This window comes from Globicephala melas, chromosome 16 (assembly GCF_963455315.2).
Source record: "Globicephala melas chromosome 16, mGloMel1.2, whole genome shotgun sequence".
Classification (NCBI taxonomy): Eukaryota; Metazoa; Chordata; class Mammalia; order Artiodactyla; family Delphinidae; genus Globicephala; species Globicephala melas.
The window spans coordinates 57,534,208-57,678,386 of NC_083329.1; the positions used below are offsets into that span (position 1 = coordinate 57,534,208).

The following is a 144,179-nucleotide window of genomic DNA, read 5'->3' on the forward strand; positions in this document are numbered from 1 at the left end:
CCGTGTAATCGCCATGCAGGGCGGGACTCGACCTGAGAGTCTCTCTTGGGTTGCCGCTCCCTAAACAGACGAGCACGTCTCAGGGTGCCCCGCCTTGCCCCCACGCCCCCCTTCCCCGGCTCACGCCCTAGGGTTCCTTTTCTGACGCCTCCGTCTCGCTTAGAGGTGGGACTGCTTTACACACTCAGGGAACTGGAGCTGTCTTAGTGAGTCAAGCCTGCTAGAAAATTTAGGAATCATGCTGACCAAGCATTAGAATGCTGCACTCAAGTTCCCTGGGTATGCAGGAAGAGTGAGGGAGCCAAGGGAATAAGAAAAAGTGAGGCGTCTACTGAGATGGAAATAGAGTCAATTTAGGCTCCGGAATCGATCGCCAATTATCAGCGATTTATCCCCTTTGTACCCCAGTTTATTTATAGGTTTAAATGGGATGAAGTGGTCTTTAATAACCATTTGGCCATAGACTATGCGCAAAGCCTTTTGACCCCTGACTCTGGCTCTGAAAGCCACCTCAGCTCAAATGCTGACAAGGTTCCATCTCCTCCTAAACCAGGAAAAAAGGATAGCTAGACAGGCTTCCACAATGCAAAGCCGGATTAAAGCTGCAGCCTGGTGGATTTCCCTCCCACGAGCAAACCCCGCCAGCAATCTTGCCTAGTCATGGTTGGGATTAGTCATTGCAAAGGGTTAGAAGAAGGGAAGAGCCTTTGCTCTTAAAAGTTCAAGCACCAGAAGCACTGATAAATTCCTTCATTCAAGCTCAGACAGATTGGTCTGAAATCAGTCTGGTTCCACAGGGGACTGGTCTGCTCTGGCCATGTTTGATGCTACTGTGAGGCTAATGGCAGAGAATGCCATCCCATCACAACTGCAGCATAATATACCACCTCCCAGAAAAACCTAGACTCTGCTCAGCCACCTTCATTACCTGCAGTAGGGCTTAACACCCTGTGAACTATCTAGCATTTTTAACCCCCAGAGAATTTCACTGTGCCACAGAACACAGATCTGAGCCTTCACCCTCTACAACTCCAAGGAATGTACACAATATCTAATAACCAGCAGCAGAATCATGGCAATTTATTTCAAAGTTGGATTCAGTAAATATATCTGAGTGCTTACCTCCAAAGCCATTTAGACCGAAACATCATTAGTAGCAGCCACCGCTTATAAAGCAACTACCTTGTGTCACCCACAAGGGAAGCAAAGTCCATTCAGACACAGCTCTTGCTCTCAAGGCACTTACAGTCAAGCATGTGGAGAGGTGTCAAGAATTGGGAAGAGTCCAAGATTTTCCCTATGTGCAAGCTAGCAAGTTAGCCTGCCACAGTTTCATAGGTTCATAGATGCTGGCAGAAGACATGAAACTTGAAGGTCAGACAAAGGACTTTATTATGTATGGCTCAGCAGGCAGCATAAGCTTCATGTTCACATCAGTTCCCCTTGCCCTCTGTGTTCCACAGGGGTAATGCAGAGCACCCTAGGTAGAAACTGCACACCATGCATTTGTGTCACAGCTGAGGAATCCTAAGCTCAGAAAACCTCCTGCCTTATCAGGAGCTGCTAACCTGCCCAGTCTTTGCCCCAGAGACATACATTATTATACTTCTCTGGAAATAAAATCTGCCCTCTGCCTCCTGTCCCAGAGGGAGTTACTACCCCTGTCTCCCAAGGCTGTTTGCTATGCGAACATTCTTAAGAAGATAGTTTGAGATAAAAGCTGTCACAAGACATGTAGAAATACCATGGAGAATTGCCCTACAAAGTAGGATGGAGAATTCAGGAGTTGCAAGGACGATGCTAAACATAAGCACAGAGTACTGTGGGCACAGTTAGACTGAGGAGACGCTTGCACTAAAGTTTGAAAGTAGGACTTATCAAAATTGGAAAGCCAACAGATCAAGGATGGAAAAGCAAAATTCTAGAAAGAGACATATGCAAAGCCATACAGGGGCTTGAAGTGGCAAGAATCGCTTGGAAACCACAAGTAATTAAGTAAAGCTGGAAAAACCTGTAGAAAAATTTGCAAGATGGGGCTTCCCTGGTGGTGCAGTGGTTGAGAGTCCGCCTGCCGATGCAGGGGACACGGGTTCGTGACCTGGTCCGGGAAGATCCCACATGCCGCGGAGCAGCTAGGCCCGTGAGTCATAGCCGCTGAGCCTGTGCGTCCGGAGCCTGTGCTCCGCAACGGGAGAGGCCACAGCAGTGAGAGGCCTGCATACCGAAAAAAAAAAAATTGCAATATGAGTCTAAAGATATTTGCTGGAGTCGAATGACTAAGGTCCTGAAAGCAGCAAGTAAGGAGGAGTCTAGGGTGGCTGGGAGCAACATTTTTGGCTTGAGCAGCTGGGAGGACAATGGTCTCCCTCATTGTTGGAAGGGCTATGGGAAGAGGGACAAGTGTGAAGATAAAGAGGATGATTCAATTTCAAATAAGTATGAGGAGCCAGGGACCACCAACTCTAAATAGAGTTGTCCTATAAGCAGAAGTCTAGGAGACAGGTCTGGAGAGGAGACATTGACATGAAAATTTTAGTTTTAATTATGACTAATCATGGGTGTGATTAAAGTCAATAAGCAATGTGATAGGAATAAAGATAGAAGTCTTAGGAGAATTGGTTGTTTCAGGGGCAAGTAGCAGAGGAGCTAATGAAGAAAACTGACAAGACTGGCTAGGAGGCTAAAAGAAAACTCAAGTGGAAGTACTTTCCTGGAAGCCAATGTGGGAAAGCAGTGGGTGGAAGAGGGAGTGCTGAACAGTGTCACATCCTGAGGAGTGGTCAAGTGAGGTCAAGACCGAATAAGTATAATATTAGTTGCCATTACTGTGTCACCAATCACCCCAAAACTTAATAGCTTAAAACAACAAGCATTTTATTATCCGAAACTTCCCGTGGGTCAAAAATTAAGCTTAGCTGGGTAGTTCTCACTTAGGGCCTCCCATGAGACTGTAGTCAATATATTAGTTGGGCTACAGTCATCTGAAGGGTTGACTGTGCTAAAGGATCTGCTTCCAAGGTGGCTCCCTCACGTGGCTCTCAGCAAGAGGCCTCCGTTCCTCACCATGTGGCTTTTTCCATAGGGCAGCTGCTTGAGCGTCCTCATGACATGGCCCCTGGCTTCTCCCACAGCAGGTGATCTGAGAGAGAGATGGAAGCCACAATGTCTTATATGATCCAGCCTCAGAAATCACACTGTCATTCCTGCCTTAGTCTATTTGTTAGAAGCGAATTACTAAGACCAGTCCACCCTCAAGGGAAGAGAAATTAGGCTCCTCCTTTTGAAAGGAGTATCAAAGAATTGTGGATATATTTTAAACTACCATAGTCAACACTCTGGTCACATTATTTACATTTCTTCTACACGGAAAATACACTAACTCCCTCCTAAAGCCTCCCCCAAACCTTCACATTTATAGCATCATCAAGAGGCTTGTCAGGTGTAGTTCCTTTAAGTACGGCAGCTCCAGTACAGTTCCTCTTAACCTGAAGATCTATGAACTAAAGAGAATCTGCCTACCCCTACACATACACATATCCAACACACACGGAGAAGGTTAGGCACAAGATAACTGCTGAAGACACCCCTGGTCAAAAAGGGGAAACAGGACGTACGTGGAGTCCACAGCAGTTCTGAAATCCAGCCAGGTCAGTTTTCAAGATTCCTTTATTAGGACTCAGTCCTAATCCTGACTGTGCCAGATGAGGTCACATGGGAAGAGCCAGCCCTAGATACACACTCCTTCTCTTCCTGCCCCAGGCTCCGCCCCACAGTGTGAAGGGTACACCGTAGCCTGCACAGGCAAGGTCCATCCTCCCTCACATAGCTCACTCCTTGACCACCCCATGGGCTTAGCGGTGTGTCACTGGCAGTTCAATCCATGCTCCAGAGAAAGGACTCTGAGGACAAAGTCCATGCAGGCCCCAGAAGCAGGCTCAGGACTCTTTCAACAGGGAAAACTAAGATCTTCTGTATCCAGAGCTTGGTCCAGGTATGGAGAGGGTGAGCGTGGGCTTTGGTGGGCATGTTCCCTTGGCCCTGCAGACTCCTTACCCTAGAGGAATAGGCACCATCTGAGAAGGGTTAGACTGGGGCCCTCTAAAGTATGAGACTTGGAGTGGGGGCTCCTCTTGCCCGGGTCTTTGGGGCTTGGCACTGGGAATCTTTATACAATTGGAACAAACATTTATTGAGGTGAGACAAGAGAAAGAGAGAACCCTAAGCTGTCGTTACAGTTAGAATGTGGGATGTTGGGGTGTAAGGTTTAGCAGTGGAGCATTCTGGGTGGGGAGTGGCCATGGAAGGGTGGAAGTGAAGTTCACTGGAGTTGAAGGTAGTCCAGGACAAGAGGTGAGGCTTGGTTGTTACAGCTACCTGCCCCCCACACATCCAATACACAATGGTGGAATAGGCACAGTTTGTTGGCAGGGATACTGAAGTTACCAGAATGTTGCTAGGATAAGAGGTAGGAAAACTGAGTCAGGTGCCAAAGTCCTCAGGGAACACAGGAAGTTGGCCATAAAGGATGACCTCAGTAGAGGATGGTAGAACTGATGGCATGAACCTCAAAGGAGGTGATTTTATAGCAGGGTGGAGGAATTAAGAAAGTGGCCATCCTTCCTGTCCCCAGGTCCAGCCCTAGGATGTGGGAGGGTGTGGGAGAATGAGCAGTCTTCCCTGGGATCCAATATATCAATGGAAAAAGGTAGTTTTTTGCCAAGGTGAGCAGAGTGAAAGAGCACCAAGTGGTGAAACTAAGGACTTAGGGTAGTTTGTTTACAATGGAACGAGGTTCTAGAGGGCTCCATGGGATAGGGTGGCAGGAAGAGCAGCAGTGGGAGGACAAACCAGGAAGAAGGAAGCACAGACAGGATTGACATGAAAACTAAGGAGAGCACAGATAAATAGAGGGACTTAAAATATTTGGGGGAGTTAAGACCCACAGTTGGGGGTGAGGGCCATTTTAGGATTAACTGGGCTCAAAACTCAAGCCCTTAGCTGTGAAAGGAATCCCTGAAATTGCACATAAGGGACAGTGTGCCTGGTTTTGTGCATACAACATTGGGCTGTCATTCTTAGGCACACTGAAGCATAAAAACCACTGATCTAGGCTGTCTATCAAGTCCCTGCAGTCCCTAGGGGAAAAGAGGAGCATTCTAAAGCTCTCCAGACACATGCAGTGTAGACTCCGTTTCTGATTTAGTATTTAATGTAAGATGTGACTATTAAAGCAGATACTGGAGTTACAGCTTAACAGTCAGGACACAAATTAAGTGCAAGTTTCATGCAGTTCCTCTCAATTGATATACCAGTGGTTCTGGGTTTGTATAGAGACTGATATGTAATAAAAGGACTTTGCTATTTATCATCCAGTCCAATCCAGTTGGAAGAATTGTAAAGTGAACCCCCATATATCCATTATCTAGAGTCTACATTTACCATTTTGCTATATTTGCTTTATCCCATATCTTTCCATCTATCCATTCATCAGTCCATTTCAAAGTCAATTGCAGATATCAGTATACTTCACTCCTAAATACTTCAGCATACATATAATTAACTAGAATTCAATATTTATGGGTTTTTAATTAAAATTTACCTACATGTTTTTAAAAAACACTCTGCCTTCCCTATCAAACTCTTTAATGGTGGGAACCATTTCTTACTTAACTTTATCCCACTCACCTCCCCACCCACCCATCCAGTAACTAATAATGATGACACTAGTAAGGATAAACACAATCAAAATAATCACAGCTAACACAATATCAAGCACTTCCTTTGTGCCGGTACTATTCTCAACACTTCATATGCTTTATTGAATTATTATAACAACCCTATGAACACAGGTACTATAAGCCTGTTACACGTGTTATAGATTAGAAACACAGAGGTCAGGTAACTAGCCCAGTATGCATAGATAGCTTTAAGTGGTGGAGACAAAATTTAAACCCAACTGTGAGTTAGGGCACATGCTCTTAACCATTCACATTGCCTCCCCATCGTCAAAGCCTTACCCCATGCAGGTAACTAATCATATTTATCGAATGTTCAGAGTCCACTGCTTTGTACCAGCCTTGTCATGGCCCATTAAGAGAGACAGTTGGCTTGAAAAATTTTCCCTGGTAGGTTTGTGATGAGGGCATGAGCTTCCACAATGAAGGTAAATGGGGGAGAGGGAAGCTAGCTTGTCCATAGACTTGTCACTGGGTCACCTATGAGAATGTCTCATGACTCACATCCCACGGCTGCCTGCATCTACTGTGTGGCTTCCCTGTGTCTGTAGGGCTGGTGCAGGAGGCAGTGGAAGGAGTGTGAGGGAGAGTTCTGAGGCCTGGGCAAGTCACAAGTGCAGTTTGACTGGCAGCTGCCTAGACACTCAGTACAGAGGGAAACTGATGAGGAAGCCAGCAGGACAATGGGCCATTATTTCTGGCTGTAGGAGGTTGGTCAGTTTGATACTGGGTGACCCACCCCTCCCAACAATTTGAGTTCTCCTAGTCCTTTGATTGGAAGTAAAGCAATTGGATTTCAAATGACTCACATGCTATTTCTGGAAACTGGGGGCAATCCCAGGACTGGTTCCGGCTGTTAAGTAATCAGGGATTAACTTTAAGGGTCACCCTCTTGCTCCAATCACCACTACACACCGCTGCCAGATAATACAACTCTGATTGTATGAATCCCCTCTTCAGAACCCCTCTATAAAGCAACCCAGGTTAAATACAGGTTAAAACCCTTCACCATATGGCTGATACCTAACTTTCTAAGCAAGCACAGAGTTTTGCTGAACAATAATCACACAGGGCATTAACAGAATTTACATACATAGAAAGAGCTCTGTAATCAAACAGGTGTGGGAACTGTTATATTAAACCAAGGTTAACCCATTTCTTTAAGTGGAACTTCACAGAGCCTTGAATTATTGTGCATGATGAGTCTCTGAAAGGAGAATGCAACAAATTTCCAGTTTTTTCAACAAGGATCTTGAGAGCCTAGTGTTCCATAGAACGTGTGCTATCTCAAATGTCACTCTCAACATAGCTACCCCTGAAATTTAACCAGTTTTTCTAAGGCTATCATGGCAGCCATGAAAAGGCACTCTTCACATCTGCTGCTATGAGGAGCATGGCAGATTCACTGCTCTGGCTGCTGCCCCTCTGGATCCAGTGAAGCCACACAAGCTGCTGCTGATGACCAAGCATGATGGGGGTATTCATGCAGGTCCATCCCTGCAAAACATGGGACTCGTTTAACAGGATGCCCCTTTGACCTGGCTGAAACTTTCTTAGAGCTACACTGCCATTTGAAACTCTTCTACCCAATCTTCTTCCTGTATCCAAATCTGAAGCTGCTACTGCTTTTTCTTCTTTATCTGTCTCCGGCATATCCCTCAGTAAATCTCTTGCACATTTAATTCCATCTTGGCATCTGCTGCTGAGAGGATGTAAACTAGCATACCTGTCTCAAATGTGCTTCTAAAGCCCTTCCAGATTCAGTTCCTCCTTGGAACTTCACATCACTTTTATGGAATCTGTTTCTATGGTCTGCATTGAGAGGCCTCCTGATACAGTAGGGAAGCTCATGGACTCTGGAAGACAGTATACCAGGTTCAAATCCCAACTCTGTCTGTCACTTGCTAGCAGTACAACCTTTAGGAATTTCCTCAGCAAGCTGTAAAATGGGGGATTACACCACTATCTTGCAAGGCTTACAAGGATTAAATGAAAAATTACACTTAAAGCACTGCGCATATAGCAGGTACTCAACAGACAGAATGACACTTACGGTTTATAGTCATTTGCGTTTTTTTCTACTTTCCTTATCAGATTTATAAAGTCTTGAGGATAGACAGTGTAATCTTCATCTTTAACTCCCCTTAAGGGCCTTAATCATTGTGGCCCAACAAATGGCTGTTAAACTGAGTGGAAGAAAATGGTTCCTTGCAGAAGGAAATGGGCATCTCAGAGAAAAGGGGCAGAAGAGCCAATTAGGAGAGTCAACCAATGGTACAGGAAATGTAAATATTCAAAATACATGTATAAAATAGGAAATGTTTATATAATATATATAAAATATATTTATTATATATAATATTGAAATATACAAAAGAACCATGATTTCAGAAATAACTGCCAAGAAAAGGGCCAGGAATTCCAAAGGTGTGCTCCTAGGCCCCTTTGCAGAGGTTGGCACTCTAAGTCTTGTAAACACAACCAGGAAGAGCTATTTTAGCAGTAAAAGCCTCATACCCAAGCTTAGTGTAACTAGGAAAAAATGGAAGAAAAATGAAGGAAGGAAATTGCAAAGATTGATAATGAACAATGGGTCAATGTAGGGACACAATTAGAACATACAGAGCCAGGGCTTTCCTGCCTAGTTCAGAGTATAGCCTTCTCCTTCAGTACATGGTGTCAGGCCATGTTCTTTTGAGGTTTTTTTCTGTTTTTTGTTTGTTTTCATCTTTATTGGAGTATAATTGCTTTACAATGCTGTGTTAGTTTCCACTGTACAACAAAGTGAATCAGCTATATATATACATATATCCCCATATCCCCTCCCTCTTGAGCCTCTCTCCCACCCTCCCTATTCCATCCCTCTAGGTCATCACAAAGCATCAAGCTGATCTCCCTGTGCTAAATAACAAGATTTATTTGTTTGTTTTGTTTGGCCACACTGCGTGGCATGTGGGACTTTAGTCCCCCAACCAGGGATCGAACCTGTGCCCCCTGCTGTGGAAGCTCGGAGTCTTAACCACTGGATCATCAGGGAATTCCCCAGGCCATGTTGGTTTTAGGATTTTCCCATGAACTCTGACTTGGTGGGGGAAACCACAGCACATCAGGGGTGGCCTCCAAAGTAACCTGTCATTGGTCTGTGCAGGAGGAAGCTACTAGAATCCCTAGATCTTCTGCCTGTATGCCCAGCTGTGGCTCTGGATCTGGGGAGGCTCAGGAAAGGGTGTAACCTGTCCCACGAGCCCAATGTTGCTCTCTGATGGGAGGGGAAGCCTTCACACTCACCTCAGCTCTTCTGAAAACCTCATTAGTCCCTTGGTACCCCAGCTCTAGGATATTTGAGCCAAGAGTAGAAAAGTTGTAGGTAGAAGAAATGCCTAAGGCCCTGCTGGGGGTACAGCCCAGCACTAGTGATCTCTTTGTTCCCCCAGTAGGCAAGTGTGTTTGTGCGTAGCAAGGTTTCTTCCCTTGTCTTCTAACAGGATGACCCTCCATGACGAGTCTGTGTTTTTCTTCATTTAAGGCCCTGATGCCCCATGAAAGTTCTATGGATATGATATGTATATAGAAGTGGGCATTTTGGGGGTTGGAGGTAGGAAGTCACTGGGATGGGTGCCTTTTAAGAGTCAGGGCTGCTGCTACAGCTCCCATTTAGTAGAAAGCTACCAAGATCATGAGGTTCAAATCTAGAAGCCAAAGTGTACCAGGGACAACTCCTTCACTGCCCTCAAAACAGCATCCATTTTCTCTGAGCTTCTAGCAATTTTATGAGACAAGCTACAAGGACACACCATTTGAATGAATCACTCGGCTCTCTGCAGTGCCAAGGACTTCATGTATAGTTAATTCAGATTAACTAGGTCCAGCTGACAAGAGTTGGTTTGAATCATAAAGCATATTAAAAGAAATTCAGTTTTATACCTTCAGGAATCCAGTGGAACTATGCTAATAAATTGCTTCTCAGTATAGGTCTTAAGGGAAATCTGTTTTAATGAACAGATGAGAATATTTTCTAATTCAGTCCATCAATTGTGTATACGGAAAGGATTACTTGTCAGGTGTTTAAGGCTACTTGAAATGCTTGCTCTTGTTTATATGGCAGGATTTCAGTTGAACAAACTCTGTGTTTATAAATGGTATAAAATAAACTATCCAACTTGTTATTCCTTCAAAATTAGTGAAGTCCCAATTAACAGAGCAATGAAATCAAGTTACTGTATTCAGGGACTTCCCTGGTGGCGCAGTGGTTAAGAATCCACCTGCCAATGCAGGGGACACGGGTTCGAGCCCTGGTCCGGGAAGATCCCACATGCCGTGGAGCAACTAAGCCCGTGCGCCACAACTACTGAAGCCCACGTGCCACAACTACTGAAGCCCACACACCTAGAGCCCATGCTCCACAACAAGAGAAGCCACCGCAATGAGAAGCCACAGCGAAGAGTAGCCCCCGCTCACCCCAACTAGAGAAAGCCCCGCGCAGCAACGAAGACCCAACGCAGCCATAAATAAATTAAATAAATAACAAAAATTAAAGTTACTGTATTCATCACTCAGAAGGAACCACTCAGCTTTTGCATGGGCTATTCTTCCAGCTGGGGCAGGTGGCAGGGGGAATCCCTATTCTTTCAGATTTTGTAACACACATTTCTTCTTCTCTCCTTTTCTTCTACAAACATTTATTAAGCAACTAGTGTGTGTGAGACACTGTGCCGGAGGCTAATTAAAAATCAACAATTTCAGGCTTCCCTGGTGGCACAGTGGTTAAGAATCCGCCTGCCAATGCAGGGGACACTGGTTCGATCCCTGGTCCAGGAAGATCTCACATGCCGTGGAGCAACTAAGTCTGTTCACCACAACTACTGAGCCTGCGCTCTAGAGCCCGTCCTCCGCAACGAGAAGCCACCGCAATGAGAAGCCCGCGCACCGCAATGAACAGTAGCCCCCACTCGCCACAACTAGAGAAAGCCTGCATGTAGCAACAAAGACCCAACACAGCCAAAAATAAATAAATTAATTTAAAAAACCCAATCTCACAGTATAGAAAGGGAGACAAACATGAACAAGTATTGTAAAGTGCTGTCTGCGCAAGAATTGCTATATGAACAGAGGACAGTGGGGTTATGAAGGGATCAGATCACCCTGAGAGCATCAGGAAGGCCTCAGAGTTCAATGGATTCTTAAAAGTGGAGGATGTGTTTGTGTGGCAGACAAGGAGGGGAAGGGCAGCACATAAGGAAAGAATGCTCAGGCACGATGCAGCATGGCACGTTCAGCAAACTGCAAATAATATGACAAGAATGGGAATTACAACAGATGGGATATTAGGGGAGGAGGTAGCAGGAAGAGGGGTTTTCTAGCAAGGCCAGTCTGGAGAGGTCAGCTGAGGCCAGGTCACAAGCTACCAGACAGTGCCTGCTCAGGTTCTACCTCCTTCATCAAATTACAAATGTGAAATGATAGACATATAGAGTCCAGATCAAGGGAAGCATGTGCTGGCCGCCCTCAGTATTAGGCCCATGTCGCAACTGGAATACCATATTTAGGATAATGATGGTGACAAACTAGAGGGCATCAATGAAGTGGAAGGGTAAATCTGGACCCTACTGCTTCACCTTGGCCACGGGCAGAAATCTTTCTCTAGTTGCGGCAAGCAGGGGCTACTCTTCATTGCAGTGCGTGGGCTTCTCATTGTCGTGGCTTCTCTTGTTGCAGAGCACGGGCTCTAGGCATGTGAGCTTTAGTAGCTGTGGCACGGGGGCTCAGTAGTTGTGGCTCATGGGCTCTAGAGCACAGGCTCAGCAGTTGTGGCGCATGGGCTTAGTTGCTCCGCAGCATGTGGGATCTTCCTGGACCAGGGCTCGAACCCGTGTCCCCTGCATTGGCAGGTGGATTCTTAACCACTGCACCACCAGGGAAGTCCTAAATTTGTGATTTCTTAATTGAAAAAATTTGAAAGCATATTTGTTGGTGCTTTTAATTCCAGGCAAAGCCAAGCGACAATGCACCAGTGGCTCACCAGTAAGACTGCATTTAAAATACAACTGCCTCAGAGCCAAGACCAGCCTTGTGAAAACACACTTCAGGATGGCATGGAACTGGGTATTGACCAAGTCTGGACAAACACACTCTGCACTCTTGAAGACGTAGAGCCAGGTCTTTCAAGACAGAAGACCAGTGTGAAGGGGCTTTAGAGATAAAATGTTAGGTATGTGGGTTATCTATTGCCACAGAACAAACCAAACCACACCAAAACTTAGTGGCTTAAAACAGTTTATGTCTATGACTCTGTGCATTGACTGGACAGTGCTCCTGGTCTCCCTCGGGCTTACTCATGCAGCTGCATCAGCTGGTGGGTGAGCTGGGGACTGGGCTCAGCTGGGATAGCTTGGTCAGCTGAGCCTCTCTCTCCTTTCAAGATCTTTCATCCCAGTCTCCTTCACGGCACAGCAGCTTCAGCCAGCATCCCAAGAGGTGAAAGTGGTAGTCTCCTCAGTCACATAACAGCAATTCCACCACATTTTATTAATTAAAGCAAGCCACAAAGACAGCACCTACGAGGGCTGGGGAAATAGACTTTGTGTCTTGATGGATGGAACAGTGAAGTCACAGTGCAAAAGAGTATAGCGTCTACCGCAGAGGATGTGGTGCCACGGCAAAAACACCTGTATGATGTGGTGTGAGTGCAAAAGGGCTGAAAAACAAAGCAAGCCTTCCCCAGGCTCCTGACCATGCAGAGACAGAACACTGGAAAAACTGAGTGGCAGAGTGGCCAAACTTTTGCAGGTTCAACCAAAGCCTTCACAGAGTGCAATTTAGAGTAAAATCTAGCAAAAAGCCTTGACAGAGGCCAGCAAGAGAGCAGGGCTTACTGCTCACCCACACACCCTAACTCTCCAACAGAACTCACTTTTAGGGAGGTTTGGTTCAGGAATGGTAATTTGCCAAGTAATAGTACAACCTTTTACTCCAATAATACCTTTTTTTTTTTTTTTTTTTAATATCTGGGACTTATTAACTCACTGCCTCCTTTCCAGTGCCTTGTGAAGTGAGAACAGGGCCTCTTGTTCCTCTTTTAGAGATAAGGAAACTAAGGCCTGGAGGGACTACCCTCCAGTCCTCCAGATGTTTGGCACAAGAGCCAGGAATCTCACAACTCCCTGTCAGGTCTCTGTCCCATGCCAGGGCATTATCCTTGTCCCTGCCACCTACTGAGACCTCCCTCTTCAACTCCCTTCTACAGAGGTGGTTCAGTCACTCCCTGGGGGTGTGATAGCATCAGCACCTAAGGCTCTGTGTAAATAAAGGGGACCTAGGTCCTCCATGCCATTCTGTGGGCAGAGGAACTGTCAGGCAAGAGCAGCTTTTCAGGGTTTTGGGAAGGTGACGTTCAAAACAGCCCTCCTCAACCTGCAGACTAAGCATAACTAAGGAAAGAGTCAAAGGTGGGTATCATTTTTCAGTTTCAAAGTACTTTTACAATATTAACTCACTGGATCCTTATAATCATGATGATGATGATGATGATGATATCTTACACTTAGGATGTTCCAGGTACCATTTTACATCCTTTGCATGTATTAACTCATAAATCCTCATAATAACCCTATGAGGGTAAGTACTATCACCAACTCAAAACTGAGAGACACTAAAAATAGAACTACCATACGACCCAGCAATCCCACTACTGGGCATATACCCTGAGAAAACCATAATTCAAAAAGAGTCATGTACCACAATGTTCATCGCAGCACTATTTACAATAGCCAGGACATGGAAGTAACCTAAGTGTCCAGCAACAGATGAATGGATAAAGATGTGGCACATATAGACAATGGAATATTACTCAGCCATAAAAAGAAACAAAATTGGGTTACTTGTAGTGAGGTGGATGGACCTGGAGTCTGTCACACAGAGTGAAGTAAGAAAGACAAAAAGAGAAAAACAAATACCGTATGCTATATTCCATATATATGGAATCTAAAAATATATATATATATGGTTCTGAAGAACCTAGGGGCAGGACAGGAATAAAGATGCAGATGTAGAGAATGGACTTGAGGACACGGGGAGGGGGAAAGGTAAGCTGGGACAAAGTGAGAGAGTGGCATGGACATATATACACTACCAAATGTAAAATAGCTAGTGGGAAGCAGCCACATAGCACAGGAAGATCAGCTTGGTGCTTTGTGACCACCTAGAGGGGTGGGATAGGGAGGGTGGGAGGGAGATGCAAGAGGGAGGAGATATAGGGATATATGTATATGTATAGCTGATTCACTTTGATATAAAGCAGAAACTAACACACCATTGTAAAGCAATTATACTCCAATAAAGATGTTAAAAAAAACAACAACTGAGAGACAAAGAGGCTTAGTAACTTCCCAAGGTTTAACATGACTAGTAAGTAGAGGAGCTAAGATTTGACTCCAGGCGCTTGGCTTCAGAGCCCATGTCCTTAAACCACTATACTATTCTACCTTCCAAATACTGTATATTATCATCCCATTACATCAAATGAGGAAACTGAGTCAGAGTGGTTTGATGACCTGCCTAAACTCACCCACAGTCCCACTACATCAAAACTAGGAGACAAAAAACAAAAAACAAAAAAAACCCTAGGAGACAAAACCAATGTCTTTCCTCTGTAAGCCAAGACCTATTACAGTGTGACAGCTGAGGTTATCAGCCATTTCTATTTTAAGTAATTTTCCTAACAGGAAGAATTATAAAGGGTGAGAGGTGGAACCCAGAGTGGGAGGCCAAAGGCAGTACCAATTTTGAATCTATTCCAAAACATGCTACCCTACAGCTAGGGAAATGAAAATGTAATGCATTTTATACATGATGATATTTTCCTTGAGAAGACAATGGCCACCTTTAAGAATAGAAGCAGAGGAAGGATGAAGCTGTGAAAATGGGAACTCTCAGTAAACTGACCCCAGGAAAAGTGGTTTGGCAAAGGGAGGGCCCAGGGAGGTTATGCTCCTAGTGCCAATGTATGAAGGCACCAGGTAGCGTGCAGGGAGAAAGGACACAAACACATTACTTTGCCCCCAGATGCCACTCATCCCCATTCAACTACTGCCCAGGAAAAGGCAAACTTCCTCTTCCCTGCTTCCTAGAAGCCCAATCTGTTGCTTTCCATTTGGAGCCCTCCATGAGAATGCAGCTACCAATTCCCAGGACCTATCAAGTGGGATACCTTCTCCTCTGCCAAGCCCTGGTCCGCCCCAAGGTTTAACCCGAGTCCCCTGGGATGCTGCAACTCAGGAACTCCTGGCTTAGAGTAGCAGGGCTGTGCTAAAGGCTAGACTCTCTAGCTCTGGCCAATGAGAACAAACTATTTCATCAAGGCTAGGTCTCTCTTATTTCCAAGCCAATGCCCTTATCATCATTTCAGATATTTTCCCCGTAAGTGTCCTCAGTGGTCACTTAGGATTCAGAATACTGTCAATTGCTTTGTGAACTGGTAAGTTATCTGCTCTTGAATATCATGACAGAATGGGGTCAGCAGATCTATTTCTGGCCACCAGAGAAACAAGAGTTCAAGATGGAAAGGGGGAAGGATAAAACTGTCCCTGTTCACAGACAACAAGATTGACTATGACTATGCAAAAAATCCTAACGAATCTACAAAAGAACTTCTAGAACTAATACATGAGTTTGGCAATGTCACAAAAGATCAATATTCCCAAATCAAATGTATTTATATACACTAGTAACATACAATTGGAAAGCAAAATTAAAAGAAGAAATGGGGGGAAAAAAAGCTAAGCATGATGCTTACAAGCTTCAGTGAACTTTCACATCCACTTAAGAGGAGGAAACGAGGGAGCTTTGTGAAGACCTACATTCTCACTACACCTGATTGTGAAATGCCCTTAGGGAAGGGCGCCCAGCCTTGTAGAAAGGGTCTTCAGGTGATTCTGATTGCCTCCAGATAGAGAACCAATTTGGAAGAATTTGCATTGCCTGGAAACCTGTTAGAAATGAAAATTCCTCCCATCAATGGAATCAAACTCAGGAGGTAGGATCTAATGAATTTTAACAAGCCAGGTGATTCTGATACCCACACTATATTTTGTTCAAAACAGCAACTTCCGCAGTTCATTCTGTGCCTAAGTGACAAAGGCACACAGGCTGCTGGAAGTTTGTAGCACCCTCTGCTGGTGCCCATCTGCAAAGGCCGACCTCTAAACTAAAAACAAGACACTCATAACTCTAGTTTGACAGCCTGTGAATTTTTTACTCAAGTGAAGAGAAGAAAACTCCAGTTTCCTATTACAGCCACTGCTGCTTCAATCCACTGTAGCTCATGGTGCATTCTCCTATGGCTCTGCTGCAGCTTTCATTTCCTTGTGCAACCTTCATTCATCTGGGCTCCTAATAAAGGACTCAAAAGAGCTTGTTGAAACTGTCTCCAAGGCCAGGCAAGTCGCCCCACACAGTAAGACGTGGGTGAATGAGGCCTTCTCTGCCTTAGCCCAAGGGCAGTGTCATTTTGGCTACAACGGTGATGTGGTACGTGAGTCACTCCCCTACACAAAACCAAAATTTCTTACTGGCTTCCTATAACACTAGAAGCAAAATCTAGTCTTTACCAGGACCTTTGAAGCCTGCAGGATTAGAGCCCTGGCTACTTCTCTAAATTCATTTCCAATTACCCTTTCCCTTCTCACTCTTAAGCCAAGTTGGCCTCATAATTGTTTGGAGAACATGCCAAGCCTGCTCCAGAGGCCAGCGCAGTTGCTATTCCTTCCACCCCTAGATATCCACATGGGTCTTTCCTCATTTTATTCAGGCCTCTGCACAAAAGTCACCTCTGCAGGCCTTCTAGCGCTGTCAGGCAGCAAATGCTCCTCTCTCTTTCATCCTGTTTTCTAGAGAGAGAGAGAGAGAGAGAGAGAGAGAGTGTGTGTGTGTGTGTGTGTGTGTGTTATAAAGACAGCACTTTTGCTACCTAAAGGGTCAATTCCCACCAGCCAAAGATCACCAGGAACACACATTAGTCAAAGTTAGTTTTTAAAATTAAACTCCCTGTAGCAAGAGAGACTGAACACCATGGAGAAGAGTGGGGAATCTCAGAGGGTTTTAGGAGGGACCTGTACAGGATTTGGGCTTGTGTCAGGTGATGTTACAGAGTGTTCAAGAAAACAAGTGGGGTGCTATTCCGGATTGAGTGTTTTCAGAAAGCCTGGGCAATTCAGTATCTTAGTTACTAGTATTTTTTTTCTGGCTGCGCCACGCAGCATGCAAAATCTTAGTTCCCCCCACCAGGGATTGAACCCATGCCCCCTACAGTGGGAGTGCGGACTCTTAACCAATGGACCACCAGGGAAGTCCCTCTTAGTTACCAGTATTAATCGGGGGGGGGAGGGGGTGTATTGTTATTTTTGTGTTGCATGGTGTTCATTCAGGCTTAATTATGACTGAAGATGGCCTTTCACAATCATGCAGAGTCCTCATCTGCTGTTGATATTCGGTAACATTAGGTTCAGTAGGGGAACACCACTGTAACTACGCTAGTTGACAGCTATCAGGGATGCTTTTTTTCTTTCTCATATATTTGTTTATTGTTTAGAAAGTAAGCTTTCTAAACAAAGTCCCTGAGGGCAGGGACTTTGTCACCAGTGCTTGGCATATAGTAGGTGTTCAATAAATGTTTGATAATTATTTTTTCAAAACATCTTTCATACCTCAGGTCCTACACATCTACAATACAGCCCTATATCTGGGACAGGTAAATTCGAGTCCTTGGAATGTCTCATAAGCGATGTCAGAGCCAATAGTAGCTGCTGGTAGGCAGACAGGTATTAACAGTTACATTTTATAGAACTTTAAAACAAGGAGAGCAACTAGGTCCTCTGGACTCTCCCTTAGACTAGATGGCACTTAGCTTTCATCAGGCTTCAGGGAAGATAATTATCATGAAAAAACACTACTCTCCAATGACAAAAGATGGCCAAGTTGAAAGACTATGCTACAAATAAAATAGGAGAAACACTCCTCAATCTAATAATCATCTTCCTTTTCCCATTCAACATCTTATAGCCATATGGGTTTTTAACAAAATATACGACATAGTCTGTGATTCAGTTAGTCTTCCAGAAAGATTCACATGCTAATAAAGTTGTCACCATTCCACCATTCCCTTACCGCAATTTAAAAATAATTCTGCAGCTTACTTATGCAGAAAGGGAATTAAGATACCATCTTTAAACCTATCAAGTTGGCAAAAATACAAAAGTTCAGTAATACCTTATTTTGGCAATGATGTGGATCAACAGGCAAACTCATACATTGCTAGTGGAAAAATAAATTGGTACAACTTCTATTGAAGTCAATCTGACAATATCTAACGAAATTTAAAATGCACAAAGCCTCTGACAACAACTTTCCTTTTAGAAATTTATTCTACAGATAAACTTGCACACAGGCAAAGTAACATATGTTATTTATTGCAATACTGTTTGAATAGTAAACAATCTAAATGTCCATCTCTCTGGGAATGCGTAATAAATTAGGACCTCTGTGCAGTGGAGACAACATTAAGAGAAAAGCTCCCCTTGACACTGGGGAGATGGCCTGGTACCATCATCGAGAACTTGATGTTGCTAGAAGCTGGCCTGGCACTCACAGCTAGGCCTTATTGTTTTCCTGTTGAACATAAAAAATTTCCCAGAACACCCCAACATCAGACAAGGAGATCTGTGACCATGACGGATCAGGACAAAAACAAGAATATTTAGTAATGATGTCTGAACACAGATAAAAACACGAACATTACTGTAACTACAAACATGACCAAACATCCCTCTATCCTGGCTGATATGAGTGACTGCTGTAACAGCAGCACTTATGAATTGTAACATTAGCCTCAATTCATTCCTCCTGCCTTATTAAGATTTATTAAAATATGCAATCATAGAATTGCTCCAGCAACCTGAAAGTATCCAATCCACAGCAAATATGAGCTGCTTCCTTAAAACTTTCCCCCAAAACCAACTAATCCAAACCCCAATCTGGTAAGTCCTTTCCAACACACTGCAACTGAGATGCCCTATAATTCCCCATGGTGTGTGTTCTCCCTCACTGCAATGAGCAATAAACTCAACTCATTCAACTAAGGTGTGTCCCTAGAGGGGAAGGGATTGGCACATGTTAAGCAAAATAATCAAGGTGTAAAACCATGTTTATATGTGCACATACGTGTATACGCTACAACTTGTGTAAAATAATGTAAAAATAATCTTTAAAAAAATATATTTGTATATGCATAGAATAGCTCTGGAAAAACACACTCGTTAAAAATGGTTGTCTCGGGCTTCCCTGGTGGCGCACTGGTTGAGAGTCCACCTGCCGATGCAGGGAACATGGGTTCGTACCCGGGTCCGGGAAGATCCCACATGCCGTGGAGCGGCTAGACCCGTGAGCCATGGCCACTGAGCCTGCGCGTCTGGAGCCTGTGCTCTGCAATGGGAGAGGCCACAACAGTGAGAGGCCCGCGTACCGCAAAAAAAAAATGATTGTCTCTTGGAAGGAGAGCTAAAGGCTGGGGCACAGGGGTGGGAGAAGACTCTTCAGTATGTACAGTTTGTTACCATGTTCATGATTCATTTACTTGAAATTAGTAACTTTTAAAAAAGAGAGTAAGAATCACAGGCACCACTGTGGAATCAATAGTGAAGAAAGTTCAGAATCTTGCCTAGATATTTAGGCTTATCACATTTCTACATGTCTGCATGTGAGATTTCAACCATGTTGAAGTCCTCAAATTGCATCCTTACTGCCAAAATGCTCTCCAGCTAAGCCTCCAAAATCAGTCTTTGTGGAAAAATAGGATCAAATTTCATGTACTCTGACGTCTTATTAAAGGCAGCTGATTAGTCTGTATCAAAAAACCATTAGGTAGGCTCCCTGACCTCAGACCATACTACAAAGCTACAGTAATCAAAACAGTATGGCACTGGTGCAAAAAACAGAAATATAGATCAATGGAACAGGACAGAAAGCCCAGAAATAAACTCATGCACTTATGGTCAGTTAATCTATGACAAAAGAGGCAAGACTATACAATGGAGAAAAGACAGTCTCTTCAATAAGTGGTGCTGGGAAAACTGGACAGCTACACATAAAAGAATGAAATTAGAACATTCTCTAACAACATACACAAAAATAAACTCAAAATGGATCAAAGAAATAAATGCAAGGCCAGACACCATAAAACTCTCTTAGACGAAAACATAAGCAGAACACTCTTTGACATAAATGAGAGCATATCTTTTTGGATCCATCTTCTAGAGTAATGAAAATAAAAACAAAAATAAACAAATGGGACCTAATAAAATGTAAAAGCTTTTGCACAGCAAAGGAAACCATAAACAAAACGAAAAGACAACCCACAGAATGGGAGAAAATATTTGCAAATGACGTGACCAACAAGGGTTTAATCTCCAAAATATATATACAAACAGCTCAAGCAGCTCTATGTCACAATAACAAACAACCCAATCAAAAAATGGGCAGAAGATCTAAATAGACATTTCTCTAAAGAAAACATACCGCGTGGCCAAAAAACACATGAAAAGATGCTCAACGTCACTAATTATTAGAGAAATGCAAATGAAAACTACAATGAGGTACCACCTCACTCCAGTCAGAATGGCCATCATCAAAAAGTCTACAAACAATAAATACTGGAGAGGGTGTGGAGAAAAGGGAACCCTCTTGCACTGTTGGTGGGAATGTAAATTGATACAGCCACTATGGAGAACAGTATAGAGGTTCCTTAAAAAACTACAAATAGAACTACCATACGACCCAGCAATCCCACTCCTGGGAATATACCCAGAGAAAACCATACTTAGAAAAGATACATGCACCCCAATGTTCACTGCAGCACTATTTACAGTAGCCAAGACATCGACAACCTAAATGTCCATTGATGGAGGAATGGATAAAGAAGATGTGGTACATATATACAGTGGAATATTAGCCATAAAAAAGAATGAAATAATGCCATTTGCAGCAACATGGATGGACCTACAGATTGTCATACTAAGTAAGTCAGACAGAGAATGATAAATACCATATGATATCACTCATATGTGGAATCCAATTTAAAAAATGATACAAATTAACTTATTTAGAAAAGAGAAACAGACTCACAGATTTCGAAAACAAACTTATGGTTACCAAAGGGGAAACATCAAGGGGAGGGATGAACTGGGAGCTTGCGATTAACATACACACACTACTATATGTGGAACAGATAACCAACCAATATTCTGTAAAAACCTATATGGGTAAAGAATCTGAAAAAGAATGAATATATGTATATGTATAACTGAGTCACTTTGCTGTACACCTGAAACTAACACAATAGTATAAATCAACTATACTCTAATTTTTTAAAAAAAAAACAAACATTACGTACAGGTATTTTCTTCAGAGTGTGATCCAGGGCTCTTAAGGCTGGAATATGAACAGGTAGGTCATGGTGGTTTTGTATTTCTGGCTCTCATGGGGAGCTCTGTGAGGTGAGAACATACAGCATTTAAATATCATGCTACTCCAGCAGAGGTCTTATAGCTGTCATCTGTCCTTTTTCTAAGTTACAGCTGAGGGTGATCACTGAGCTCCTCTGAGGCATTCTCTTACCACTGCATCTCCTCACGTCTTCACCAGAGTCAGCTTCCACTCCACTTAATGCCTGGCAGGTCAGCATTTCAACAGGTTAGGTGCACGAGCATAACAGAGACAATTTTGGGGCTTCCCTGGTGGCGCAGTGGTTGAGAGTCCGCCTGCCGATGCAGGGGACACGGGTTCATGCCCCGGTCTGGGAAGATCCCACATGCCGCGGAGCGGCTAGGCCCGTGAGCCATGGCCGCTGAGCCTGCGCGTCCGGAGCCTGTGCTCCGCAACAGGAGAGGCCACAACAGTGAGAGGCCCACGTATCGCCAAAAAAAAAAAAAAAACACAGACAATTTTGGATACAAGGTATATCATATCCTAGATTCATATGGCACCAGCCAGTAGCAGTTGGCAGCTCATTTGTTTGGTGTCTTGATCTTCCTCGGCTGGGGACAAAGGCCTCCTACAAACTGTGCCCAGTCCTGGTGCCCTGATCTACTATTTTGGGGTCGCTAGCCTTCCTTTCATCTCCAGTGATCTTCTGTGTACTTTCCATCATCTTTCCTCTCTCTTTTAGACTTAAACTTCTGCCCTTTACCAATTTCTGTTTTACAGAATTACTTATCCTGTCCCCACAATTTAGACCCTGGCAATAGGCATTCCCAATGCTTCCATTTAAAATAAAATCAAATACATATTCTGTCAACAGTTCCCTAACACATACACAAATAAATCCAATTTTTTCACATCACAGAGCCCTCTAAGCCTTTCATCACAGCCTAGTGAATTTATCCATCAGGGAGGGCTAGGTTCAAGTTTCACATGCTTAGTGAATTCTTCTTGCATCCTCAGTCCCCAGTGAGCCCTTCCTCTCCCAAGCTACTATTAAATGAAGAGAGTGAATTTGTCTATTGCCTCAGTGGTTTCCAAACATTTACCTCCCCTAACCTCAACCCTGTTTTCAAAGGGAAAGCCTACTAGGAAAGCCAAACATGTAAAACACCAACTCTGGATGAAAATGGTACAAGCTCCAACTCTCTTCCCCAACCCCACAAGATGTTCACCCAGACGGCTTTAAAACTACTGCTCTATTCTGCCAATGAATGTTGCCAGTTCCATTTTTTAGGTCATCTTCCCTGCTAGATTATTAACTCCCTGGGAGTGCAGGCCCTGTGTTTCTGACCTAAATTCAACTAATATTTCAGCATTATAAACCAGGTACTGAGCCATTAAGGCCACAGTACTTTCATAATCTGGCCCTTAACACAGCTTATGAGGTAGGCATTTCCCCCTACATTTTACACATAAGGTTAAGTGGAGCTGTAAGAAAAGACCCAATTTAATCAGCAGCAGAGCTGCAACCCATACCTAGGTCCTCAGAGTCTAAATCCACCACATTTTCTATTCCACCAAGCAGCCTCTCAGTCTGTTTTGGACTATTCTTTTCCGGAGCTCCCGAGAGAGACCAGCTGGTGCCAGCACCAGAGAGGCTACAATTAGTAGTGATCACGAAGACAAATTCAGTTATGAATTAATAAACTCATAGGGCCCTGTGACAATACTTAGTGTTCTCACTATTCCATGGCTCTGGGCTGCTGGGCTACCCCTAACAACTGTTTTCTTTTCCTGTTCATCATTATCTCCAAAGCTAACCTGACAGGATGATGGCATCTTTCTACAAAATTTACAATTAAAATAAACCCAAAACCAATAAACAAAAACTTTAATGTGCCCAGGAATAAGCAGCTATTTGCTTTGCTTCCCTTTCCTCCTTCTCGACTTCATCTATAATTATTCTTATACCATCATGAAGATTACCTTTCTCTCCTAGTTTACAGAAGAGAAAGGAGAAAAGGCAAATGGCTTATCAATAGACAACCAAGAATTAGTAAATGCCAGGGACCAGGTATACATTAGGATTTAAAGTTGCAGGGCCCAATCATTTGCAAATGATAAAAATTCACTGCATAAAAAATAAACCAGCTGTATTAATAATGGAAAGGCATTTAAATAAGAGACTACAATCCAACTTTCAAATGTTTTATTTTTAGTGTTTTTAAACATTTTAATACAACAAAGATATAAAATAATATATATTAGTGAAATCTGGATTTAATTTAGAATCAAGATATTTACTTATATACAACACTGTGCTTCAAGGTATGGCTACCACAGGAACTTTCACATCTTCAAGTAATACTAGTATCTCTGCAGATTGGGTGACATTTAGGTAGCATTCTTAAAACAAAACATGCCCACTTTAGCCCAAGCTAATTTTGCTTCCCCCATTAAGTACCAGTTTCCACTCCCTTTGTTTCATATCAGAAATACTTCAACTGTCTTAACAATCCATAGATTCTTTGAATAAAAAATTATTAAAATTAAGCATTTTAAAGATGATATTACTAACTGGTAACATTGCTTGGCTAGTTCAGACAACCCAGTAGTTCAGATTGAAACAGACCTGAAATAACAACAAAATTAACATAGTATTCCTTCTCCTTCCATATTAGGCACAAAGTTCCCTTATGCTTAAACATGGAGTACACTGAATAAAATCCTTTGGTCAATTTAGGGTAGAACATATTCTAAAAAACCAACTTTTTGGGGAGCTGGATTATAGATTTCACAGATGTTTTCATTGAACTTGATGCAAAATAACTCGCCATATTTTAGGTACTTGAAATTGGTGGCATTTGCTGGGGGTGAGGGATAGGTGAGAGGGGAAACAAAACCTACTTCCATAGTAATTTCAGCCATTCAAAGCTACTCAAAGACAGAGAAAGAAAATACCCTCAACCTCTTTCCTTTCTCATTGCTCACCTGTAGCAGTCTGACTTCTGGTGTTATTAAGAATTTTCCTCTACAGCAGTGTGGGGTAATTCAGATTAAAACATTTTACAAATGCAAACTGTCTTAACTGCCAAAGTAAAGATGGCATTAAAGCTGACATGCTTTGTTGGCTCTGAAACTATCTGAATGAAACCAATACTGTTTAAGAAAGCCATGGGACTATCGTAAAAAAAGAGTTTTCCTGTCTCAAATGCCTAAATACCGTAAAGAACTCACAAATGTCTATTACCATAATTACTTTTAGTAAGGGGTAACTTAAGTCTACAAGAAGACTATCAAAGAATTAAACTTATTAGATTAGAGAGTTTAAAAAAGAATATGGTTAATGTTCTCAAACATTATGGAACAAGAATCCTTAAAAAAAAGTTTACTATGAAACTGATGATGAAATTGCTTTTTACTAATATCATCAAAGCAGGTTAGTGTTATGATTATGACTTTGAATATATAAATAACACATTCCAAACAGGTTTCCTTAGAACACATGGTTTCATATCAGCTATAAAAGGATGTGATGCCTCTGTCCTTATGATTTACAAAATTATAAGATTTTTAGAATTCTAAGTAACAACACTCAGGCAGGTACAGGGTAGGGAAGAATGCCATGTGCAGTGTCAGAGTTACACTATCAGCAGGTCTCTAGCATGGGGTTCTTCCTGTGAACAGTCCACACTTATTTAACTGACTGGTTCCATGGCTAAGCTCATTGCTTTCTGATTTAAAGGGATACTAATAAATAGATCTAGCATATGGAAGTTGTATTTTTATTCTAGCAATTCTGGCCACAGAGAACTATGGAGAAAATAGGCATGTTGAGAATTCTGCAGCCAAAAAAGGTTTCTCCCAAATTATCTGGTGATAATAGCAAACTTGCCTTCTTCTAAACCTGATTAGAAACTTCAATTACCCTTCAGTAATGCTGCTCTTCATGGGATTAAAAAAAAAAGAAGAAAGGAAAAAAAGAAAAAAACAGGTAACGCTGCCCCTAGGAAGACAGAAATTGCATGGAGGACTTTCAGTATAACCCCCAGTTTGCATCCCCAAACAAAAAACCTTGGTTCCTTCTATACTGAAATCTCAGTGTTTAATGATGTAAGCCTCTCACACGTTTCCAACTGTAGACAAGGTAAAAAATATGTAGATCTAAGGCATGTAGCTTCTCTACCTAGCCATATTCACACCCAAAATGTATATCCTACCTTCAATATGGTTTTAACAAGAAAAAAATACAAAGACAAAATCTGGAAATTTCTGGACAAAACAAAAAGCAACAAAACTATAGGTTTTGTATTAAAAAAAGAAATGGAAAAGAATTTTGTCTCAAAGTTTTCCAAGGAAGAGACCTGGAGATGATTAATATATGTAAACAATGCCCTGTAATAGTTATAACAATAAATTATAAATCTAGCTTACCTTTTCCTCAAAACAGATATGATAAATGTAAGTGTGGGAAGTTATTTTACAATCCTCATTGCAGTCTGCTATTAGGCACTCTCAGTATCAATAAGTCTGCAAAGTTAGTTGCAATTTTTTTTTCTATTTTGTTCTAGAATAAAATCCACACGAAGGAAAGAAGATTGATGTTAGGAAATTTACCATTAAGTAGCTATTCAACATTCTTGACTTAATGTTGCCATGGATTTTTTTTCAAACATTTTCCCAAAAGCCAACGCCAGTCCCTCCCTAGCTAAATTCAGTCCTCTTCTGTCATCTGGAAAAAAATGGGAGTTACATATCTTTTGACCTCAAGGGTCAAAGACTCTAACTGCATAGGAAACATCCTTCACCCTTCATGATTATGCAATTTCCTTAGATGAAATGTTGGCATTTTCATCCCCAGCATGTAAAAGAATCAACAATTATTGAAGATGTTACCAGATTCTAAAGTATGAGATTTAAAAGCATAATAAAACTTAAATTGCCTTGTGCCATTTTCTCAAGTGAAAAATAAAAAATAATGTTCAGAGTACACCCAAATTGGGATCACTCAGCACTAGCTGCAACTTGTTTGCATTATATTTGTTCCCTGCCCAATCCATTCAGGCTCCTCTGTAGCTTATATGGGGTAGGAATATGACTCAAAGTGCAAAAATAAAATATTTCACCATTTAAGGAGCAGGTTTCTGCTAAGTGGCCTAATTTTAGACCTCAATATGCCAGCATCTTTTTAACTCCTTGTTTTAAAACAGAATGTAAAAGCTACACAGTTAATATTCCAAGTGGCTAACCTCATCAGCTGGGGTTCAAAGTCTAATTCTAGAACCAACCTACTCTCAAAACTACTGTACAAAATCATTAAAAGTAAAGTGACAAATGTAATCACAGAGGTCAAATTACTTAAGGTACTAAATTTCTAGTGTTGTAAACAGCAACTAAGTTATATCACTCCTGACTGCCAAATTAAAACTAAATAGAAAGAATGTATGTACACAATTGTTTTAAAAATAAAAAACAACAAAACCTTTTCATATCCAAATATGTCTGAGATGGCTTAGTTCTGATGGCCAAGAATGAGAAATTTCAAAAACCAAAAAGTTACACAATGCCTGCAACCTGTTATAAACTTCAGAAAGAGAAAAATTTGCATGCATACCTCCCTACTTAAGGACACAGAACTTTAACATCTGATAAAACACTCCATTATTTTGCTCATTAAATAACACCATTAAAAAGCATAAAATTGGGCTGTCATCTGTCTAGCTAATAGTCATAGCACAAAGTTATTCCAGGTACTTTCATCACTAAAATTAAGCCAATTTTATTTTTATGGATGCAGCCATTTTCCCCTCATGCATACTTACTGATGATCATACTGAACCCTCAGAACAAAATAGGAACTGCACCTTTTGTTGATTTTGGTGAAAAATACCAGCACTATATTTGTACTCTGTCACCTTATGTATGGCCCCTTTCATTCTCTTCTTGTTTCAGGGATCCTGGTATATTCAGTATACTTTTCTTAAGGATGGTTCAGAAGGCAAAAATTAATTTGTTAGTAAAAAGGATCACTTTCCAGAGTTGCGTTTTTTAGAAAGACACAGAGATTAATTCAAAGAACAAGTACTGCTCACTTGGTAGGGGTTTTTCGTTTGAAGAAAATAAGGAGCTTAAAAAATTATTATTATTATTTCTTGACTAGAGTCCTACTGGAAATTTTAAAAAAAATCTTTCAACCAGCAAATTGCTTAAGTTGATTTGCTTAAGCTCAATAGGTAAAGGTAAGAGACTGACTTCAATCATAACATTAAGTCTGCCTAAAGAGAAGGGGCAGAAGACATCTACTTAAGCTTTCTGTTCAAACAGATACCTAAGGACTCTTAATTATTCTTTCTTGCTTGCTATAATCACAGCCTTGCTCAAGACAGGGAACTTTACTTTGTCAACATACAGGCCAAAAAGCAAGACATCCAGGAACAACCTAGGGGGAGAAAGCAAAGTTACTCACTTTCAACAACGACTGTATATTTAATCATGAACACATTACAAAGACAGTCTTCATCCAATTAGTCTTTTCATTATTGCTGGTTTTGAAAATGGCCAACAATATTCATTTGGGACTGTACCATTAACATTGCATTCAAAAAAAGAAAACATGGGAAACCAAATTCTTGCTCTCCTACTCTGCTGATATGCTCTGGTATTGGCTAGAGTATGGTAGTACAAAAAGAGTCTCGTTGTGATATAAAAGGCAATAAACACATCAATGGAATAATGTTCATGGGCAGCCAAAATGAAGAAGATTCCAAAGAGGTTGAGAACCCAGGATAAAGTGTGCAAGAAATTCCAGCTTCTTGGTGTATCTGGGAAAAGGACAGAAAGATCATTTTAAAACCACACTTCTTCCAGTGTTTCTCAGTCATATGTTTCTTCCATCAGCCTGTTTCTCCCATTCTTCACAGAATTTGATGCCCTTCCCACAGCCTCCTCTGCAGCTAGTCAGTTGATATGCATAGAAGCACTAAAGATACTTACATTCAGTGACAAAGAAATTCAGCATAGTTAGGACGACTGTGTGGCCACTGAACATGTAATCTCCACAAGTGTGAACGCCAGTTAGGGTCATACCAAAGCCACTCCAAATGGCAAAGGCCCGGTGTAATTTCTCCCATACACTGCCATATACCTATAAAGAAAGCTAAGAATTAGTGCTTCACATGCTTAGGGCAGCAGAGGCTCCTACCACTCCCATTGAAATTCAAAGGCTGAATGACTTAGAAATAAGATCTAAGCAAAAGCAACCAGACTCCCAGTCTAATTAATTCCAGACACCAAGAATGGGTGGTCAAAGCTTGGCTGTACTCAGAACCATTTTGGTAATTTAATGAAATCAATGCAATTCAAACTTCTCTACTTGGAGTTCCTTTATAATGAAAAGGTTACTACAACACAAAACTATTTCCAAGTTTTATACCCTATAATACAGTAGTATTTGCTTGGCTGTTCTTGTCAATAAGAAACAAGCTATGACAGCGACAATGGCTACCATTCAATATCCACTCTCCCTTCTTCACTGGTAATAGAATCTAAAATTTATTTGAAGAGGCAATGAACTCAACTAAAACATTGCATTTCCCACCCTCCCTTGCAGCTAGGTGTCGCTACGTGACTAAGTTCTGTACAATAAGATGTAAGTGGAAGTGTAAAAGATTTCTGGGAATGCTACTTATAAACGAAAGAGACAACAGCTTGGAGGAAGTCTTTTCTACCTTTCCTTCTTCTAGCCTACAACTCAGACATGATAGCTAAAGCTCTAGCAGTCATCTTGGACCACAAAGTGGCTTTGAGGATGCAAGCCAAGTGTTAGGACAGGAGAGCAGAAAGACAGAAGAATCATGGATTTTTGATGACTCCATAAATTTATCACACTTGACCTTGATGGAGTACCTACTTTCAGACTTATGGGAGAGAATAAATCATTGCTTGTTTATTAAACTATAGCCACCGCGAAGTTCCTGTTATTAGTAGCCAAACCTAATCCAACTCCCACGCATAAACTTAAAAAAGCAATCCATTTTGAGCAAGAGTTTGAGTAATGGTCACTTTTTTTAAAAAGGCATTTAACACATAATAATATAAAAAACTGCTGCAATTTTATGTGCATTTACTATGTGCAGCATGCTGCTATATGCTTTTATGTCATTGCATTTAATTTCCACAAAAATCCTATGAACTGATTCAACTGTGCAGATGAGGAAACTGGCTTTAGAGAAATCACACAGCTAGTAAGTAACGTAATAATAAGAGGTCACACAGCTAGTAAGTAACGTAATAAGGATGTGAACACAGGGCATCCAATTCCAAAGCCCTATGTCTTAAAGAACAAAAGAAACAATCTTATTAGAATCACTATTTCATTAGAAATCTCACCTGATTATACACTACCCAGGCTTTCCCTTTCTGCCTCAGTTGATGGTAGGGAGAGAAATTCATTATTAGAGAAAAGGAAAGGGAAGGTACTAAAATATACATGGTTTGGTTCTTTCCATGACCTCTAATGAGAATAGGGTTAGAGATATTACACTTGTGAAAGTAAAAAATCAGGCAGAGAAGAACATAGATTGCTAGGAAAATGTCTCAGCCAAGGACAGGAAACAAGTGATGTCACGCAAAAGAAAGCAATAATTACACAACACTGTAAATCAACTATACTCCAGTAAAAATTAAAAAAAAAATACTGTATCACAAAAAAAAGGAAAGCAATTATTGCCCAATTACTCAAGTCTCCCCATCCTTTCCAAGCTTAAAATGTCCCAAATATCCTTTCAGAAAAATAAAAATTGAAACACAGCACAACAGAATGAATTTAGACACTTTGATGAGAAATTTGCTCTAAGTGTTTCTTTTCTTAAGGTGGTTCCATTGTCTAATTTCAAAAACAGGCATGTTCTTGGTTCTGTCTCCAAACCTACTACTTCTGGGAGTGAGATTTCAAGCAATTACTTTATTACAATGAAAATGCCCTACGGAGTTCACTGTAAGGGATTTGATTGCTAGTTAATATCACCTTAACTATCTAATTTTAATGACTGCTGCAAATACAGGTCAGTAAGTAGGTTATATTATAATTCAAAGCAATTAACAGTATTTAGGGCAGATTTGAATAAATATGTCCACATAAAACTAACTGATAATAAAAAACAGTCATTAGAGACAGAAAAAGGGCTGTCCATACTATAGTGGGATGGTATCTAATTTATTTATTTATTTTTTATAAATTTATTTATTTTATTATTTTTGGCGTGATGGGTCTTCGTTGCTGCGCATGGGCTTCCTCTAGTTGCAGAGAGTGGGAGCTACTCTTCGTTGCGGTGCACGGGCTTCTCATTGCAGTGGCTTCTCTTGTTGCAGAGCACGGGCTTTAGGTGTGCAGGCTCAGTAGTTGCAGCACACGGACTCAGTAGTTGTGGCGCACGGACTTAGTTGCTCTGCAGCATGTGGGATCTTCCCAGATCAGGGCTTGAACCCGTGTCCCTTGCATTGGCAGGCGGGTTCTTAACCACTGCACCACCAGGGAAGTCCCTAATTTATTTTTGTAGCACATGTTGCAGCCCTACGCACATATACTTTCCTCTTTAGTGGCTGATCCACAATCAAATCCCTCAGCTACAGGAAATTCTCTTTTCATTATAATAAGCTTACGTATTTCTTCTTAAATCTCTTCTAATCAATTAGCATACTACAATAATTGGGGGTAACTGTTCTATCCCTCCTTCACACCATGCACAGAAATTCAATAGATTTGCTAACTAAAGAATGTCACTTGCCACCTAGTTCTACAAGAATTAAGTCATTAGCCACTGCAGTCGCTGACCTTCAACATACCCTGAAAAGACTTCAGGACACAGTCAGGAATAAGGCACTCTATGCTCTGTGAAAACTGACAGAAAAGGCCTTCAGGATAGTTAGATTTTTTCAGGAGAAAATTTTATGAACCCAATTTCTTGCATCTTCCCATACTTAGAAAAGCACTAAAATCATTAACTAAGACATTTGTTCCTCACGACTAGCAGCAACCTTCTACCAAGATGTGTGGCTTGATTACACGTACACCTTCCCCAAGATCACATATATGCTAACCTTCCCCCTTACGTCTTCAGCGTAGTTCCTCAGAGCTAACTGAGAAGCTGTCTCCTGGGCTATAGTCCTCAGTAAGTCTCGAAATAAACTCACAGCTCTCACGTTGTGCATTTTTATTTCAGTCGACAGATTAAAGACTTAAATTTAAAATATAAGACCATAAAAGTCTCAGATATCATCTTTCATTAATCAGAATGGCAGTGACTCCAAAAATTGTGCTGGCATGGTGATGGGAAAACTGACATGCACATAGTGGTGATAGTAGTGAAAAACTAGTCTTTCCTAGTGAAAATGTGAGCAATATGTATCACAATTTTCAGTGTGTATGTTCTTTAATTTCCTAACTCCACTTCCAGGAATTTATCTTAAGACGATTAAATAAGTGAAAAACCATAAATGTACAAGGATGTTTATGACAGCATTGTTTATAAATATAAGATTTAAAAATAACTTAAATGTACATCATTTGGAGACTGGTAAATTGTACAATGGAATACTCTGCAGCTATTAAAAAGGATGAGGTATAGCTATACATATCTCTTCAGAAGAAAGTAAACAACATACTATTAAATGAAATATAAGCTAAAGTACAATGTTTGCAATATAATCCTATTTTCTGTTTAAAAAGTATCTATCTATATAAACTTGTATGAATATGTAAGCATGGTTAAAAATAGTCCATGTGGTATATACACAACTATTAACAGTATTATTTATGGGGTGGGGTGAAAGAAGTGGGAATTTTGTGAGATTTTACTTTTTTAATTTATATATTTCTATAAAATTTGAATTTTTACGGTAAGTTTATATAACTGTAACTAGAAAGAAGTACTTTCCCTTTTTGGAAAAGAAAAAGAGAAGAAACAAAAACAGCTTTTATCTTAAAAATAAAACATTTCCTTTACACTAAATCCTAAATGTCATTAACCCTTCCTCCTTTCTTACTAGTCGGTCTCCTTATACCTGGAGAAAGTTTGGTCACTCTGCAGCTCAGGACTGTATTTTTAGTTCCTGATCTCCTTTGGCTGCTTAATCTTCCCTTGCAGGTATTTCAGCTATTTATATTGCAGTAGAAGAACAGACACTTAATTTTGTTTTACACTTTACAAACAACATTAAAATAACAAAGGTGTTAATACATCATTTGAATATTTGGGAACACATAACTAAAGCATGGAGGCTTAGAAAAGTAGGCTAATAAATTCTCTTGTCCAAATTTAATGAGTCACAACAGCCAATTTTATATATAAAGCACAGGTGATCTTCAGGGTTTTTAAACATTTTATTTTTTACAGTAATTCATTACCCTGTTTTTTTTGTTCCCATCTGCATAATCTATCATCTCTCAATTTAACCAGAAGGTATGTCTACAGTATACCAAAACAAGCAACAAAGTATAAAACAAAAACAAAAGTTAGCCATTATTTAAATATATCTCAGAAAGAGTAAAGTTTAGAGTAGTGGGTACTACATTTTAAATGGAATATGGTCCAACTGCAACACTTTTTAAAGAGTGATGAGGACAGTGAAGGGGCCAGAGTTACGTCATATGAGTAACTAAAGATGTTGAGGATGGTGAGAAAGGGAAAATGATAATAGAAAGTTACTTTTTTTCTATAGCTCTACAGCATTGAACTAGTTAGTATCAATGGATAGAAGTAACAGGAAGGTAGATTCTGGCTTAAGATTTTTACCAAATTATTTCTAGAGGTTCATTACAGATACTGAAAATGCTGAAAAGCACATTTTAATGTTAAAAGCAAAGTCTTAGCCTTAGTTCGTATATGGCGCCATCAACACACCAAGAATAAGAGGAAAGAATGATAAAGAAGACAGTAGGCTACCTTTCCAGTGCACTGTAGGTGCTGTCCTGGCACGGAGAGGGAGGTCACAAACATGGTAAAGCAACGAAGCAAGAATACAGTGCCCATCAGACTACAAAGCCTTCGCAGAAGTATTGACCTGTGAACAGTGACCAAAAAGGGAGAAAGATCAGAAGAAAACAAACCAAAATACTTCAGGCATCTAGTGTTTACTTAAAGGAAGAACAAGCAGGAAAACCATTAGATTCTTTGAAGAGGACAGAAATCTTAGAGACCATCTAAAGCACTGTCCAACAGGATGGTGGAAATGGACTATAACTGCACTGTCCAATAAGCTATATACATGTGGCTCTTGAGCATTTGAAATGTACAAGTGAGGAACTGAATTTTAATTTTATTTCATTTTCACTAAATTAAATTTAGCCACATGTGGCTAGCACCTGCCATGCTGGACAGTGCAGACCTAAGAGCATCATTTCACTGTTAAGAAAATATGGCTAAGAGAAAGTAAGAGTTATGCAGGAGAGAAGATAGTACCTATACTGACTCTTAGCTTAGTGTTAGTTTATTACTCATATATTGTCATAACTTATTTAATGAGAAGTAAAGTTAAATATGTGATTCTAGGGAATTTTTTTGCTCATTAATGACACTGTAAATTGGGTGACAGTAATTATATAATAAACATTCTTTAATATCTCTTAAATTTAAGCTATAAAATACTGTTTTTTTAATACTAAGTTTTACATTAAGTATATCTCTAACAATTTTTTTTAATGTTTTAAACCAAAACAGACTATATGATTCTTAAGTACAGAGACTTTACTTAAACATTTTTGAAATGCTCCTCCCACCCTCAAAAAAAAGTACTCAACACAAGGTTAGCTAAGTTTCAAACTTCAGTGTGTACACCTGGGATGGAGCTCAGGAATCTGCATTTTATTATTTTTTTAATTTTTTTCACTTCAAATATACTTCTGTTTTATTTTCTTTCTCCTCTCCTCAAGGAACTCTAATTATCTATATGGTAAACCTTCAGGCTATCCCCTCAGTGTCCCCAAACATTTCATCTATTTTCTATCTTTAAAAAATTTTTTTCTTCAAATTATCTTCTGATTCATTAATTCTCTCTTCTGCTGGATTCAACCTGATGTCATACTCATTACTGAATTCTCAATTTCAGGGATTTAAAAAAATGTGTTTACTTCTAAAGAGTTTCCATTTCATTCTCTGTTAAAATTATCTGGAACACAGTCAGCAGAGTTACTTTAAAATCTGTATCTGGTACCTCCATTTTCTGGATCCACAGTGGGTCTATTCCATTATTTATTGTTTCTCTTAAATTTTGATCATATTCTCTTACATACTTATGTACCCCTTTATTAGTTATTTACTTGAGTGCCAGATATTGTATATAAAAAATTTTAGAATTAAATTTAGGCCTATATTATCTTCCCAAAGAGAGATCTGATATCTCTTTTGGCAAGTGGTTATGGGCTTTAACAATCTGGGGTCACCTTAATGCAATTTTAGAAACTGAAATTATTTCAAGCTAGGTTTCAGTCCCTGCAGGGTTTCTTTCATTTCTGGTTCACTACCAGTTCTAGAGTGTAGCAGTTGTAATGTAAAAAAAGAAGAAAATAAGGTAAGAAAGAGAAAAAGTAACACTGAATGGAAAGGGTCCCAAACTCAAAGCAGGAGGATTCTACCACTTCTCACCTTTCTTAATAGCCCTGCTCTCCAATATTTTGGGAAAACACAGGAGCCTAAATTGAATATACTTTCATCCAGAGAAGAATTAAATTTGTTTCTTCTGAGACCCAGTTAGCACTACTGACTTGAGAACACTCTAGCTCATTCCAAAATCCACAGCTTAATCTGGGAGTCTTGGTATCAGCTGCTCAACTTTGTTACATACCTAAGGCTTAGTCTCCTTATCTTAGCTCTGGCATTACAACCAGTGGAATGCTTTTTCAGAGATGCTTACTCATTCCTCTGATCGTACACCACAGATTATTTTTTCTGTGTTTTCTTTTTCATGTGTTTGTGTGTTTGGGGCTCTTGGAGATTTTCCTTTCTTCCTGCAAGTTCAGTGATGCAATCCTTTCTTAACACAGGATTTATGGTGAATCTTCTTATCATATGGTGGAAAGTCCAGAGCAAAAGTCTCTGCCTTCTTTTTTCCACGCCATCATTTTGTGAGCTTTTTGAGGAAGACAACGTGGAATCTGAATTTTAACAAGAGCCCAGGTGATTCTAGAAAGTGCTACAAAGACCACACTTTGAGAAACACTTTGACTAATTCAACATCAAAACTTGCATTTAGCTGGTCACTGCTACACTTTGCTAAACCTACCAAGGTTTCCTATATAAGGTAAACTCTTTCTTGTTTTGAAGAGTGGATAAATTCAAATCTACAGGGTCTTGTGAGGCAAAGTTAAACCAGAAAGCAGCAGTGATACATGTGGGTTTTTTTTGCGGTATGCAGGCCTCTCACTGTTGCGGCCTCTCCCGTTGTGGAGCACAAGCTCTGGACGCGCAGGCTCAGCGGCCATGGCTCACGGGCCCAGCCGCTCTGCAGCACGTGGGATCTTCCTGGACCAGGGCATGAACCCGTGTCCCCTGCATTGGCAGGTGGACTCTCAACCACTGCGCCACCAGGGAAGCCCAGATACATGTGTTTTTAAACCACCTCTGGTTTTAAGCAATCCAGTTATAAATATTTTTGCAAAGTGAGAGAGAATGAAGTACAATATGGCCTAAAAGTGTGACAAGAATAGCAATCATCAACACTTCTTTTCACCTTCAAAGCACTGAAATAACTGCTGCTTAGGACCTAAAGCTCATCACTGTAGTTTACCTCAACCATTCCCTGGTGAGGAGAAAGAATAAAAAATTCACGAAAGTGTCCCTATTCCTCTTCAGTGTCCAAAGACAATGGATAGCAGACCCACAACTTTATCAGATCTTTTTTTTCTTCACTATGCCTTTTTTTTTTTAGTTGAAGAATGGTTGATTTACAATATTGTGTTAGTTCCAGGTGTACAGCAAAGTGATACAGTTATATACATATTTATATATATACACACATATATATTTCAGATTCTTTTCCAATATAGGTTATTATAAGATACTGAATATAGTTCCCTTCTATACAGTAAATCCTTGTTGCTTGTCTGTTTTATATACAGTAGTATGTCTCTGTTAATCCCATACTCCTAATTTAATAACCTCCCCCCTCTACTTCCCCTTTGGTAACCGTAAGTTTGTTTTCTATGTCTGTGAATAAATAAATTTTGTAATAAATTATTTTCTTTTGTAAATAAATTCATTTGTATTACTCTTTAGATTCCACACTATGCTTATTTTTTTACTTAAATAATTTCCCCTCATTAAAGTAGGAAAGTAGCCTCCTCTTATGCTTCTCTCCTTTTTTTTTTTTTTAATTTATTTATTTAGGCTCCTTTTTTTTAATGCAAAAAACTTCTTCCCTTTATATCTCTTGTAAAAGCACAAAAGAAGCACCTTCCCTATTCAGCAATTTTCTATACCATCTGAAGTAAACTACACTTGCTAGATGTGCACGGTGTGCAAAATGACCTCTTTTTTTAATGCGCCTCCTCCAAGCAGAGAATAATTTCTTCCACCCAAACATCTGACCAAAGACTGTCCCTTGGAGGAGTTTCTAGCCTTCTATAGAAAGTGACATTTCCGATTTGTTTCCAAAGAAAGGCAAGGCTAGACTTAGATTGTCGTGGTTGGCCCATGGCTGAATATCGCCATCTCTAATCCTTCCCTGCAAAATACCTTCAGAATATTACTAAATATGTAGGTACTACCTCAGGCTGACTCTTTTGTTGATAAAACCCAAACATTTTCCTATGTCAGTAATTATAATGTCACAATGACTAGAGAAGGAAAGTAACAAGGAAACAGCAAAGGAAGAAACAAGGTTTGATGACCTTTGCATAAGACAGTCAAAACACTTTCAGTCTTTTAATGGAATAAGACAGGTACCTGTGCTTGTGAAGAAGAAGAACCAGGAGCCAAATATAGCACAGAATCATGCCACATACTTCTGTCATGGCAAAGGCCCATGGAATTCTAGGAACGCTGGAACAGAAAAAAATTTAAGTTTTGGACTGACAAGAAGTATATGTATGTAAATGGCGCCAGCCTGTCAGTAAGATACTCTGCTAATTATGACCTTAAAATTGTTTTCTTTAACTTTTTTTTTTAATTAATTAATTTTTGCCTGTGTTGGGTCTTCGTTGCTGCATGCAGGCAGGCTTTCTCTAGTTGCGGCGAGCGGGGGCTACTCTTTGTTATGGTGCGTGGGCTTCTCATTGCGGTGGCTTCTCTTGTTGTGGAGCACCGGCTCTAGGCATGCAGGCTTCAGTCGTTGTAGCATGCAGGCTCAGTACTTTTGGCTTGCGGGCTCTAGAACGCAGGCTCAGTAGTTGTGGAGCACAGGCTTAGTTGCTCCACGGCATGTGGGATCTTCCCGGACCAGGGATCGAACCCATGTTCCCTGCACTTTCAGGCAGATTCTTAACCACTGCGCCACCAGGGAAGTCCCTGTTTTCTTTAACTTCTACCTCTTTTAGAAGATGATATCTGGAGAACCTGGGGAAAAAACTGTTTCATAAAGTACCTCATTTACCAGGACCTCTTTGTTGTTTGTGATTCCCAGTCATGGTTCTCTGTAAAGAAATAACTTTTTTCTCCTTTCCCACAACATGGCAGACCTGTATACAGGACTGCCCCCAAAAGACAAGGGGGAAAAGGCTCACTTCTTAAATGGTGTGCTCATTTCAGAATCCAGACAGTCAGGGCTTGAACTCAACTACTCTTTTTTTTAGTATATTTTGTTTTCAAGCAAGTAAACAGAGTTTTTATTTTGTTTTACTCCTTTCTTTCTCTCTCTGCCCTCCTTTGTATTTTGGGGTTTTTTTCTTCTGTATGCGGGCCTCTCACTGTTGTGGCCTCTCCCGTTGCGGAGCACAGGCTCCGGACGCACAGGCTCAGCAGCCATGGCTCACAGGCCCAGCCGCTCTGCGGCACGTGGGATCTTCCCAGACCGGGGCACGAACCCATGTCCCCTGCATCGGCAGGCAGACTCTCAACCACTGCACCACCAGGGAAGCCCCCTCCTTTGTTTTATATTTGTTTTCTTCTATCTTTTCCATTGTTGTCTTTCCTCACCAAATCCACAGCTCCTGTGATTACCCACTAGTAAAAGACATGTCACATTCTCAATTAGAAAGAAAGAAAGAAGGGGGCAGGGAGAAGAAGAAGATGAAGAAAAAGAAGAAGGAAGAAGAAGGAAGGAAAAGGAGAAAAGGAGGAGGAGGAAGAAAAGAAGGAGGAGAGTGGTGGAAGGGAGGAGATGGAAATGAATCAGTCCAAATAGGTCATCTCTGGGTGGTAAGATTATTGATAGTTTTATTTTTATTCTTTGTAAATTTACACTAAAAATTTTTATACAATGGCATGTTAATTTTATAACTAAGGAAATAAAGGTATTTTTAAAAAGAAGACATGAAGTCTGAAAGGTATTAACAGTCTACTCCAAACCTTATTCAGAGTAACTGAAGAGAGTCAATCGTCTTCATTCAGGGACTCATCTTTTACCTGTTACCTCAGAAAATAAAGACTCCTCTTGTGAATTTTTAATCTATTGCTGCCTTATTTATCTGGCATTATGGGGGAAAGGGTTATTTCACATAATAGAAATTTTCAGATAAAAGATCCCTTTCAATGACTTCTAAAAATTTAAACTTTTTAAATGAACATTAAAAAAACCTATATATGTATGTGTACATGTACATATGTATACATGTGTATATACATATGTATATATTTTAAATAGTTTTACAGTGTTTATGGTAAAAGTAAGTTTTCTGCCCCACCCCCAGCCTAAACCTAATTCTTGCTCTCCAGAGGCAGTCACTTTCATTCTTGTTTTATTTGACGTTATATCTTCTAGTCACACACACAAAAACACATACACACACATACACACACTCTCTCTTTCTCTCCCATGCTCTCAATATTATTTCATAATTTTGTTTAAAATAATTTTTGGCTTTTACTTGATGGAAATGTTTAAGTATAGTTCATAGCTAAGACAATGGAACGTAAAGATTAAATCCCTTTCTCGTACAACTTCTTACAATTCTCCAGAGCTAATAACTTAAAAAAAAAAAGTTTGTTCTGTTTCTTGTGTGCCTATCACCAATTCATCTTCAGACAATTCTATCAATTTCAATGTTTCCTTTGGAGAAATCTCTCCTAGAGCTCCTTCTTTAGAAAGGCTGCATTTTCTATTCCCTCTTGCATGGCTATTTCTTGGAATAAAACTTAACCCTCATCTTGGGAATTTCTCTTTTCTATATTGGATCCTCTGTTTCCTGAATCCCATGTCCTCCTCTTTCTCAGTTTACTCCTTAGTTTTGATGTAGTGTATCCTTGAATTATTTTCTCAGAGGAGGGATGGAGGATAAACTCGTTTTTTTATGTCAGATTTACTGAGGCTTAATTTACAAACAGAAAAATTCACCATTTTTAGCTATACAGTTCAAAGAGTTTTGACAAACACATTCAGTCATGTAATCACCACCGCAATAAAGACAACATTTTCATCACTCCAAAAAGTTCCCTTGTGTCCCTTTCTAGTCAATTCCCTTCCTCACTTCCAGCTGTGGGGCTACCACTGATCTGATTTCTGATTCCTATAGGTTTGCCTTTTCTAAAATGGCATATAAATGCAATCACACAGTATTTGTCCAAATACCTTTTGTATCTGGCTATTTTCACTCAGCATATGTTTCAGATGCATCCAAGTTATTGCATGTACAATTAATTCTTTATCTATTCTTTGTCTACAATTTCCGTATCCATTCACAGGTTGATGAGTATTCTGGGCTATTTCCAGGTTTGGGTGATTATGAATAAAGACCACATACAGGTCTTTGCATGGATGTATGTTTTCATTTTTCTTGGGTAAATACCTAGGAATGAAACTGTTGAGTCCTATGTTAAGTTTATGTTTAACTTAAGAAACTATCAAACTGTTTTCAAAGCAGTTGTACCATTTTGTATTTCTACCAGCAAAGTATGAGAGCATCAGTTGCTCTGAATCCTCGTCAGGCCTTGTCATTAGCATTTTTTTTCATTTTAGCAATTCTAGTAGCTGTGGGGTTGGAGAGTAAATTTTTTTGAGACTTGCAGATTTTAAAATATCCTTGGGTCTAGCCTTATGTCTATTTTGTAGTTTGCCTAGGCAGAACATTTTAGGTTAGACATTATTTTGTCTCAGAATGTTAGAGGCATTTATTCCATTGTCATCTCACTTCCACGGTTGCTAAGAAGTATGATGCTGTTTGGATTTCCAATCTTTGTGTGTTATTTGTTTTGTCTCTTAAGAAGCTTTTAGGATCTTCTGTCTATACCTAGTGTTCTGAAATTTTTCATTTCATGTACTGGGTGCTCTTTCAATCTAGGAAGTCACATTCTTTGACTCTGAGAAATTTCCTTTTATTATAGCTTAGATAATATCTTCCTCTTCATCTTCTCTATGTTCTTCCTAAAACCCCTATTTTTTCCACTGCTGGGCCAATTGGATTCATCTTACTTTTTCTCCTCTACTTCTTATCTCTGCTCTACATGCTGGGCAATTTCATCAAATCCATGTTCCAATTATCCTGCTGGATTTTTTTTTTTTAATTTATTTTTGGCCGTGTTGGGTCTTTGTTTCTGTGCGAGGGCTTTCTCTAGTTGTGGTGAGTGGGGGCCACTCCTCATCGCGGTGCGTGGGCCTCTCACTATCGCGGCCTCTCTTGTTGCGGAGCACAGGCTCCAGATGCGCAGGCTCAGTAACTGGCTCACAGGCCCAGTTGCTGCGCGGCATGTGGGATCTTCCCAGACCAGCGCTCGAACCCGTGTCCCCTGCATTGGCAGGCAGACTCTCAACCACTGCGCCTCCAGGGAAGCCCATCCTGCTGGATTTTAAATTTCTACTTTCATTTTTTATTTTTCAAAAGTTTTCTCTGAATTTTCCTTTTTCAGAGTCTACTGTTACTGTCTCATAGAAAGCAATATCTCTTATCTGTGAGTATATGAATGGTTATTTTTTTATGAAGTGTTCTTCTGCTCCCTATTTTGTGTTTCCCAGTTTGCTTTTTTCCTATTTGCATTGATCTGTTTTCCTCAAATGTCTGGTGATTCTTGACTGACCGTTCATATTTGACAGGGAAGTACTAAAAAAAAAATAATAATGTGATGCTCTGTGTGCATGGACTGAGGTTGTGAAGTATGGGTTTCACTGGGATAGAACAGAGGTCTAGTTGAGGAGATAGGGATATCTCTCCTACCACAGTATCTATAGTCCTTTTCTCTTGTGCAGGTTTTCCAAGGAGAGGAATCTGTTCTCCTGCTTGGAAGACTGGGGCTGGGTATGACTGGGGCTGGGAAGTTAAGTCTGGTTACTTAAGGAAGGGAGCTGGAAGTCTCTGTGATCTAGATTTACAGTTAACCAATTTAATTACATTAAATCAGTTAATTTACAGTTAATCACAGAAAATACAATGAAAACAGGCACCTTTGTTCTCATCTGGGCATGGTGTCCCCAAGTCCAGAGTCCCTCACATTCAACTACTCTGGAGAATAAACCACCTGTCTTCTGTTGCAGTAGAACAGGTCTTAAAATGATTTTCAACCAGCTCTCCCATATTTAGCTCCTATCTATACCCAGTCTTGAGAGATGTTTGATGCCTCCTGTTTTGAGAGTTTTTCTGGAGTACTGCAGTACAAATAAACTCACCTCTTGGGCACCACTAGTTCCCACTCCCAACCTCACAAGAGACACTTAGCTTTCTACTTTCCAAATTTTCATTATTATCACTGCTTCTGCCTTCATGGGATTATTGGGGGCCCCCACCCCCACTTTTTCTTGTTTCTTTTTTAGTGAAGTGTTGTAAGGAAATTGTCAAATGTGTTTTCAATATCTCATATTTATTCTGATGAAATGCTTTCTAAAATGCATTATACATATTATGCCTTTTTTTTCTGGATAGAATTTAATTTTCTTTCATAATTCAGAGTCATCACTGTGAACACTGATTATTACACTGGACATGGTAATGACCTCAGAGACTACTGAGAAATGAAAGGCATTGAAGCCCCAGATTAATGTGGTTTTTCCATTATTTATGTGTGCTTTTTATAGTGCTTCTGTTTTCTCTATTAGCTATCCTTCCTCACATATAAGTGGGCCTGCCTCTAGAAGCATCTCTATCTCCTAATTTTTTGCTTATGATCTGCTGAAGCTCTTGGAATTGTGTCAAGTAAGCTTCAGAAGCAGACTCTGAAACAAAGATCACTGTGAAAGTTATTAGAAATGTTCCTAAGGGAAAATATAGGGTAGTAGGGAAATGAGATCAGGAAGGCAAGGAAGCAAGGCAAGAGTGAGACATCAAGCAAAGCCCTGTGGTAAACTCAGGCAAGGGTAACTTTGGCTCAATCCTGCAAGGAATCTGGGAGACAGTGTACGTCCAACCTAAAAGTTGTCCTAATTAGGGCAAAGAGAAATGAAATATTTATACCCCACCTCATCAGTTATTGGTTAAGGGCTGCTGCTGAAGGGATGTAAATTTCCAAGTATGTTTGGCTCTCTTTTTAAGCAGGCAAACTGTATTCTAGCAGCCCAAGAGCAGTTCTCCAACAAAGACATACAATTGCTGGATGTTGGGAGTATAAGTGTGCAAGAAAATGGAAAAGAGATCTGAGGGGATATAGGAGGAATGCTGACAGCACCTGCTACCATTCTCCTGTGAATAAAGTTTACATACTTAAGAGCATGGGGCTTTGTAGCTGGTGGAACTGTAGACTTGTTAGGCAAAATTTGGTTTCAAACCCCCACTGCAAATTGAAAACATATGTCTCTACAAAACTTTGTATATGAATGTTCATAGCAGCATTATTAATAGTAGTCAAAAAGTGGACACAACTCAAACCTTCATCAACTAATGAATGGATAAGCTAAATGTAGTACATCCAAACAATGAAATAATATTCTGTAATAAAAAGGAATGAAGTACTGATACATACTACTTATATGGATGAATCTTAAAAACATTATGCTAAATGAAAGAAGCCAGACACAAAATAAGGCCTCATGTTGTAATGGCCATTTATATGAAATGTCCAGAATAGACAAATCCATAGAAATAGAAACAGAAAGTAGATTGTGGTTGCCAGGGTCTCGAGGGAGGAGGGAAATGGGGTGTGACTGATAATGGATATGAGTCTATTTGGGGTGTTGAAAACGTTCTGGAATTAGTGGTGATGGTTGCACACCTTTGTAAATATACTAAAAACCACTGAATTGTACACTTTAAAATAAAATCCTCACGATCAATCATTTCCCTCTTTTTTCCCATTATACCTTTCATAGTCATCTATAGAACCTTAGCGTCCATTCGCTGATTTCTTGAGATTTTAGGTTTTGGTTCACTGTCACTCTCCAAAACTTCTCCTGTTGTGGTACATATCCTTCTCACTCCTCTTTTTACTTCTCCTCCTATGACCTTGTCTTTTACTCTACTTCAGCGACCCACCATCCACGGTTATAAACTGGATCTTGTCATTATCAAGATTATTCTTCATAATCTCAACGTCAAGAATTCTATACTAACCAACACCTCTTGTCTTTCCATCTTATTCCTTCTAGTACTCCAACTTCAATAATTCTGAGACCCCAAATCCACAGATCTTATAACACTTTCACCTACCTCACCTCATGAGGTAGTCCTTCACCTACCTCATATCCTCCTGTCCCTCCTTCTCTACCTATGTCCACGGTTAGTCATTATAATCACTCCCTTTCCTCTTTTTCCTTCATTGCATTGCCTAGCAAAACTTAAAGCCCACTTAAATCCAATTATCTACATATTCTATAACTGTATCTGTGCAGTTGAGTGAGGCTGGTAAAAACACACAATATCAACATGACTATTAACCTCAAGGAGGTCTTTAGTGCTGCTACTACATCACACAAGTCTATTCACTCTCATAGATGACTATTTTACACTTCATCCTTTCTCCTCAAACCTCCGACCTTCTCTCTTTTCTAAATCCCTGTTTTCAGAGGAAATAAAAACAATCATCAGAGGACTTCCTCATGCTTTACCATCACATCTAGCAACCTTATATCTGTTCCCATATTTTCTGTCTTCCCCTCTGTTATGAATTAATAGACCCTGTGCCTAAGACCAGCCTCTCCCACCCACTAGATCCTACCCCTTTTCATCTACTCAAGGATATTATTCCATCAATTATAACCTCTCTTTCCTCTAACAGTATCTCCTTCCCTCTAAATTGGGTCATTCCTATCATCAGTACAACAATCATGCTATATAATATAGCCCATCCAAAACAAAACCCTGGAGACTCCATATCTTTTCCTCCTTTCTCCAATACAACTCCATTTCTCTGTTGCCCTTATAGAAAAACTTTTAAGGGCTTGTAAGACTTGATTGTTTCCAATTTCTCTCTTCCCATTCTCTTCCCCTCTCTCACTGCTTTACCCAATTTTTTTACTTTGAAAAATTCTGATCATAACAAAGAAAAGCTGTAAGATAAACACTTTATATTCTTCACTTAAATCTATCAATTGTTTACAATAATTAACATTTTCCCATATTTGCTTTACTTCCCTCTTTCTATACAAACCTAAATACACATACACACTCTTGGAGGGGACTAAACCCTTCCCAAAATAAGTTGCAGACATTATGACACTTCTCCCCTAAATACTTCAACATGTATCTCCTAAGAACAAGGATACCCTCTTCATAACCCAATACACTATTATACCCAGGAAACTGTAACACTGATTTAGTGTTAAACTGTATCATTTAATATGCCATCCATATTCAAATTTTCCTAACTGTCCCTAAAATGTCCTTTATAGCAGTATTTTTTTTTCTTGATTGAGGATTCAATTAAAGTTCATGTACTGAGCTTGGTTATGGCTCTTCAACTTCCCTTATAATTCCCTTGAAGAACTTCCCCTCTCAGTCAACCATTTTTTGTTTGTTTTATTTATCACTATGGGTTCATAGATTCTTTTTCTTACTCAGTATATTATAATCCATTACCATCATTATGCTTTTTTTAAAAAATTTATTTATTTTTGGCTGTGTTGGGTCTTCGTTTCTGTGCGAGGGCTTTCTCTAGTTGTGGCAAGCAGGGGCCACTCTTCATCGCGGTGCGTGGGCCTCTCACTATCGCAGCCTCTCTTGTTGCGGAGCACAGGCTCCAGACGCGCAGGCTCAGTAGTTGTGGCTCACGGGCCTAGTTGCTCCGTGGCATGTGGGATCTTCCCAGACCAGGGCTCGAACCCATGTCCCCTGCATTAGCAGGCAGATTCTCAACCACTGAGCCACAAGGGAAGCCCTTATTATGCTTTTTGATGTTCCAATTGTCCTAATTTGATCAATGAGAGCCCCTTAAAACCAGCTCATATGTTCTTTTGATAGGTTTCTACTTCCTTGCTTTATGGCACAAAATCTATTTCAGGCTAATTTTATGCTTACCATGCCCCAGACTTGTTTCCTCTGCCTAGAGTACTCTTTCATCAGATATCCACATGCTACCCTTTCCTTTCTCTAAGGAGCCCTGGTCTGTTCCTTTAGTACAGATTGGTATTTAGAAACCATTGATCTGGATGCTCATGGTGCTTCACAGCTACTGAGTTTTTCCTACAAACCATTTCACATCAGTTCATAGAAATCTTCCTCATTCTTTTCTATGATTAAATAGTACTCTATTGTGTAGGTGTACCACAGTATATTCAACCAGTTTTCCATGGATAAGCATTTAGATTATTTCCAATATTTATAATTATTACAATTAATGTCGCAATGAATAACTCTGTCCATATGCTGTTTCATATTTGTGGAGATACACCTTTAGGTAAATTCCAGTCTCACATTCTCTCTTGAACCCATTATAATCAGGCTTTTGCCCTTATTAACTCTTGTCAAAGTCTACGGTCAATTATCCTCATCTTACTTGACCCCTCAGCAGCATTTGACACAGCTAATTATAATCTATTCCTGTCTTCTTAAAATTTTTTTTTTAACTTGGCTTGCATAATACTCTCTCACTCTCTCTGCCCTGACCTCCTCAGTCGTCGTCTTTACTAGTTTTGCCTTACTTTTCTGACCTCTAAACATTATACCTGTTCCTGGGCTCAATCTTCAATATTCTTTTCCCTTCTAAACTCACTTCCTAGTAGACATTATCTAATATCATGGCTTTATCTACACTTGTAACTCCCAAATTTCAGCCTAGATCTCTCTGAACACTAACTCATCTTTCCATCTCTGACTTGACTTCTGATTTGGTGTAAAAGATACTTCAAACTTGACATGTCTAAAACCAAACCCTTACTTTTCTCTTCAAGTCAGGTCTTTCCACAGTCTTCCCACCTCTATAAAGGACAACTCTATCCTTCCAGATGATCAAGTCAAAAATGTTGGAATAGGGCTTTCCTGGCGGTGCAGTGGTTGAGAATCTGCCTGCTAATGCAGGGGACACGGGTTTGAGCCCTGGTCTGGGAAGATCCCACATGCCGCGGAGCAACTAGGCCCGTGAGCCACAACTACTGAGCCTGCGCGTCTGGAGCCTGTGCTCCGCGACAAGAGAGGCCGCGATAGTGAGAAGCCCACACACGGTGATGAAGAGTGGCCCCCGCTTGCCACAACTAGAGAAAGCCCTCACACAGAAACAAAGACCCAACACAACCCAGAATAAATAAATTAATTTTAAAAAAAAATCTTGAAATAATCCTTGAATTCTCTCTTTCTCTTACACCTTACATGCAAATCCATAAGCAAATCTTGTTGCCTGTATGTACATACATACACACACACATATATATACATATATGTATATCTACACACACACACACACGTATGTACCACTACTCTTCTCATCCAATCCACCCCATCTTTGCCTAGACAGATTCAATAATTTAACTAACCTCTACTTTCCCATCCCCACCACCGAGCTATTCTATTAACAACAATTAGATTGACCTTTTAAAATGGAAGTTAGATCGCTCTACTCTTCTCCTAAATGCTTTCCAATGGCTTCCCTTTTCACTTAGAATGGAAGCTAAAGTCCTTACAATTGTCTACAAGTACCTACAAAATCTGGACTTCTGTCTCCTCTCAGATCTCACCTCCAACTGTTCTCTCCATCTCTCACTTGCTGTTCCTTAAACATGCTAAGCCTACTACCAATTCAGGATTCCTGCACCTTGCTGTTTCCTCTGCCTAGAGTACTCTTTCATCAGATATCCACATGCTGTCTTCCTTACTTCCTTAGGGTCTTCTGCTGGAAAAATTGTGTACGATAGAACAGGGAAGGAGATATAGGGATCTAACAGCTTCTTAAACAGCTTTCTTATTTTAGCACCACCCTTTCACCCACAGTATCCAGAGTTTTGAGAAATCTGCAAGATAGTTTGGGTTGGTTCTCAGTTTTCCCAACTGCTGCTTTAGAATTAGGTTACTTTAGCTCTGCTAGTTGCCACTCACCCATCTGCTTTTCCTTTTTTTTTTTAATATTCATTTATTTATTTGGCTGTGCCGGGTCTTAGTTGCAGCATGCGGGATCTTTTATTTGTAGCATATGGGATCTAGTTCCCTGACCAGGGATCGAACCCGGGCCCCCTGCATTGCAGTGCGGAGCCTTAACCACTGGACCACCAGGGAAGTCCCTCACCCATCTACTTTCAAACTCCCAAAAATGTATGGCTGTTTTCTCCTCTCTTATCTACCCTTTCCTTGTAAGTTTACAACTTAAGACCAACAAACAAACACAACTTCTTTACTATACTTTTAGTCAGGGCTCGAGAGAGAATAAAATGTTATATATATGTCATCCTGCCATCTTAACATGGACATTTTAATTCATTTCATTTTAAAAAAAACCCATATACTATAAGGCACTTTCAGAAGAGTACAACGTTTTGTTTTTATTTTTTAAACATCTTTACTGGAGTATAATTGCTTTACAATGGTGCCTTAGTTTCTGCTTTATAACAAAATGAATCAGTTATACATATACATCTGTTTCCATATCTCTTCCCTCTTGCGTCTCCCTCCCTCCCATCCTCCCTATCCCACCCCTCTAGGTGGTCACAAACCACCTAACTGATCTCCCTGTGCTATGCGGCTACTTCCCACTAGCTATCTATTTTACGTTTGGTAGTGTATATATGTCCACGCCACTCTCTCACTTTGTCACAGCTTACCTTTCCCCCTCTCCATATCCTCAAGTCCATGCTCTAGTAGGTCTGTGTCTTTATTCCCGTCTTACCCCTAGGTTCTTCATGAACTTTTTTTTTTCTTCTTAGATTCCATATATATGTGTTAGCATACGGTATTTGTTTTTCTCTTTCTGACTTACTTCACTCTGTATGACAGATTCTAGGTCCATCCACCTCACTACAAATAACTCAATTTCGTTTCTTTTTATGGGTGAGTAATATTCCATTGTATATACGTGCCACATCTCCTTTATCCATTCATCTGTTGATGGGCACTTAGGTTGCTTCCATGTCCTGGCTATTGTAAATAGAGCTGCAATGAACATTTTGGTACATGACTCTTTTTGAATTACGGTTTTCTCAGGGTATATGCCCAGTAGTGGGATTGCTGGGTCGTATGGTAGTTCTATTTGTAGTTTTTTAAGGAACCTCCATACTGTTCTCCATAGTGGCTGTATCAATTTACATTCCCACCAACAGTGCAAGAGGGTTCCCTTTTCTCCACACCCTCTCCAGGATTTAGTTTCTAGATTTTTTGATGATGGCCATTCTGACCGGTGTAAGATGATATCTCATTGTAGTTTTGATTTGCATTTCTCTAATGATTAACAATGTTGAGCATTCTTTCATGTGTTTGTTGGCAATCTGTATAGCTTCTTTGGAGAAATGTCTATTTAGGTCTTCTGCCCATTTTTGGATTGGGTTGTTTGCTTCTTTGTTATTGAGCTGCATGAGCTGCTTGTAAATCTTGGAGATTAATCCTTTGTCAGTTGCTTCATCTGCAAATATTTTCTCCCATTCTGAGGACTGTCTTTTCGGCTTGTTTATGATTTCTTTTGCTGTGCAAAAGCTTTTAAGTTTCATTAGGTCCCATTTGTTTATTTTTGTTTTTATTTCCATTTCTCTAGGAGGTGGGTCAAAAAGGATCTTGCTGTGATTTATGTCATAGAGTGTTCTGCCTATGTTTTCCTCTAAGAGTTTGATAGTGTCTGGCCTTACATTTAGGTCTTTAATCCATTTTGAGTTTATTTTTGTGTATGGTGTTAGGGAGGGTTCTAATTTCATACTTTTACATGTACCTGTCCGGTTTTCCCAGCACCACTTATTGAAGAGGCTGTCTTTTCTCCACTGTATATTCTTGCCTCCTTTATCAAAGATAAGGTGACCATATGTGCGTGGGTTTACCTCTGGGCTTTCTATCCTGTTCCATTGCTCTATATTTCTGTTTTTGTGCCAGTACCATACTGTATTGATTACTGTAGCTTTGTAGTATAGTCTGAAGTCAGGGAGCCTGATTCCTCCAGCTCTGTTTTTCGTTCTCAAGATTGCTTTGGCTATTCGGGGTCTTTTGTGTTTCCATACAAATTGTGAAAATTTTTTTTCTAGTTCTGTGAAAAATGCCAGTGGTAGTTTGATAGGGATTGCACTGAATCTGTAGATTGCTTTGGGTAGTAGAGTTATTTTCACAATGTTGATTCTTCCAATCCAAGAACATGGTATATCTCTCCATCTTTTTGTATCATCTTTAATTTCTTTCATCAGTGTCTTATAGTTTTCTGCATACAGGTCTTTTGTCTCCTTAGGTAGGTTTACTCCTAGATATTTTACTCCTTTCGTTGAATGGTAAATGGGAGTGTTTTCTTAATTTCACTTTCAGATTTTTCATCATTAGTGTATAAGAATGCCAGAGATTTCTGTGCATTAATTTTGTATCCTGCTACTTTACCAAATTCATTGATTAGCTCTAGTAGTTTTCTGGTAGCATCTTTAGGATTCTCTATCTACAGTATCATGTCATCTGCAAACAGTGACAGCTTTACTTCTTCTTTTACGATTTGGATTCCTTTTATTTCTTTTTCTTCTCTGATTGCTGTGGTTAGAACTTCCAAAACTATGTTGAATAAGAGTGGTGACAGTGGGCAACCTTGTCTTGTTCCTGATCTTAGTGGGAATGGTTTCAGTTTTTCACCATTGAGGAGGATGTTGGTTGTGGGTTGGTCATATATGGCCTTTATTATGTTGAGGAAAGTTCTCTCTATGCCTACTTTCTGCAGGGTTTTTATCATAAATGGGTGTTGAATTTTGCCAAAAGCTTTCTCTGCATCTATTGAGATGATCATATGGTATTTCTCCTTCAATTTGTTAATATGGTGTATCACGTTGATTGATTTGCGTATATTGAAGAATCCTTGCATTCCTGGAATACACCCCACTTGATCATGGTGTATGATCCTTTTAATGTGCTGTTGGATTCTGTTTGCTAGCATTTTGTTGAGGATTTTTGCATCTATGTTCATCAGTGATATTGGCCTGTAGTTTTCTTTCTTTGTGACATCTTTTTTTTTTTTTGCGGTACATGGACCTCTCACTGTTGTGGCCTCTCCCGTTGCGGAGCACAGGCTCCGGACGCGCAGGTTCAGCGGCCGCAGCTCACAGGGCCTAGCCGTTCCGTGGCATGTGGGATCTTCCCAGACCGGGGCACAAACCCGTGTCCCCTGAATCGGCAGGCAGACTCTCAACCACTGCGCCACCAGGGAAGCCCATCTTTGTGACATCTTTGTCTGGTTTTGGTATCAGGGTGATGGTGGCCTTGTAGAATGAGTTTGGGAGTGTTCCTCCCTCTGCTATATTTTGGAAGAGTTTGAGAAGGATAGGTGTTAGCTCTTCTCTTCTCTAAGTGTTTGATAGAATTCGCCTGTGAAGCCATCTGGTCCTGGGCTTTTGTTTGTTGGAAGATTTTTAATCACAGTTTCAATTTCAGGGGCACAACGTTTTACAAAAACAAGACAGCACTACAAACTTTCAAAAGATTTTTTAAAACCACAAATATAGGGCTTCCCTGGTGGTGCAGTGATTGACAGTCTGCCTGCTGATGCAGGGGACACGGTTCGTGCCCCTGTCTGGGAAGATACCACATGCTGCGGAGCGGCTGGGCCCGTGAGCCATTGCCGCTGAGCCTGCGCATCAGAGCCTGTGCTCCGCAATGGGAGAGGCCACAACAATGAGAGGGCTGTGTACCGCAAAAAAAAAAAAAAACCCGCAAATATAAAAACTAATAGTTTTGAGTTTTGTTCTATTCTTATTTTTCATATAATATACTATACTCTTTTTTATGCATTCAGTATTTATAAAAACAGAATACTATCCATGAATCAGTTTGTATTTGTGATAGTTCTAATTTATCTGATGATACATGAGACCTCCCCATATTTTTAGAAGAAGCAAAACCCTGTTCATCTTTTTTTTTAAAAAAGTAAACAAATTCCATTTATTACATATAACATTCCAGGAAACCCTTTTAAAATCTGAAGTGCCCAAGGAGCTATAACATAGCTGTAGAAAAATAAATTAAGCAGTGGTTCTTGCTACTCATCTAGGCTTAAGGTCTAGTTTACTCTTAAGAGAAAAAGGCAATTCTAAAGCATCTTTATATAGCACAAGATAAGGCAAATGGGAAGTATATATCAACCAAAACAACAATAATAAAGAATGTAATTATCATGAATATATCATTATCATTGCTAGTACAGCTATCTTCTACAAACTTGGTAACTAGAAACAAAACTTACCTGTCTAAGAATATATCCGGGAGTGGTGGATAGGTCTGCATGTCAGGCACTCGCTCGTGGACTATAACCATTATGAAAGATGTAAATCCGAACACTATAAAAACATATATACAACTCAATATGGTCTTCCAATACTCTGGGTCCAATCTTCGAATAGAATGTTTGTTTTTACCATTCACATACTGGTATTGATCAGAATTCAAATCAGCGATGGGTCCGTCACAGTCATGTGAAGGTTCCCCATTACAGAGCCACTCTGCATTCTGAAGAGCACTAATGAAAGGGCTCATGGAACTCATGGGACTGTCACTGTTGTATCCCATCTCTTCTAAAACATCAATATGTATTTTCTGCAATTTTCGGACTGACAGCATTAACCTTTTAATGTCCCCTAAGACTTTGATTTCCAGAGGAGGAGACCGGAGATCATATTCAGTCAACGTTAGCAATGTGATTCCATCAAGTCGGTGCTTATTGCATAAAATGTCCACATACTCAAAAAAGCCTTCATCCTTCAGCCAAACAGCTACATGCTTGGTAGTCCAGCGGCGAATGCAGAGCTGATTAGGAAAAGCCATTTCCTCTTCCACTACCTGTCAAGGGAAAACAAGAAAATAAAACAAAAATTTCAGGGTGTCCTAAGAACTCCTTTGAAGACAAAATACACGTAAACACATCAGAAACAGTAATTCATCTACACTGCCCTATTGGCTTCCAGACGAGAGTAAAAGAAACAAAAATTATTCATTAATGAGTAGTTCTCAACAGATTAACATTCTAATAATTATATGCATATAACCCCAATAGCAAAAGGAAAGCTAATGACCGAACATTTTTGCAAAATGTTTTTTTGGTAATATTTTACAAATGGCTTTTCCACACCACAGCAAGCCATTACTTAATTAGAAAAAGCCTACTGGTGAGAAGAATTGAGAAAAATAACTCAACACTGTTCATAAAATGAGATATATAGAAAGATTTGTTATACGTAAAAATAAATCAAATTTCAGAAATCTTCATGTTCGTGGAATAAGTCTCCCCCCACCCCGCCTCCAAAAAAACACACAACCCCGGGCTTCCCTGGTGGTGCAGTGGTTGAGAGTCCACCTGCCGATGCAGGGGACGCGGGTTCGTGCCCCGGTCCGGGAGGATCCCACATGCCGCGGAGCGGCTGGGCCTGTGGGCCATGGCCGCTGGGCCTGCGCGTCTGGAGCCTGTGCTCCGCGGCGGGAGAGGCCACAGCGGTGAGAGGCCTGCGTACCGCAAAAAAAAAAAAACACACAACCCCACAAAGGCAGATAGATAACTAACTGCAGGAAACCCCTTAGATTAAGCATATTTCTATCTACTATACAAATAATTTCTAAAACAGATATAAAGTCTTTACTAGATATTAAGTATCTATAAATATCTTAACAGCTCATTTCTTTCTATACCTTGAATATTCCATTACAGAACTGAAAAAGGAATTTTCTTCTTAAATTATCATTGAGATTTAGTGATAAAACATTTCAATGTACCATAAATTTGAGGGGCCATATTTTATACTGCAATTATAGTATTTCCTTTTTTTTTTTTAATTTTAATTTTTGGTCTCACCACGTGGTTTGCGGGATCTTAGTTCCCTGACCAGGGATTGAATCCTGGACCTCAGCAGTGAAAGCATGGACTCCTAACCACTGGACCCCTGGGGAATTCCCTATACTGCAATTATAAAAGGCCAACAATGTACTGTTTCAAAAAGTACTAATAATTTTTACTACTTTGATCCCACACAGTTCTGTTTATGTTCTTTTTCCATTTTAAAATGTTCAGTAACTTGGGTCTATATCAGGTTTATAAACTTTATCAGATATACGGGAGACAAAGGCCTACATGGAGAAAAAACCTAGTTCCCTAAAGTACTTTCTCAACTACTAAAGCCTGTGGGCTTTCTGACATTTTCCAGATCTCTAAAGACCATATTTCCTTCTGAGATGATTTTTTAAAAACACAGTAAGGGGACTTCCCTAGTAGTGCAGTGGATAGGACTCTGCGCTCCCAATGCAGGGGGGTCCGGATTTGATCCCACGTCAGAAAACTAGATCCCACATACATGCCACAACTAAGGAGCCCACGTGCCGCAACTAAGACCTAGTGCAACCAAAATAGATAAATAAATATATTAAAAAAAAAACTCCACAGTAGGTAAACTTTAAAGCATTAAAAAAGAAGAAGAGGGGCTTCCCTGGTGGCGCAGTGGTTGCGAGTCCGCCTGCCAATGCAGGGGACACGGGTTCGTGCCCCGGTCCGGGAAGATCCCACATGCCACGGAGCGGCTGAGCCCGTGAGTCATGGCCACTGAGCCTGCGCATCCGGAGCCTGTGCTCCGCAACGGGAGAGGCCGCAGCGGTGAGAGGCTCGTGTACCGCAAAAAAAAAAAGAAGAAGAAGAAGAACGAGAAAGAATGACACAACAAACACCCATGTGCCCACTACCCAGCTTGAAAGAAAAAAAAAAAAACAGTTCCAATACATATGTTCTGTTTCTTAATCTGGGTATTAGTTATACAGGTGAAAATTCATCAATCTGTATACGTATGATCTACATTTTACATATGTTGAACTTGATTTTAAAAGTTTGCTTTAAAAGCAAAACAAAACATCAATACAAGTGAATGTCCTTCCCTGATAGCAACCCCTTCCTCTCCTCTCAGATGTAGTAATTCCTGATTTTAGTGCTTATCATTCCCTTACAACATGCATTTTTGGCTATGAAACCTTTCTATGCTTCTTTATGCTAAGGAAAGTAAAAAGCTGCTACTTCTGCATTCTTCTATCCACACAAACTCTTGCCATGAATACCTATAATCACCTGAAAAAGGCAGATACTCAACTACCCAAGTACCTCTTATACCATCAAAAGTATTCAGCCAACAAGAAACATGCCCATTAAATATTTGTTTCTTAATTACTAAAAAGCAATCCTAGTTTTTGAAAATCTTAAATCACAGTGTTTCAAAACAGAGCTTTTAACAGTATTAATCCACAATAGCTTTTGAGTCTTAAAAAATTAACAGTACATGCATCTGTAAGGACATGTTTTATATACTGCAGAGCTACAAAAAATTGTACTCAACTTTTTTATTTTTACCTACAGTATATCAGTGTCATCCCAAAGGCCAAGGAATTATGATTTATTCACTTTCAACTCATGGAATTTATACACATTGATATATATAATTTTATATCACGTATTACATATATATAGTTCCATTTTAAATGATTTTGCTATGTTTTAGTCCATATAGATAGCCAGATGGCTTCATCCTACACACTACATACATATATTTTCCCCAAGGTATTCTCTGAATAAATCATTTCATCCCTGAATATCCAACAAACACATGCTACAAACTCTGCAACAATTACGATGTAATAAGTATGAGAAGCTCTTCTCATACAAGATAAGGCCAGATTCCTTCTGTCATTTTACTTCTATTCTGCTACCTTTCTCCTTTTTCTAACAGCTTACCACCAACGGGCTCCAAGTCACCCCATCCTTTTAGCCTTATTCTTCAGTAGTTTCATCTCACACACTGCTCAAAATGATCTCTTTCATGGTTTTTTTTTTTTTCTGTCTTATAGCACCTTCAATCTGGCTAACAATCTGTTCTTTACACCCTCAATCTGGCTAACAAACAGGCTTTGATGCTGATGTTTTAGCTGCTAGAAAATATGAGTTATCATACAAGAAAGCCTCCTGGAAGTCTTTGAGCCTGCTGTGGCAATGCCCTAAAAGCATGACACATTGCACTGTTGTGCTTCATCAGGTCAGGGCACAACCGTTAATTGTGTGCTACTACATACTTAGATAACACTATGAAAACCTGCATTAAAGAGGTATATTAACAGATGATAAAAGGCTTCAAGGCAATTTAATATTTACATTGTACCACAGGAGCTACAGGGGACAGGAGACTTTTAACGAAGAATATGAGAGCTATAAGTTTCATACAAATATACATAATGAAGAAATTAGGTAAGTAAATGTTTCAGAATACTTTCAGCTTTAACCAATAATTAATATGAATCAACTATCAGTTAAAGGGACTTCTGCTTCTGAACAAGATGCAATAAGAGAAACCAGATTTACTTTTCCACCTGAAACAGCCAAAAAATAGATTAAATATATGGGGAGAAAACCAGTTTCAAGACAGTGGGCACCAGACAACAAAGGAGATCCTTGAGAGTAGGAAACAAGGTGAGCCCTACTGCCCCAGCCATGAGTGGTACACGATATAAACTGGGTGAGACCCAGCAGACTTGGTGAGTTGCAATGGAACTGAGAATCTAGGGAAATCAAGATGGCAGTGTACCTGGGATAGAATACTAGAGAGGAGAAAGATACACAGACAGAGAACTTGTTATGGACTGAATGTTTATATTCCCCCCAAATTCATATGTTGAAATTCTAACCCCCAATAGGATAGTATTAAGAGGTGATTAGGTCATGAAGGCAGAATCCTCGTGAATGGAATTAATGCCTTTATAAGAGACACCCCAAAGAGTTCTCTTCCCTTCTGTCATCTAAAGACACAACTAGAAGCTGACCACCTATGAACTAGGAAGCAGGTCCTCATAGACACCAAATCTGCTGGCACTTTGATCTTGGACTCCTCAGCCTCCAGAACTGTGAGAAATAGATTTGTTGTTTAAGCCACCCAGCCTATGGTATTTTTGTTATAACAGCCTAAGCAGACTAAGATGGAACTCCAGAGATTTGCAAAGGATCTCCCTTGAATAGGCAGCTGAATGCTGATCAGCACATATATGTGAGGAAACCAAACAAGACTGAAAAAAGAACCACCCAGAAAGATTAGAGGCAATAATGCCCAGTATTCACACAAGACCACTAAAAGTGCCTACTATAAACAACCAGACTGGAAAAAAATGAAAAATCTCATGATTCATGGGGCACTGGGTAGAGTACACAACAGGATCTTTCCATAGTAGTAAGGAAGAATTAACCCTAAAAACAGTAGTTCTCAACTGAGGGCAATTTGCCCACCCCAAAATATTTGGCAATTTCTGGAGACATTTGTGGTTGTCACAACTAGGGGATCATCTAAAGACTAGAGGCTAGGGATGCTGTTAAACACTCTACAATGCACAGGACAGCCCCTCACAACAAAGAATTATCTGACCCAAAGTGTTATAGTGCTGATACTGAGAAATCCTGCCCTAAACCTAAACATGTCTCTGGTCCAGCCAAACAAATCTTAAAAGCAGAACCAAAAGGATCAAACTGTTTTCAAGTAATTTAACTACATCCCACAACAAAGCAGAAGAATATTAATAGGAATAAGAAAGTATTCAGCACCCAACAGGTAAAATCACAATGTCTGGCAACCAACCAAAGATTACCAGGCATGCAAAGGAGTAGAAAAATTCATCTATAATGAGTAGAAAATCAATTGAAATTGACCCAGAACTGACACAGATAATAAAATTATCAGACAAGGAAATTAACATAGTTATGATAACTGTATTACATATGTTCAAAAAGTTAAATAGAGATATAGACATATAAAAAAGATCCAACTCAAACTTCTAGAGATGAAATTACAAGATATGTAATAAAAAACACACTGGATGGGATTAACAGCTGATCAGATATTGCATAAGTATAGTAAACTTGAAGACATAACAATAGGAATTATTCAAAATGAAACACAGGAAAAACAGAATTTTTAAAAATGAAGAGAATATTATTCAGCCTTTAAAAGGAATCTTGAAGACATTATGCTAAGTGAAATAAGCCAGACACAAAAGGACAAATATTGTATGATTCACTTGGTAGTCAAATTCATAGAGACAGAAAGTAGATGTTGGTTTCCAGGGACTGTGCAGTAGGAGACAAACACCCATTACTGTTTAATGGGTACAAAGTTTCCATTTGGGATAATGAAACAGTTCTGGAAATGGATGGTGGTGATGGTTGCACAACAATGTAAATGTACTTAGTGCCACTAAACTGTGCACTTAAAAATGGTTAAAATATAAGTTTGTTATATATATTTTACCATGATTAAAAAAATAAAAGAAAATGAAAAGAATATCAGTGAGAGGTGGGACAACTTCAAACATCTTAATAGATGCATAATTGTAGTCCCCAAACAACGAGAGAGGAGAGTGCAGAAAAAAATATCTGAAGTAACAATGGTTAACATTTTTCAAGATTTGGTGAAAACTATAAACACAAATCAAAAAGCTCAATAAATTCCAAACATTAGAACCACACAAAAAACTATACCACACCAAGGCTTCCCTGGTGGCGCAGTGGTTAAAAATACGCTTGCCAACGCAGGGGACACGGGTTCGAGCCCTGGTCCAGGAAGATCCCACATGCAGCGGAGCAACTGGGCCCGTGCACCATAACTACTGAGCCTGTGCTCTACAGCCCACGAGCCATAACTACTGAGTCCACAAGCCGCAAGTGCTGAAGCCCACACGCCTAGAGCCCATGCTCCCCAACAAGAGAAGCCACCACAGTGAAAAGCACGTGGACCACAACAAAGAGTGGCCCCTGCTCCCACAGCTAGAGAGGGCCCGCACACAGCCACAAAGACCCAACGCAGCCGAAAATAAATAAAAAACAAACAAACAAGCAAAAACAACTATACCACACCATATCATAATCAAATTACTCAAAATCAACGACAATGAGAAAATCTTAAAAGTAAAAAGAGAGGATACACACATTATACACATAGGAACAAAGATAAGAATGATAGCAGATTCCTCACTGGAAACATTGCAAGCTAGAAGACAGTGAAACAATGTCTTTAAAAGACTGAAAGAAAAAAAAATGATCAGCCTATAATTCTATGACTGGTAAAATGTCGATCAAAAACAAAGGTAAAACAAATACTTTTTCAGACACACAAAAGCTGAATAATTTCATCTCGAGCAGACCTGAGCTACCAGAAATGTGAAAAGGAAGTCCTTCAGGCAGAACAAAAATGCCATCATTTGAAAATATGAATACCAGAAATGGTAGATATATGGGTAAATATGTAAGTAAAATATGTCAACAATAGCACAAAAGTTGGGAGAAATGGACTACTAAAATAAAACTCTTCCAGAAGAGGAGGGAATATTTCTGAATTCATTCCATGAGGCCAGTAGTACCCTGATACCAAAACCAGACAAAGACATTACAAGAAAATAAAACTACAGCCTGAGAGCCCTTACAAATGTGAAAGCAAAAAATTTAAACATATCTTAGCAAATCAAATCCAACAATATTTTAAAAGGATAATACAACATAACCAAGTGATGTTTATCTCAGGAGTGCAAAGTTAGTTTAACACTTGAAAATAAAAATAATTCACCACAGGTTAAAACAGGGAAACCACACAATAACTCAAAAGACAGAAAAGCATTTGGCAAAATCCAGTATTCATTCCCAATGAAAAACTCTCAGCAAACGAGACATAAAGAGAAACTTCATCAAGTTGATAAAGGACATCTTTGAAAAACCTATGGTTAACATTATACTTAATGATGAAAGGCTAAAGGCTTTCCCCTTAATATCAGGAACAAGGCTGGACTGTCTACTCTCATCATTTTGGTAAAACACTGAGCAATCTAGCCAGTAGAATAAGGCAAGAAGAAGAAATAAAGGGCATACGATTGGAAAGGAAAGAACAAAACTGTATTTGCAGACAATATGATAATCTATGTGGAAAATTCAATGGAATCTACACATACACACAAACACAAGTTACTAGAACTAATAATTTAGTTTAGCAAGATTGTTTAATATCAACATACAAAAATCAATTGTATTTCTATATACTAGAAATAAACAATCAAAAAATTGAAATTTACAAAATAATGCCATTTACAATAGCACCAAAAAATATAAAATGCCCAAGGATAAATCTGACCAAACATGCGAAAAATCTGTACACTAAAAACTATAAAACATTGCTAAGAGAAATTAAAGATCTAAATAAATAGTGACATGGGTGGGTCAAAAGACTCAAATTTTTAAGAAAATAAAAATGCTGTGAAATAAAATTCATATTTTATGTCCAGACAAGAAGAATTCAAACATAAAAATTTTTTCTCTGCCCTTTGGCCTCCTCTCTCCCCACTACTGAGAACTGTGTATCTATATTACGCATCAACCAAACCTCCCCTGTTGGCATAAATACCCTCTCAGCCATAAAGAGCAACATTCTCCTAGCACCAGCCAGGCAACTCCTTAAAAGATAACATTCCTTCTTGGGACTTCCCTGGTGGCGCAGTGGTTAAGAATCCACCTTTGAATTTGGTAAATTGAATCATCCTTGTCACCTCTCTTTCTCTTATCCAACAATCAGCCTATCAAAAATATATCCAGGACTTCCCTGGTGGTGCAGTGGGTTAAGAATCTGCCTGCTAATGCAGGGGACACGCAGGGTTCAAGCCCTGGTCCGGGAAGATCTCACATGCTGCGGAGCAACTAAGCCCGTGCGCCACAACTACTGAGCCTGCGCTCTAGAGCCCGTGAGCCACAACTACTGAGCCCATTTGCCACAACTACTGAAGCCCATGCGCCTAGAGCCCGTGCTCCACAACAAAAGAAGCCACTGCAATGAGAAGCCCACGCATTGCAATGAAGACTAGCCCCGGCTCGCCACAACTAAAGAAAGCCCGCATGCAGCAATGAAGACCCAACACAGCCATAAATAAATAAATAAATAAATGTATTAAAAAAAAGAAAGATAACATTCCTTCTTGATCTTGTAAGGGGCCACACGACTTTTAGATCTGGACTGTGTAACTGTCAATAAAACGTCATTTAATGTACAGCCCTCTGTCTCAAAAAAACTTATATAACTATGCCTACACTTCTTATTGGTGGAACAGCTCTGAGAGCTTTCTGATGTGCTGTTCTTGGGTTACAGTGCTCAATTTGGCTCAGATAAAATTTTCCGTTTTTTTCTTAGATTGACTGGTTAATTTTTCATTGACATCCGTCAATTCTTCCAAAATTTGATCTATATATTTCATGGAATCCCAATCAAAATTCCAACAGACTTTTTTATAGATAAACTTATTTCAGTAGTTGATATGAAAATGCAAAGGACACAGAATAACCAAAACAACCTTGAAAAAGAATAAGATTAGATAGCTAATTACAAGACTTACTATATACAGTGTTTGTTTTCTACTGCTGTGTAACAAATTACTGTAAATTTAGTGGCCACTGGCATTTAGGGCCCCCTCCTATTCTGAAAACCAGCTTTTTCTCTGTTGTTTTTCTTTGTTGAATGCCCCTTGTACTTAGAATCTCTTTCTCCAGGAAACGCCCAGTCCTTTGCTGGCTGATTAGGTCAGGTCCACTAAGATAATTTCCCTTTCTTAGTCAACTGTGCCATATAACATAACATAATCAGAGTGATAATCAGACTCACAGGTCCTTCCCACTATACAAAGGTCACTGGAGGTCATTTTAGAATTCTATCATACTACCCTAATCAAGACAAAGTAGTAATGGCATAAAGATAAACAAATCAATGGTACAGAATAGAGAATCCAGAAATAGACCTACATACATATGGATATCTCATTTTCTACAGACATGCAAAGGCAATTCAGTGGAGAAAGGATAGTCTTTCCATCAAATCGTATTAGAACAAATGAATATCCACATGCAAAAAAAATTAATCCATACCTCTCACCACATATAAAAAATTAACTTGAAATGGATCACAGACCTAATGTAAAATCTAAAACTAGAAAACTTCTAAAAGAAAACACAGGAGAAAAAAAAAAGAAAACACAGGAGAAAATCTTTCTGACCTTAGGTTAGGTAAAGATTTCTTAGATATGACAACAAAAGCAAGATCCATAAAAGAGCAAGTTGATAAACTGGACTTCATTTGCCTAGGTAGGTGACTGAAGGACTTTTATAGTTTGTAGTCTACAAATTTCTGCATTGTTTGGATCTTTAAAAGTAATGAACTTCTACAATAAAAAGACAGAAAAATATATAGAAGCGATACATATTTGTTGAAGAACATTTAAAATATAATTTCAAAATTACCCCCCAGAGAACTAATGCTTGTAATTTTTTATTTATCTTTCATCCACAGAACTTTCTATAGGAAAAATTTCTATAGAGAAACCATACCATTGGTAATTCTGTATCATTTTTACTTAACATTACTGCATGAGTCCTGTCTAATGTTATCAAACTATCCTTTGAAAAGGACATTCCATTGTATGGCTATACAATAATTTGTCCATTTCCCCACTGTCAGCAACTGTTCACAATTTTATTACTATTACAAATAGTATTGCAGTGCCTTGGGTTAGATTTATAGAAGTAGAATAACAGAATAAAAAAATCTGACATATTATTTAGACACTAACTCCTAGCTACGTCATTAAAGTTTGATCCACATCAAAAAGCTCTGTGTGCAAAGCATGGTACTTGTCCAAAATGTTAACTGGTACATAAAGGAAACATTTCAATTTGAGATAAAATTTAAAAGAAGTTTATTCTGAAATCATGAGCAATTAAGAAATTAGTTATCAAAGGTCAATGTTATTATCAAGGCACTGAGAGAATAGTCCACTCATGCAGAATCTTACCATCAAGAGGCATTACTCAAACTTAGTTCCAACTCACAGATAACAGATAAACTAAAGTAGCTGACTGTTCCGTACAGAGTGGAACAAAACATTTCTTATCTTTTGGATGGACTCTGGTGAGAAATTTTTGAAAACTATTTTTTTAATATTTATTTTTATTTATTTATTTATTTGGTTGCACCAGGACTTAGTTGCAGCAGGCGGGCTCCTTAGTTATAGCATGCATGTGGGATCTAGCTCCCTGACCAGGGATCGAACCCAGGCCCCCTGCATTGGGAACGCAGAGTCCTAACCATTAGGCAACCAGGGAAGTCCCTTGAAAACTATTAAAAAATGCAATTTTCAGCACATCAACTTGTTCATTTACTAGAAAATTTATTTCTTTTCTCTCCAAATTTAATTCATACTAATTAAAGATGTCAGCAGCTTGACAGCAAAAGAGCTCAGCATATTTCCCATGATCTTATCTCCATACTTAATACAATAAAAACAGCTTATCTGGTATTACTTAACAGTAGCATGGCTGTTCTTTAATCAATGAGCCTTTAACGCATACCAATGGAGTGATATGCATTAAATTATCTTCACGATAATATAAATAACTCATTTACTTATTAAAACTCAGTTACCAAATTAAAACTGCAAATACTGTATATTAGGTTTAACAAACTAAGCACAATCAGCCCAGAACTGCAAAAGGAGACAATAACTATCAACAAACTTTTTCCCTATTCTGCCTCACTGAAGCTATTTGTTTTGTCCTATCCTATCTTTGTGACTGAACAGCTGCAGGACAATCTGGCCAACTACTGGAAATGATGACTTGACTACAAGGAGTATTACCATCTATGAATCACCATTGACTTAGTGCCTGTGACAAATATGATGAATTGGCACTCAGGATCCTTTCACAAATATGATGCAATGGCACTCATGATCCTTTCCGATCTCCCTCTAGTTGTCTTTTGTACTACAGAGGTTAAAAAGGTAAAAATTATTCCCCAGGATCCCTAGCAACTAGGGTTCTAAATGTGAATTAGGTTCAGCCAACTAGATGCTCTGACATGGGAGGAAGGCAGAAAGTGAAGTAGGGGCCATTTTCCTGAAGTTTTGGGTATCCACAAGAAAGACTATTGAAATATTGGTTGTATGTGAGTGTACAAGTAATTCTCCAGTTTCTAGTCACTGACTTTGTGTCAGGAAGCAGCTGAAGTTGTAGAGTGGCAGTACTGGCTTTCTAATGCCTGCATCACAGATATGATGTGTTGTGTGTGTGTGTGTGTGTGTGTGTGTGTGTGTGTGTGTGTGTGTATGTGTTAAACTATACATAACTGAATATTTACTATTTTAACCATTTTTAAGTGTACAGTTTAGTGGAATTAAGTACATTTACATTGTGCAATCATCACCACCATCCATTTTTAGAACTTTTTCATCATTCCAAATGGAAACTCCATATTCATTGAACGATAACTCCCCATTGTCTCCTCCCCTGTGCTCCTGTCAACCACCATTCTACCTTCTGTCTCTATGAATTTGACTTTTCTAGATACAATAGTGGAATCCTACAATATTTGTCCTTTTGTGTCTGCCTTATTTTCCTTTGCGTAATATCTTCAAGCTTCATCCATGTTGTAGCATATATAAGAACCTCCCTCCTTTTTAAGGCTAAATAATATTCCATTCTATGTATATATCACATTTTGTTTATTCATTCATCCATCAGTAGGCACTTGGGTTGCTTCTAACTCTTAGTTATTGTGAATAATGCTGCTATAAACATAGGTGTATACAAATATCTTTTCAAGTCCTGCTTTCATTTTTTTAAAAATATTTATTTATTTATTTATTTATTTATTTATTTATTTATTTATTTATTTATCTGGCTGCGCCTGGTCTTAGTTGTGGCATTCGGGCTCTTAGTTGCAGCATGCAGGATCTAGTTCCCTGTCCAGGGATCAAACCCGGGCCCCCTGCATTGGGAGTGCAGAGTCTTAACCACTGGACCACCAGGGAAGTCCCTGCTTTCACTTCTTTTGCGTATATATCTAGAGGTGGAATTGCTGGGTCATTTGGTAATTCTGTTTAATTTTCTCAGAAATCACCATACCATTTTCAAAGCAGCATCATTTTACATTCCCACGAGCAACACACAAGTGTTCTAATTTTCCACATCCTTACCAACACTTGTTATTTTTTTTAACTAATTAATTATTTCTTTTTGGCTGCAATGCATCTTGGTTGCTGTGCTCACAGGCTTTCTCCTGTTGTGGCAAGCGGGGGCTACTCTTCGTTGTGGAGTGCGGGCGTCTCATTGTGGTGGCTTCTCTTGTTGCGGAACATGGGCTCTAGGTACGCAGGATTCAGTAGTTGTGGCGCTCGGGCTCAGTAGTTGTGGCTCATGGGCTCTAGAGCGCAGGCTCAGTAGTTGCGCCACATGGGCTTAGTTGCTCCGTGGCATGTAGGATCTTCCCAGACCAGGGCTCAAACCCATGTCCCCTGCATTGGCAGGTGGATTCTTAACCACTGTGCCACCAGGGAAGTCCCTATGCAGCTTTAAAAAAATCCCATTAAAATTTTTTAATCCTAAATTAAAATCTTTTCATTGAGCAAACAAAAAACTATTATTTTCCCTTTATAGTTATCAAAAGGTAGTTTACTTTTTCTTAGTAAGCACTGTTTCCAAGTATCTGAATCTGCTATAATTACAAAAGTTTCAAAGACCCAGAACCGCTTCCTACCAGTTTTGAAACTCTAGCAGTGATCTTCTACCGTTTTACTATGTCCCACTGAGCAGCAGAATTTGGGGTAGCACATTTGAAATAAATTAAATTGTTTTTTCAGTTACATTATCATTCTATTGGCTGCACTTTAGCCTTGGGACATTTTTTTTGCTGCACAGACCATGCACTATTATATACCGTTATTAAAAAAGGCTGTCATGTATACCAAAGAACACAAACCTTTTCTGACTCCAACTTGCCTTTAAACTAAGACTTCCACTATCTGGTTGTACCTAATTCTCTACCACATTCAGAACTGTCTCAGTTCAATGAATAAGAATCAGTTCAATGAATAAGAATCAGACAACACCGTGCAGGTTATATCCTCAGTTGTAGTAAAAGTTTTTACACAATGGTCAAAATTTAGTGGTAAGTTTGATGAAAAATCCTTAACCTGGCAAAATGTCAGAGCACACCAGTAAAGAAGCCAAGTGTATAAAATTCAAATTTTTATTCTAATCATTAAAATAATATTTGGGCAGGCTAGTAGTGGTCTGACAGATTGACTGGTAAAAATCTTCATTTTTAAATATGCTACACCCCCAAATCAAATCAACGTAATAGAAAATGAGAAACTTGCTCAAGACTTCAAACTCCATTACAATATTGTGCAAATATACTGGATTTGGCCCCAAAATTTAATGTATGGTCTGGCAATCTCTGACTTTCATACCAATGTTGTATTGATGAAACTGACATAGATTTAATTTAGTCTCAAAGTTCCACACTAAAGCCAATTTGCAGGCATTTCCAATAACTCAGTGACACAGCTTAACTTAGGAACTTTAGGAAGACCCTAAATTAGCAGAATTCATGGTTCTCACCTCCTACTAGAATTTCTTACCTGTCAAGAACTTTAAGAGAACAGAAAAAAGGGTCAAGATAATAGATATAGGGCTTCCCTGGTGGTGCAATGGTTAAGAATCTGCCTGCCAATGCAGGGGACACGGGTTAGAGCCCTGGTCCGGGAAGATCCCATATGCCGTGGAGCAACTAAGCCCGTGTGCCACAACTACTGAAGCCCGTGCACCTAGAGCCCGTGCTCCACGACAGTGCAGCCACTGCGATGAGAAGCCCTCACACCGCAACAAAGAGTAGTCCCCACTCACCACAACTAGAGAAAGCCTGCGTGCAGCAACGAAGACCCAGTGCAGCCAAAAATAAAATAAATAAAAATTCCTCGCCCCCACTGCCAAATCTCAGAGCATAAAATAAATAAATAAATAAATAGATAAATATCTCTTGTCCTCAGCCACAATTCAAAAGCTACACTAAGCCCACAATAAATATTCAAGACAAATACAAACATACGTCTCTGCCTCCACAATAGTCTTCTAAGGTACATGTCATAAAACTCTGTTTAACAGTGAAACACCGGGCTGAAACTATTATGACCAAGTTTTCCTAGTTTCTACCATCCTAAACAAAAGCCAAGATAGACTCATATTATGTTACGTTCTGCAGTGAGGTGATTTTATTACTAGTAGGGCCCATCATTTAGTGAAGTAACAAAACATTTCAAATATGGAAGCCTGAAGTCTAGACTCAGCTAGGTTAAGATCCACTTAGGATGGTGCTATGTGTATGGGAGGAGGGGGTACAGGTCTGTCACAAATCCATATCCACATATTCAAATGGCAAATTACCAGTGACAAAGGCAGCATGTAAACACTGAATTGTTCTCAAAGGATACCTGGCCCATGCTCCTCTAATTTCTAGTTAACCTCCTGATTTCTCAAAGCCAAGAGAATCATAAGACCTAAAGTAAGAATCACTGTTATGATTAATGGCTGTGCTAGGTACATCCTACTATTAACACCATAGTATTACATCAGGCCTGGAGGTAAGAATTTTGAAAGAATAACTAGTTAATATGGTTATTCTTATAAGACAAAATAATGATGATATTCATTAGAACATCTGTGATTCAACATTTTCCCAAAAACAATGTTCAAATTTCATTTCTCAGAAAAGTCATGAAAATGTCTCTAAGTCAGCTATCGCAAAGTTCTGAAAAAGCATTGAAGATCTTAGTGATTAACAAAATAAAAATGTTTACAAGTAGTTGTGCAAAGTAAAGAGTCTTTGCAGAATGGCGATGATGCTACTGAAATCAAAAGTGATTATCTAAATATATCTGCATCTTCTGCCACAGCAGTCATAATGGCTTCTAATGGAGTAATATAGATTTTCTTGCCTTAGAGAAACTGCTCTACCATAAAACTGATTTTATTTACAACTAAGTGGCTGTGAAAACTGTCAAGGCAAAACAAAGACAAACTATTAGGGACGCTAATGTATTAACTGTACAAATTCATGTAACAGTTTCTTTAATTTTGCAGTAACATTAAGATGTAACCTTAATAGAGAGTTCTTATATTTCGGTTCAGTTCAGCAAATTTTTACATGCCAAGACTTTTATTTAGAGCTAAGTATGAAGACAAGGTCTCTAGAGAATCTCAATCTAGTGAGGGTAAGCAAACATAAATTAACAATAGTAATACTATATATACTTCTTCAACTAAAGGATGTTTGTACTAATTTAAAGAAAAAGGAGTTAATCTTTTAACATCAGCTAAAAGCAAAGTTAAGAATTCATCTCTCCTTTGAAGAAATAATTATTAGTCTACTGAGCATTTGAAGATATGACATATAGTCAATACACATAAATTAACAGCTTACTGCAATCAGTAAATTATCATCTCATGAAGATTTAACCGTTGGATACCCATTTAGACTAGAAATACTTGATTAAAAGTTTGTTTTGAAATGCCAACAACTTTGCAAACCTATAATAGGATAAAAGGTTGTAAAAGTAAAACAACATATGAGACGTGGCTAAAGTCAACATTTCACAAAGATGTTATAATTTAACAATTACAAAAGAAAATTAATCTATTTCAACTAAAGAGTATAAATACTGCAATCATTATTTTTCTGGCATAACTATGGTTTTGGTACGATGTCTTCTATAAAAGGCATCTGTGTACCCATCTATCCCAGTTCTGTTAACTGACAACTACAAGCATCCTCTATTCTTAGTCTTCTAGATAACTCTACTAAAAGTATTATTCATACAATATCTGCAAAGCGTTGGTCCTGCAAATCTGTCAAGGTACCCTCCTTCCAATTTTCAAGACACAACTCCAATTCTGGAGTTACAGGTGAGAGGAACATCTGGTAGCCTCCTGGACTGTGGTGATTTCACATACAGTTTTATGTACCTTTTTAACCCAGACACTTGTATTGACCACGTCTTTACCCTGTGGCCAATACGTGTCAACTCAAGCTACCAAAGTGAAATCAGTTGATACTGAGTATCTGTAAAATCTAAGTGTCCAAATTCTTTTTTTCCAGTTTAGTTTTTTTAATTTAAAGGTAATGTATTAAATCTTTTTTTGTGAAAAAAGATTGTCTAAACTTGTCTGGTGCTTAAGATAAACTTAAATGTAAGAAAAATACAACGAAAAAAAAGAGAAACACATTATTACTGTTAGAAGAAAGCCAAATGATTATCTTTATTTACAGAATCACTCCTTTCACTATCTTTTCCAAACATCACTTCCTTTTCACTACTTCCCCTAGTCCTTTGGGCAAATCAGTGTTTAACATCAACCCTCCCACCCCAGATTCTTAAAAGTATTCACTGTCCACAAATGAGAAAGCCCCATGACCCAAATATATTACCCTAGTGATCGTCCATGCTTTGAAAGACACCTGTGAAAATGCCAAAGCCCTAAATTAGAGCCGCCAAGGGCTCCTTTTCTTTCTTGACCCCATTTCTCTTTTTCTGGCCTTTAAAGCCAGACGACTTGCCACCCGATAGCCCTTTCCTCTTCAAGCCTAAATCCTTCCCCTAATTACCACCACCCACTCTGGTCAGCGATCTTGTCAGTCCCACCCCGGTTCCCTCTCTCTGGCCAGGTGGTAACATCGACCCTGGTCCGGCTCCTCTGATTCCGTGCCCCCAGTGCCAAATCTCAGAGCATCTCTTCCCCCGGTCCCATATTCCCGCGGTACCCCTTCGGTCTTTTTGCCTCACTACCCGGCTTTCCAAAACCTTCAAGTCCCTGCCTCTTCGAGGCCACATCTCCCTCAGCCTCCCACTCCCTCTCGCTCTCCCCTCGACCTCTCCTTACCCCTCTGTCTCGGGCCATCGTCACGCCCCTCAGGCCCTCGGCTCAACAACCTCCATTTCCCTCAGATTCCATGCTAAAGGGGACTCTCCACGCTCCCTCAACGGTCTCCCGGGGCCCCTCCGAACCCCTGTCCGTGGCAGCCCCCGGCTCCATCCCCGACTCTCCACTCACCCTTGGCTGCAGGCTTCTCCCAAAGCCCCTCTTCCCCGCCTCAGCTCCTGCTCACCTCAGCGGTCCGAGTCGGGCTCCCCAGACCCACCTCCGAGTCGGCGTCTGAGCAGCTGTCGGAACCCGGCGCCCTCCGAGCCTCGCCGGAGTGAGACGCCTCAAGAAGCGGCGGTGGAGCCCGGGTAGGAGAGCCGAAGTGGACCCTGGGGCGGTGGCGGCTGCGCGCAGGCATTGCCCGGCCGGCCCTCCTCTCAACCGCGCCGGCAGCCGCTCGAATCCGAACCGGAACTGCTTCGGGAGGCGGGGCCCTACCGGCGGGAGGCGGAGCCCTAGGGCGGGGGCGGGGCCAAAACCGGAAGGGACGCGGGACTCAAGATGGGCGCGAGGGGAGAATGGAGGCTAGAAACCGCAGCAAGGAAACCCGAGAGCGCATGCGTCAGGCCCAAAGCCGAAGTGTGAGAAGATGAGGGGCTACCAGAGATGGGGCGGAGCCTATGGGAGTAGCAAATAGTGTTTGGGGGCCAGAGGAGGTTATCCTAATTCCTTCGGAGGGAGCCAGCTCCTCTCCAATAGCCAACCTCCAATCATTGTTACCATTTATTGCCCCTTTATTCTCTGAGAGTCCCTATGCCAAATGCCATATAAATATCTCACTTAATCCTTGTGCCACCTCTACAGAGTATTACAACACCGAAGGGCCAAGAAACTTGCCTGAGGTTGGGCAGTTAATATGTGCCAAAGCCAGCATTCCTACTCAAATCTGCCTGAACCTATGCTCTTCTCACCTTACTATACTGCCCCACCCTGAGGGAAGCCCCCAGCCCAGGCCTAGCATTGGCGTAAACCAAGTCCAAAACCACCTGCGACCTGGGCTCCAGCCCCTTCTTGGCCTTGGTTTCCCAGGTGGTGCAAGGCAGACTTCAGTGGCTCTGATGGGGGTGGGGACAGGCTCTGGGGTGGACATGAGTGCAAACTGCTACCATGGAATGCCCTGGTGTGGCCTTTACCCTCGAGGCAGACTCAAAGCCAGAGGCAGCTGGGAGCCTCCCCACTGCAGCTCATGCCCCGGATCAAGCCTTCATGAAGTCATCTGAGAGCCGGCAAGACATATCACTTCATCCCATAACTAGCTCTGGCAAAAGGACAGATACAGACTTTTCTCTGTTTCTGTTGTGAAGACAAAAGCCCTTATAGGCAGAGGACTCTCCCTCCCCCTCCCCAAAATATTTCTGATGATAGCCCTTTGGTTCTTCAGAAAGTCTAGGGGAACTTTCATCTCCCTTCTCCCCCCCTTTGACATATGCAGCCCATTTTAGCCTTCTCTTTTGAGAAATCAGCCATTTTCATAACAGAACCACTGTTCAAACCTTCCCCCATAAACCCTGTGGGCACCCTTTAGATGAGGTCCTCCATGCCTCCTTGGCACTTTTCTCCGACTCTATAACTCAGGAACCCTCCCCTGAGCCCCATAATTCAGAAGCTCATCCAATAGCCATACAGCTCCCACTTAGTTTGTGACCCAGGCCTGAAGAACTTTTCCTATCACGAATCCTTGGAGGCAATCACCTCCTCTGCACCCCAGATGTCTACTTTAACTCAGTCCTTGGAACCAAATAGCCTTACACAGGAGTCTAAATCTATTAAACATCTATTATGTGTTAGATGCAGAATATCCTTTGTTTCATTTAATCCTCACAATTCTTACATCAGAGGTGAAGAAACTGAGGCTGAGAGGTGACTTGCAGAGGTATGTCTGATTCCATGTTGTCATGGAATTTGGGGTTAGGGGGTGGCCTGGGGAGGAAAATGTCCTGTTCTCTCTAGAGGCCCCTGTGACTTGCTGAGTCACTTGCTGCTGTCTCACCTGTCCCTGCCAATCTCTAGGAAAGGAATGACACTGGAGAGGCAGAGAGGAGTGACCGCAGAGACAGAGGGGCAGGTGGGCCGGCCCATGGCGGAGGCCTCGCTCCCACAGCTGAGGGGAGATGCCGAAGTCACGCCTTGCCCCACTGTCCTGGAACTAGAGGAGCTCCTGAGGGCAGGGAAGTTTTCTTCCAGCCGCGTGGACGAAGTTTGGCCCAACCTTTACATAGGAGATGCGTGAGTGGTAGCTGACTGAAGGGATAAGGGGGTGGAGACAAGGAGAGACAGTTCCTGGGATCTTCACCAGAGATGGGGGTGGGGTGGGTATAAGGGCAATAGTTCTTCTCTGAGCTTCCCAGCCTAGGGACTTTCTCCAGGACCCCTCTGTACTGGGGACAGTGCAGTGAGCAGGTGCAGCCACCAGGGGGAGCAGAGACTTTGCCTGCCTGAAAGAAGGGAGCTCCCAGAGGTTCCCGGAGTCTTCTGGCACATCCAGAACAACTGGAGGATCTGGGGCGGGGGAAGGACTGGGGAATGGTGATTTGGGGTATGAGATGAGCTGGACAGAGAGCTTGCCTTTCCGGTTCCAGCCTCCCTCCTCTGGACACAGAGTGGGTGAGGAAGGCTGACTGAAGGTGAATCAGGGGAGGTGTCACCTTTAAATATTTGCAGATTAGAAGCAGGTATGAGGTAGTGGCCAGGAGAGGCCAGATATGCATGGTAGGGCATGGGGCAAGAAGGGAGGTGCAGCTGGGTCCCAGGGCCGAAGCAATCCTTTTCCTTCCTGTCCTGGCCAAGGCAAGGGTGGATTGCCTCAGGGAGCAAAGAGAGGCTAAAGCTAAATCCCTTGACCACCAGCTCCCCTACCAGAAAGCTCCTATGGGGGGGCTGTGAGCCGCAGACCCCATGGGTTCCTTCTGGCTCCTTTTGGACCCTAATGGATTCATCGCTCTGAAGCAGGGGTCCAGACAAAGCCTTCCTGGACCTCACTGCTCCCCTTCCTCCCCTCCCCAGGGCCACGGCAAATAACCGCTTTGAGCTCTGGAAGCTGGGCATCACCCACGTGCTGAATGCTGCCCATGGGGGCCTCTACTGTCAGGGCAGCCCTGACTTCTACGGCAGCACTGTGAGCTACCTGGGGGTGCCAGCCCACGACCTCCCTGAGTTCGACATCAGTGCCTACTTCTCCTCTGCAGCTGACTTCATCCACCGTGCCCTCAGCACACCCGGGGGTAAGACTTGGGGTCTGAACCCATATCGCATCCTGCTCAGTCATGGGGGGATGTCCAGTTTCCCCTTAAACATCAGTGTCCTCACACCCCTAGTTTTTAAAGGGCCATCAGGTTTTTAAAACTCTCTGCTCAGTGTTCCAGCACTTTATCCAACAGCATTGCTTCACAGATAGGGAAACTGAGCCCTAGAATACAGGTCATGCCACGAGCTAGGAGCAGCCCTGGGGCTAGAAGCCAGGTCTCCCAAACAACAAAACAGTTCTTTCTGTATCACTCAGCCTTGGGACATTGCTATCTGGTACCTAGATGTCTGGCTTCTGCCCCAAAGTACTTCCGAATGGAAAAAATCTTCTAACACCAGAGGTACAACAAAGGAGCCTGGGGAAGCTGCTTCATGTTCATCCTGGGTGAGAGCCATGTCCCTTGCCACCTGACCCCGGGTGAGCCAGTGTCTTCTCTGGACTTCAGTTTCTCTGTGTCGTGGGAAAGACAAGACTATGGCTCATAGCACTGTTCAATCCAAGGCACTCTGACATTCATTTTCCTTCACCATTCATTCACCAACTATTAACTTCTCTGTGCCAGCTACGGAGCTAGATACTGGGAATCCACACTTAGGCAAGGCAGGGCCCCCGGTGGAAAGACAGTCAAACTGTGAAGTATTACAAGCGCTACTCAGATGAGTGGGCAAATGTGAAGAGCAAAGGGAGGTGGGGTGGGGGGGACTTCCCTCTACAACTGTATTCACCGGGCCACATGCAAAAAGGATGAGCTGCTCTGTGATTCAAGTGATACCATGAGTGGTCAGGAAGCCATGTCTCAGCCAAAACCTGACAAATTAGATGTTAATCAGACCAAGAGAAGGGGAAAACTTTTACAGGTAGTTGAAATAGCATGTGGTAAGGCTGGAGGCCAGGGACCATGACAGCTTCAAGGAACTGAAAGTTACCCAGTGTTCCTAGAGCTGAGAGTTGGGGGGTGGGGGGACAGCCTGAGGTGAGGCTGCAGGGTCAGCAGGGGCCAGCTCACAGAGGGTCCTGTGAGCCACGTTGGGGAGTGTGGACCCCATCCCAAGGGTAGGCATAATAGGTGCTGGTGTGCCCATTTGACAGAGCAGGAAATGGAGGCCCATCCATGCTGAATGATTTACTCAGGGTCACAGAATATACCCAGGGCAGAGGAGGGAAAGGAACTTGGGTCCGCACCTCAGCCCCTGGGCGGGCTGGTGGGTGGGAAAGGGTCTTTCAGCAGGATGTCTTTCTCAGCCAGGGTCCTGGTGCACTGCGTGGTAGGGGTGAGCCGCTCTGCCACGCTGGTCCTCGCCTACCTCATGCTGCGCCAGCAGCTGTCCCTGCGTCAGGCAGTGATCGCCGTGAGGCAGCACCGATGGGTCTTCCCCAACCGAGGCTTCCTCCACCAGCTCTGCCGGCTGGACCAGCAGCTGCGGGCTGCAGGCCGGAGCTGAGGGGCCAGGTGAGGGTCGGGCAGGGCGTGAGGGGCCGGGGCTGGGTACAGTTAGCAGTGAGAGGTCAGGTGAGGGCTGGGCAGAGGGCAAGGGTACGATTGGAAGTAAGGGGTTGGGTGAGGGCTGGCAGGGGACATGGACGGGACCAGTTCAGAGGTTGGAGATCAAGGCTGTGTGTGGCTGGAAGAGAGGGTTGAAGGGGGCCTGGCCCGTTCCCCAAGCTGCTGGGCTCCCCTCACCAATCCAAGGTCTCACCTAGGCCTGGCTGAGGCACCCCTCTCCTAGGACCCTCTTCTCCAGCCCACCCAGATTCTTCAGACCCAGAGAAGATGGAAAGGCTAGGAAGGAAAGGGGTGGAAAGCATAAAATGGAAGAGGTGAGGCCTTCCAACCTGGTCCTAATGCTGATCTGTCCTGCCTCCTTGGCTGAAAGCCTGTGGGGCTCACCTGAACCCCACCGAGGCAGCAGCACAGCCAGTCCTGCACCTGAGGGCTGTCTGGCCCTTCCCATGCCTCTGCACACCCTCCCCTCAGGTCTGGAACCCAGCTCTAGGGAAAAAGTGTCCTGCAGCTATTGCTCCAAGCTTAGTTAATTCTGTCAGCCCTGAGCATCCATTCCCACCACAGGGAAGGAGAACAGGTGCTCCTGCCGCCAGCCATGACCTCCTCGCACAAGCCCTGCTTGATATAAAGTTCTTCTGTCGCCACGCCGTTCAGTTCTCTGCCTTGGACCCAGCACCCCACTGTCTACCTTCACCCCACCCAATGTGATCTCAGAGACCTACAGAAGGCCCCTCCCTAACCTCCCTCCCTCTCTGGTCCTGGGGACCCTTTAGGACATAAAGGTTTCCCTGAAGTCTGTCCATTTACCTTCTGCCTTCCTCCTGTTCCATGTTCAGTGCATTTGGAGGAATAGTGCCCCGTCTTTAAGCTGCCTAAGGGGAACAGATCCCCAATACCTCCTCTTCCCAAGGCACCTGCCTCCCGCCAGAGGCCCCAGCGTCCCCAGCTGCCCAGTAGAAGGAGTTGGGCTCCCCTAGCAGCAACAATGCTTCTCAGGCTCCCAGCCCACAAATGGTTGCCAAGGTGCTGCCGCAATTTCTTTGGCGTCAGCTCTGTGTTTTCCTCCAGCTCAACGGAGAGGCAGGGGTGCCTCTTTCTGGGGTCAGTGGCTGTGAGGGTGCCAGATTGTGAAGGAGCTGCAGAATTCCTACTGCCCTTCTTCTCCCATCATGCCCAGGCTGGAACTGTCCCCAACAGCCCATCTTGCTCACACTCAACATCCCCACCAAGGGCCATCTGATGGAAGATTAAGCCTCCAGAGCTGCTCTCCATTCCCCCTATCCAGCCTCCAGCTCCTGCTACCCATACTGCTCCTTCCTTCATCTCTCCTCAACCCTGACTTTGGCTGTGCCCCACCGCTGCCAGGTGGGAGTGGGGCACTGGCCTAGGCTCTCCTGGGAGTTTGAAGAGCAGCAGCTTCCTCCTCCTGCCAAGACCTTCCCTGGGGCATGGACTGAATCTCCCCCTGCCCCCACACATAAGAGGTGGTTTTGTCTCTGAATGCACAGCCAGCCCAACCAAGGGGAGCGTTTGAGCAATATCGACCCCTTCCCACATGCTGTCAGGACGATGAGCATCTTGGCGTCAGGGATTAGGGCAGGATGGAGGGCGAGGTTTAGAGTTTGGGGATGAGTGTAAAGGAAGAAAATGAGGGTTGTAGCTGGCGTTGGGATTAGGCCTGGGGTGAAGCTGGGCGGGAAACTGTCGTGGGGAGTTCTGCAGGTGTGGGAGCCAAGAGGCGGACAGGAATGGCATGTTCCCATCCTGCTCTCTTTCCTCTAAACAAGGTTTGGGAACCTGGGAGAACAGCAAATCTCTGATCATGCCCAATCATCCCACTTCCGCGGCCTGGGGCCCTAAAATACTCTGACCTCAGCCCTCAGCATCTCTCCCTTCGGGCAGCTAGCTTTGGGAGAATCATTTGGACTACAGCATTGCACAATTACTGGGAGTGCATCCAACAGCTGGAGCCCCAGGAGTTGTGCAGTGAGCAACCTGTGTGACTGTACACAGCAGCCCTGGGGCTGGGGACTCTGAGAGATGAGGGGGCTTTGGGGAGGTCCTCTCCCTCCATGAGCCCTGGGCCCCGAACTTGCCTCATCTCTCTCGGCACCCGTACCCACTTGACCTTACACAGAGGCTCAAGGCAGAAGCAGGCTTATCTGACAGCTCTTGTCCCTGCCCTGATGAGTCTTGGCCAATCTGAACCATGGTTTACCTGCCTGTAACATGGAGCTCATCTCTCCCCCAGAACTGGTCCTTACTCCCTGCCACAGGGCTCTGCCACTTTGCCACCCTGGCGCTGGCCCTGCTGGTGCTGCTGGAGGCTCTGGCCCAGGTGGGTACCCAGAAGATGGTAAGAGACCAGTGTGGGGTCTGCCCTAGAGCCTGCAACTCCATGTGCTTCCTCCTGCTGCCTGCACCCCCTCTCAGCCACTGTCTCCAGTTCTCACAGGTGGGAAGGGGCTCCTGGTTGAGGCCCCTCGGGCGTGTGATCTGGCTGTTCTCTTCCCTGTCCCCCTCAGGAGTGGGGGGACACGGGAGGGGGGATTCTAAGCATTTATGATGGCCCCTGGCCACGGCCGTCTCCACCAGCTCTCCCCAGGGCTCAGGGAGCCCCAGCAGGGGCTGAGCCCTAGCTCCCTGGAGCTCAGGCTTCAGAGACCCCGTGGAGGCGTGGCTACGTGGCTATGCATACGTCTGTGTGTATGTCAGTCATCTGGGAGTATGAGTGGGGAAGGGTATTAAAGTATGGGTATATGAAGAGAGTCTCTGGAGAGCAGGGAGTGTTCTTAATAGGCCCAAATCCAAGGTCCCTCACTGAGCCGTTAGCCTTGGAAGGGAGTTTAAAGACCATCTCACTGGCCTCGAGGAGCAGTGAGGCCTGTGCAGGAATGTCTTCTGGGGGAGGGAGGAGCTTGGCAGAGGGCAGAGTGGTTAGCGGACACACAGCTTCTGACTGAAGGCCGGGCCTGCTCCAAAGACCTGCTCTGAACTCCATTTATATCTCTGTCTGCCCCCACTTCCCTCAGCCTGAGTCTTCTGGATCTTTATCCTGGGCCAGTCCTGTAATCCTCAGCTCCCAACCAAGGGCCCCTGGACCTGGCTTGTGATGTTGGCAGTGCGGCCAGTGTGGGTGTGATCTGGCTGTTCTCTTCCCTGTCCCCCTCCATGGAAGATCCTTGTAGCTTTAACTTTCTGCCCACGCTCCACATCACCCTTGAAGGCCAACCGACCTTTCAAAATGGCTTATTCAGTCTTCCTTCTTCCTGCCTCACAAGCAACATCCACATCCACACATACCACAGGCAGACCCCTGCCAGACTGCCTCTACTCCCAGCACGGCCAGGTGCCTGGCTGGGCTTGGCATTGACCATGCCAGGGGACCAGTGGGTGAGTTGGCAGTGGCAGGGGGAGGCCAGAGGAGGGGAGCAGCACATCATGCTTTATAATTAAACTCCGATCAAAAAATAGAAACAGCATCAAGCGTGCAGAGACAGGCAGCTGGAAGCCGGGAGCAAAAAGTGCCCGTCAGAGAAGACCTCAGCCTGGGCCAGATACCCCCACAGGTGGGTGAGTGCACCTATTTCAGGGGGGCTGCAGAGCATGCTGGGTAATGAGGGCCAGGACACCTGTGCCTGTGCCTGTGTGTGTGTGTGTGTGTGTGTGTGTGTGTGTGTGTGTGTGTGTGTGGTGGGGGGGTGGGTTAGATCTGGGGAGGGACTGGGTCAGAGATAGAGGCACAGACAAAGCAGAGTAGTCAGAATGACCCGAGCTTGAATCCTGGCTCCCACGCCTATTGGCTGTGTGACCTACGGCATAGGGGATGATAATATCATCTGCCTCATAAGGGTACTGTGCGGATTCAGTGAAAAAAATGTAAGCATTTAGCTCTGATACACAGTACGTCCTTAGTTAGTGGTGAATACAATAATTATTGCTGGACAGAGAAAGAAAAATCAAGAAATACAAAGAGTTAGAGACCAAGCCTCATTAGCCCATGGGATATGGCTGAGTCTTGAAAGGGAAAGAGTAATAATGGTGATGATAATAATAGGAAGATGCACCATTTATGGGGCATCTACCAGGAGGAAGACCCCGTGGGAGGTGCTTTGAACATTTCTTATCTCGTGGAATTCTCACAGCAGCCCCACTGAGAAAACTAGCTCAGAGAAGACTACACAGAAACAAGCTCCAGACTTGAGAACTCGGCTCAGGTCCGCCCTCCTCCAAGGCCTGCACACAGAGTGCAGAGCCCCAGGCAGCTCACCACAGGCCACCCGCCGGCCACCCTCCCCAAGGCTTCCTTCACCAGACTCCTCACTTGTCCTGCCCTGAGATGTCTAGCCCTAGCTGTCCTGTGGCCACAGTCCCTGTGGTCTACCTTGGGGGGAGGAGGAGAAAGCAGGGAGAGTGAACAGGAGGGAGGACCAGGGGAGCACGTCTGGAGCTTCAGGGAGGAGGTAGATGGCAGAGGCCCCCTGCCCTGCGGAGGCCTGGGCCTTGGCCTGAGGCTACTGGTGTGCTGGGTGGTGTGTTGGGAGGCTGCTGGAGGAGCACAAGCTCCTGTGAGAGGCAGGGAAACAGAGGCAACCGGGGAGCGCGACACAGAGAGGCACCAACAAAGGCAGAACACAGGTGTCTGAACTTGTAAACAGCAGCGACTCAGGAAAACCGTTGCCCACAGAGGCAGCTGCTCAGCTTAGGGAGGAGACACAGGAAGGTCGCAGGAGGAGTACCAGAGGGAAGGGGGAGAAGAGTCAGGCCGGCCCTGTCCCTGCTGGATGTTGGACCCAGGCTTCACCCTGCGGTGGCTGAGGAGATGCGGAAGGAGGTGTCAGGCGGGGCACTCGGCATCTAGGTCTGGGGATGGCAGAAACCAGGGGGCTGCTGCAGCCACCAACTCCCCTTCTTTGGGTGTGCCCGGAGCTTGAAGGATGAGTCGCTGGGTGGGGGCTAGACCTGACCTTGGCTGAAAAGGTGGGCTGGACCCTTGTGGGATAGAGCAGACAGGTAGGGGGTACATCCATGAGCATCAGGTGTGAGGTCCAACGTGAGGCCTAGCAAGGGGTACCCCTAAGTCCGAGGAAAAAGCCCCCTTCTCCAGACCTGGGCCTAAGCCCCGAAGAGGCTGAGGCGTGAGCCAGTAGAAGAGGCTGAGCCAGTAGAGGGGTCAGCCCTCATCCCTGATCCCTCTACTGGCTCCTTCTCCTCCCAGGAGCCTCCAGGAGGAGTAGGGACAAGTTCTGTCTCAGCTGGAGCCTGGCTATCCGCGCCCAGGCACCGCGGGGCTGCAAGGCACCAATTGGCCACTGGGTGGCAGCCTTACCCCACACCAAGCTCAGAGGCCTGCAGCGGCGCCTGCCAGACTTCCCAAAGCCCCAACGCAACCGACCTGGGGCTCCTGCAGGCCCAGCTGGTAGCTCCAGCCCAGTGTGGCTGTTGGACTCTCCCCACTCCAACACAATACACTGTGCTGTACCCTGTAGTTTTTGCAAACCCAGGCTCTCCTCTCTCATTCTCAGGTCAGACCCTCCAGAGATTCCTTAAAGTCAAGCAAGGCCAGCATCTTTAAGTTGAGAAAGAGAAACCGCGGCCCAGACAGGAGCAAAGACTTGCTCTTGACCTCGGAATTAGCTGTGGCCAGGCTCTCCCCGCTCCCTCTAAAGTTCTCTTCCCACCAGTTCACATAGCCTCCCATCTCCATGGGGAGTCCCAGGGCCAAGAGCCTTTAATCGCAAAGAGACACCAAGCAGAGAGGGGTCCGGGCGTTTGGAAGGTCTGCACTTCAGTCAGCGGTGGCCTAGGTCTGCTCTCAGGCCCCACCCCCATGGGCTCCAAGGGGAGGACCTGGAATTCTAGCTGCTTCATAGCGTTTGTGTTCCGGGCGGAACCTGCCCCGGCCCCGTTCCGCTCTTGTGCTGAGTCCTGTCCCTGCACCCACACCCCGACTCCCAGACCCAGACCATGCCCTAGGTAGGTGGCAGGCAGTTCAGCCTGCCCTGAGAGGTCACAGTGGGGGATGGAAGGGAAAGCCGGGCCTTCGCTTCCGCCCTGCCCTCCCACTGCTCACTGGGTGAGCTTGGCCAAACCGGTGGCCTTCCGGGTTCCTGTTTCTCTTCCTGGCCCTGGCACTGCCTACCAAAGAGCAAAGAAGTTCTTCCCAGTTTGTACCTTCCCTAGTTACTGGTTGAGGGGACCAGGGACAGTTAGCCAAGAGAGGCACTCCTTCCAAGCCCAGCACCAGACCCAGGTTCTGGTGCCACTGACATTCCAGCTCTGCAGGGTCTCGGACCCCCTCAGCCAGCTGACTCCTGACACAAGCCACCCCACCTGGGTGAGGCCTGACCTGCAGCACTGGCCTGAGTCATGCGGGTAAGGAAGGAAATCCCAGGGCCTATAGGCAGATATGGAACAGCTGCACTAGGCTCCCCTGTAGAGACAGATGAGTTAGCGACCATTCTCTGGAGTCCCTGAAGGTGGTAACTCGAACGCTTGGGGACGGAACTGAAGGAGAACAGAACTGGACTGAAAGCCCGGCCTTGCTCCTTAACAGCCGTAAGACTGAGCATTACTTAAAAATTATTCTCTGTGACCTTCACATTCCTGCTTCAGCTTCCTCCTATGTATGATAGGGACCTACCATGCATGAGGTACCAGGCCCCTAAGAGGCATTAGCTCATTCAGTACGGAAGTGTTAACAAATGTCAGTTCATAGCCCAGGCCCCTCCCTCCAGAGATGGGCTCTGACCTTCAAGCACCTGTTACAGGGATGGGAGTCTGAGGACCAGCCGTGGAAGTAGCGGAGAAGGGGGCTTGAGATGAGCTGCCCAGTTGGCAGGGGTCTTCCTAGGTGCCCTCTGAGGGCCACAGCCATCTGGAGTCCCCACCCCTACGAAGTCCCAAGTAACCACAGACTTAAGGGGTGGGGTCTGCACTGACTAGTTGTTACAAACAGGGAACTCCAAGAACCCCTTGAAAAAAGCTTCCAACATCAGGGGCCTCTGGAGAGGGCAGGAGAGAGGGCTTCCCAGCTCCACAGCGGTGACGAGGGGTTGATTCCCTTGTTCCCTGGGGAAAGGCCTCAGCCCCAGCTGAGCTGGTTAATAACCTCATGTGAAATAACTGAGGCCCTTCTGAAGCATCCTAGTGGCACCTGGGCACTGCACCATGCCTAGGCCTCCCTGTCAGCTGGACCCACCTGCGGGGAGCCTGCCCCTCGCCACCACAGTTTCCACTCTGTTCCAGGATGGACTCGCTGCAGAAACAGGACCTCCGGAGGCCCAAGATCCACGGGGCAGTCCGGGTGCCCCCCTATCAGCCACCCACGCTGGCCTCACTGCAGCGCTTGCTGTGGGTCCGTCGGGCTGCCGTGCTGAGCCACATTAACGAAGTCTGGCCCAACCTCTTCCTGGGAGATGCGTAAGTACGATCCACAGTGGGTGTTGGGGAGAACAGAAGGGGAGCCTCTTCCAGAGCCAAGGGGCAGAGTTGGCACCCTCTTTGCCTCCAACCATCTCTTTCCACATGTTTATTTCCTTTTACACTATTATTACTTTGTGGAAATAGAACACACCTAAGAAAAGTACACAGAGCATAAACGAACAGTTTCACCCCCCAGGTCAAGAAATAGGACATTAGTTGTGCCTCAGAAGCCCCTGTGGAACCCTTCTCATCATAACCCTTTTCCCTGTAGATACTCATTGAGTATTGAAACAATAATTTCCTTGCTTTTCCTTTTAGTTTCGCCATTTGTGTTAGTTTTGCCTATGTTTTAAAGTGATAGGAATAGAATCATATTGTGTATTTTGTGCCTGGCGTCATTTGCTCAAAATTGCGAGATTCGCCAACATTACGTGTAGCTATAGTTCATTCATTTTTGGTTGCTATATATTATTCGTTTGTATGAATACACCATAGTTTATTTATTCTATTTGAATTGTTTCCACTTTGGGGCTATTATAAACGGTGATTCTAGAAGCTAGTACATGTGCCTTGGGAACACACACGTTTCTCTAGGATGTATATATAGAGTGGAATGTGAGTCATTTTCCCCAAAAGTTTTCTTAAAATTTAGAACATATGGATGAATATATGTGGATTTTATGTTTTCCTTAATATTTAGAAAATATAGATCAATATCCTATTAACAATAGGGCAAATATGTATCCCCCCTACACACACAGATAACCAGTAATAAAATCCTTGTTGACTTTTTAAAAATGCATACAAAAATGGTATCGCTTTATAATCCCATCTTGTAATCTGCTTTATATAGAAAACTTTTTAAATGGAATTGCACAGCATACTTTTAAAACACTTTAAAACAATGTTCTGTTTTGTTATCCTCCGTTTTTCTCAATATAGCACCAACACCTTTCTTGGTTCACCAGCATCTATCTACCACATTTTAGTGGTTGTGTAGTATTTCATTTAGCTATACCATAGTCAATCTTCTTTTATAGGCTATTTAGTGATTTTTTCCCCACTTTTTCTCTATCTTAAACATTAGATCCAGTTTACATTTGTCTGTGAGCACACTTGGGATTCTTTAAGTTCCTAGGAGACCTGCTGGGGCAAAGTAAGTGTACATTTTCGAGGCTTCTGATGCCATGTGGCCGACCTGCCTTCCAGAAAAGTTGGGCTGAGTGAAAGGGAGTCTTGAACTCCTACTAGAGGAGCCCCTTCACCCAAGCCAGTTCACTGGTTCCAGTCTACCCTTGGAGGAGGATGGCAGAGGAGGCAAGGGGGCAAGTTCCAGGCCAGCCAGAGCTGACCCAGTGAGCTCTACCCCACCTCCCAACTCCCCCCGTGCCCCTCCCCCCCAGGTACGCAGCCCGGGACAAGAACAAGCTGACCCAGCTGGGCATCACCCACATCGTGAATGTTGCCGCAGGAAAGTTTCAGGTGGACACAGGTGCCAACTTCTACCGTGGAATGCCCCTGGAGTACTATGGCATTGAGGCTGATGACAACCCCTTCTTCGACCTCAGTGTCTACTTTCTGCCCGTTGCTCGATACATCCAAAGTGCCCTCATCATTCCCCAAGGTCAGCTGCTGGGGAAGGCACTGGGGTGGAGGTGGGGCGCAGGCAGGGTCTGGGGCTATCTACTTTTCCAGGAGCATGGATGGTGGGGTCCTTCAGCAACCTCCCACCTCATGGGGCTCACTACTACCATTTAGTGAGCATCCCCTTCAGGGACACCCTGGAAACCAACAATCATAGATATAACTAAGGTCCAGTGTGGTCGTCGCTTGGTAAGAGGCCAGGTGTTGGGCAAAAGGTACAGGACCTAGAGAAAACTGCTCAAGAGCGTTTGCTAAGATGAGGCCTCAGTGTAGAGCTGCAGGGGCTGGGGAGAGGGCAGAACTGGGGGGAAAGGGAGGGAGGTGGACACCCCCTGCAAACCCAGGGGACTCCAGGAGTACTGACTCCCCACCGTGCTAGAGTGGCAAGGGATGCCAGAGGAGGCACCTTGCACCAGGAGAAGGGAGTCCCGCTGCTAACCTTCGCCCTGCCACTAACTTGCTTTGTGACCTTGAGCGAGTCCCTTTCCTCTCTGGGCCTCAGTTGCCCCATATGACAATGAGGACAGTGTCAGTACTCCAGGATGCTGTGATAGGTGGGCAGAAGCATCCCTGATTCCCTAAGGGGCAAGCGGTGTGAGAACAGGTAGCTGATGCTAGGTTGGGTCTCCCCGCAGGCCGCGTGCTGGTACACTGTGCCATGGGGGTGAGCCGCTCTGCCACGGTTGTCCTGGCCTTCCTCATGATCTGCGAGAACATGACGCTGGTGGAGGCCATCCAGACAGTGCAGGCGCACCGGGATATCTGCCCCAACTCAGGCTTCCTCCGGCAGCTCCAGGTTCTGGACAACCGACTGGGGCAGGAGACGGGGCGGCTGTGACCTGGTGGGCAACCAGGAACCCTGACCCTCCAGCCAGCATGGCCCACCCAACCAGCCTGACCCTGGGGACCTTGCTTCCAGTCACCTTGAGATGTAAATAGCAAGTGGGGGCTTAGCTGAGGCAGAGGCAGGGAGAGCTGGGTGGTGACCTTTAGCAGGTGGATCTCCCTGACCCAATCCAAAGATTCTTTATGCAGAAAAGAGTTCAGTCTGTCTCTATAATAAAAGGTTCATCATAATAAAGACAGGAGACCTTCTGGTGGTTTGTGGGGCAGTGGTCACGAGGCTCCAGAAGGCTTGCCAGCCCATGATGGCAGCCTAGAGGTGGAGTCTGAGTCAACTGTCTGAGTAAAGACCAAAGTTCAATGCATCACCATCCTTTCCATGCCCACCCTGTATCAAACACCGACTATCAAAACTCGCTGTGCACAAACAGCATCTCCTGAATCCGGTCAGTTTTTTCACTTTTGTTCTTCTTTCAAAAAGGACTGACTAAAGTCACAGAAACCTAACAGAAGCATTAAACTAGAGCACAGGGGTTTGGGAGGAGACATGCCAGAATTCCTGGTGAGGGACGGTTATATGATGGGGCAACATTTGGCTGTGAGTTTCTTACTGTTTGTACCCTAATAAAATAAAACAATGTAAAAAGCCCATAGGTTCCTCACCTGTACGTGAGGTATTTATGAGGATTAGATGGGCTGGCATTCCTCCTCCCTCTCTGTTTCCATGCAGCCCTGGCCTCCTCCAGCTGACCTTTAAACATCGAGGTGTCCGAGGACGCTGGCCTCTGCCTCTTCTCTCCTTCAGTGTTCTCGCTCTCCTGGGGGTCCTCTTGTCCCCACAGCCTCAGTTCACATCTCTAGGCTGATGACTCTCAGACCCCTACGGCGGCCCAATTCTCTCTTCTGAGTTCAGAACCTCTGTATCCTACTGGCCACCTTCATTTGAATATTGAACCTGAGCTTCAAACTGAACTTTTCATCACCTCCCACCCAGACCCACTCCTTTTCCTAGTTCCCATTTTAGTGAAGGGCTCTGATAGGCCTTGTCATCCAAGTCAGTGGTGGACTTCTGCCAGTCTTCCAATTGGCCTACCAACTCTACCTCTTAAACAGGGCTCAGACCTGCTCACTTAGCTTCATCTTTGCTGACTACCCAAGTTCAAGCCACCTTACCTCTCACCTGGATTCTTGCTCAGGCCCCTGATGGTCTCTCTGCTTCTAGCCTTGCCCCCTCCAATCTCCATGCGGGCCCCAGACAGCTTACTAAAAGGAAAATCGCATCACATCACCCCAACACTTACAACCCCTGAAGGACAAACACCTTGACAAAGCATAAAGATTCTTCATTTTCTGAGACCGTCTCATGTCTCCAGACATCTCTCTTCTAATTCTGTTCCCATACATGCCATGTGATTAAGAAATGCTAAATACACTTGCAGTTTCCAGAATGTACCACCTGCTTACCTCTTGGTGCTTTGCACATGCTTCAGGTTGCAGCACCTGAATGCACATCCTCACTCATTTTTGTTGGGGTCTCTTTGAGGTCTCAGTTTAGGTGTCACTTCTGGGGATGCCCCTGGACCCAGCAAACCTGAGTGGAGTATTTTTCCTCATGCTACCAAAATGTCCATCCACCCCTTGTGGGACCACCTGTCACACTGAACTATGATTGCCTGGTGCCTTGTCATTCTCTTCCAGCTGGCTGTCTCTCACCAGGCTTTCCCTGGGCTCAAGGTCCCCATGACTCCCGCACTCTCTGGCTATGACCCTGCCATCAGGTAGAGTTCCGTGTTACTGGGCCCTCTTTACAGGGGCCACCAGGGGGAGTGGACTTGCCCCTGGGACTGGGCCAGCCTCCGGAAGGCACCTCCTCTCCCCCCAGCTCCACGTGCACACAGCATCTCACCATTTGGTCACCCTGACACCCTCTTCCCAGCTCATCTTGTCCCCTTGGGCCACCTTTGACTTCCCTCTTTGCTCCCCTGCCAAGGCTCTCGGGGAACAGCCCTGCCTTCTCCTGGGAACTTAAGGGCCCTTTGCCCTTCTCCACCATCTGCTCTATTTCCAGAGGGCAAGTGCTTTTCCTTTGTGCAAATCCAAAAAGGGGCACCCTCTGACCAAACCAGCCTTTTAGGCAGGAGCACTCCTGGGCAAACAGTTTGGTCAAGAAAAAGGTGTCCCTTCCTCCCAAGTAGACGTAGTTCCAAGTTATGGTGCCCAACTCAGTGAGCTGAGCACAGGCTGGGTTTTAGGCCCCATTTACTCCTCCTTCAATTTATAAACTGCACAAATGTCGACAGCCCTCTCTGGGCCATAGGGATTAATATCCCCATTTTACAGATGAACAAACTGATGCTCAGAGAAGCTAAAATGAGGCTGGATGTTGCCTCCTGGATCCAGGATCTCCAGGCTCTGGCCTCAAAGGGCAGGTACTGCCCAGCAGATCCCCTGCTCTGCTGCCTGCAGTGCTTGGTCCTAATCCCAGCTGGCTGTTGGCTACCTAAGGTGCTCTCTGGGCCTTTTCCAAAGGGTAAACACATGTCCTAGCTGGAGTTTGGCAGGAGGGCTGGTGCTGCTGTGCCCAACCAGGCAGGATGGAAAACTTCTCAGTTCATCCTCAGGTTGGTGGGGCCTATAATTTTCCAGAGCAGACAAAGCTAGTCCCGTCAGTAGTCTGCGCACCCCCAATTCCCTTGGGTCCCCCCACTCAGCCTGACAACTCAGCCCTTGTTGCTATCTCTTGCTTATGCATGGTCAGCAGGATCCAAAATAGTGGCTCCAGAAGCCAGTCTCTAAATCAACATCCGGGTCTATGACTGTGGGCAGCCTGCCCTTGCTGGCTGGGGTAGAGTGCCCTGAACCTGGGACAGAGCCACACCCTGGGCCTGCGGCTTGAGTTTCAGCAGGTTACCGTCTTCGGGCTCCGAGGGTTGGGCTCAGATTCTGGGGCTATGGGGAGAAGAGGCAGGGAAAGCCACACATTCCCCAGAGCACACAAGGAAACAGAGGTTGAGCTCCAGACTGACACCTCCACCGGGAACCCTTCCTGCCTGCCACACTTGGCCCAGGAAGTCTGCGATGGTGCATCTACTCTTCCTGTTCTATAGAGCAGCCTCGTGAAAGGAGTGAGGTATTGTTAAGACTGTGAATTTGGAGCCAGATTGCCTAGGTTCAACTTCTACCTCTGCCCTTTACCAGGTGTGTAAACTCAGTTAACCTCTCCATACCTCAGTTTCCCCCATCTGTAACATGGGAGTAATAATAGCCAACATACAGGATTGTTGTAAGGATAAAGTGGGGCACATAGAAAATGTGTTGTACAACATGTGGCAAGCTCTCAAAAATGAGAGCTCTGACTATTGTCATGGTACGTAGTACGGGGGCCCCTGGCATCACCTGCTGCACAGGAACTCCCAGTCTTGGACTAAAGGCTGGCAGCACTCTCAGTGAATTGAATGAATGAATGATTAAAAATTAGCTGACCTAAATGCAACATGGTACCCTGGATTGGATTTGAGCACAGCAAAAGACTTAAGCAGAAAAACTGGTGAAATCTGAAAAAATTCTGTGGTTTAGTTAATAGTGTTACACCAATTTTAATGTCTTTGATAAATGGACCATGGTTATATAAGAAGTCAACATTAAAGGAAGCTGGGTGAAGAGTGTCTAAGAAATGTCTCTGCTATCTTTATAACTCTTCTGTAAATCTAAAATTAGTTCAAAGTAAAACGTTTTAAAAATTTGTTGACAATTACTGACTGCTTTGCATATGCCAGGTACTATGCTAAATGGTTTAGATACGTCATATATATATATTTTGAGTTTCATTCGTGATGTTTTATTTCTTTAGAAAAAACACAAATCAAATACAGCAAAATGTTAAGATTTGACCATATTGAGCTTTGGGAATATAGGTGTCTGTTATTTTTTTTGTATTCTTAAAATATTTCCTAATTTAAAAAGTCAAAAATAAATTGACTGACTTTTAAAATTAGAAACATTCTATTCTCTATATTTAGGTTTTGAAAGCCATCAGCAAATGGGTTTTAGGAACTATTCTGAATTAAAATGGTGCCATTATTATTGGCTTTAGGCCTAAAATACTGCAAATTCATGTTATCCTTTTAAAACCTTCAAGAGGCTTGATTATGGATAATCTTGCTTCAAGAAAAAGGTAATGATGACCAGTTTATAGAGTTTAGATGAAATAACTGTGATCAAAGGGAAGCTAGGCCAGTAAGTCAAACTATACAGTTGACCCTTGAACAACGAAGGTTCAAGGTTCAGTTAAACCTGTGCAGGTCTATTTATACACAGATTGTTTGCAATAGTAAATATTGTAGGGCTTCCCTGGTGGCGCCATGGTTGAGAGTCCGCCTGCCGATGCAGGGGACACAGGTTTGTGCCCCAATCCGGGAAGATCCCACATGCCGCGGAGCGGCTGGGCCCATGAGCCATGGCCGCTGAGCCTGCGCATCCGGAGCCTGTGCTCTGCAACGGGAGAGGCCACAACAGTGAGAGGCCCGCGTACCGCAAAAAAAAAAAAAAAAAAAAAAAAGGAAATATTGTTGTACTACACGATATATAGTTGGTTGAATCCACCAATGTGAATCACTGATACAATCCAGAGGCACCGTGGATATGGAGGAACCATGTGTAAGGAGAGCCAACTATAAGTTATACACATGAATTTTCAACTCTGTAGAAGGGTCTGTGCCCCGAACCCCCTCGTTGTTCAAAGGTCAACTGTACATTTCATTTAATCCTCACAACCCTATGGGATAGGTCCCATTATCACCCCATTTTACAGACAAGAACACAGGTGGAGAGAGGTTAAGCCAGATAGCAGCTAACTTTGAGAGCTTATGTACCTGAGGGTTAGTCAGGCTTGTGGCTCTGACAAAGCTTTATTTCTCTTTCACAACACAAGTTGATGGGTGCAAGGGGGAGCAAGCATGGAGGATGTAGAGGCCAGATATATTACTTCGCCTCTAGTTTCCAGGGCGAGAACTCAGTCACATGGGTCATACCTAACTGCAGAGGCAGCTGGGAAATGTTGTCTAGCAGGGCGCCCGGGAAGAAGAGGAAACTGCAGATATTGGTGATCTTGAGCTCTTGAGCAGGTGTTTCCAGAGCAGGCATTGTTAAGAGATATATATATATATATATATATATATATATATATATATATATATATATATATATAATCGTTTAATTCTCATAAGCCATAGCAGTAGATACTATTATTAATATTCCCATCTTATAGATGTGAAAACTGAGGTTCAAAGAGAGCTTAAGTAAACTTTCTCAAGGTCACTTAGCTAGCACTTGTAGAACCATATTACAAACTCAGTCAACAAGCCTATTTTCTTAAACACTTCCTGAGCCTTCATTCTGGGTTGGCCTTTAGTAACTTGCTTGCCAATAGAATTTGGGGAAGGAGTAACATTCTGGGACGGGTCATAAAATGCCTTGCAAACTTCTGCCTGGGGCAGAACACACTCTCTGGGAGCCCTGAGCCACCTTGCAAGAAGTCTGACTCCCCGAAGGCCACCAGGTTGGAGAAGCCCTGTGTAGGTGAACTGGTGTAGGCCCTGCTGAGTCCAGCCTTCTAGCCTCCCTGCCAAGACCCTAGACATTACAGTGACCTCAGCACACCTGCCAGCTGAATACCACTTGCAATAGGTGTCAATGCCACGTAGAACAGAAGAACAGTCCACTTGAACCTGCCTGAATTAAGGGCCCACAAAATCACGAGCTAAAACAAAATGCTCTTGTTCTAAGTCACTAACATTTGGGGTAGTTTGTTATGTATCAGTAGATCACAACAGTGGAGCCGGGTCTGAACTAAAGTCCCAGTTTTTAATCACTGAATCAGCCTCTGGAGGAATATGTGAATGAGAAAAGGACAGAGCAGCCACATCAATCCACCCCCATGCCAAGTGCATGAAGATGATGTCACAGCTACAGAGGAGTACAGATGACAATAGAGCCCTGGCTTTTATCTGCCCAGAGCCCCAATGGAAACCAAAGATGGTTAGAGGCCCAAGGGGAATGGTGGTGGCACAGGCTGTGGGGTGGGCAAGGTGGGGAGGTTGCCAGGAATGGAACATCGCCCTGCTCTCCCAAGCTCTGTCGTAAGCTCTGGCCGCCCTACCTTCCAGGCCAACAGACTCCTGCTGAGTGGTCCAAGACTCCTGGTCCCCAGGAGGCCCCTGTGGGTCTGCTGGCCTCTAGCTCACAGTCTGGCCTTGACACCTGCCTCCTCCATTTCTTCTCCCACTGGGGTTGGGGAAGGCAGCTGCAGTATGAACTCTGCAGCCACTGGGGCCTTGGGGAAACCTGGCTGGAGGAAAACTCAAATACCCCACCCCACCCCTACCTACCCAGGTCCCGCCTTCCTTAGTAAGCAGGAGGAATGGGCTACCGGTGTTCTCCCTTTCCCCGATCACTCAGCTCTTTTTAGGTTACGCTCCCAGGTTTCTGCACTAATCTCTTCATCTGTGCTTCCTGAGCCATTTGATGTCTGGTCAGCCTGGCCTTCTCTCCTTGGGACCTGCTAGAATTTCCCCTCCTCTGAGATTTCCTGCACCCCAGCTCCTACTTCAGAGCCTTCCATAAGCCCATCCGTCGAAACACTTTCCCTTTCACAGTCCTGCACAGGTATTCAGACTTGGTCTCCTGTACCCTCCGGGCCCACAATGGGACTCCTGGGACCCCATCAGACTAGTTTTCAAGCCTCTCAGGGCTTAGTGCTGTTGACTGCTCAGGCCCTCCTGGTCCTGGTAGCAACTGGGGCGGAGGTTTACTCATTAAGCAGACACGAGAAAATATACATGCAAGTATAAAGAATTGAGGACAGGTTAATTTCCCCAGGATCACATGCACACTTTAAAAGGGGTGCCGGAAAGACGACATGCAGATGGCCAGTAGGCACATGAAAAGATGCACAACATCGCTAATTATTAGAGAAACGCAAATCGAAACTACAGTGAGGTACCACCTCATACCAGTCAGAATGGCCGTCATTAAAAAGTCTACAAATAGCAAATGCCGGAGAGGATGTGGAGAAAAGGGAACCCTCTTACACTGTTGATGGGAATGTAAGTTGGGACAGCCACTACGGAAAACAGTATGGAGGTTCCTCAGAAAACTAAAAATAGAATTACCATATGATCCAGCAATTCCACTCCTGTGCATATATACCCAGACAAAACTATAATTCAAAAGGATACATGCACCCCCTATGTTCATAGCAGCACTGTTCACAATAGCCAAAACATGGAAACAATCTAAATGTCCATCCGCAGATGAATGGATAAAGAAGATGTGGCACATATATACAATGGAATACGACTCAGCCATTAAAAAGAATGAAATAATGCCATTTGCAGCAACATGGATGCAACTAGAGATTATCATACTAAGTGAAGTAAGTCAGAAAGAGAAAGACAAATACCATATGATATCACTTATATGTGGAATCTAAAATATGGCACAAATGAACCTATCTACAAACAGAAACAGACTCATAGACAAAGATAACAGACTTGTGGTTTCCAAGGGTGGGGGAGGGGGAGGGATGGACCGGAAATTTGGGGTTGGTAGATGCAAACTATTATGTTTAGAATGGATAAACAACAAGGTCCTAATATATAGCACAGGGAACTATATTCAATATCCTGTGACAAACCGTAATGGAAAAGAATACAAAAAAAGAATGTCTCTATGTGTATAACTGAGTCACCTTGCTGTACAGCAGAGATGGGCACAACACTGTAAATCCACTGTACTTCAGTAAAAAACAAAAAATAAAAAATAAAAAGGGTGCAGGTAAGGCACTGCTTCACTTGAATGTTGAACTTGCCGGCAGGACTACAACGGGGAAACTTGCGAGTGGGTGAAGGGGCTCTCATGGTCCCTTAGAGACCATACCACACAGATAGCACTCTGTACAGCCCATGCAAGGCCCCCATCATGCCAGCACCCCTTTCTGAGGGATTCCTGGTGTCACACACTCTGTCATATGACTCTGCTGCTCTACTGTCCTAGCCATAGATGGCTGCCTCAGGATGGGTCCCAGGGCATGGACTTCTATTTGCTCTCCATATCCATCCTCCCCTTTTACTTTGGTGAAGAACCTCAATTGTTAGCTGGGTGGCAATGCAACCAGCCAAAGTAGAACCTCTCTCAACCTCCCTTGTAGGTAAGTCTGGCCAAGTGACTATGTTCCAGCCAATTGGATGTAGTGGAATTATTGTGTGGAACTTCTGATAAGTCTCCTTAAAGGGCAAAGTGTGTGTCCTTTGACCCCCACCCCCACCCCCCTCCATGGTGCCACTTAGAGTGTGAATGGCATTGGCCGGGCTCCCTGCTAGCCCTGGACTGCTCTGCCTCCACACTTCTTTTACATGAGAGGGAAAGAAATGTCTGTCTTGTTTAAACCATTGTTTTCCAAGTCTCTGTTACTTGCAGCCAAACTGGTCTGATGTAAGAGGCTGTCACTGATGGGTGTTCTGTCCTGGGCAAGGCTACAGACCCAATGAGGTCCTCTCTCCTGGGGAGTCTAAGTGGGAGGCAATTAGAGATAGCAGGATGGGTGGTGGGTACCTGAAATCAGGAAGCAGGAGCCATGGGCAGCAGAAATCACAAAGTGGAGAAGCAGAAGGAGTCAGCTGGTGGTGACAGCAATACTAGAAGCCAAACAGAGGGGCCAGGTCCCCGTAAAGCCAGAGCCCTGGAGTGAGGAGCAGCCCACACCTGATGAGACCCCACCTGAACCTGGTCACTGGAGCCGTGCTGTATCCTGGGAGATATTCCCATCCTCCAGGAGATTCATTGCTTTCCAGTGTGTTCTTACAATGAATCCCTGGGGTCACTGGAGAGTGAGTTTATCTTTGGGCACCCGAAAGAAGCTCATCTATTCACCTCCTGAACTTCTGTAAGACCACAGGCATCCCCTGACGAGAAAGTGTCCCTTGGGCAGGACAATGGGTCAGTGGAGGCAGTCCTGTCTCAGAAACGGCCACCACACAGAAGGGGCTGGCCTGAGACCCCTCTCACTCTCAGTCTGGCTTTGTGGCTCCTGAGAAGCGGCACTACGTCTCTAGGCAAGGAGATCACAACAGACACCGCCACCGCTGAGCTGAGTGGCCTGGGGTGGGAAAGGGGAGGTAGGAAGGACAGGAGCCCTGGACACACATGGACTCTGGTTTTCTTTCAGACTCCATCCTTTAACCAGCTATGTGAGCCTGGGCAGGTTAGCTCCTCTGAGCCTCACATCCCTCAAGTGTAAAAATGAGATGGATCCCAGCATTGCACAGGGCTGTTGTAAGCATGGAAACAAGAGAAGCAGCCCCAGTGCCTGGCTCATAGCAGGCCCTCGAAAAAAGCTTGCGCTTCTTTCCTTCCTGCTGAGAAAGCCAGGGACTTGGGAAGGAAGGTCTGGATCTCCATCCTTCCTGGGTGAGGGAGGGGAGGGCTGGTCACACAGACCCCAAGAAAGACGCAATTTTTTTCTGCAGCTTCTCAGATCAGCAATGGGGCACAATGGGGTGGCCACGATCAGCCTGTTTCTCAAAGGCCGTCATCTGGATTTACTTTCACATTCTTTTAAATAGATGTATATGATTTATAAACTTTTGCCAAGCAGTTTTACACATATAAGAGGCTCTGCATTCTATCACAGGTTTCTTAGATATGGTTGTAAACTTACATTAGGATATTAGACTGTAATGACAAATGTAGCCCTCTTACATAAAGCCCTGGTTCTCCAAACACTAGAATATTTGCTTAATGAAAAGAGTTTTACAGGCTCTCCAGACTGCCAGTTCATCTTTATTCTGGTCCTTAACTTAGGGAAGAAGAGAGAAAAGTTAAATGTCACACACACACACACACACACACACACACACACACACACAGACACACACACAGACACACACATGCCTGAAGCAGGCTTATGAGAAAAATCTGGAATGTCTTGGAGTTTTTTTTTTTTTTCTTTTCAATTACAGTTCAATAAAAATGCCCTCATAAAAGTTCTAGGTAAGCAATAGCTTTGCCAGCAGGATGGGTCTACCCACATCGCAGGGAGGCCTGCCTGGTGTGATGGGTGGGGCGTGGGGGGGAGGGCAGGAAGCCAAAGCTGGCTCCTTTACCATCTGCCCCTCTCCATACAACACACACACAATGGACTCCTCGGAGGAACTGGGAACAGCCCATGCTAGGGAGGGGGTGGCGGGGGGCAGCCTCCTTCTTTCGGAAAGCCTCTAAATCTGTCCAGCCAAGAGGCCAGCAGGAGCGAAGCCTTATATTAGGCATAACATTTTGAAAATACTAAATGGCTGTGTTTTTCATCCCTCTCCCCCATAATCAAGTTCCCTAGAAGCAGGATTGCCAGACAAAATACAGGATACCAGTTAAATTTGAATTTCAGATAAGCAACAAATAATTTTTTAGTATAAATATGCCCCAAATATGGCAGAGGACATACTTATACTAAAAATGTATTTGTAAATCAGTCAACCCTACCTGAAAGTCACTTCACTATTATAGCCCCTGACAAATGGGAAAAAGAGGCCAAATCCAGAGGATGTTCAGGTAAGAAAGTAAAAGAAAGTGAATGACTGAAGAGAACAAGGCATAGAGGAGGGGGCAGGTGGCAGTGAGGCCTAGAGGTGGTGACCTCTGTTCTCTAAGACAGCGTCCCAGGGACAGAGTGAAAAGTGCAGGGAGTGCTTTGCTCTTTACCTATTTAGTCTTCTGGAAGGAGACCATTTTGCCCAAGGCGAGCAGCAGCCAGGCTCAAGGGGTCCCCCAGCATCAAGGCTCCCTCCCCACCTTGGTTCTTGCAATAAACCCTGATGTACATCCACAATCCATCTTGTGCAACAGAAGAGGATTCTGAGAGTTTGAGCTTTTAAATGGGAAGAGGCTGGGATATTATTACTTAGCAAATTTAAGTGTCTGCCATTCCCAGCAGATAGGGAGGGGCTTGTGGGAAAGATTAGAAGAGCTAAAGAAAAATAAAGACACCTCACTTTCTTTGTACATCCCAGTGAAAAGAATCACAGCAACATGAGGGCAGTGACATAGCATAGCTTGTTGTTGTCTTTCCCTCCGTTTCTAGAACACTGCCCAGCACATGACAGGTGCTCTACTGGGAAATGGGCAGAATGAGTGAATTTTCCACCCATTCCAAGCCAGACTGACTGCAGCAGTGAGGGTCTCCCCGGGTCCTGGGCACACCTGACCTCCCTCCCTGAGAAGTGACCTCAGGGACAGTCTGAGACCATGTGCACAGACACCAAAGTGGTGAGTCGCTTAATAAAACATGAGTTTCTTCCCTAAGATCCATCAGCATCTTGTGCAGGAAAAAGTTACCTCATCAGAGTCATAGAACCTTTATTAAAACAACAATAATACTGTGTGCTAAGGTCTGTGTTAAGCACTTTATTTCATTTATACCTGAACATACAACAAATACCTCAAAGTCACCAGCTAATTCTTTATAATCTGCCATCAAAACATATCTGGAACGTGACTCCCTTCTCACAAATTCTGTTGCTGCCATCCTTGACCAAGGCCCCAGCATCTCTTCCCTGGACAACCAGAGCAGTCCCCTCCTTAGTTCACTTTTTGTTCACCACATTCCATTCCCCACATACCAGTCAAGATGTTCTTCTTAAAATGCAAATCAAATCATGTAAGCATCCTCCCTAGAAGAAAATCCAAACTCCTTACCATGGCCACAAGGCCCCACGATTACAGGCCCTCACCTGCCAACATTTTCTCCCTCCTTCACCCTGTTGCAACCACACTAGCCTTTGACTGCATTAGGGTCCAGGCTAGGTTACTGTAACCGAGACTCCAAAACACAGTGGCTTAAACAGACAGCTGCTTATTTCTCTCTCATGTCACTGTACAGAGGTAGGAGGGCAGTCCAGACGGGTGAGGGGACTCAGCTCCAGGAGGTCATGCAGGGACCCAGGTGCCTTCCACCTCACTGCTCTACCATCCCCTAGAGTGTTGACCTCGTCTGCCTGGTCGAAGCTGGGTCACAGCCACATCGGTAGCCCCTGGCTTTCCACTGTTGCTACTTCCTGGGTGCTTCGGTATCCCGGGTTTGTTCCCTTAACCCTGCTCACACTCTGTATGTAGGCCATCAATATCTTTTCATTTAAACCATCCCTGGTGAATTCTGTCCCTTTTTGACCCTGACTGATAAGGGTTCACTGCACACAATGTCAAAGTCAACCCCTTCCTAAAATTGAGCTCAGTCCAGCCCATATATATATGTGTGTGTATATATATTTCTATATATATGGGTGTATCTATACATATGGGTATGTGTATATATATTTGTATATATGTGGGTGTGTGTATATACATGGGTGTGTGGGGTGTGTGTATGGGTGTGTGTATATATGCGTGTGAGTGTATATGTGTATATGTGTGTGTTTTTCCCCATCCCAGACGATGCCCCCAGATCTAACTAGAATTGGCTCAAGGTACCTGTCATGACTAAACTATCATGGGTTGGCTAATGCCAATGATTGAACTAAAAATGTCCATGACAGTTTGTTGAGTGCCTACTGGGTTCATGGATGACCAGCACATTACCACGGGATACTCCCATCAAGCCTTCTTCCCCCTTTGCTAAAGTTAGCCTTCTCAGACTTTTTTTTTTTTTTTTTTTTTTGCGGTTCGCGGGCCTCTCACTGCTGTGGCCTCTCCCGTTGCAGAGCACAGGCTCCGGAAGTATAGCCTCAGCGGCCATGGCTCACGGGCCCAGCCGCTCCGCGGCATGTGGGATCTTCCCGGACCGGGGCATGAACCCGCATCCCCTGCATCAGCAGGCGGACTCTCAACCACTGCGCCACCAGGGAAGCCCCTTCTCAGACATTTTTGAGTTTCCGGGCTCTTCTGGGCAACCCTGGCCCCTTATGCACCCCCAACACAGCCCTTGCTCACTGAGCTGCCGGTGGGTGCTTAGACGTCTGTTTCCCCACTGCACGGTGAGTTCACCCAACGCAGGCCCTGACTTCCTGCCTCTGGTACCACCACCTGCTTCTACAACAGGGCCTGGACACAGAGTAGGGCATCACTTCAATAAACATCTGCTGAAACCACAGGGGGATTTCAGCTCCTAACCTAATGGTTTATTAATTTAATCCTCTTTAGGGATTTCTTAATCCGTCCAATGGGAGATAAAACAATTAACCAGAGTTGAGGGAGAATGAGAAGAACATCAATGCTTCTTCCAAGCCAAGAGCTTCACGTGCATGATATTATTTAATCTGCATGGTAACCCCATAGGTAGATCCTGTTATTAGTCCCAATGTACAGGCTCAGGGAAGGTAAGGGATTTGTACCAGCCCAAAGCTAAGTGGCAGGGGCAGAATTTGAACCCAAGTCTTGATGTTTTGAAAGCACATGCCCGTCCCTCCCCTGCTCTCCTGCCTCCCACACACGAATAATCACACTGTCAAGCCTCATCAATGTCACTCTGATGCACTAACAGGCCGTGAAAAGGAAACAGCCATCTATCTGTAAAATAAATAAGTCCTGGCGTGCAGAGAGAGGTGCTAATAGAGATGCAATTTACCCATTTGCTGAGATCACTGACAGACTTGAGCAGGGCTCAAACGGCAATCTCCTGGGAAAGGGGGGAGTTTGGGAGGACCACGACGCACAGCCCATGCCCTGGGTCCTAAGGGCTCCGGAGCCCTCCAGCAGGAGGTTGGCAGGAGGCACTCCAGTGTTTTGACAGCCAGGGAGATAAACAGAGGTACTGATTTCAGAGAAACATCCTCGGCCCTAGGCTTTCTTTCCAAACATGAAGTCCTGACATCGCTAGGCCATCAAAGTCAAGAGTGACAGCTCCACAACAGACGTGCCCCTGTCGGCTGCCAGCAAACTCCCTGGAGAGCCACAGAAACCTCCAAGGCACCCACATGGTGGGCTTCAGGAACGGGGGACAACCCAGGCTGGAAGGAGGTAGGTCAGGTCTGGGCAAGAGGACAAACAGAAATCCCCATCCTGACGCCCATTAGCACAATGACTTGTCTCACTCTCAGCGATCTAGACCTTGGCTGTCCAGTATGGGAGCCCCCAGCCCCGTGGAGCTATTGAGCACTTCAGATGTGGCTGGTCCAAGTTGAGATGTGCTTCAAGTGTAGGATACTCGGATTTCACATGGAAAAAAGAACATCAAGTATCTCAATAATTTTCATATTGAGTATTGAGTACATGTTGACATGATAATATTTGGGGCATAGTTAAATAAAATATATTATTAACATTAATTTCAGCTGGGGGACTCCCCTGGTGGTCCAGTGGTTATGCGCTTCCACTGCAGGGAAAGGGGTTCAATCCCTGGTTGGGGAACTAAGATCCCACATGCAGTGAGGCACGACCAAAAATAAATAAATAAATAGATAAATAAATAAAATTCTGCCTAGAAAATTAATTTCACCTGTTTTTCACTATGTGGCTACTAGAAAACTTTAAATTGCATACATGGCTTGCATTATCTATTGGACAGTGCTGATCTGAAGGATCAAAAATTAAATGTAATTGAGGTCTTTCCTGGTGGCACAGTCGTTAAGAATCCGGCTGCCAATGCAGGAGACACAGGTTCGATCCCTGGTCCAGGAAGATCCCACATGCTGTGAAGCAACTAAGCCCGTGCACCACAACTACTGAGCCTGCACTCTAGAGCCCATGAGCCACAACTACTGAGCCCACGTGCCTAGAGCCCGTGCTCCGCAACAAGAGAAGCCACCTCAATGAGAAGCCCACGCACTGCAACAAACAGTAGCCCCTGCTAGCTGCAACTAAAGAAAGCCCGCACGCAGCAACGAAGACCCAATGCAGCCAAAAATAAAATTAAAAAATGTAATTGAATTCAAAGTGAACAAAGGTAAATTTTTTATCAAAATGTAAGTTAAATGAAAACAATAAAACATGAAAAACATTTCCATGTACATTTTCAAAAGTTCTTTTTCTAAAATATTCAAAGTTTCTATTAAAGGTAAAAAGGAATATGTAATTATTGAATATCAAAGTTTTAAATCAAAATGATCTAAGTAAACCTCAAAATCTTAACTCACGTCTTTGAAACCTTTGTTAAATCTTATAAACGACTGTTACAAAAATAAAATGATTGACAATTCTAGTAGTCAATGTAAAGAACTGGCATTTTGCTTCACAGTTATTACATCTAGACCTACATATATATGCTTTAGAGAAGCCTATGAGTTGTTTAATGCACCAAAATATCCCTCAGCTGTTGTGTGACTGTTGTGAATACCACAATAACGCCAGGTCACCTTCAGAGCCCTGGAGCAGAACACAGACGCACAGTGGATGCTTGGCGCTACCAGGTTCGGCCGGATAAGCTGTCTGTTCTATCAGCCATGGGCTTCCACAGCTCCAATCCTCCCTGGACCCCAGATTAGCAGCAACACAACCCACCGACCTTCACCTTCAAGGAATTCAGACCGGTCACCTTTTGTTTTGAGGACACAGAGTAAGGGAAGGGGAAACACACTCTCTGCGGCCTACGTGGTGTTCGTCACAAAAGTGGATAGAGTTACAGGTCACTCTTTGCCTGTGCCGAAAGCCAAATCCCAGGTGAATGAGGCACCCATATCCTTTTTATTTTTAAATTTAACACAGCAAAGTTCACTCTTCTTAGTTTTACTGACAAACGCGTATAGTTGTGTGACCACCGCTATGACCAAGATACAGAACATTTCCCCACCCCCAAAAAATCTTACCCAGGTTTGGTATTGCTGAGTTCTTGTTTGGTTTTAGCTATTCTAATGAGTGCTTAGCAGCATCTCAGTATGTGTGTGTGTGTGCGAGAGAGAGAGAGAGAGAGAGAGAGAGAGAGACAGACAGACAGACAGACAGACAGATGCATGGACCTCTAAAGGGCTCCTGTTTCCAGGGTCTGTGGATGATATTGTCTAAGGGAGTCAAAAAATTCCCCTCTTGGATTGGTGATGGTAACTCTTCTAGGAAAATGCCATGGTGGGCTTTTTGATGAGAAAGGGAGGCCCCTAGCTTAGCCTGCTTGGGAGGTTGAGACTAAAGGAGCTGACCTGTTCGGCATAGTCATCAGAGAGGAGGAATCTGGAGCCTTTTGAAGGAGCTCTAGAGAAGAGGGGAAGAGGCCCAGAATGGAGAAAAAGGAAAGCTGCGACAATTGTATACACGGAGGGGAGCCTCGTGAACATGACAGGTACAAGGACGGTCGTCTCTAGAGGGAGAAATCCCCTGGGGAGGGGGCCCAGACAACAATTTTCTAAGAATAAGGAGCTCAGACATTGAATTTGGAGTTGTCTCCTGTTCTGGGCTGTGGTCCCCTCTGCCGCATACAATGGCGCTGAGTGGGTGGTGCTTTGGAGGAAGAACAGAAGAGGGTGGTGTCGCACTTGGGGTGAGGTTGAAGGAGGGCGAGGCTGGCGGATGCCAGTGAGGTGGAGAGGCAAGAAGGCTACAGGGAAACTGACTCAGGAGAAATGAGAGCCATCCTACCTGTACTTCTCCCAGAGGAAAGCAGTCCTTCAAGATGCTGTGGAGGGTCCTGGGTGGCCTGCGGAACATGGGCCTCAGTCTGTTTGCTTTTCTTCTTAATATGAAAGAAGAAAGACACTTCTTGGAGGGCAGAGGACGTATAGCCATCAGACTACACACACCTGCAGCCGAGGTGGGAGGGCACCCTCGCCCCCGGGCTCTAGCTAGATTCAGCCTCCACATAAAGTCAGGTGTCCACAGCGCACTAGAAGCCTCTGGAATTTTTAAACCCTGAAAAGTCATGTATTATTAAATCTCACGTATTCGTTTCCTGCTGCAGCTGTAACAAACCACCTCAAACTTTGTGGCTTAAAGCAGCACTTATCTTCTTACAGTTATGTAGGTCAGAAGCCTGACGTGGGTCTCACTGGGCTAAATCAAGGTGTTGGCAGGACTGTAGTCCTTCTGCAGGTTCTGGGGGAGAATCCGTTTCCTTGCCTTCTCGAGGCTTTTCTTTGGCTTAGGGCCCCTTCCTCCATCTTCAAAGCCGGCAACAGGGAGTTCAGTCCTTCTCATGTGGCATCGCTCCACCCTCTTCTTCGGTCTCTCTCTTTCACTTTTAAAAGCCTTTCTAATCGCATTGGGCCCACCTGGGTGATCCAGGCTACTCTCCGTATTTTAAGGTCAGATGATTAGCAATCTTAATTCCACCTGCAACCTTCATTCCCCTTTGCCTTGTAACATAACCTATTCACAGGTCCCAGGCATTAGGATGTGGACATCTTTGGGGGTGGGGGGGGGGGGGCTGTATTCTGCCTATCACACCTTGCCACTGGGCCTAAGTGGGATTCTGATCCAGAGAAGCTGGGACAAAGAGCAATGTCTACCTACACGTGAAAATGGAGAAAGTAGAGGGAGATTCTGGGGGAAGGGCGTTTGTTAATGAAAATCACATGGGTCAGAGAAAGCGGTGGTGTTGGGGAGAAACCTATGTCAAATGTTGCCGTATGTAAGTTCATAAGAAGCTACCATGAAAATAACAGCTGTTTCTACAGATCACAGTTTATCTGCACTAGGGCAGCTTGCTGTTGCACAGAATCCTGGTGGACTATGCCTGGAGTCCTGAACAGTTGGAGACATCTCTGAGTCCAGTTGATGGTTACCTGGCTTGCTCCCATCCTTGCATAATGGTGTGTTTGCTGCGTCCACACAAGGCAGCTCTTGGGGTATCTACCCACGGCCTGAGCTCTGCCCTGAGAGCTGCGCAGAGAAGGCTGTTGTTTCTCACAGGTCAGCCCTTCAGCTGCTAGAAGACGGACCAGGTGTCTGTTGCTGCTAGCACCACTCTTTTCTAAAAACCTCTTCCCAGGGCTTCCTATAGTTCCTCATAAATAATGATGTTTCCACCCTTCCCCACCCTGGTCACTCTCTTTTGGGCATCCTTTAATGTGTGAAAGATTGGGGGCATGCGGGGTATGGGGAGAGGGGCACCAGTCTTCTGGTCACAGCATTTAGGGGCTACTCTAATGGAGGTGATAATCCAGCAACCCACCTCATTCGTTTCTTGGCCTTATTTACTTGGCCACCCTTCTAGACAGTGTGGAGTATTATCCCCCTCTCTTACAGGTTATCTATCAACCTATCTATCTGTCTATCTCAGATGTATTTTGATATTTGATTTTTTGCCCCCTCTCAACTTATATCTTCAGCAGCTCCTCTTGCCTCCTTAGCCCTTACCTTGGGCTGGGGTTGGGGCTAGGGCTGGGACCGGCCCCCCAGGCTCCCAGCTAGATGGAAATCTTTCTTCAGTCTTTGTCAGATCCAGCATCTCTGGCTCCTCTCGTTCTTGGGGTAATTGCAGAAGGGCCTTTGACCCTGCTGCTCTCACTCCAGCACTTGACAGCAAGGACATTTGGACCCTGACATTTTGACCTCCTTGTACACTTAGATCCTGAGAACTCTGCCTTGTGAATATTCTCTGCACCAAGAAATCAACAGAAGCAGAGTCTTTTCAGAAGTTTCGCAATGAAAAATACCAGAAGAAATAATCACCCTAAATAAAACCGCCAGTAGCTAAACATGCAACTTGTGAGGAAGATCTTTGGTTTGCTGAATACAAAGTTGCAGAGGCCAATATAATGACTCCAACATAAAAAGACCCTATTAAGTGAAGGATGTGGAGAGACTGGGGACCCCCTTCCCACTCCCCCTAATCCTTCACACATTGAAGGATGCCCAAAGAGAGTGAAAGGATGGGGAAGGATGGAAAACCACATCATTCATTAACAGGACCTATAGGAAGCGCTGGAAAGATTTTACTAGAAAAATAGAGAGGCCTGGACAGGACCACCCCCCTTCAGCCCTAAAACGGAGGACCACAGTGGTAGGGGTGGTGGTGGGGATCCTGGAGCAAAGAAGGCTAGAGCCAAAGAGGAAGGAGGTTGAGAGAAGGAACCGCCAAGAAGAGAGACCTGGGAATGTCTGTTGAATTGGGAATATTTTTGGCACCCTAATACCATCCAGCATTTTTTAAATGTTTAGCATGTGCCAGGCATTGTGCTAAGTACTTTCCAAACTTTATCTCATTTAACCCTCATAACAACATAAGAGGGCAACATTATGATTATTTTCCCCACTGAAGTCCAGACAGATTGGACACTTGCTGGAGGTCCCACAGGAAGTGACACAATGCAAATGAACCCAAGCTTCCAGAGTTTCTCTGGAAGGCGGAGGTGTTTCACTGATCGCCCTGCACGATGTGGCATTCATTCCAACCACTCTCCAGAGACGGCTCCACAAACTCCCAGAAAAGACTGGAGTGGAGAGTTCTCCAGGCTGGGTGCCCCCCGACCCTCCCACAGGCTCTGTGCCAGTGGGCAAACCTCCCCCGTTCCAGCTGTTCCAGGACAGAGCCCTGGGCAGGGCTGAGCAGCCACCTGGCCTCGTCCATCCCAAGAAAGCAAAGCTGGGAAATTCCCCCTGCCTGTCCCCGCCCTGGTGCCTGCATGTCCTGCCTCTGTAGCCGGGCCAGGGACAAGCGTGTGGGCTCCAGGTACAGAACTCCCGAAGTCAAGGGTTTCAGGTCACACTGGCAAATCATTTTGCGAGCAGATGCCACGGGTCTCTTCTCGGACTGGGCAGCACACAAGGTCAGCGTCAGCAGATCTGACCCTAAAAATAGGCTCTTGGATGCCAGTCGGGGTGGCTGGGTGCGCTGCTGCCACACGCCCCACGGACCAGCACCTACCGACCTGGCCAGGACCTGGTGCGCAAAGGTGAGCCCCTTCGGTGGGAGGCCGGCACCTGTTGGGTCCAATCAAATGTTCTTTGGGGGCCTGGGTGTGGGGATTAGAAGACCCCTTTCCACCCTGTTTCTGGAGCGGCAGAGAACAGCTGACATCTTTTCTGTTTGACAGGCTTCTTCTTGCCCCGTCTTTCCCTAGAGACTCCAAGAAATTTTCTCCACTTCCCTTCCTCTAAATCTAGGCTTCCAGTTCAATGACCATTTCTAAAGGATAATAGGGCAGGTTAAAGCTCATTGGGCCCTTCTGAGGCCCTGGATGCATTGTATCGCATATCATATTCCAGCAAGGTTCTCCATTTATCCATTTAGCCAGTAGAGGGGAAAAAAATCTCAGCGGGAGGTGGGGGCGGAATGGAGACACCCGTAGTGACTCACATCAAGCATAGGGCAGCACAAATTACAACTAAGTACTCCAAACCCCGGGGATGAGAACTCTTCCTGTGTCCTGGGTAACGCTGAGCATCCTTTGGACAGAGTGACTATTTTTGAAGCTTTTCCCAGTCCTGGTGGGAGGATGGGGTTGGGGATGACTGCTCTGGTAGAGACGGGGAGACTGGGTCACTGAGGGACTTGGCCTCTGGACCAAGACAGCAGCGCGTGTAAGCAGGATGGTGGGAAGATGTCTTGTGTCTCAGACCAGGGCTCTCCCATTAGATCCTGGGCCCTTGTCCTGAGGCCCCAGTGGCCCCTCACGGGCCTGGAACCCAAGGAGTGGGGGGCTCTGACTGTTCAGAAAAGCTGAAAACATTCCAAAGGGAAAAACTGCTGAGTAAGATGGGACAGGGCATGGGGTGTATGTGGGGCGGGGTCTCCTCGCTTCCGATCCCAGCATCTGAGGGGCTCTGGTACTCAGTGTTTGTTCTGTTGCCCTTCCTTGTTCTCTTCATGGCACAAGCAGATTGTTCCCACCAAATGACATTTGCAAACAACACCTGAAGGGCTTCTGACTGAGTCCCGTACAAGGGAAGAGCCTTGGGTATTGTCGGGGTGGGGGGGCAGTGGGACGTGGGAGAGGGTCTGAGGAGTGACGGGGAGGTCGGAGGCTCTTCGGGGGCAAAAGCAGATCTGGGCTGAGGGTGAGGGGGGGACATTGGTCCTCTACCATCTGATAAGCTGAAGCCCTCACGGTGGACCTTTCGGTCCTGGGGTGGTACTGGGTTGGAGGGAACTGAGTCCTGACAGAGGGTGGAGTTCCTGTGGCTGTTGACAAACTCGAGGGGTACAAGGACCAGAGAGGGGCCCTGAGGCCGGGGGCTTGGCTGTTAGTGTTCCCTGCAACCCTGGTGATGCCCAGCTGGGTCCACTTGGGGAGGGGGCAGCCTGACCTCCACGGAGCCAGGGTTGGCCTTCCCCCGACGCCGTGCAACCCCGTGAATCATTAAGGGGCCCTGGCTGACCGTGTGCCAGGCACGGTTCCGAGAGCTTCCCTTCTGAGTAGCAGCTCATGTACTTACTCCTCAGAACTGCGGCAGCCCTGGGCAGGGTGTACCTTGTCGACGTCGCTTCAGATGAGGAAACTGAGACACAAGGCCGTGGAGTGCTTTGCCTGACATCACACAGCCCAGACCGCAGTGAGGCCAGTGCGCCTCAGGGCCTGACGGCAGAGCCACTGAGCTTGGGTGTCCCTCCCGTGGGGTGAGCTGGGGGCGGGGGCACGCCTCTCTCTCTCGCTTCCCCCTGCTGCCTGAACTCCCACCTGGGCCTGGGGGCGGCCTCTCCAGGTCCCGGTGCCGGGGAAGCCGGGCTGGGGCCGCGCGGGAGGTAGCTGCGTTAGTCCTCTTCAGCCTGACTCCAGGGCACGCACGTGGTGCTTGACTTTTCGCTTCAGGTGAGCCTTGATGGTTCTGGGCCTACCACTTGCGCAGTAAACAGGGGATCAAGTCTCATCACAGCCTGGCATGGCCACCAGGTATCAACAGGCTGGAGAGAGACCTTACTCCCCCTCCCAAAAGCCTTGCCTGTACTTCACCCATGAGCAAAGGCGCCCCATCACTCAGAGGAGGATGCTCAGACTCATTAGCGCCCTGACCCATTTGCCACAAGTACAAAAACCCTTGGTCCCTGCCAAACTGCTTTACCCTGCTCCCTTACTCTCCCTTAGCTAAGTGCTAAGCTCAGCACTTAGCTCCCAACACAGCTGGGAATTCCCCACCCGCCCCCGCCGCTCCTGTCCCCCTACATGACACGCTCTCCGAGTCCACGTCCATGTGTTAAGGACTCATGTTATCCCCTTTAACCAACAGGCAGGGAGGCGCCGATGTTATCCCCATTCTGCAGATGAGGAAGCTGAAGCCTGGGTACGTGAGCCCCCAAGGCCAGTGAGGGCTCTTCCACAACTTCCCACTGCTCTGGGGTTCACGTGGGGAGGGAGGTCTAGGCCCAGGCCCGCCCTCAGGAACGTATACCTTGTGACTAAGATACAGTGACCTATCTAGTGGCCTGGGTGCGGATGCTTGGCTGCCTGGGTTGAGGCCCAGTCATACCACTTACTAGCTTGGTATCATGTGACTAAACTCTCTGACCCTCATTTTTCTCATCTGTAAAGTGGGGGCAGCTATTCCCTATCGAGGAGGTTTTGAGAGTAGATAATCACCAGGCACATGTTAAGAGTCACCGAGTATACTGGTCATTTCGCTGGGTCCTGCCAGGGCCTGGGTTTCTCAGTGAGCTTTTGTGGCATCTTTAAGAGGTGGGAGCATGGCCTACAGCCTTCCCAAGGTCCAGAGCCTGCCCCGTGCAGCACTGAGACACTGGCCTAGTGAGTAACAGTGGTGGGGACAGGAAGTGAGAGGTGGTGAGACCATGGTGAGGGCTGCACCCCGCCAGTCTACCCCCCCATCTTTCTCCCACACAAGGAAGCCTAATGTTCTGAGGTGACACAGAGTGGGCAGTGATTCTCAAAAGAGCGGGGCTAAAAGGCCATCTGTTCCTGAATTCATGAGCTGTGTAATTGCCTGCAGTGTTTCCACCACAGCTGGCCTGGTCAGACATCATGGCCTCTTGTCTCCTGACCCAGAGCTTCCTCAGCCCCACTGGGCCGACCACAGAGATCAAGTCCATCCCGGCCGGCCGCCTTGTCTAAGAAGGAAGCCACATGTGAGCATTCAGCCCCCTCACAGTTTCCAGGAGGCCCAACTCTGCCAGACTGAGATTGGAAAAATCAATTAGGAGTTCATAAATTACCACCCCGAAGCATTTTGAAACCATCTGAAGAGTTAATCAAACAAGTTAATGACATCAACACCATCTTAGAAGAAATATTAAATTACCTCTTTAAATGAAGTCATTTCTGTTTTTTAAATAAAAGGGTTTTCTATTAATTCACATAATTGCCTCCTATTAACATACTTGCCAGAATCCAAAAGAAAAAAGTATCTGTTAAACTTGGATTGTGTCTGATACATTAGGAATTAAACTATAGCAACAAAAAATTCCTAGGGTTTTTACGGCCAGGTTTTAACTTTTTAAAAACCCCACAACTTTTATTTCCTAGTTGGGATCGTTTTTGTAGATTTAAGATGAGTAAGGACAAGCATGACTTGCAGTAAATTAAAAATATGTATATGTATATATGTATACTGCTGCCAAATTCTGCCCCTCCACGTACCCTGGCAGTAGGTATTACTCTCCTAATAGAGTAATTTTCCCAACCACAATAACATTTGTACCCTCCCTCTTCTTTCAAGGCACATTCCAAACCCAACTTGGGTGGTGTCATGGAAAAAATGTGGTATGCATGCAACACACACTAACTTTCCCCCATGAGCCCAACGCATTAAGGAACGTAAATATGTGATATCCACAGATACAGAATACCTTCAAAGGAAGAGGACACATTTTTAAAAGATTAGATTATAACTGCTCTACTAGACCAAAAACTTGAAGAAGGCAGAGACCTTTCTGGCCCAGCCCATCCCTAGTGCTGAACAGAGGGATGTGAAGGCATGTGGGGGCAGGCAGGGCCAGGCCGAACATCTGAGGTGAAGTAAAAAACAACAAGGGAATTTCCTGGGTCCAGTGGTTAGGACTCTGAGCTTTCACTGCGGACAACTCGGGTTCAATCCCTGGTTGGGGAACTAAGATCCCACAGGCTGCACACGTGGCACGGTCAAACAAACAAACAAAACAAGGCCACTTCCCATGCCCACTCATGACCCACCAGAGCACCCCTGATGCTGGCTGACTTAGCCTAAACCAAGACCAAGGTCAGGAAAGTCAAAGAGCCCCAAGGGATGGGGAGGGATGCTGCCCTCTTCATCTGAGGTCTGCCTCCAGTCAAAGGGGAAGGAATCTTCTTTCAGAGGTAGATTTACCCCAAAGCTTCAGAACCCCTTGCACCAGCCTCTTCTAAGGCCCTGCACCTGTTTGTTTTTCTTTTTCTTAAAGAAATGGTATACATTTCAGGAGCCATAAAACTTGACTTCCTTCTGGTTTCCCGGGAAGCACTGAGGGATTAGAACGACTTTGTGACACGACCTAGGCCTGGTTCTGCCACCAGAGGGCTCAAGGAGGACACAGGCCCACCTTTGGGGAGCTCACACTGACTGGGAGGGTGCTCAGTGCCACATGTGATGTAAAGAACACCTGGTTAGGCCTTGTCCTGAAGGCCTCCTTCCCGTGCCTCAGCCCGTAGGTTTAGGGTGGGCATCTGCTACATCCAGAACGGTTCTCAAATACAACTTTCACAGGCTCTTTTTCCCCCTCCATATACTCAAGTAATATATGTTCAGCACAGAGATTTATAGAGAAGATGGTTCCTTAAAAAAAAAGAATCGCATATAATTTTTCATCATTCTAAAATAAACATAGAGCCAGTGTTAACATTTTGGTGACATGTATTTTTCTATAAGAACGGAATCAGACTGTCCACGCTGCTGCATAAACTTCTGGTCTCTTCTCTCTACCAGCACAAGCCTCTTCCCCTTTGATTTCTCAAACCCACCACGAACACAGCTGTCTGTCCTAACAATTTCACTGAAGGTTTGGGGTGACAAAGAGAGGGCTGACGCTGCCAGGGGCGCCGCAAAGTTAGGCATTAGGGTCACTTTTCTCAGGAGTCCCGTGGCTGTGTGCCCTGGATGCTTCTCACCTGGCTGTCTCTGGCCCCAAGCCCTCCCTTCGCCACTCCGCAGCAGGGTCCCTCACACCCCTTCTGGGGATGTTCTAGAGGCTTGGAACGCCCCTTGGTTTCTTGCACAGAACAATTTAGCTCTCTTTGTTCACTCCATCACTTTCTGAATCACGCTTTAGGACTTACCTTTTCCCCAAGAAAAGGATCCTTAAATTGTGTTTTTTTGTTGAGCAGGAGGCCTGTTCTGTGGCTCACACTCCTGGGCATGGCTACCCGGCCAGTCTCTGCAGGCTCAAGGGGTCCACTTAGGGGTTTAAGTTGCCCACTCAAATGAATGATGCATCTCTCCACTGGGCTTCTCCCATCTTCCACCTTAGAAAGCAAAAGAATTCAGGTTGGGTTTTTGTTTGTTTGTTTTTAAAATCGCCTTTACCTCTCTTGTTACAGCTCCATTTTATTAAAGAAGAAAGCGAAGCTCAGGGAGGATAAGACGTGTAGATCTGAGTCCTCAGTGACTGCTGGGGCTCTGAGAGCAGAGAAGAGCCACAAGCCAGTGAATGTGGGGAGAGAGGGACAGAGAGGTAGAGGAGCCCCAGGAAAGAGCCAGGTCCTGGGAACACGTAAGATGGAGTGAGAAGTCACAAGCAGCTTCCAGCCCAGACTGTTCTATTTGGCCAGCATAGTTAAAAAAATATAGACATGGTTATTTATTATAAAATAGGATTATTTATTAAAAGAATCCCAAAACAGAAGACAAGAAAAAAATCTCCCTGAGTCCTGCCACTGTCCACAGTATTGATCTTTTGCTGGGTTTTTTTTTTTTTTTCTAGTTAAAAACAAGAACAAAAATATACAAGTTAGTTTTTTTCTTAATTGAAGTATAGTTGATTTAGAATGTTGTGTTAGTTTCAGGGGTACAGCACAGTGATTCAGTTATATACTATATATATATATATATATATATATATATATATATATATATTTGTTTTTTTCTTTTTCAGATTCTTTTCCCTTATAGATTATTACAAAATATTGAGTACAGTTCCCTGTGCTATACAGTAGGTCCTTGTTGGTTATCTATTTTATATATAGTAGTGTGTATGTGTTAATCCTAAATTCTATAAGGGTTTTTTTTAATATATAAAGTCAAATCATGGTGTCAAAACTATATTTTTGAATTCAGATTAAAGCCTTTCCTCACTGGGCAAGGGAAACCTTTAACCAAACACGAGCTGTACCACTGAAAAGTCTGAAATGGAGTCAGGATAGGGATCCCTATTTTGATTATTCCTGGATATAGCTCCTCAAAGGCAAGGGCACTGTTTCACAGAGGAAGATGGCACTCCAGATCTTATGGGTCAAGTAACACTTGGCCCTGCATTCTCTGTTATCACAGTGTCTTTAAATGCTTTAAAATTAGCAGTATCTTAGTTTGGGTTCCCTCAAAGGTGGACGCTGAGACCAGAGTTTGGGAACAAATTGTTTGTGAGGTGTTCCAGGAAGCAGGTAACTCCATGACCAGCACAAAGACCAGAAAACAGCCTCAATCAGGGAAATACAGGGGCTTGTGTGAGGAAGCCTTTTGTGTAAGGGAGCTGTCCACTTATACTGCAGTGATCTCAGCTGAGGAATGTGACACGACAAGGATAGCCTGTTACAGCTGCCTGCTGACTTAAAATTTTAAAATCAGCAGATTTCCCACAAAACTCTGGCTTTCTGACTTTTCATAAAACCATCCGACCATCTGGGCTTGCATTCCCACATGGAATGGCAAGCTGCCACCCCCTTCCGTGGGGGCATTTGCTCTCTACTCTGCCACAGTCCCCACCACTCCCTGATGCCTCCTACCTGAGGCCAATAGTTAGGTTCTTGCTTGTTTTATTCTTTAACACCCAATGCACTTAACTCCTCTGTGTTACCTGCCTGGCCCGTCCAGGAAGGAGCCTGAGTCTGCTATCCTTTGAGGAAGAGGCAGGCTGCTGCTGCACATATAGGCCATATAGCCTTCAAGTTGGCATGTGGTTTCCTGGGACCAAACCTTTAAATATGAAGCTGTAACAGGAACCTGGAGGCCTCTCTTGACAACCTGCCCAGCTCTCATTATGACATTTAGCCTGTGATTGATATTGTATGTGTCATCAAGACCTTGGCAGTTAATCTCTAGGTCGAATCTATGGAAACCAAACAGAACAGATTTGTCTTCCCCTTCCATTTTGGCTGTGATCTGGGAAACAGACACTCCCGGCCTTTCTGAGATTCAAAGATCTGCGAGCCATGCAGAGAGGGATGCACACAAGCCGCCTTCAGGATTTGGAAAGATTACAGGTCTGTGGTTTCTGGACGGCTCTGTGCTTTGTTCTCGTACCCCATCCAATCTGCATGCTGGAGGATAATAGATCCCAGAGCTCCCTCTGCGTGCCAAGCCGCTCTGGGTAGACCACACCACTTCCTCTTCTGTCTGGAAATCCAGCCGAGGCTTTCAGCACGGAGATGGGGATGGGGATGGCTCCTTCCACAGTATAATGAAGGAGGACCAGCCTCCGCAAGGGTGAGGTCAGCTTCAGTAATACAAGGAGGCGGGCAGAAGGTTCAGCATGCAGTTACTCCAGTGTCTCCCTAAAATCCCTTCTTCTGAAGCCTCCTTTGGTGGCAGGCAGGGTTCAAAATGGCCCAAACCTCTAAATTTAGGTAAATGGTGCCCAGCTTTGACTCCCTTGGAAACAAGAAGAGCTGGTGCCACAGACGGGCAGAACTCCAGACTTCTCAAAGTCAAGGCGCCTCAGGCCTGCAGCGGGGAGGGCGTGGCCACTCTCAGGAGACTGAGGTGTCTGGACTGGCTCTGCTGTAGAAGTTTCAGACCATCCCTTAAAATAACACCTCCTTTGGTGACTGGATATGCCAGCCGCCAGGCCCCAGAGTGAAGTTCGGGTCTGAGCAAGTCCCTGCTGCAGAGGGCTGTCCATCCTGTACTCTGTTCCTCGCTCACCTTCCCCCGCCTCCAAATTAGCCCAAGGCTCCATCCTGCCTCATCAGCTCCAACTGAGCCCCTAGCACAGGCCCCCCAGTCTTACTCGTTCACCCCGAGTCACTCCTTCCATTCATTCACTAGGCCATCCCCTCATTCACCTTCTGAGCACCTCTTATGTGTCAGACACCGAGGCTGAAAACAACATGAAAGAGCATCTTCAAGGAGCCTTGGAATAAGGCTGTCCAGCCCTTCCCTCGTCCCAGTCCCACACCCTTACTCTGGGCTAAGTACCTGGGTCTGCACGTCAATGAGAAGATGGAAAGCATATTGAGCACCCTTCCTACCCTTCTCTTGACTCAACAGCTCCTTGACTCTTTTTTTTCTTTTTTTTTTTGGCTGCGTTGGGTCTTAGTTGTGGCACGCAGGATCTTCATTGAGGTATGCGGGCTCTTGGTTAAGGCGCGTGGGCTTCTCTCTAGGTGTGTCTCGCAGGCTCCAGGGCGCGTGGGCTCTGTAGTTTGCGGCACGCGGGCTCTCTAGTTGAGGTGCACGAGCTTGGTAGTCATGGAGTGTGGGCTTAGTTGCCCCGCGCTATGTGGGATCTTAGTTCCCTGACCAGGGATCGAACCCGCGTCCCCCGCATTGAAAGGCAGATTCTTTACCACTGGACCACCAGGGTTATCCCAGCTCCTTGACTCTTGAACCACATTCTTGGGCAATTATTATCAAACTTTAGTGAGCAACAGACTCACTTGGGAGCTTGTTAAAATACAGACTCCTAGGCCCCACTCTGGCCTAGGGTGCAACCCAGGAGTCTGTATTTTTAGCAAGTGCCAGATGATTCTGTGGGAGGTGGTCTTTAGATCATGCTTTGGCAGACTCCAAAGAAGGGTGGCCTCTGTAGCCCATGGCCCCCCCACACCTCAACTCAGGATTCTGCAGGAGAAAGTCACAGATCCAGGCTTCCCCCCAAACACTGCTAGCCAGTGATCCTTTAATTCATCTCCTGTGAACTTGGGAGAATCAAATTTCCCAGAGCGGTGGTTTCAGCATTTTCCTGTTCTTTTTTTAAAAATTTAATGGACAATTTCAAACACAAAGAAGAACAGTATGACCTTGCAGCCATCATCCTTGGCAAATCCTGCCTCATCATACCTCCACCTATACCCCTCTCTCCGACACAATATATTATTGTATTTTCCAATAGTATTATTTTTGAAGCAAATCCCAGACATTATATCATTTCATCTGTGAACATTTTACTACGTATTTCCAAAAGATAAGGCCCTGAGGTATAATTTAACTGTCTTCTGAATCTCCTGCAAATTGGTTGCTAGATCTAGACTCTGAGGACTCTGTTCAAAGATCCAGGTCTTCCTTTGGCGAGGCTCCTTTCGTGGTAGCGGTGGTGTGTTCCTCCATCAGAAGGCCCGTAACGTCTGACGTCTCTTATGCTGCCAGCAGTCAGTGCTCAGTGCCTACATCCATTAGCTCATCGGGTGTTGTAAAATGGTGCTTCCTTCCTTCTTTATTGAAGTTCTTCTATAAAAGAAAATTTCCCTCATCTATCCAGTAGTACAGTTTGCATCCAAAAGGAATGACAAATGCTAGATTCCTTCCTTTCACTGGCCTGTCTTCATAATGAGCTGACTCTCTAGCATCTTCCAAAAGTGAATAATTGTTTTCAGTATCATTATGATTTAAATGTTTGATGTGTTTCTACTAACTGCAGTTATTTTTATTATTCATGCTCAAATTGTCCCATTTTTGATAAGTGGGAGCCTCTTCAAGATGTGTTCTGGGTCTTTTCGATAGGATCCTAATGGTCTTTGACGCTACTGGGGCTTTATTACATTCTTCAAGTCCCTGGCCTGCCCCTCCCCACCCTGCATCCTCCACCCCAACCCCTACCCTCTGGGCAATTTTTTTTTTTTTTCTCAGAAGACTTAGACCATGTGTTATAAGCATCCTCAATTTACAGTTTTCCTCATCTCCAAAATGGAGATAATCATGGTGCCTGTTTCTTAGGGTTGTTAAGAAGATTAAATGAGTTAATAATTGCAAAGCACTTGGAGCAGTGCCTAGCACACAGTAAGTGCTACATATTTGTTACATAAATGAGTAACGTTCCCTCCCCATCACTCACCTGCACTCACATTTCTCAGTCACTCCACCCTTTCCCCCTTCCCTCCAGTCTCCCAGCAGAAGGAGTATAACCTCCCTTCCCAGGCTGCCTGAGTGTATCGGTCACTCAGCTCACGGAACACATGGTGCCCAATTCCTCAATGAATTCATTTCTTCGGGGACAATGGAAACTCTTCACCCATATTCCACCCGCAGAGCCTGACAAGCTCTGCAAATACACGTTCCAATCTGCAGACACAGCTTTCTAGCTTGGAATGTCTCTGCCAAACCCCTGGTAAGCTAGCACAACTGCCAGCCTCCTAGTGTGAGGGCAGCCAGCGTTGACTTCAACTTCCTAACAAGTTGACAAACCCTCACACAGCCAAGTTTCCTTTCACCCCAAGACTTCCGAAGCCCCGGAATGTGTGTGGCTGCCCAGACCACACAGGCTCTGGATTTCCAGGTGTGCCCTTTCCACTGGATGACAGCTCTCTGCAGACGCTGAATACCACAGGCCTGGAATGGCAGGGACCTCCTGGGCCTTCTTATTCAGGTTCTAAATGGCCTGAGCCAGCAGACTCCGGTCACATAAAGGAAAGAACAGGCACCAAAAAAGGGGTTAAATCTAAAAGAAAGGGGTTAAATCTAAAATCTAAAGGACAGGCAGCCTGCAGGGATTTCTTAGACCTGAAGCCTGTTTGTGTCTGCAGCAAATGCCCACTTCAGAGGGTGCCCAGCATGCTTGCTTTGCAGGAGAATGGAATCTTGGGGAAGTGCTGTTTAACTGCTATCATGGCCTTCCCTATTGACCTCTGTGGCCTGGGAAGAGGAAGCAGGAGCATAACAGGCTGGGGAAATGCCAGCTTATATACCCTCCTCTTTTTTGTAAAGCCCATTCCCTACCTCTGTCCCTGCTAACCGCAATCCTGACCCTCTTTCATGACCAGCTGCAGAAAGGAAAGAAAATCCCTTGGCTCCAAAATGACATCCAGAGAACCGAAGACAAGCCTCAAGAATGCTTACCCGTCTGCCAAGAAGCTGCTGCCGAAGGTGGAGGAGGAGGGGGAGGTTGAGGATTACTGTACCCCCGGAGCCTTTGAGCTGGAGCGTCTCTTCTGGAAGGGCAGTCCCCAGTACACGCATGTCAACGAGGTCTGGCCCAAGCTCTACATCGGCGATGAGTAAGTGGCGAGGCCCAGCCTCACCTTTGGTAGCCAGCCCTCCCCAGGGCACAGCCCTCGCCACCTTCCTGCCATGAGCTCTTGCTTTTTAGGTTGGTTCTGAGAGAACTCTATTAGCTAGGGCTGGGTTTATTTTCCTATCACAGAAAACTCAGAAAACGGGCTTGGGCTTCCCTGGTGGCGCAGTGGTTGAGAGTCCGATGCAGGGGACGCGGGTTCGTGCTCGGTCCGGGAAGATCCCACATGACGCGGAGAGGCTGGGCCCGTGGGCCATGGCCGCTGAGCCTGCGCATCCGGAGCCTGAGCTCCGCAACGGGAGAGGCCACAGCGGTGAGAGGCCCGCGTACCGCCAAAAAAAAAAAAAAAAAAGGGGGGCTTAAGCAAGATAGAGATTGGTTTCTCTCTCACATAAAAGAAGTGCAGAGGAAGGCGAGCTGGGGCTGGCATAGTGACTCCAGGGTCACCAGGGGCTCAGGCTCCCAGGCTCGGCCTCCACCATCCCCAGGGTGTGGTTTCTTCCTCCAGGGTTGCTTCAAGGTCTGACACTGCTAACAGGGACCCTGCCATCAACTGTAGGATCCAGACCACCGGAAGGCTGAAGGCAAGGAAGAGGAAAAGGACATCTTCCCGAAGGGAAGTCCCACCCAAGACTTCCCCTGCCCTTAGCTGCAAGGGAAGCTGGGAAATGTAGTCTTTTATTTTAGATGGGTATAAGACCAGCAAGAATAAAGTCAGTTCTCAGGTGGGTGGCATAAGAGCACATCACCATATGTGTCAGGAAGCACGGTAGACCTAGCAAAGTTGAGGTCACTGTCCCCTCTAGATTTTTATAGTCACCATTCCCCACTCTTCAAACAATTAGGAAGTGCCTACTGTAAATAATAATAATAATTGTACTTATTCTTTATTGAATACTATGTGCCAGGCACTGTGCTAAACATCTTGCATGCATGACCTCACTTTATTTTCACTACAGCCCAATGAGAGGTCATCTAATTACTCCCATTTTAAAGACAAGGAAACTGAGGCACAGAGCAGTTAAGTAACTGGCCCAAGGTCCACAGCTCAGTAAATGGCTGAGAGCTGGGATTCAAATGCCGTTTGGCCTAACCCAGAAGCTTTCATCCTGACTAGCACTCCTGCTCCTCCCGCCATCCCCCAGGATTCCAGCTCATGGCTCATCTCTCTGAGATGGTGCAGGACCACTGCATGTGTGATTTTTAATAAACACCTTGCTGCTTAAAAACCTAGAGATAACTGTCTAGTCATGGGAAATCAGGGACAGAACCCCTTTTCTTTTTATTTCTTAATATTTTTAAATGGAAAAAGTTACAAAAATTATATGCCCTTTTACACTAAATTAAACTAAATAGAGGGTTATAAAAAACTGCATAATCTCCCTTTGTCCTCTCTTAACTCTGCCCTGAGTAACCAGCATTAAGCTCACTTTATGTATGTTATTGCAAACATAAGGAAATATATGCATACATTTAAAGGATTTTTGTGTGTGTGTTTGTGTGGTACGCAGGCCTCTCACTGTTGTGGCCTCTCCCGTTGCGGAGCACAGGCTCCGGACGCGCAGGCTCAGCGGCCATGGCTCACGGGCTCAGCCGCTCCGCGGCATGTGGGATCTTCCCGGACTGGGGCACGAACCCGTGTCCCCTGCATCGGCAGGTGGACTCTCAACCACTGCGCCACCAGGGAAGCCCAATATTTTTATTTCTTTTAAATAATTTTTAGCAGAAAAAAGGAATTATATACTCTTCTGTACTTTCAATATTCCTTAGTATAGCTGTACCATAATTTATCCAATCATTTCTCAGTTATGAACATTGGAGAATGTGGGTTCCCCTAAATAGGGACTCTATTGTTTACTTTTTAAAAAACAATAGCTTTATTGAGATATAACTTGCATTCCATAAAATTCACCCTTTTAGAGTGTACAATTCAGTGGTTTTATTATATTTACAGAGCTGTACAACCACCAGCTAATTTCAAAGCATTTCCATCACCTCAAAAGGAAACCCTGAACCCGTTAAGTAATCACTCTCAATTCCCCATATTCCCCCAGCCTTAGGCAGCCAACAATCTGCTGTTTCTATGTATTTACCTATCCTGGACATTTCATATAAATGGAATAATAATAAATGGCCAATTGTGACTGGCTTCTTACACTTAGCATACTGTTTTCAAGGTTCATCCAAGCTGTAGTGTGTATCAGTGTTTTATTATTCTTTATTGCCAAATAATCTCTGTACTATTTTTGCAACTTTTCTGTAAGTCTAAAATTAGTTCAAAATAAAAAAGTCATGCATACACTTTGACCTCAAATATCGCTTTCAGAAATGTGACTTACAGAAATAGAGTACCAATACACAAGGAAATATGTACAATGTTTATCATTATTTGAAGTAGCAAAAAAGGGGGGGAAATCTGAATCTCTTATCTTTTAATAATAAAATATTACATAAACGTAGTAACTATATTGTTTTCCTATTTTAAAAGTAATGTAAACTCATTGTATAAATATAGACCTCTTAGCTTCCCTATTTGTAACAGGTTAACAAGAGAACCTTCCTCATAGGATTGTATGGATTGAGATAATATATGTCAAATATTAGTGCAGTGCTTAGTACAGAGTAAGCACTGAAAAAGTTTAGCTATAATAATAAAATAGTGATTAATGTAAGGAAGAAAACTTCTAAATATCTCAAAACAATCACCCAAGTCCATCACACCAAGCCTACTAAGACTGCAGTACATTTCCTCCTACACTTTCTACATGATACATTTGGTTTTAAATTCTTTTTATATAGTTGTGACAATATTGATTATTCATTTTATCTTGTCTCTTTTCCACATAGCGTCATTCATAAACTTTTCCCTTCCTATATACTTCTCATATATTTCATTATAATATAATAGTAACTATAATTATATATGTATTATATCAAATGGATAGAAGATCATTTATTTAACCACCTTCCCTACTATTGGACATATCGGTCACTTTCACGTTCTCACTTTTATAAATAATGCTGCAGTGGACATCTTTACTCATAAACTTATTTTTATATTTAGGATTATTTCCTGAGATCTGACCCTACAAATGGTATAAATAGGGGAAGGAGGATTAAGATTTAAAGATTTACACTGTCTCTGTGTCTTTCTCTGTGCTGTTCCCTTTGCCTAAAATGCCCTTCCCTTCACCTCATCTCCGTGTCCAGATTCTATGCATTCTTCAAAGTCCACTCAAATCACTTCTGCCATGAAGTTAGCTTTCCCAATCCCCATGGTGAGAAGTAAGTTTTTTCTCTCTGTATATTACATACTACATTTACCTTCCCTACAGCTTATAATAGTAACAATAGCCAAATTATATTGGATTCTTACCATGTGCCGTGCCCTGTGCTAGGCATCATTGAACCCCCCTAACAACTCTATGAAGGAGGTACCATTATCTCTCCCATTTAACAAATGAGCAAACCAAGGCTCATGGAGTTCATCCATTTAGTCAGTCAGTATTTACTGGGCACCTTGCTAGGAGCTTTGGGGGATACAAAGAGGAAACTGAGGTTCAGAGAAATTAAGTGACCAGCCCAAGGGTACACCACCAGGCAGTGGCAGGATATATTCTCAAACCAGGATCAAGAAAATGTGGTCAGTCAGATAAAGAAGCTGTTTTCCAGTTGAGGAGAAGAGATGTGTAGACATGTAACAGGGAATAGAAAGAGAAATAGGTAGTGGGTTGGAAGGAGCATGGGGTTGAGTCTTGGCTCTGCCATTTACCAGTGTGTGATTTTGGACAAGTTATTTTACCTCTCTTCCTCTTCTATGGCAACAGTAACAAGGCTTATCTCACAGGTGAAGATTAAATGAATTAAAACAAGTGAAGTGCTAGAGTAGTAGCTGCCACATAGTAAATGCTCAGTAAGTGCTTGGTATTATGGATCTGAGAAAGCATCATAGGAGTGGTGAGTTCTAAGCTTGGCTTTGGAAGATGGATAGGATTATCAACAGAATTCTAGGCAGAGGGAACAGGGTGAGAAAAGGCATGGAGGTGCGAACAAACAGGGTGATTCATCTGGAACATTGGGGATGAATGCAGTAGAGAATGTGCTTCCAGAGGGTCTGAGATTAAGCCAAGTTTTACTACTGTGTGATCAGCTTAGACTTAGCTATGCTGTGATGACGGGTATCCCCAACATCTTGTTGGCCTACCAGAACAGTGGTTTACTTCTCCCTCATGTGACATGTCCATGGTCTCTCCACTCGACTCCAGGACTCAGGACTCAGCCCCTCTCTGGGATATTGTCAGGCTCCCGGCAGAGGGAAAAGAGAGACATGGCAAACCACAGACTGACTTGGAAGTGACACAAGACACTGATGCCCACATTTCACTGGCCAAAGCAAGTCCATGCCAAAGCCTCATGACAATGGGGCAGGAAAGTGTAACACACCCCTCCGGATGGGCAGCAAACATTCCAAAGGGTAACACACAAGGTACCACAGCCACAGTCGTCTCCAGGTGCAGAGGCTTTGGGTAGGTCCTTTCACCTTTCTGGGCCTCAAAAGATGGTTACTGAGAGGATTAAAAGAAATAATGGAATGTGAAAGCATTTTGTAAATTATGAAGTAGCAGACAAATGCAAATGTTGTTATTATTGCTACTTAGTGAGAAAGAAACCTGGGAAGGTAGGTCAGGGCCAAGGGACTTTATTCAGGAAGCCACTGAGTGTCTGAGCAGGATACAAATGGCCTAGTGTAATAGAGTGACAGACAGTAGGGTTTGACGCAATAAGATATGCTTACTTCCTTGACATCTGACCATAAGTTTGCTTCCTTCAAGCAAGGGAATGTCACTGCCCTTTTGACTCAATCCAGCTCTGCCTAATTGAGCCCCCAAACAAACACACACGCACAGTCTAGGCAGGCTCCACAGTCAGCGTGTGTGACCTGCGTGCACAGCCCAGGAGAGGACCAAGGTCAGCACCCACCTGACCTTGTCCCCATCTCTGCTCAGGGTCCCTCCTTGACACCCACTTAACAAGGTTAATGAGACTCACAGATGCTTACTGAGAAAGAAGTTAATTCCACCATCAACGCAACCACACCAAGGTTACAGCCTGGCTGAAAGCAGGCACAGCTGCCCGCGTCTCTCCGTCTCTTTGTAGGTATTGGCCAGAGCAGTGAAATGCTCATAGCTGGCTCCTCATGCACGAAGCCTCAGTTTTAATTTGATATTTGCATTTAGGTTGAGTGTTTCCTTCCCTAAAAGCGCCTAAGATCCTTAAAAGCCAAGGATCTGAAAGTTAAGGTGGTTAGGATCCAGGAGTGAGAATGGGTGTCCTGAGGCAGCTAGCGCCACCGGCTGCTCCTGAAGTCTAGACCAACGATGCCTGGGACCTGCTGGGCACCAGACTGACCCCCAAGAAGCAGCTCACTCTTTCCCCACTCCTCTCTCCTCAAGCACAGAAAGGCTGGGCATCTGCTCTGGAGCCACAACGTCTGGGTCAAATTACTGGTTCCCACGTGGCCTTGGGCAAGTCACTCAAGCTTTCGGAGCTTCAGTTTCTTCACCTAGAAGATGTGGATTCAATGGGTTAATACATCTGATTCTCAGCACAGTTCCTGGCACACCCACTGTGTGTGAACTATTAGAGATCAGGCAGCTTCTGGAAATCCAACTCACAGTGTGAGACGGAGGTAAAGAACAGTCACTACACTTTGCCACTCAGCGTCCCTCTGCTAAGGGCAGCCTTGGGACAGAAAACACCCCTGGTCAAATTTCTCCCAGGAGATGCTATCATGAACCCAAGTCCAGGTTGGAAGGAAGGAAGTCCCTCTTAATGGGCCTTCTCCAGCCTACTCCCTCCATGGATGCTGTCCCGGCCTTCCAGGGACCCGGGTGGCCTAAGGCCTGAGGGGGCAGTACCACATCAAAGCCTCACACGCTTGTGGGTTTCAGAACGTCTAAAGCATTTTCTCAATCTCAGCTTATTCCAAGGGGATCACCAAATGGGATGCCTGGTGACTCCAAGTGTCTGTTGCTTACCAGCCTGAGGAGAGCAGAGATGTCCCCCCCATCCTCCCACCCACTCCATCACCACAGCCTGGCGAGAAGAGGCCACTGACAGAGAGATGTGGCTGGTGTGAAATGTGCTGGGTCAGCGGTGGGGGTCAGTGCAAGCCAGGCAGCTACCTTTTGGTGGCCTCGTGGGGAAGTCTTCCTTGCTCAAGGGCTCAAAGCACAGCCACCCTCTCCCACCCATTTCCTACAACTTGGTAGGCGGTCTGAATCTGCAAGTGGGAACCTTGGGGACAGTGTGGAGTAGAGCGAAAGCCCTCCAGCAGGATTCGGGGCAGAGAGTTCAAGCCTCCAGTGTGGGTGGCCATTCCGTGTGGCCTTTGGCAAAACATCTTATTGTTCTGGGACTCAGTTTCTTTATTTGTAAAATAAAGGGATGATTTCCAACGTCCCTTCCAGCTCTAAAGTAAAATTCTTTAAGAAATGTCTTATTAAATAAATTAGGCTTTATTAGGCTCAAGCACGTACTTGTTTTACTACTTTTAAGTCATACAAATTAGATTCAAATTAGGTTAACCAAGGGTTGCCCTCCAGAGAGCCAGGGACCGGCATTGATGATGAAATAAGAATAATTCATCACCTCTTATCAATCAGCAGTCCCTAAATGGGTGCTTCAGAAGTGCTTGAGGATGCTTGAAAGCACTAAATTTCTGTAATTTAAATATTCTCACTTTAATCTCACTCACATCTTCCATTTTCTGAGCAAATTCTTTTTTCTTTCTGTCTTGCTTCTCCCCAGTAGTCAGCAGGAGGGGAAATATCCTGGCTACCATCAAAGAGATTGTAAAGTCCCAGGCAGGACAGGCTCCCCATAGTAAGGCTTGGTTGCAACAGGATAATTGAGAAATCTCTCTTCCCTCTCACGATAGAGGCAGCCCTATAAGCCAACACCAAGGCTCTGCGAAGCTGCTCTGCCTCTGCCTGAATGGTGGGAGCCCTATTTTTATTATAACTACAGTTGCCTCCAAGGTCTGGCTTTTGGGGTCATCGACAGCCAGCAGCCCCTCCCTATAAAGCCTGACTCTTCAAATGCCTGGGCCAGCTCCACCCAGCCTGAGCTCACTTGCCAGGGGCCTCTCCAGCTCACCCTTTCTGCTTTTCTGCTCCCAACCAGACCGACAGCCTCTGAAGCCAGTGGCAGCTCTGGGGCTGGCCTGTAGTCGAAGAGGCTGGAGAGTGAGATGAAGGCAAATCAATGGCTGAGACGGTCCTCAGCTCAAGAGAGGACCTCTCACTGGTGCACCTGGACAGCTGCAATCTCTCCCCCCAAAAAAGAAAGGACTAATTCAGCCTTGAGGCACCAAGTAGAGCTAAAACTTGACCTGCTTGTCCAGGGTGGGCAGCAAAAACACAGCCAAGGTTGACAATTTAACATGCTGAATGTCACCTGAAAGAACTAGAAAACCTGGACTCTGAGCCTCCAGGTACCGAAGGCGACTACGGTACAACTGGGCACCAGTCGTGGGCAAGGTGCCCAGGGTGAGACGCGGTGGCCCTGGCCTGGCTGGGCCTTCTCATGCTGGGTGACAGCTTTTCACCCAGCGATGTCAACCATTTCCTTTCGTGGTTAGCCAAATGCCTAGTCTAGTGATTAATACAACACCATTTCTTGAAACCAGGCTTCCCATGCATTGTCTTTCCCCTCTTAGCCTCCATCCTTGGAGGTCTAGAGTCTAGGGGGGTGGGGAAGATGATGAAGAGATTTCTAAGGAGTTAAAAACACCGAGACCACCTTATGTCTTTGCAACAGTCTCTCCTGAGAACTAAGGATAGAACATCAATAAAAATCATGGTATAGATTTACCCACTAAGTGAATATACGTTATGTTCATTACTGAAAATTTACAAAGCACAGACAAAAAGAATATTAAAATTCCCTATAATTCTGTTACCCAGAGATAACCACCGATAACATTTTGTCGTGCATCTTCCTATTGTTTGCCCCCCACCCTGGAATTTATCTTTTAACCTTTTAAAGAAACTTGAATATTGCATCACTCAACTTTACAAGAATCTTGTAAGGAAAGTACTGCCAATGTAATTGGTTCTATTTAACAAATAAAGAAAACTGAGGGTCCCAGAGGGTCATTGTTTTGGTTCATGCAGCAGTTTAAGCTTACAAACTACACCTGTGAGCCCTGTGTTTTCTGCAGAGCCTCACAGCCAAACAGCTTCATCATCAGCAAGTAACAAGAACACGCAAAAAACCAGACAGCTAGTGAATTTTGCCTTCATATCAGGTGAATTGAGGGAGATCAAAAGCTAGAAATGTGCCTGCTGTTTTAAAATTCACTTGCAAGGAGTAGGTGTGGTCAAGACTCCAGAGAAGGAGAAGGTCACCATCAGGGTCATGCCCACGAACTGATGTGCCACCACAAGTGTCACACGCATCAGAATAAATAAGGTGCCAGATTACAGGATGTGGGCCGTGGACGAACAGGAGTCCATGATTAGGTGCGGGAACTCAGTGGGTCCTCACAGACGTGAGGGTACGGAGAACTGCCCAAGCTTTAGTGGACTTTCGTCAATGCCCAGTGCAGAATCCTGGCAACATGGAAGCAGCTGGTTCCCCACTGCAAGACAGCTGGTGGATGGCTTGTACAGATGCGTACTTGCATGTCCCTCCTCCTCTCTGTGACAGCACACATCTGTGGGAAATAGACTTCCGGGCAGGGGCTGAGGTATGTAGGCTAGGAATCAGGAGGGCCCCAAGAGGTCCGAAAAAGTGGAATGCCAAGAGCTCTGCCCAGGGAGACTGCTCTTACTTGCCACTCCTCAACGCTGGTTAAAGCAAGTTTCCTGGAGGAACTCTGAGGGGCTGAAAGGAGGCTGGTCCAGGCCGGAGAAGGGGGAAGGGAGGGAAGGTCTCTGAGGAAGAAAGTCCCTTTCTCGGCCCTCCAACACAGATTCAGAATCCAGAGCGAGGCCAGAGGTTCACAGGCAGGAAGAAGAGCTAAAGAGATCTGGGTCAGAAACAGGGATGTGACAACGTTCTGCAAAAGTAAAACCGTACAAGTCCAACAAATGTGGGAGAAAATGTTCAGCCTCATTGCTAAAATTAATGAAAATGAGATTTTTTTGGTCTATGAAATTAGAAATGAACAAAAATCGGAATGTTAGTTTGAGCAAACTTTCTGGAAGACAATTTAGTAACGAGTATCAACTGTGTTTAAAATGCTCATATCTGTTGACCAGCAATTCCACTTCGAAAAAATCTCTCCTAAGGACACAGAGATGTGCCCAAAGAAACACAGCAAGTTGTTTGTTTACAGTGTTTCTCATTGTAACACCCATCACTCTGTCTCTAGGAGAGAGACAGACGAGAGAGACAGACGAGAGAGAGAGAACACAAATGTCCAAAGCTAGGGGCTTGGTGAGATAAAATTGAGATTTACCTATGGAATGGAATAGTATGCAGCTATTGAAGGCTGTATGTTGACGTAACAAGATGTTTACAGGGACTTCCCTGGTTGCGCAGTGGTTAAGAATCCACCTGCCAATGCAGGGGTCATGGGTTTGAGCCCTGGTCCGGGAAGATCTCACATACTGTGGAGCAACTAAGCCTGTGCACCACAGCTACTGAGCCTGAGCTCTAGAGCCCGCGAGCCACAACTACTGAGCTTGTGTGCCACAACTACTGAAGCCCGTGCGCCTAGAGCCCGTGCTCTGCAACAAAAGAAGTCTCTGCTCACCGCAACTAGAGAAAGCCCGCGCGCACAACGAAGACCCAACGCAGCCAAAAATAAATAAATAAAATAAACTTTAAAAAATGCTTCCAAAAAAAGAGTTTACAATATATCACCATGCAAAGTTTTGGAAACTGGATATATAGTATTGTATATAGTATTGTAACCCCCACCCCAAACTTTATATAAAATATACAAATCTATTCATGGAAAAACAACTGGAAGATCTTTTTTTTTTTAAACATCTTTATTGGAGTATAATTGCTTTACAATGGTGTGTTAGTTTCTGCTTACAACTGGAAGATCTTACATCAAAAGGCAAATAGTCTTTATCTCTAGGGAGTAGAAATACAGGTGTTTCGTGTGTGTGTGGGAGGGAATATGTTTTCCACATTCTGCATAGAACATGTGTTATTTTTGTAATTAAATGACATATTTTAATTCTTTAATATCTTTATTGGAGTGTAATTGCTTTACATTGTTGTGTTAGTTTCTGCTGTATCACAAAGTGAATCAGCTATGTGTATACTTATATCCCCATATCCCCTCCCTCTTGCGTCTCCCTCCCACCCTCCCTATCCCACCCCTCTAGGTGGTCACAAAGCACCGATCTGATCTCCCTGTGCTATGTGGCTGCTTCCCACTAGCTAACTATTTTACATTTGGTAGTGTATATATGTCCATGCCACTCTCTCACATCGTCCCAGCTTACCCTCTCCTGCCCCCATGTCCTCAATAGATTACTTACACCTAAGATTTTTCTTAAACAACCAGAAACTGATGTTTAGGCTCCTGAATCACCTAAATCCTTGAAGTAATTTCTTAACCCTGTTTTTCTTCTAAGCTTTTCTCCTTCAGCAGAGGCACATTTCTTAGTCTTTCCCACATATCTGAGCAGGTGGCCCTGAAAGTTAAGAAAATTAAACAACGCAGCACCAGGCAGCACCCTTCGACCCTACCCCACTCCCAGTGATAGATGAGCTAGGTGTCTGGGCCAACTGGGGATCTGCCTCCCAAACAGCCACTGTCTACTGAGAGTCACTCTGTGTATTTGCAAATCCCCATCCTGCCGTGGATACCACCCAGAGCCCTCAACTGGACTCTAAGTAAGCCAAGCTGGGGGAAATCTCCCGAGGGGTGTGTGAGGACGCCACCTCCCCTTCCGGGCCCAGGTAGCCACAGAGCCCGAAAACCTGCAATGGGCTTCAGGATACCCACCAGGTCTAATCCTCCGCATGAGCCCCTTTCTCTCCCTCAGACACAGTCAAAACCAGCTCTGGTGGGGCGGCGCGGTGAATGTAGAGGTGTCATGCAATGAGTCTTGTTGCATATCTACCCTGATCCTTGACCCCCAAAGCAGCAAAGTGCAAACTGTTACTGCCAGTTGATTATGTTGAAACCCAGCTGCAGAACCCAGCGAGACCAGTCTTTATGGTGGGTAGGAACTTCCTGTCAAGGACAGTTAATTTTAATTTTTCCACTGAGCTCAACCTCAAAGTAAGGTTGATTGCTACTCAGCAAGATGGACTGCATTAGTGGAGGCTTTAATTGAGCGCAGATCTATGTCCCCAAAGCATAATGTTTGTTGTATACATACTTTGGGATGAGGAGAAAAATGAAAAACAGACCTTTCTGAGGAAAAATTGAAAGCAGAATGGGTTTCGTAGTCAGGATGGCAGCCCTAAAAGCCAGCTGCAGGGCTTGGTGGAACTCCCCATCTCCCCACGTCTCAGTTCCCATGGGCTGTTTGCACATGTTTCTAAAAGCTCAAGGCCTGTGTTCAGGTCTTCCAAACACTGGACTCCACTGTGGTTCCTCTCATGACCAATAAAAAGCCCCAGGAAAGCAGCGATACCCAAGGGGCCCTTGGCCGAGGGACCATGGCTTGTGTTTCTACTGCATGGAGCCTCCCCGCTCAGGGTGTGGATCCACATTGGCATCCAATATGCTCACTTCTGTCCACGTCCTTTTACCAGTGGCCTTGAGATGAGTCCTCAGCTGGAGCGCATTGCCACTTTTAGCCTCCTACTGTTACAGTTCCAGACCCTTGTCACCTCTTCCCTGAGCTGTAGAACTGGGCTTTGTGCTGTTGAGGGAGACGTCATCTCGAAGCTCAGATGGGATCACCCTCCTCAAACACCATCAAAAGCTCTCCCTGACGCCCAAATGCAGATCCTGACATCCAAGCACGCCATGGTCAAATCCCACACTCCCTCCCCAGACCTTTCTCATCTCTCCTCTCATATGCTATGCTCTGGCCAAACCAGTCCCCTCCTCCCTGCCCCCATTCCCCATCCATCAGCAAGTCTGCTGTGACTTACTCCAGCCACCTTCCTCTCTTGGCTGTATAACCGTGACAGCCTCCAACAGAGCTCCCGCTTCTATTTTATGTTCCTCTCCAACCCATCTCCATGCATCAGCCAGACTGATCTTTAAAAAAGCAAACAATGCTCAGCCCTTCCTTAAACTCCTCTGTGGCACGTGGCACACCACATTACTCAGAGTAAAATCCAAACTCTTCCCTATGGTCTACAGGGCCCACCGTGAACCAGCCCCCCTTTTCAGCTTCCCCTTGTACCACTACTACCTTTGCTTTTACAGCCACACTAGTCTCCCTTCTGTTCTTAGCATCTGCTGTTGCCTCTGCCTGGAGGAAACACTTTCCCTCCAAATCTTCCCCTGCCTAGGCCCTTATCACCCCTCAGTCTTAGCTTAAATGCCACCTCCCCGCAGGGGCCTTCCCTGACTACCTTACCAAAAACAGGACCACGGTCACTCTACACAGCTCTTACTGCTATCTGAAATTATTTATCCACTTATTTGCTTTCCCCATCAGAATGTAAGCTTCCCAAGGGACCTTGACTAACCTGCTTATTGCTGCATCATCAGTACCCAGGACAGTGCTCGGCACGCAATAGATTCTAAATCATTAAATTGGGGATAAATGATTGGTTACAGGAAATAATAAACATTTCCTGGAAGCCCTTCATTATCTCCAGCCTCCATCCCTTAGGTTGTGCTATTTCTTTGGCTTGGGCATGCCCTTGCCTCCCTCTTCCCTTCCATCACCAAGTGTTGACACTTGTAGTAAGGCAGGCTCAAAGCCCTCTCTCCAATAAAGTATCCCCTGGCCCTTCTAGGCCGAAATAACTCCTGCTTCCTTTGCCCCATGTTCCAAAGCCACCTACTTTAACATGACTTTTACTCTTTGTTCCTGGAAATTCTTGGCTTCAAGAACTTCCTAAAATCAATTCCAGTAACAGACTGCTCAAACAGCTCTCCTCTTCAGAACAGTGCTTTGCCCAAGTAGACAATGATTCACTTATCAAAGCAAAGGTTTTGCACTGTGTTCACCAATCTCTTGAACATCAAGATTAAGAATTTTGCCAGATCCCAATCAAACCATCACACTGAATGACCCATCTTATTTTTTTTTCAAGTTTTTGTTTTTTTGGGGGGAGGGTACAACACACTGGCTTGTGGGATCTTAGTTCCTCTGCACAGGGATCGAACCAGTGGCCCCTGCAGTGGAAGGGTGGAGTTCTAACTACTGGACCATCAGGGAATTCCCTGAATGACCCATCTGAAACCATTCATTCGAGCCCCAACCTCCAAACACTGTCAACATCCAGAGGGTTCAGAGGAGGGGCCGGCTTTAAAGGGTCTCCCCGAGGCTCTATGAAGGTGGCCCTCTCCCTTACATTCAGCTTTGCCTGATGAACAGGTTATTCTGATGGCCTTAGAGGGGATCTGGCAGCTGACAGTCCACTCCCGCGGACCACTGGGGTCTCCAGCACCAAGCTCTTCTGTATTTGGTGAATGAAAGAATGAATGGACAAAAGAATAGGGCACAGTGGCCAAGGGGTCAGTAAGAGCAGGGCTTGGAGTAGGCAAGTCCTTCATTTCAACGGCTAGGCCTTATTTTGGAAGCCGGAATCGAGAGTGGAAACCCATGGGCTGCACCCGACTTTCCCCCAGATCCAGGCCAAGGCTCCGCGCAGTCGACCAGCCTCTTTCCCTCGCACCCAGGGCGACGGCGCTGGACCGCTACAGCCTGCAGAAGGCAGGCTTCACGCACGTGCTGAACGCGGCCCACGGCCGCTGGAACGTAGACACCGGGCCCGACTACTACCGCGACATGGCCATCGAGTACCACGGCGTCGAGGCCGATGACCTGCCCACCTTCGACCTCAGCGTCTTCTTCTACCCAGCGGCCGCTTTCATTGATGCTGCACTCCGCTACGATCACAGTAAGAGACATTCGGCCTGCGCACGGCCCCGCCCCCAGCCCTTGGCCACCTCAAGGCCCCGCCCCAGCCCGAGGCCCCACCCCCAGCCTGAGGCCCCGCCCCTCAGCTTGGTGGGAAGAGGCATCTGCACACTTTAAGTAAGCTCCCCTTGCAAATCCCGCCCTGCCAGGGTTGCTGGAAATGTCTGCTCCCCTGGAGGCTGTGAGCACCACTGAGCTTGCTGCTGCTGGGGTCTGGCCCTTGGGTGCCGCTATGGGAAATCAGAAGCAGGAGGGCTCAGAGGAGAGGCCTTTGGCCTGAATCTGTCTTCCCTGAGGCACAGCAGCCATCTTTTGAACGCCAGGGGTGGTTGGGAGCCCTCAACGGTGGGATGCTGCCAAGGTGCTAATTGTACCTGGGTCCAGACCAGACTAATAGCCAAGGGCCTCGATGCTCGAAAACCCTCCGGGAGCTGACTTGAGTGGGAATCTAGGGGAGACTCCAGATTCTCCTGCCAGCCAACCAAGTTCATACCTGCCTCCCTCATCCTCCCACCCTAGTCATATTCAGTCTAGTGAACCCTCCTGTAGAAAGCTGACAACCTATTCTTTCTAAGTGGCAAACTATATTTGAGAATCTGAGTTTTACACTTATGATGTCCAAGTTTCCCAAAGTTAATTAACCGTCTTTTAAATCACAGTACTAGTCCTCGTAGCCAAAATGCAGTTTTAGCGGCCCTAATCCAGGTAAAGTCTACAAGGCTACTCTGGAGAGAAGGGCACAGTGTAGGTATGTATCTGGCTGAGCCCATATGCCGTGATTACTGCAGGATGTATCTCAGTGACATTCCACAGAGGCCAGAGGGACTTCAACTCCCTGATCTGTGCTCTGACTTCAGCCCCACGTGTCACACCCTTTTATGGGGCCATCACATAATTCAGGGTATACAGCTACTAAAGGCCTTTCTTACCACAAGTGGTTGGGATTACAAGACTCAGTGACTGACCAACGGGCCTGTTTCAGGAACTGCAACCTGCAGCTGGGCCTAGGCCACGTCTGCTGGACAGTCCCAGAGTGTGTCTTTATTTTGGCTCAGAAGGCTATGACAGAGGGAAGGAAAAAAAAAAAAAAAAAAAACCCCACAGAGCTGAAGTTCTTGTCTTAGGGGATACCTCATTTCAAAGTCATCCTTTTTATGAGTCTATTTATGGACCATCTTTTGAGTTAGGCACATTCTGGGTTTCCAAGCAGGATCAAAAAAGCAACTGGACTCTGACTCATCACCATAAGGTGAAATTCGCCTCACAGTATTTGAAGTTAACTGAAAACATATTTGACATGAAAAAACAAAAAGCTACCACCACACGATCCTTCCGATTCTGTTTAATGTGCTCAACTTGCCGTTACTATATCTTCAACCATCCCCTTAATGCAAGGGGCCTGGAAGGCTTTGGAGAAGATGAGGCTGCATTCAAATTCACGCTGCACAACAATGTGATTTCTAAGCCTTGATTTCTCCATCCGGTGATGAAAATATTTACCTTGAAAGGTTATAATGAGGATCAGCAGTAACCCACAAAAAGCACTTAGCCTAGAACCTGGTGCACAGCAGGCTGTCAGATGTGTTTGATAAAGAGAGGTCTCGCACCACGAAGCACATAACCACACCAGCACGTGCACATCATCATAATAAAGTTTCCAACCCCCAGAGGGGGTAAAAAAAAAAATGAAAAAAAGACATTCCAACTTTGAACTACAGTAGTATGATACACGCAGAGGACAGCCTGCCGGGGTCCTGGCATGCCATTTTAGAGTCTGCCCCCACTGCCGGATTAGGAAAGAATGGGCTTTGGGGTCATATGTTTAGGCCTGGACAGATCTCAGAGCATCGATGTGGAGATGTTAGGCTGGTGTGGGTCGTGACGGGTAGACCGGGTGGTCGCAAGCACCTAGCCGAGAAACAGTCAAGAGGGAAAAGCACATCCACAGGTCAGAGGACATGCAGGGAGTGTGGGCCTCGCCCAGCTGGCTAGGGATGGGAAGCAGGACAGGACCCTGTTGCCAGTGGGAGGCCAGACTCCCTTCTCTGTGCCCTTTGTATTTGCATATCTAAAGAATTCCTCAAGCTGAGGGCTCAAACCCCAACCCTTCAGGACCAGGCAGAGGCCATAAATGGATGACGCTGGCTGCGTGTGGCCGCGGGGTGAGGGGAGAGGGTGATTGTGGCTGAGCTGAGAGCCCCATATCCCCTCCAAAGGGGACAGCTGCTACTCAGTCCCAACCAATGATTGTCTTGTGAGAATCAGTGCCAATGTGGTAGATCTGACTTTTCATGAAAAGTCTCCAATCTGGATTTTAACGTAAAATTGCTCAAATTTTAAGTGTTGGCAACAAATTGAAAATCTCTTAAAACGCGGCACAGCCCAGACAAAAGAAACCCAGTGGCCATCAGTTTGTAACCTGTGCCCTGAGTAGTCAGAGTAACAAAATAAAAAGCTCGTCAGCATTGTCAGAGACTCCATACGTGGAGATGGCGTGTGCTCAGCATGTATGGCACAGGCAGTAGGCAGCCTGGACGGGTCTAGTCACTCCCTGGAAAACCACGGGACACTCCTGTAGCATTTTAGGAGCCAGACGCACTCGTATATTCCTTATTATACTCTCGATGTAAGAGGTGTTGATGGACAGTCTGGCCAAAAGGCAAAGACATGTCCTTTTCCTCGCTCTGTCTTTCCTGTTCTTCCTTGGCTAGCTTCAGCTTAGTGTATAGTGTTTCCCACCACGGCTCCTCACAGCCAGTCTCGTTCCCTCTTTTTGAAAAGCATCCCTTGTGGTGCTGCAGAGCTGTACCTGTGGTCTGTAATCTGCCACATGGGGCCCACCCCTGTGTCTGCCCTACCCTGATCTGACCCTTCCGAAAGAACTCCCCAGGCAACCTCAGACACTCTTGAGAAATCTTAGAGATAATCTAGTCCAGTGTTCTGCCCTGAGAGCTGGGGAAACAGAGACCCAGAGAAGCCAGCTGATGTGCTGAGGGTCACAGAGTTAATCAGGGGCCAACGGGCATCGCTTCTGTCACTCAGGTCTCACGGAAGAGTCCTTTGTCCTTATTTTGAGCAGCTGGTGACTTTGCTGTATAAGAGGTCACCCAATATCATGGAAGGTGAGACATTCCAGCTGGTTATAGGATCTAAAACAACTGAACTTGTCCTTCTTCATCAGAAAAAGAAGTACGGACAACATACTGCCTCGGGAGCCCCATTTGGACTGCCTTCACTGCTCCTGGCACAGCATCCTCAGAGCTGAGTTACTGTGGTTTTAATTTAATGAAATCTTCTAAGAAATCCCAGGGCGGATACCATGCGGCTCTAAAGATCAGATTTTAGTATCACCACTCTCCTTTTATTCTTTCTTTTACTTGAACAAACAGTCCACAGGCTGCTTTGGAAGCCATCTTACAATCTATTATGGATACGGTAGGTTTGAAGAAATAAATGAAGTCTGTGTTTGAGCAAGAGGCTGTTTCTCCGGCGCTTCTGAGCTTTAATCAGACCAGATTTTCAGGGTATTTTAAGGGTATCCTGACCCACTGCAGCACATACAAGCCTGCCCCCTGGCAGTTCTAAAACATGCCATGCATCCTTTTTCTGAGGACTTCCATGTGTGCAGAACTATTTTGGGAGAAGTAGGAACTCTGCTTTTGCAGGTTCCAAGGTAGTGAGTGGGAGACAAAGGGCATCCCACACAAACCAAGGAAGTCAGGGGGGTGGTTGGTGATAACAGGCTTAGCCTATACGTCTGATTTGAGTGACAGAGGCCCACCTTCTGGTTGCCAGTGAAAACGTGCCATTAGGTAAACAGTAGAGGTTCTGGATTTGGCTTTTCTTCATAAGATTGTGGGAATTCACCTTTTGGTGAAGGCCAAAGGAGAAATATTTAATTGAAACCATCATTTTTCAAACATAAATTGTGGCCTATCAGTGGGTTATAAAATCAATTTCGTGGCTTTGACTAGGATTTCTTTAAAAAAAAAAATGAAAAGATTAGGAAAGAATAGAAGACCTCAGCGTACACTGCATGTAAAAAAAGCACAAATTGTTTGTGAAAGTCTTGTCTGATACACACGTACCTGTGAAGCCCCCTTAACATCTAAGTCCTCTGGCTTCAGTGGCCTGGGCTTGAATCATAGTCCTGCCACTTCCCAGCTGTGTGACTCAGACACATGGCTTCTCTGCACTTCAGCTACCTCCTCGATAAAACAGGGATACTAATTTCATCTACCTCATCAGGTTGTTCTGAGGACCGACTACAACGAACATATAAAGTGCTTGGAAGATATGGGGTAGGCTGAACCCATGTACTTGTTAGCTGTGAATTTTATGATTTGCGGGGGGCGGGAGGCGGTTGTCACACAAAAAAGTGTGAAAGCCACTGACCTAGAAAATGCCAAGCCTGACAATGCTCCCTTCGGCTTCCTCTGGTATGGACCATGCTGTGAACAGGCTGAATGCAGCCTTCCTTGCATGTCTCCCGAACTCTCCTGAGAGCAGTTTCTCACCATCCAACGCTGGGCCCCAAAGGGTGGTGCTTAGCAGAGCCACACAGCAAAGAGGGAGCAGTGCCCTGAGAGTCTGGGGACGGGTCCTCTACCCTAGGAGGCCCACCAAGCTCACACGGCTGACAGCATTAGTGCTGCTGTCGTGAAAGCAAAGTTCAGCCGGGAGGACCTTCTGCTGGAGCGGAGGACCCCCATCCCCTTCCCCCTCTCTCCCCCCCCCCCCCCACTTAACAGACTTCAGGCTCCCTACAGACTTAATGAACTACAGCTTTCGTCTGTTTCAAGTCTTTAGTCATGACAGAAAGAATTACCCTTTTTGCCAGGGGAGGAAGAAACGCTTTAGTTATCAGCAGAGCTGGCAAGGGGCCAGGCAGCCTCTGGAACAGTCTGTGGGGATTAGAATGCCAGAGGTAGATGTTCCAGTCCAGGAGGACAGTCATGTCCATGAGCTGGGCCAGCCGCCCCCAAACCCCACCCAGCACTGAAGAAGCCGCCCTGCTTCTCGCCCTCTGGCCTTTCTGGCCCAGGTGCACGGGGGGAAAAGGCAGCCACACTCTTGCAGCTCAGCGATGGGGATTGGAGGCCTGCATGGTTAGCCTGTGGAGATGCGTGGAAACGAATCATGATAAAATTAACAGTTCTTTATGGGCGCCTTCTGTGTCAGCACTGTGTGTGCGGAAAGGCCACCAGCAGGGTCCTTACCATAGGGCAGGGTGTGCAGGCCTCTCCAGCTGGGGTGGGTGGGGAAAGAGAATCCTGGTGCCTGGTATCGGGCCCATCTGCACGGCTCATGCTGCCATGGTTGCTGACCATCACCGCTGTCCTGGGCTTGGTCCCATGAGGCAGGTGGGGAGTGGAGGTGAGAGGGACACGGGGAGCCACGTCCATTCAGAAGTGTTCTTTGCCAAGCTCATCTCCTGCTGGTGCTCCATAAACCCGGTGATGTCCGTGAGTGTCTCCTTGGTCATCCTTCCAGGCCTCAGGCATAAGAATCAGGAACAGAGACAGCACTGGGGTCACACAGCTCAAGGTGCCCCAGCCAGCTTGACCCCAGCAAAGGGATCCCAGAACCACAGGAGAGGGCCGCCACTGGGATGGCAGTGGTGGCAGTGCTGGGGACAGCCAGAGACGCTAATCTCATTACTTTTTCTGTCCCCAGAGCACAGCAGCAAGTAGCCACCACACAATAGGGTCTCAATAACAAGTTGCTTTGAACTATTTCTGGAGATGGCACCATCTTTCTGGGTGACCTCTAGCAGTCATTTCGCCTCGACTCTTTCCCCATCTGTAAAGCAGGGATGCGGATGATGAAATCTTGATGGTTGTATTAAGGATGAAATGAGATAAAACATGTTGAGGTGCTTTGTGAGCTCGAGTGCCACCAAATGGAGGCCTGAAGGATGGAAAGCTGCTTCTCATGGTGATTTCTCATTCGGCCCAGCTGTTGCCATGATAGTGGCGGAAGGGAGCTTTTTTCTTGTGGAGGGCTTTCTCTAGTTGTGTAGTCGTGGCGAGCGGGAGCTACTCTTCGTTGTGGTGCATGGGCTTCTCACTGCGATGGCTTCTCTTGTTGCGGAGCACGGGCTCTAGGCGCACGGGCTTCAGTAGTTGTGGCTCACGGGCTCTAGAGCATGGGCTCAGTAGTTGTGGTGCACCGGCTTAGTTGCCCTGTGGTATGTGGGATCTTCCCAGACCAGGGCTCAAACCCATGTCTCCTGCACTGGCAGGGGGATTCTTAACCACTGGACCACCAGGGAAGTCCAGTGTGGAGATGCTTCTAGATCTTCCAGTTCTCAAACTTTATGGTCTCAGATCCCTTTCACACTCCAAAAAATTATTGAAGGCCTCAAAGAGCATTGATGTAGGGTAGATCTATCAATATCTACTCTATTAGAAATAAGAACTGAAAATTGTAAAAATATTTATTTAAAACTAATAAAGTGAACCCACTGCATATTAACATATTTTTATGAAAAAAATTATATTTTCCAAAATAAAGTATGGAGAAGCACGGCATTATTTTACATTTTTGCAAATCTCTTTGATGTTAGGCTTATGAGAATCCAGGTGGGTTTTTATATCTGCTTCTGCATTCAGTCTGTTGTGATATGGTGTTTTGGTGGAAGTATATGGAGAAAATCCAGCCTTACTCAGATATATAGCTGGAGAAGGAAGGGCTATGTTAACAGCCTTTTCAGAAAACTGTGGATATTCCTCTTTGATACTACACCAAAACTTGACAAGTGATAGCGTCTTAAAGGTGAGTTGTGATGTGGAATCTGAAACCATACCTATAAACTTCGTACTGTTACATGAAAATCCATTGGTCTCTCTTGCATTTTGAATGGATTTTTTACCCACACATGATTTTGTAATATCTCACATTGGTTATGTGGAAAATCTTGTTCACTAAGTTATGCAGATCTTCCAAATGTTGACACTTTCACTGTACATTGTCAGAAGACACATTTGTTAATATGACTGCCGATCTTAACAGAAAAATCTTAAGAGTATTGTGAAACTGTCAATCTCACAGTAGATACAAGTTTTCCAAAATTCTAATTTTTGCTTGAAAGCTTGCATTTTATCACTGGCAACGGATACTCTCAATTGTTTTCTTTGATGTGACAGGCTCACTTTGTTCACCTTCGAGAAAAAGTCTGCCAAATACCCGTTTGAATTACCATGGTTTTTCTGTCATTTACTCTTTTAAGTAAAAATGGTGTTTCATGAAACAGTGGCTAATTCAGCTTGCAACTCAATCTCCCATAAGCTTTTCCTTGAGATAACAATCGTACTTCGGTATGCAGCCAGAGTGCTTTATGTACACGTCCCATTTCATCACACAGAATATTAAGAAGTGTAACCAAGGGCTGAAATTCGATAAAATTAATTTTTACTGCTTCATCAAAGATATTCTTAAAGGAAATTGGCTTGTTTTTTCCCCAAGAGTGCTTGGTGGTGAATGCAACGATTACTACTACAGTTCAGTGTCCCTGCCATAATTCACGCTAAGGCACCAGCAGTTCTTCCCACCACTGCCTTTGTACCATCAGTGCAAATGTCAAAACAGTGGAAGAGACAAACATCGCCGCAGTACTATTTTGAAAATAATGTTAACTCCACAGATCTCCTCAGAGTACCTTGGGAACCCCCAGGGTCTTGGCTCATGCTTAGAGAACCGCTGATCTAGATGACAATTTGGTCACCTAAGCTGTAAGACTATTCATCCCCTGGTTATACCACATGACACAATAAAACTATTTTAATTTTTAAAAAATCTGACCGTGTGATTTTTACTGAATTGGCTTTGCTCACAGCTGATCTGAGGTTGCTGCCCCTTTTGACAGCTGAGGAAGTAGAGGCGCCACAGGCTGAGTGGCTTACCCCACACCCAGGTGGTTAGTAGCAGAACCGATCTCGAACCCAGGACTGCAAGAGAGAAGGCCAGAGCTCTGCAGGCTCCTGAGGCCACGTGAATGCTCACAGACTCCACGGCAAGCAGACTGCACCCTCTGTCTCGGCCCCTCAAAGGGCCCTTTGGGACTGTGGGTGCTCTCTCCTTATCCGAGGTCAAATGCAGCAGCACTGCAAATGGTGCAGAAAGCCTGCACTCCTCCACAATCCACCTGCAGCCGTGGACGGGATGGAATGCATCCTGTTCAAAGTGGATTATGGTTCATCCATACAGAGGAACTCTGTGCAGCCACAAGAAAAAAATAACAAAGAGAGAACTCTTCAGAGACTGATATACAAAGGTCTCCAAGATATATTGTTAAATGGAAGAAGCAAGGGATAGAAAAGTTTGTAAAGCTTGCTACCTTTTGGGCAAGAAAAGAAGAGAAAAAATATGTTCTTGCTATGTATATGCACAGATAATTCTCCGTTAGAAGAAACTGGTAATACTTGTTGCTTTGGGGAACTGAGGAGGTGGGTGCGAGGGAGGCTTTTCAATGCCATCATTTTATACCTTTTGAAATCCGAACCCTAGTGGCTGCCCTATTCAAACTAAGTAAGCATTAAGTAAATAAATAATATGAATATATTATAAATATAATAAATTAAAAGTGAGCGTTAAAAAAAAACTCATAAGGCTCTCCCTTGGAGGTGCTTTGGCAGGTGGGAAGCATCAGTTTCAATCCCGCCTCCTTCTCACCGAGGCAACAATTATAACATCTGTGACTTATTGAACCTTTAATATGCACCAAGCAGTGTACCAAGTTGCTTTGCACCAATTGCCTTCACACCGACCCTAATGAAGAGGATACTGACAGTATCCCCATTGTACAAATGGGGAAGCTGGGCCTCCCAGCCACTCAGTAACCTGCCCAGGGTCCTACAATAGTGGGAGAGTCAGGATCTGAGCTGGCTCTGCGTGAGCCTCACACCTATGCCCCACCCTCCAGGCCACCCTGCCCCTACAACGCAGGTGTTTCTTCTCCCCACTCCACTGCAGATAAGATCCTGGTTCACTGCGCCATGGGCCGCAGCCGGTCGGCGACTCTCGTCCTGGCCTACCTGATGATCCACAGGAACATGACCCTGGTGGACGCCATCCAACAAGTGGCCAAGAACCGCTGTGTCCTACCCAACCGGGGCTTTCTGAAGCAGCTCCGGGAACTGGACAAGCAACTGGTGCAGCAGAGGCGACAGGCCCGGCGCGGCGCGGACGGTGCGGAGCTGTAAGGCCCCCTCACAGGGTGAGCAGGATACTCGGGAATGAAGGGGCAAGGTTGAAAATAGCTCTGGCCTGTGACTTCCTTTGTCACAGAGAAGGGACGTGAAACCAAAGCTTGACTCCTTCCGAACAATCTTAAACTTCCCAGGGGCCGGTGAACAGAGCGGGTAATTCATAGCGGCCTCCGGTAGGAGGCCAGCACTTGGCTTCACAGCAAAATGGGGCAGACGGGCTTCCCAGAGGCACTGGCTACAAGTGAGCACGCATGCGCCGTTTTTCTGTTTTTTTTTTTTTTTTTTGTTTGTTTTTGTTGTTGTTGGTAAGACGGATGCGGAAAAGGATTTAAAGATGCGTAGACATTGTGCTGATTAAATATTTGGCTTTGTCTGAAAGTCACATTCTTTAAAAATAATTTAAAAATATAACTTTATTTTCTAACCACAGAAAAGTGCCTGCGAGAGCTGTTACAGGAGAGTTTGCACCGCTTGTTAGTCAGTCGGCTGTCTGGGGTAGGGGGTGGGCATGGGGAGGACGCGCATTTCCTTACCGGCGGCTCCTGCATCTTCCTTTCGATGGAATCCCCAGGCTCAGGTCACCATCCATAGATGCTGCTCTGTGGAAGAGGCAGAGAGCAATTCATCTGGTAGGGGTAGGGAGTGGCGGTCCCCTGCACAGAGGCCGCCCGCTTTGGGCTCCCCTACCTTCCTTAGGGAGCCAGGGCTGTTCAGAATCTTAGCCAGAGGCGCCACTACCCAGAAAAATTCAACAAATTCTGGTAAATTTGAACAAGAGTTTGACTTTATAATTTTGGAAGGAGACAATCTTTGGGGGACCGGAACTTGGGGAAGCTTCTTTTGCTTTGATTCTAGTCAAAGCAACATGAGCTTGTTTTCAGTCCCCGAAGAAAGTATTTGCAAATGTGTTTGCCCTGGAATGAGAGAACCAGGCAGCGGGGTGAGCTCAGGTGTGGAGATGCCCCCGCCCCTGAGAGCTAAGCCATTCACCATGATGGCATGATTCTCATTCTCGAGGAGAAAACAGCAGCTGGCACCAAGCGGGGAGAGCTGGCTTCTAGAACCAGGAGCTGGAAACCAGACAGAACCCAGAGAGAGATGCCGATGGAGATGCCAGCAGTCCAGGACCAGAAATCACAACTGCCTGATAAAGGCCTACGGGGAAAACAGGAAAAGGGGCCCACTAGGGGCTCAGCAGCTTTGTAAAGCCACCCGAGGGTCACCCTGTAACCTTAGGGCGGCTGCCCTGCTTTTGTGCCAGAGAGGAGGACCTGTGGCCTGGGCCCCTGTGGCTGGTAGGGCTTCCTGGGACTGCTAGTATCTGCTCTGGGATGGTCACCTTGGCCCATAATGGGTCCTTATAATGACTCAGATTTGGGTGTAAGGGGAACCATATACACAGGCTTTTGGGAAAGAGATGTAGACCAAAAGGGATTCTAGTGGCCCCTACCTAGACCTTCCCATTGTAGGATCCCAATAGCCCCCTCTAAACTCAGTTATCTCCTAGGTCTGATCTATTACTTATCCAGAAAGAAAGATTTCCATTTTAATAAAATGTTAACTTTTATCCATCATAATGAAGTATTTACATTTAAATGAATCCGTATGTGGGAAGGACAGGTCCAGTGCTGGTGTTCCTGGAGTGCTCTTTCGGTGTTCTCTCTCCAACCTTCCCACACGTTCCCACCTCTTTGTGGGGCTGTAAGTCCTGCTAAGGAAAGCAGAAGTTGGAGGTCTGGTCTCTTTAAGATGGGAGCCAGGGGTAGGGGAAAGGAGGAACAGAAGTTTTTTTGTTTTTTTAATAAATGTATTTATTTTTGGCTGTGTTGGGTCTTCGCTGCTGCATGTGGGCTTTCTCTAGTTGCGGCGAGTGGGGGCTACTCTTCGTTGCGGCGCATGGCCTTCTCATTTCAGTTGCTTCTCTTGTTGTGGAGCACAGGCTCTAGGTGCATGGGCTTCAGTAGTTGTGGCTTGCGGGCTCTAGAGCGTAGGCTCAGTAGTTGTGGTGCACGGGCTTAGTTGCTCCGCGGCATGTGGGATCTTCCCAGACCAGGGCTCGAACCCGTGTCCCCTGCATTGGCAGGCAGATTCTTAACCACTGAACCACCAGGGAACTCCAAGGAACAGTTTTTGCAAAAGCATTTAAATTCTTCAGAAATAAACTATTCCTTTGGTCAACAAGTATTTGAGAACCTACCACATGCTAAAATTTGGGTTAGGAGGCCAATGCAAAAATGTATGCTGTGATAAAGTGGAATGAGGGAAGCAGGTACTGAGGTGGAGAAGCATGGGGATGGGATGGGGAAAAACCCACTTTAGACGAGGTGGTTGAAGAAGACCTGAGCGGATGGGATGAGTGAGACTTGAAGGAGAGCACCTGCAAAATGGGGAGGGAACATTCTAGGCTGAGGAACAGCACAGGTGAAGTGGCACCAAAGTGGCAAAGAGATGTGTTTCTAACCCGAGGTGGTGTGTTTCAGGAGCTGCCCATCCGTGAAGCTGGAGCTTGTGGGTGAGAGGGCAGGTGGACGCAGAAGGGTAGAGAGATTGGACTTTATTCCAAGTACAAATAAGAACCACCGATGAATTTTAAGCAGCAGAATGGTCTGATCTATGTTTTAAGAAGATCACTCTGGAAAGAAAAAAATATCACCCTGACTGAAGTAGAGAGAATGGACTGCAGGGAGGAGGCAACCAGTAAGGAGGTTGTGGAGCTGTTGACAGGAAGGAGGAAGATGGTCTGGACTAAGCTAGTGCCAGGGGACTAGTATTCAAGATTATTTTGGAATTATCTTGGGGAATACACAGAACCTGCTGGGAGGGGCGAGAGAATTAGAAGATAGTGATTCGGTTTCTTGGTGGTGCCTTAATACTGAGATGGGGTTGACAGGGCCAGAAATGGGGGTAGGGGGTTGGACATCACCAGTTATATCATGTCTGAGGCATACAAAAGGCGTCCCATGTCATTTCACCTTGAATCTAGAGAGAGCTCAAAGGAAGGTCCACTACTAGAGACATAATCCTGGGCATTATCTGCATAGAGGTGGTGTTGGAAGTCATTGTACTGGGTGAGATAATGAGAGAAAACAGAGAGGGAGCCCCAGGCCTGAGTGTTTGTTTGTTGGGAGGCAGATCCAGGAAAGAAGATGGAGGAGGGGGAAGGAAGACCAGGAGTGTGGGTACCGAGAAATTGAAGGTCCTGCTTCAGAATATAACAGTACTTGTACTGTAAACCAGGACTGCTTGTAACAACAAAGTGACCTATGTATGTAGAGCACCTAACAGTTTTAAAAGCATCATGTATTTGTTACCTATGCCTTTAAATCAGAGAGATGACAAGTTAGGGCTTTTTCCCAGAGGGAAGTGTTCTAGGACAAAGGGCTGCGATTTGGAGAGAACCAAGTTTGTTTCTGCTCACAGATTTCAGCTGAGTGTGTTTGGGCAATTAGGTTAGCTTGTTTGAGCCTCAATCCCCTCATGTGTAAATTGGAGAAACTGCCCCATTTCCTACATAGGGTGGATGTTTGTGAGTCATTATTTTTGTGATACTATTTGTGAGCCATTGTTTCTAACACGTAATGTTGGCGAGGAAAGCCGATGCCTTCACACCTGGGTAGGCACAACTTGTGCCGGTAAAAAATAAAGGCTGCAACTGACAACCACTTGTTAAGCCTCCTATAAATGAAAGAACACGTTACTGGGTTTACAAGATGGGGCCTGCTGATGAATCTCACCTAATGGTGACTCTGTTTCAGTCCTGATGAATCCAAGCTCCTGTTCTCCCAGATCGTTGGTGTCACATTTAAGGCCGAGCTGATTTCTCTGAGAGTAAGGAAGTGCAGAGCAGCGGGCAGGGTGATCTGAGGCCACCTCAGATCAGCAGTTTCCCTCCTACACCAAGCCTTTCCCTTCTGTCAATGAACGTTAGGACTTTGGGCCAGCAGAGGGGCTCCCCTTTCTGGCTATGCCGCAATCCCTAGGGAGCCTGTGAAACACAAGGAGTCCCCAGTACCGTTCTTAAATTATGGTGCGGCAGGTCTGGGGCAGTGACTGGGACTTGTCCTCAAGTTCCCGGGAGGACTATGAGGCAGGCAGAGTGGGGGGAGCCCAGATGCCCCACACAGACCACAAGTGTGTGGTTACAAGCCATTGCAACACATGGAACAGAGGACCATCTCAGTTCCCAAAGAACCTTACTTAACCCAAGAGGAGACCAACCATGAGAAGGTTTCAAGGTGGGCCCTGTGGGAGGTTCTGCGTGGTTTCTCTTCAGCTGGTTACCAGGTTCACCCCCGCCCCGCCCCCACCCCCACGTCCAGGCTGGGGCAGCCTCTTGCCTGAGGTGTGGATCCACTGGGCTGCTAAGATCCTCAGCAGCTCCCACACAGATGCCAGCAGTTGATTCCAACAGGCAGCACACCATCGCTTCCCGCTCTGGAGGGGGATGAGAGGTTTCCTTTCCTACCAGCAAAGCACCTTAAAGCTTCTCTTCTCCTCGTGGTGATGACAGCCCTTGCAGACGCGTCTTCTTGGAAGCCCTCCTCAGCCACTACAGATACTCCCCCCACTGGCTATGCAGTTGTTGGGAGAAGGGACCAAAAGATAAAATCTTGACACTAAGCCCAGACTGCTTCGTAACTGTGGGAAAAGATAATAAGGGTGAGTGCAGAAGGCAAAACCCTGCCGGGCATCCTCCCTCCATTGGGACCTATGATTCGGGGCTGTATGTACTGTCCTCCTTTCCACATGGGTGCCAAGTCAAGCATTCATTTCAAGGCCTGTCACTTGAATAAGTAAATGTTTTAACAGTCAGACAGAACTTTCTCTGAATGCCGTAAGATAACGTTTGTGAACAATAACTTTTTTTTTTTAGAATCTAAACTTTAGATTCTAAAAAATAACATCCAATCACTCATTCACAACAGAGCAAAACTTTCACGCCTTTTTCAAGAAAATGATTTTTCAAACATACAAGTCCAAATTGGGTGTTTTTTGTATTAATCTTTAAAAAAATGAAGTTTGCTACCACTGGACTAGGCCCTGAGGCGAGTTTATACAGACTGTATAAATGAGGCAGCTGGGTATTTGGGCAGGATCCCTTTGCAAATGAAGATCAAAGTCAAAAAGAAAAAAACAAATTCACTTTATTTTAAAGACAATGATTGGCATACAGAAGGTATGCACTAGCATAAAATAAACTTTCATGAAAAGCATTAAAATCCATTATAAATTAATTTATTAAATAGGTATTTGGTATATGTGATGGTTTTATTAGATATTACTCTTATTTATTGCCAACCCCCTCCCACAAAGTCAAAACAAATCAGAAAACCTCTTAACTCTGATTTACACTAAATAATTTATTTTCCCAAAATGTGTATGTGTTCTGAGATGTGACACATGATACAGTTCAATTGGTCATTCTCTATCAATCATAATATGACAGGACACAAGAGGCTA

The 144,179-nt window shown here is 44.6% G+C and overlaps 4 protein-coding genes across 8 annotated transcripts in view; 2 read left to right on the forward strand and 2 right to left on the reverse strand.

Annotated features, from left to right (window-relative positions):
• Window positions 1-23,395: 23,395 nt before the first annotated feature.
• SAMD8 (sterile alpha motif domain containing 8) lies at window positions 23,396-70,028 on the reverse strand. 4 transcript variants are annotated; one of them, XM_030862689.2, is made up of 6 exons: window positions 69,849-70,028; window positions 52,037-52,629; window positions 37,142-37,237; window positions 33,146-33,263; window positions 28,197-28,347; window positions 23,396-28,024 (listed from the first exon to the last, which is right to left on the reverse strand). In XM_030862689.2, exons 1-6 carry the CDS (start codon window positions 69,987-69,989, stop codon window positions 27,720-27,722), a joined length of 1,404 nt encoding a protein of 467 aa, XP_030718549.1. In that variant the 5' UTR covers window positions 69,990-70,028; the 3' UTR covers window positions 23,396-27,719. The 4 variants fall into 4 exon arrangements, with proteins under 4 accessions (XP_030718549.1, XP_030718548.1, XP_030718551.1 ...); XM_030862688.2 differs by having other exon boundaries at window positions 69,816-70,028; XM_030862691.2 differs by having other exon boundaries at window positions 69,761-69,896.
• A 4,210-nt stretch (window positions 70,029-74,238) lies between these two features.
• DUSP13B (dual specificity phosphatase 13B) lies at window positions 74,239-84,363 on the forward strand. 2 transcript variants are annotated; one of them, XM_030862692.2, is made up of 6 exons: window positions 74,239-74,325; window positions 76,631-76,834; window positions 77,854-77,948; window positions 81,628-81,801; window positions 83,208-83,428; window positions 84,084-84,363. In XM_030862692.2, exons 1-6 carry the CDS (start codon window positions 74,239-74,241, stop codon window positions 84,284-84,286), a joined length of 984 nt encoding a protein of 327 aa, XP_030718552.1. In that variant the 3' UTR covers window positions 84,287-84,363. The 2 variants fall into 2 exon arrangements, with proteins under 2 accessions (XP_030718552.1, XP_069899989.1); XM_070043888.1 differs by lacking the exons at window positions 74,239-74,325; window positions 76,631-76,834; window positions 77,854-77,948 and adding an exon at window positions 80,369-80,754.
• Window positions 84,364-115,224: 30,861 nt separating this feature from the next.
• Window positions 115,225-138,713, forward strand: DUSP29 (dual specificity phosphatase 29). The gene is made up of 3 exons (XM_030862363.2): window positions 115,225-115,466; window positions 129,270-129,490; window positions 138,484-138,713. Exons 1-3 carry the CDS (start codon window positions 115,225-115,227, stop codon window positions 138,711-138,713), a joined length of 693 nt encoding a protein of 230 aa, XP_030718223.2.
• A 5,352-nt stretch (window positions 138,714-144,065) lies between these two features.
• Window positions 144,066-144,179, reverse strand: part of KAT6B (lysine acetyltransferase 6B) — a 178,444-nt gene continuing 178,330 nt past the window's right edge. The window contains 1 exon segment of the mRNA XM_030862684.3: window positions 144,066-144,179. This exon segment is cut by the window's right edge and continues 3,802 nt beyond it. The gene's annotated coding sequence lies outside the window, so the exon portion shown is untranslated.

Excerpts from the sequence above, each read along its gene's own strand:
- SAMD8 (XM_030862688.2), bottom strand. The coding sequence starts at position 69,989 with ATGCCTGCGCGCAGCCGCCACCGCCCCAGGGTCCACTTCGGCTCTCCT. Across the intron at positions 37,238-52,036 it reads CCGGATATATTCTTAGACAG|CGTTCCTAGAATTCCATGGG; the intron begins GTAAGTTTTGTT and ends TTTCTGTTCCAG. Across the intron at positions 33,264-37,141 it reads CTTCTTCTTCACAAGCACAG|GTCAATACTTCTGCGAAGGC; the intron begins GTACCTGTCTTA and ends CACTGTTCACAG.
- DUSP29 (XM_030862363.2), top strand. The coding sequence starts at position 115,225 with ATGACCAGCTGCAGAAAGGAAAGAAAATCCCTTGGCTCCAAAATGACA. Across the intron at positions 115,467-129,269 it reads AAGCTCTACATCGGCGATGA|GGCGACGGCGCTGGACCGCT; the intron begins GTAAGTGGCGAG and ends CCTCGCACCCAG. Across the intron at positions 129,491-138,483 it reads TGCACTCCGCTACGATCACA|ATAAGATCCTGGTTCACTGC; the intron begins GTAAGAGACATT and ends ACTCCACTGCAG.
- DUSP13B (XM_030862692.2), top strand. The coding sequence starts at position 74,239 with ATGGGTCTTCCCCAACCGAGGCTTCCTCCACCAGCTCTGCCGGCTGGA. Across the intron at positions 74,326-76,630 it reads GGCCGGAGCTGAGGGGCCAG|AACTGGTCCTTACTCCCTGC; the intron begins GTGAGGGTCGGG and ends TCTCTCCCCCAG. Across the intron at positions 76,835-77,853 it reads ACTGTCTCCAGTTCTCACAG|AAACAGCATCAAGCGTGCAG; the intron begins GTGGGAAGGGGC and ends ATCAAAAAATAG.